Raw genomic sequence first — 127,742 nt, 5'->3', positions numbered from 1 at the left:
ACTCAGGATACATTATGAAACCATAAAATATGTATAATAAAAGTCTTGGGGGGTGGGGGGGGCAGTGATACTGTGTTCCTAACATATTGAAAGGCAGACAGACAGACAGATAGGTAAGCAGATAGACAGACATGCATATAGACAGTCAGATAGACAGATAGGTAGACAGATATAGATACTGTAGATACTGTAGATAGATAGATAGATAGATAAAATACAGTCAAAATACTGTAATATCTTATTACAGTAAGGAATAGCAGTAATTCATTTGTTTCTGTATATATACATCTACCTATTTAATGGCGATACACCATATTTTAGTACAATTTAAATATAAAAAAAAAAATTCTAACTTACGTTTACGACACTTCTACACTTCTTTGTTTACTCATCTCATTTTCGCAGAGAAAATAATAATAATAAATTCTCGTTCAAAACCAAATCAAACTTTTAGTCAATCTCAGAATGTTCTAGAAGGAACTCCTGAGGTAATTTCAATTAGCTTAGCATAACCTGAGGTAAATTAACACGGCATAACTGAGTTATTTATCGATGTCTCCGAGTCCTCGGAAAACTTTCGGCGATTTTTGTTTCATCTTGTGGCGATAAATGTTCGCCTAGTTAAACAAATACGACACATTTAACACATTTATTGTGAATGTAAGGGAATAAAAGCGAACGTTAGACCGAAAATATATCTATATATATTTTTTTTAACTGCTGTAAGTCGGAATCCGCGCGCGCGCTGTCATATTTAAATTTCAGCGAGAACGAAGAGAGAGAGAGAAGCGCGCTCACCTCAGCACGCGCCTGTCTCAACGGCTTTTCCTCTGTCTCGGTCCGTCAGGTCGCTGCATGAGACACACGGCGGGACACCGCGTTCACGGGACACCGAGGTGAACCACACGTACCGGGACCCGACTTCAGCTGTTCTTCACTTCCAAAGTCAGGCAGCCTCCTCTCCGCCGTGCTTTCACTCAACTGTGGGTCTCGCGCGCTGAGCGGAAAGTGCTCCGTCCACCGACGCTCGCGAGAAATACACCTCAGTGCTCCATCCCAAACACAACAACATCTGGTCCATGTACCACAGTGCACCGCGGTAACCTAAAGTGCATACCATAATACACCATAGGATCACTGTGGTACCTCAGACGTTACCATAATAATCACAGTAAGACTTTATAGAGTAGCTGGGTAGGTAATGTGGCTCTTCAGTTGGTACAGTGGTAGTTCTATGGTATGTACCACTGTACTTTAATGAATCCCATTGTCAGTACCCTCTCTGCACTTCAGTGGGTACCGTGGTAGTACTGTACTATGGTGTGTACCACCATACTTTCGTAAATGCCAGGGTCTGTACTCTCTGGCACTTTAGTGAGTACTGTGATAGTTTTATAGTATGTACTCCCATACTCAATACTAGTCTTGCTTGAGCTTAGTGCTGCATTCGACACTATAGATCATAATATTCTCATAGATCGCTTACAAAATCACATAGGTATTTAGGGACAGGCATTAAAATTGTTTAGATCATACCTGTCTGATCGATACCTTTTTGTAGATCTAAATGGAGAACCGTCTGGTGTAATGCCAGTGAAATATGGGGTCCCACAAGGGTCAGTTTTAGGACCTCTGCTGTTCTCAATATACATGCTTCCCTCGGGTAACATCATTAAAAGACATGGGATTAGTTTCCATTGTTATGCTGATGATACACAATTATATATCTCAACAAAACCAGACGAAATACCTAAATTGTCTAGATTAACCGAGTGTGTCCAGGACATAAAAGATTGGATGACCAACTTTCTTTTACTTAACTCAGACAAGACAGAGATATTACTCATCGGCCAAAAACCAGCACACAACAGCTTTCACAATTTAGCTTGCGTTTAGAAGGATGTACTGTTACTACTAGCTCAACAGTAAAAGACCTGGGCGTAATATGAGACAGTAACTTGTCCTTTGAAAATCATATTTCCAATATCACAAAAACAGCCCTTTTCCAATTTAAAAATATTGCCAAACTTAGGAGCATCTTATCCGTATCTGATGCAGAAAAGCTAGTTCATGCATTCATGACCTCCAGACTGGACTATTGTCCTGCATCCTCAATAAACTAACTTCAGTTAGTCCAAAATGCAGCTATCAGGGTTCTCACTAGATCCAGAAAATATGATCATATAACCCCAATATTATCATCCCTGCACTGGCTACATGTTCAGTTTAGAATTAATTACAAAATAGTATTATTTACATACAAGGCTTTAAATGGTTTAGCTCCCACATACCTAACCAGTCTTCTGATACGCTATAATCCACCACGCTCCTTAAGATCACAAAACTCTGGACTTCTTGTAATTCCCAGAATTTCAAAATCTACAAAAGGGGTAGGGCTTTTTCATATTTAGCTCCAAAGCTTTGGAATAGCCTAACAGACAGTGTTCGGGGCTCAGACACAGTTTCCCAGTTTAAAAGTAGACTTAAGACGCATCTCTTTAATCTGGCATACTCGTAACTCATCCCATAACTTCATACTTCAGTACATCTATCCTGAATGGCAATTACGCTAATTCTCTCCATCTGTTCTGTACTTTTCTACCCATCCCGATGCATCTGGAGATTGTACCAGCTTCAGTAGACAAAGGCCAACCCTGCGAGGATCCTGAGACATCCAGAGGAGGACCAGCTCCAGCGGGTACCGCAGTAGTACTATGGTGTGTACCACCGTACTTTGGTGAAGCCCATGGTTGGTACTCTGGCACTTCAGTGGGTACCGCGGTAGTACTATGGTGTGTACCACAGTACTTTGGTGAATCCCATGGTTGGTACTCTCTCTGACACTTTACTGAGTACCATAGAAGTACTATGGTAGAGTATGTCTCATCAGACTTTTGTGAATCCCATTGACAGTGCCCTATTTGGCACTTTAGTAGATATGTACATAGCCATAGTATGTACCACCGTACCCTTGTAAATCCCATGTTCGGTACCATGTACCATGGTTCGGTCATGTATCCAAGTGTGATACATATACTATATCAGTAAATATCAAATAATACAGTAAGTACCATGGTACCTAGAGTATACCATAGTGAATTGTTTTACAGACACTAAATTGTGTCACAATAAAATACTTAATGATGATGCACATTAAAAATCTGCCTGGCCAAAGAAAGTCACAGTTTCATAATGGTCAAATTATTGTCCTGCAATGAGCAAAGAAAACATTTAAATGACTGGCATTGTGTTAAGAACTGTCGTGGTCAGAAAGAAATATGAATGAGGGTGATCAGATATTACTTAACAGCTTGGTGAAGTTGCATTGTAAAAAGTCAAAACTATGTTTAATAGTAAAAGTAAGAGCATTTACACACACACACACACACACACAATATTATGAATACTCACAGGATAGGGACTGAACAGTTGTGTGTACATAAGAAAACCACTTGTTAGTAAAACTCATCAGGAAAAAATGCTCCATTGTGCTAGGGAGCATAAATATTGCACTTTGGCGCGATAAAAAAAGGTCATGTGGTCAGATGAGTCCAGATTGATCCTATTCCAGAGTGATGTGTGTGTCAGGATAAGAAGGGAAGCGCGTGAAGCGATGCACACATCATACATAGTGGCCACTGTACCAGCCTCTGGAGGCAGTGTTATGATCTGGGGTTGCTCCAGTTGCCCAGGTTCAGACGCAGCAACTTTGTGTGACTAAAAAAAGAATGTATTCAACGAGCAGGTCATCATATTTATGGAGTTTTTTCTTTTTTTTAAGGGAAGGGTGTAGGTGTATTCCAGGACTCTTTCAGGATTGTGAAAAAGGGGTTCTGGGAGCACGAGGAATCATTTTCACACATGAATTGGACACCACGCTGGCATTAGTATGTGTGACTGTTTTTTGGCCAGAAAGTGTGTAACACGTAAACTGACAAACTGATGGCAAAAAGAGTGCTGCATTAAAACTAAGGAAATTATGAACAGTTACACAAAGTCTATTTTTTAAAACTAAATGGAACAAAATTTAACAAAAATTAGTTTAAGCCAAACAAATAAACAAACTAAAACACCCCCCAGTATATACAGTGTGGTCCAAAATTGTTCTTTTTTTTCCCCTTATATGAAATTTTAGATCTAACGCGACTTTTCTTTTTTTACGGTCAAATCAGCCCAGAACAATCGCTGCGCCAAAGGAGGAAATTATCTTTGCATGTAACATCTGTCATCACACAATAAGGAATGCTGAGCCGTCTTGTATTCATTGTATACACGAGTGTTACAGGCTGTCGATAAGAGCATCCTATGTATTCAGACATTTAGGCCACCCTGTGCATTTACTGAATAAGACACCAAAGTCAGAGACTACACTGGAAATCTGAGATTTGTTTTATTTCAAACTTGAAGTAAACAGTTTGAAAGAACAGTTTTAGGACATAAGAATCTCTATTAATAATAAAAAAAACCGAACTAATCAGCTACTCAGTATTTCTGATGCTGCACAATTTCGAGATCACTATTTAAATTAAAGTAAATTTGTCATCTTAATTTTTAAACATTAAACATGTCATCTTTGCAAAAAAGGTCATATACAGTAGTTTGCTGTATTTACAGTAATCTATTTTTTTACATTGATGCAAACACATGTTCAGACAATATATTGTTGGATTTGTCCCACCATGAGTAACCAGGTTTTACACAAGTTTGTGGAGTCTGTGACAGCTTACAGTAAATGCACGTGACAAATACTGAAAAAGTCTAATTCTAAATTCAAAAATTCAGTTAAATATTTTCAAGATTCTAATTTTCATCCAGGTTGTTATTGATAACAACTGATAACATAATTTGTAATGAGAACCTTTGTGTTATTATTGAAAAAGAAAATCAACCCAGCATTTTTTACTTGTGATTCTAGACTTTTGGAAGCCCCCCAATAATATAGTCGAGCCCTACCTGAAATGTTATACACTCCTAATAAATGCTTCGACATTGTGAAACATTTGGAAATCGTATATTATATAAATTTGCGTCTCATAGTGAATATTAGTTTTCCATCACACTCAATTGTAAACTCCTAATTTCAAATCCTTAAAATATCATCTACTGTATATAAGACTCCTATACATTTTAGATAGTGTTCCAGAAGGGTCAAATTCTCCTGCATCAAGCAAAGACATCATAAGAATTACTTTTGGCAAACACATTATTAAAGCCTGCAAGGATAGTGTTGGACTATCAGCTTCACAGATGGGAAAAAAAGCTTGATCAAGGATTACTTAAACTCTTAGGGGTGCATTGAAAAAATCAGAGCATACAGTTGTCATACAAACAACATGATGAGAACTCACAGGATTAGGACTAAACAGCTGTATGGTCACCAAACAGCTTGTTAGTAAGCTTGTTAGTTGATCCTACTCCAGAGTGATGGTGACCATACTGCGTGCAGTAATCTAAGCTAAAGGAAGTCGAATGAAGGATAAGAGAGTGTGAGTTTTTAATGCCAGGTGGAGTTTAAAATGTAAAAAAAAAAAATAATCATCTGCTTAAGAGTGATTTCATTAACTCTGTTTTGTGTTGAACCACAGCACACTATCGTGCTGTTGATTATTTGCTTATAACAACATGGCTGGTAGTGTTTTTTTTTTTTAAACCACGAGACACAGTAGTGAATAGTTTAAGGATACTGTAATGCAAAAGCAAATTGGTACAAATTTAAAAGATCCCAATAACAGTGAAGACACTAACAGGTGTTTCCATAGTTACCAAGTGAAAATTCAGCATTGTAGGTCAGGTCCCATAACAGTGTGTGATGCCTAGCTATGCTTTAGTTACAGTAAGCAGTCATTCATTCATTCATTCATTCATTCAATTTCCCGCTTAACCTGTGTAGGCTTCCAAGCGTGCTGGATGCCAGACAACTAAGGGCACAAGGTGGGGTACACCATGAACCACAAGTTATAGACACCCACACACACACTTTAAGAGAATATGCAAACGCCATACACACACAGACCAGAGGTGTGATTTAAACCCCCCCCCCCCAAATGAGGTGCATTTCAACCATGCCACTAAACAATGCTGAGTTCTTTGAAAAAGATGACCAACACAGAAATGAAGCATTTTTGGCTTTATCTTTTTTTTAACAACATTCATTATAACAAAATTGATTTAAATCTTTACTACCGCTTGAGGCAGGGAGCTTAATAAGGACAGTGTTTATTTCCCCATTTTATAGCATAACAGATGGAGGAGAGAAAAAAAGATTTAATAACACCAGAGTGCACACTAGAGCTTATAAAACTGAAATGTTTCATCTTAAGAAATCTAACGTGCTCATTGTAGCTGAAGTGATGCACTGACAAGACGCCGTGCGCCGGACTTAACACACAGCTCTAAAACGCATACACTTATATACTGTAAAACATCGCTGTTTAAACCGTTAAACCAATTTTCCTCCTGACATTTTGTGTAAGTATGTGAGATATGTGTGGAGCCATCAGGAAAATGCATGAAATAAATATATAGTGGAAACGTTCCACAGCACGGAGTAGCCGAGAAAGAGAGAGGAAAAAAAGGAACCCTAAATAAACACCTACAGGATGCTAAGAGCTGATCAAAAAAACATTTTTTTTACTAAAGCTTGTAAGAAACAGCCCAGAACCTGTGAATAAACTTCTTAGCTATTTAAATTCAGTGAAGTTTAGACTTCTTAACAAAACAAAACAAAAAACAGTCTGACTTTACTCTGTCACATCGACTATAATATAGTGATTTCTTTTCCTTTTTTTTAAACATATCATTATGAGAAATGTATTTAAAAAGAGGAAACTATAAGGAAACCCCATGAGAACAGGCATTTAAAAATGACAGAAACACACCAAAAACACCAGCTTCCATTTTGTTTTTGTCTGAAAAGTGGTCGCCGATATGATGTGCTGCTTTCTTTTCTGGCATACAAATATATAGGGAAACCGGAGTACCGGTGTGTGTGCGTGTACTCCGGTTTTCCTGCTACAGTCCAAAGACCTGCTGCTTAGGCTAACTGGCGTTCCCAAATTGCCTGTAGTCTGTGAATGAATGAGTGTGTGTGCCCTGTGATGGACTGGCATCCTGTCCAGGGCGTACCCCACCTCGTGCCCCAAGCCTCCTGGGATAGGCTCCAGGCCCCCCGCAACCCTAAATACATGATAAAGCTGTATAAAAGATGCGTGAGAGCAAGTGAGAGTTTGTACTAAAAACCCAGTGTGTGTAAGACTTTTGCACAGTACTGTAGGGGGCTCGAATTGTACCAAATTCTACATGAAGGTGCTACTTAACATCACAAGCCATGCATTTGTACAAGCGTTGGACCCAGCTCTCCGTTTGTCAGTTGATGGCCTCCTACTGTGTGGATTCCCCTTCTTTAAACTTCTTCGTCCTTCATCATCTGTGCACATCGCTCTGGTCAATGGTCTTATCTCCGTAAACTATTCTGAAGCGCAGTGGGAGACCATCAATGGCAATACCAGAGGGGATTCAAGAGTTGGGTTCCACATTGGCGCAAATGCATGGAGACTTATGTTGAGTCATACTTTCGCACAGAGGACAAGTTACTCTACCAACATGTGCACTCTGGACAACCTACTGTACGTCAGTTAATAAAAAAGGTTTACCCCCGACTTTTGCATTATTTTCAATCCTGGCCTCGTACATAGCAAATAGCACGATATATTACTGTCTTCGGAAGCATCATGATTCTCATTAATACTTTATTTCATAAAGCTCCACAAAGGCAAACATACAAAACATAAAGATAAGCGGCATACGGTAGGTTTCCCCACCCATCAGCGTATCAGAGAACAAACCACTTTTCCCAGTAACGTCTTTATCAATACCTTAAAAATCACTCTCATATAATAAACACTAAAAGCTGATTTTTCATTTTATTATTATTTTTTTTTATAATTCATCCCATTGTCCACTTTTCTTGGCGATCACATCATCACAGTGTGCGCGTGCTTCTTGCACAGCGGCTTATCCTTTTTGGAGAAGAAAGTCTGACCCTCTAGACTGGTGTTGCACACCTGTAGGACAAAGAAGAACCAAGTTACACATTGGAATCTTTGGAAACTCTTTGTGTGTTCTGCATCATCTCTTATCCTGTTGCAAGCTTACCGAACACACAAAGCAGGTATCGTGCCAGGTGAAGCCCAGGGCCTCGAGAAATTTGTCCCCTGCCTCGATGGGGAAGTCACAGCCATGGCAGCTCGTCCCGAAAAGATTGTAATAGTCTGACGAGAAAGAAGAAGACACGTAAACAAGACGCTGATCAGTCATCGTGATTTACAGTCACCTCACGATCTGATGTCGACCGTAAACAGCAATAGTAATCAGAGCACCATTAAAGGGCTATAAACCTCCTATGACTTTTAATGGCTCTCCAATAACCTGTAAAGGTCACTGACTGTTTAATGACTGTTTAACGAGCGCAGATTACTCAATTACTGAGCTGTAACTAACACCAGTCGTGCGGGCCGGGCCTGTTTGGGTGTGCCCGTTAAGATCGGAAGGGTGTAACTGTGTGTATTTGCGTGCAAGTTTGTTTGTGTGTGTGTGTGTGTGTGTGTGTGTGTGGGGGGGGGGGGGGGGGGGGGGGGGTTATATAGACTCTTACCTCTCTCGCAGTAGGGCTGTCCATCCTCGAGGTGGAATGTGTTGTTGCGAATGGGCTGCTGGCAGGAGCTGCACAGGAAGCAATACACATGCCAGGTTTGCTTCAGGGCATTGATGACTTCCTGTAAAGGGGGGGAAAAAAAAAGACAACACGTTGAGCAATGATCGATTCAAACCCAAATGTATTATAACTTTATACAACAGTTAGGCCTGACCGAGTAATCCGAATGGACGAGAGAGTGCTGATAAAGAGCATAACATCCTTGGAACATTAACCTTTATGTATCACTCCACGCCACAGGTTATTTAGTTACATGGTCGTTAATTATCCAATAATCGTTAATCAACCCAGCATGGGTGTAAATCGGTCTTCAGGACTGGAAAAAGTGGTAAGAGCAGCTGCCTGTCAAAACCCAACATTAAAATAACATTATGTCATCTTAAACAACACTTTGTCTACTCAGTAATCACTTCTAAATCGTTCTGAATTGAATCTGAATCTTCCATGTTGTTCTGTTTACTGCTCATGCGAGTTACGAAGCTATCTAGCTTCTAACACAAAGCTGTATCCCAAATCCCCTCTCTAAACCCTGATGAAGGGCACTACTTGGCGTGAGAGACAGGATTGTACACCCTATATAGTGCACTACTTTTCCGTTTCATGCTATCAGGGATTCAACCCTGGAAGTAAACTGAGCTCATATTCTTAGGCGGAATAAAGTGGAAATATAAAAAGTAAATCTGGTAAGTTTCTCAGGACCGCCCACCACCTCGACGAGTTATTCAACTCGCCGTTTGGTTACACAGTACCGAAAATAATTTGAATCTACTTTCACTACTGTAAATGTCAGTCGCGGTTAGTTAGTTCCACCAGTTGCGAGAGGATGCGTGTTGGTGCAGCAACAAACAAATCATAATCTGTTGATAATAAAATGGTGTTTGTGGAACTGGTGTACAGTATGAATGCAATCCCACATTCGAAGTCGTGCTGTTGTGCTGAATATCAGCACGGCTGGGAAACCTTCAGTACTCTGTAGGCTCTAGGCTTGTTTCCACAACACGCCATGCTGATATCCAGTACAACAGCACTCCCTCTCGTGGGATACTGCTTAATTGCATTTAAGGTTTTTCTGCATTACTGAGATTTAAGTAATTTTCGAAATATTACTATAGCCTAAAACAATTATGTCAGCATTATAAGTTAAAATCTAGCTATTAGTTCTGCTGTGCCTCAGGATGATGATGATCATCATCATCATCATATTTTAAACATATCTATGCATAAAAATACATAACTTCCTGTCTTAATTATATCTATCTCACAAGACCAGAGGACACACAAATGTTTTTCCTTTCACATAAAAAAAAAAGTCTTTGGTAGCTGTCTAGGAGATCAATAGGAAGGAAATCGTTATGGCAACCAAGGAAAAACAAAATCATACCATCCCTTGGAAAGGACCTTGAGACACTCTGAGCAACTAAACATGATCTAAAGCTGAGCCGTAAACAAGACGGTGCCTTCATGTCCCAGACGAGCCCTAGCCTAGCCGCTCATTAGTAAAGCGACCCCCCACCACCCACACCCTCACCCCTTCATCGCCTCTCTCCGCGGTCGCTGACCTCCCCAGCGCCGCCGCTGCCTGTTTGATGCCTCAGAACCAGGACCGGCGCTAATTGTCACACATCGGAGACGTGACTGCCAGCCCCGCCCTCCTTTGGCCTCGCAGTCCTTATGATCCTGATTAAAGCACTTTTTTTTCCCACAGGCCCCGGTGCTGAGAGGCTGGGAACACCAGACCAACAGAGAATCATGAAACGATGCCAAGCCCCAGTTCAAACACTTTGCTATCTCCTTTAGATTAGACCTGCTCCCTTGTGAGGGCCAGAAACAGGCAGTTTTCCAGAAATACAGGCAGTTGAGCTGTTCTCTTTTTTTTTTTTTTTTTTAAGTTTTTTTTTAGCTTTTAGTCGAGTCCCTTACCCCGAGAATCTTCTGCTGACAACGGCAGCACGTGGGGGCCAAGAACTGCTCGTAGCAATGCTCGCAGTACACAGAGCCACGCTCCTCAACAAAGCCAACCTCGGCCAGAGAGCTTCGGCAGTGGGCGCAGTTAAACTCCTCCGGGTGCCACGATTTCCCCATAGCCACCAGGAACGGACCCCTAACACACACACACACACACACAGAACAGAATGAGAGAGAGAGAAATAGTTATAGTCACATCTTTCCAGTCACATTATCTGAGTATAATCTGAGCTAAAACACATTAACATCATAAATATACTGAAGATATTATTCCAGAATTCCATATTCAATTTTATTGAAGAAGGCTGAGGGTGACGGTATGAAATAAACAAATTCATAAGCACCAGGGACAAACCGATACAATATTATCACGATACCGAGCTGCCGATCCGATTTGTATTGCGATTCAGTAAGTATCACGATTTTATAAAATAACCTGATGAACTATAAATGAGTTTTGTTACAAATCCAGACAAACTTGGCAAATAATTTGCTCCTGCCACACAGCAGATGCTGCGCTGCCTCGTAAACTTTATACAAGGTGAGGTTTATTTAACGATAATGGAAAGAGTCTCCAGCGTCAGCACTTTATAACAGTAAGAACATCTACGTTCATAATGATTTAATAAATAATACATAGCTAATAGGACTAAAACACATTAGGAAGTGCTGTTAAAGTTATGGTACTAATGATGATCAAAGTAATTACACTTGCACCGGGGCACATCACACCCCGTCAATTATTTTCCTACTGTATAACCACACACCACTAAGAGTTCCGTTCCTTACATCACGTACCGTAATAATTGCAGTAATGGATAAATAATGGACAACATTAAATGTTTTTTTTTTAAGTTATTAATTTTATTAATCAATTTATTTATTTATTTGTCCATAGAAGCAAACGATAATGCCTCATTGTTGATTCAGTGGTTGTCCTTGTGTAGTTATTTAGAGCTGCTTCTCTAAATTATTTAAAATAAAACATATAAGGAAAGCTCTAAGAGGTCAGGTTTTCTCCCCCCCCGATGTTGCGTGTGTGTCAAAGCAAAAAGTCCTGTTGTTGTCTGTTCATACAGAATTTGAGCTGGGATTACTGACACTAGTATTGATTAGTCATGACTGTGGTTTAGTTGATGCAGTCCACACACGCTAGTATCGATGGATGCTGCTGACAGAATTGAGTAGATCATCACGTTGCCTCAGCAGAGAACACATCACTAATGAAATAAGGAAGAACAAATACATTGCATTTAAAATAAAAAAATATTCTCTTTTTATTTTAACGACGACTTCATGACTTCTTATAATTATTTTCTTATAATTTTATTATTTAATTATCCATATATTTTTTTTCACTTTCAGTCCTTTTTTTTTCTATAAAGAATTCCAAAAATAATTCCAATAATATCATGGTTTGTACAAACCGTATCTATGAGCAACCTGTGGAAACCGACATCTTCGACCTCGGGGCACGACGTCGATATTTGTTGAAACAACGCAAGGAGCAAATTTCAACTCTGTCAGCGGGGAAGCAAGTTACAAATCAGATGATTAGCTGAGAGGGAAAACAAAGGGCTCGGAGCGTATCGAATGCCGAAAACAGAGCCCTCGAGCTTGGATGTCACGGCCACTTTTTGCCAGGAGTCTGCGAGTCTATCCCTGGGTCACGGCGGTGTAACGTAAACCAGCTCCTGGGCTTTGCAGAGCTACTACTACTACTGAAATACTGAATGATAACACGACGCCTAGGGTGAGTGCCGTGAACTCTCATCCTGCTCTGATGAGCGTTACAGCGACCCTGGCTCTGGCCGTCACGTCAAATTAATCCGCAATTACTTTCTTGCGTAAATCAAAGCTCGCACCACATGTTCCAGTCACACCGAGTCCGGCTCGGCCTCGTCGTAGCGTTACACCACACTTCTTTCATTTAGTGCAGGGGGTCAGGGGGGTGGAACAGACCGCATTATGGACAAGTCGTTAGCAGGACGAACATTCTGTCAGGGAACAGGAATATAGTACGGGTGTAGCTATACTGTACATTATGACACGATTCATCACGGTGCCAAAATGTGACTGTGTGTGAATGTGCATCGTGGAAAAATGTGATACACATGATGGAAACTGGCGTACAGTCGTACTGTTTGAACATCAGGGGTATAAATCTGCGCAGCCCATAAGATTAATGATTATCCAAGGAGTGCACTGGTCACGTTATACGATCACACACACCCACATCATAAAGGTTAAAAAAAAGCTCTTCAGCAGCTTTCAAACACCAAAAACACTATAGAAAATGCTGCATTTTAGCCAACTTTGGAGCTCATCATGTTACATTTTGTTTATTTAAACAATTTTAAAGGTCCCATATTTTACAATTTCTTCAAGAAATTAACACAGGTCTCAAGGGTCCCCAAAAGGGTGTCTGAAATTGTAGTGAAGAGCTACTGCAGAGCCATGCCCTGCCAGGCAACAGCAGAGCTGAGCAACAAGGGGAGGGGATGTTCTTATATGAGGTCACAATAGGGGGAAAAATCTAATACAAAAAAATAGGGAAAAAGTTAAAAAGCAAGCAATGTTTTTTCCCCTCTCACTTTTGGTTTGGACATCCATCTGAATGTGGAAAAAGTCGATTTTGCAGAATCGGGTCCCAGTTACGACATGGTGGCGCTACCTCTGCCTCCTGTACGGACGGCCTGACTCACAAACTTTCATCTTAAGTGCTAAAATATTCCAAGATATTTGTGCCAAGAGGAATCATAAATTAAGGTTAAGTAAGGTTTAAAATTTTATTTATTATATGTCTTACTTCATTTCCATGTCTTTCCTAAATGTTTGGATTGTTTTTATGTGCAAAAATATTATTATAGTGTTGGAAACTGGTAATATTGGTAATATTTTTGGATGGCTGGAACAGATTATCTGCATTTACATTACTTCCTACAGGAAAATCCGTTTCGCAATACAAATTTTACCTTAAAAAACTTGCCTCCGGAATGGATTACGTCGAGGTACTGCTGTAGCTCGCTATGAATTTTATGAAACGTCATTTTCATCGCGTGCATTTTTCACGCTGACACCGAATGCTCGGATATCTCGGCATTGAGGCTATTTATTGCAGAGAAGTAACTCACAGCGTGATGGCAACTCCTTCACAACCACAAACCTCCGAAGACTGAGACTTTGGGGTGGAGGGGCCGTGGTCAAAGGTCACTGTAAGGGACGAGAATGGGGATCAGGCAGGTGGGAAAGAGAGCACACACTGAGCGGAACGTGGAAAATTAGTGTGTGTATGCGTGTGGTTATGAGACAGCCCTTTTAATGCGAGTCCCACAACACACACACATTGTGGCTGGTTTCTGGGCTCTGTGCATGCACTCTCACTCTTCTCTTTTGTTTTTTTCTAGGCTCAGAAACAGATCAGACACGTTCTCCTTGTGTGGTTGCGTTCTTTCCCACTTACCTGATTCTCGCAGCCTTCACGGTGCAATGCTTGACCACGCCCCCTCCACCAACAAAATGTATTTCTAATTTGCCTTATATTTCAACTCTTTAAACTTTAAGCAACTGTTTTATTTTATTGCTTAATTAATAATAATAATAATAATAATATTTAAAAAATCCCTTTAGACATGTCTCCACTACGAGTAACATTTCATAAAAGATAACACACTGTCAAGTTTAACACTTGCCATCTAAACATTTTTCTACTCTTAAAAGAAAAAAGAAAAAAAATGAGTCGTCACTATACAAATATAGCACCACACATGCTACTATATCTTGTCAGCGTCACTGCTAAGTGGTGGTCCGGTTTTCCCAGCTTGTATTAAATACATATACACCTTTTTTTTCTTTTTCTTTTTTTATTTTATTTACACCACTGCCTGTCAAGCTTCAGAGATGAGAGCAGATTTATGCAGCTCTAAAGGAATTTCAAGGCAACAAATGTGTTAAAACAACACGACTCTGCCAAAAAGGAAGTGCTGACCTGATGACCATGTTGCAGTGACCACACATGGGAGTGCGGGTTCCAGCAGGGATGTGTTCTGCTCTCTGCACCAGTGAGTCCTGGTCTTTGGGGTGAGCCTGGGGCGCGGGGCGGTCAGGACCCTTTGGAACTCCGCCAGTCACCCGTCCTGTATGCATCGCTGGCACACCTGCTTTAGGAAGTCCTAATCAAAGAAAGAGAGAGAGAGACAAGATTGTAATCTGGCTGACCATGATGTGAACCTGACCCACAACAGTGTCTAAATTACTCCGCACAAAGCTGCGTGGCAGTGCCACGGACGAGGTAATAAGATCGGCTAATATTGTGCATGGCTGTGCAGCGTGACCGAGCCCCCTCGTTAAGATAAATCTTCGGTCCCTGCTTCTTCAGCGGGTTCATCGGAGGGCCTCGGACGACAGGGGCCATCTGTGTCCGGGACATCCACACCGCCCGGGTCCAAAACAAAGGATCGGTTTACCCAAATTCAGGGGAAAGGGAGAAAGAAAAAAAAAACAAAAAAAAAAAAAAAACAACATTCCCAGAGTTAGAGGAGACACCTGGCAAAATAATCCCCCCGTTCAGCGAGGAGAAGGACAATCCTCTCCTTCTCTCAGACCATGGCAGGGGGAGGTCAGAGGTCACCACGCCGCTGAGGGAGGCACAGAGACGGCCTTTCAGTCCGGCGCAGGAATCAAAGCCCTGGGATTTCCTCCTGGCCGAGGGAATGGACCGTCAACAGAGCGCTGTGTACTCGCAGGGTTGTGAGACAATCCCAAAAAGCAGATCTCACTCAAACGGAAAATGAGAACAAATCGCATTTACGGGACCCTGTGCGAAAACACGGTGTGTCCGTCATCCTGGTGCTAAAGTAACACCTGCCCCAGTGGCGCCATCGAGGCATCAAGGCAAGAGAGGAGAATCAAAGTCTCGCGGTCTTTATCTGCAGCTGATAGACATCTCCCTGATGTGTCCACAGTTCTGACAAGGACGAGAGACTTCCTGCTAAGGACACAGCTCACACTGACTTATAAAAGCTAAAATTTCCATTCTAACGCTCTACGGGTTCCGTCTTACGTTCCAAGAGATACAAATGAAATGAGTGAAACGTGTCGTCTCTCACGGCTTTGCTGCTCTCCTCAGAGCATTTCATCTCTATCGGATACCAAAGTAAATAAAATACGTCCTGCTTTTGCTTTGTGGTAACGAACTTTAGCTAAGCAGAGAACATAGCGCTTAGCATAAACTAATGGTCATAGTAGTTTTACCATTAGCTGACTGGCTAGTCAAAATTAAGCTAAGATTTTTATAAAAACAACTTTGCCTTTTGTCGTATTCACTTCATCATAAATCATGCTTCTATTTACAGACGCTCAGTACAGACCGAATACGACAGCTTGGCATGGGTGAATCAGAAACTTCGAAAAATGTCCCGTTCTACACTTTGCGGGAAGCATCACTCTACACCTTCCAATTATCTGTCTGGACGTGGGAACAAACTGAAGCGGTCCAAGGACGAACCCCTGGTTACAACATAATGCAGTTCTTCTGCTGAGTCATGACTTTCCTCAGCAGATCCTCTGGTGAAAGCCTTGCAACATCCTGAGGCTTAAGTTAAATAAAGTGAGCTCCTCCGCCTTGCTTCATCTTCAACACACGAGACATGAGACACAGCTGTACTGTATATGTACTGTTTTGGCCTTGTGACTCTTCCTGGAGCTGAACTTTTGTGCTGGTCCGTATGCTGTACAGTACACGTTCGAGTCCACTTTATCTCCATCAGACCTCCCTGCTGGTGCTGAATAACGCCAGTGGAAACCTGCAAGCAGAACACGGCTGCTTTAACGCTGATGTCACACGTGCTCACAGGTCGCTTAGCGAAATGAGGTCCAGATGCTTTTTTTTTTCTTCTTTCTTTCAGACTACCCGACTTCCTGCTCCACCATCGTGCGTACCGAACGTTACTAATCTCCCAGCTGGTGGACAGTTCATCCTGATTGCCCGCAGTCTGGAATCACTCAGTCTGATTGGAGGGATCTTCTCCATCAACCCCCCTCCTGTCCTATATCTTTGGAATCTCTGTCTAACTGATGACCTTCTGCACTACATAATTATACCTCACGTCTCTACTAGCAGCTACCAGGGCCAGGCAACTAATCAGTATTTCACCACTTGGATGCTCCAGGCTGGACTAGATGAATGGGAATCTTGATGTCCTCGGTCACCCGGCAAAGAGACACGCTCTGAGAGGACGCCACGAGCTCCAGCGAGGCCCCGAGTGCTTGTTTTAGAGATAGGCGATATTTTGGCGTGTATATTTTTACAGAGAGAGACCTGTGCTTCTAGGCTCCCCGTCAGCATCTTGGTCTTGGTAAACACAGTACCCTCCCCTCACACCCCCTCCTTGCGCCTACACAGCGAGTTGTAGGTACTCTGTGGAACGCAGTGAAGATGATAATAAGATCATCCAGTCCCCCGAGTAAATATTTAGCCGCTGGCACAGAGCCGCATTGGGCACTCTGGGTCGAGATATGAACCCGGAAAACGTCTTTGTTGAGCGGGCGCTCGTTCACGTAGCAAAAAAAGATGCAGTTTCAATTTCACACCCGATTTGACAGCGTGACTGTTAACGCGTATCATTTGAGCTCATTTAGGGAAATATCACTCTGTTTTTATTGGCACTGTGAACTTGGAGCTCTAAAAAAAAAAAAAAAAAAAAAAACGGCATAGCAAGTGTTCTGTGGTGATAAACGCTGGTGACGCGTACCATACGTTTAGAAGCACGAGGTTGCCACCTACAGGGCAAAAAGGAAAATTGTGAGACATTTAGATTTCTTACTTTAAAAACGTGACCATCTTGTTTCACGAAAGAGATCAAAGGACTGATCCTCTGTATTTTCTTGACACACCCAACCACTTATTATAATTACCGAATCATTTTATTGTGCACTCACTGCTCCGGCAATTATTTAATTATGTTATATTCATCTGACACAACAGCTGTTGCGTCACAGCTCGGATTCAGCCTCTAACTCACCTGAGGTGTTTCCAGTCTGCCAGCTCTTAGCGGGCCCAGTGGCAGGTGAAGGGACTCCGTTCCCAGTGCGTGACCCTTTGGTCATGGTTTTAACCATGGACGTGGCATGAGTGTTCGCATGGAAATCCTCTACAGCATCACTGTGGAAAGAGAGAGCGCGGTCATTAGCTGGACTTTCACCACGGATAGAACTCAATCAGAAACGTTTCATGTTAGCGACCGAGTTATTCCTTTCAAAGGCTTCGGACTCGACACCGGCTTTAGAGCGGATTAAGGCACGATTGCAGGCTGCACACGTCGACCGATCAGCTGCTGCGTGAGATACTGGGAAGGGTTTGTTATGGTAACCATAAGCAGGAACACACGCGAAGGTTTAAACATAAGCCTGGGCAGCTGTCCTTTTACTGACCACAGTGACACACACTTGCTCTGTATACTGTATTCTTTTGAACCTTGATCATGTTTCAACACTTTACTAGATACGTGCATGTGACATGTTCATATTACAACAATTAAACCCCTTGTTGTATCACGACCTTTTATATTATCATTATGTTACCTAAAAAAATTAATCAAATCCTAACTGAATCCTATCCAACCTGGATTAATGGTAGATTAAAGGTCCCATATCTCACGTTATTAAGTCGACAGACCTCCCCCAACGTTCTCTGTTTAAGCTCCAGATGAAATATAAAGTACTGTGCAAAAATCTTAGGCACCCTGCGTGTTTCCTTTTTTTCCTTTGTAATACATGTTTATTTTATGATATCATTATTAATTAAGTACAAAAAAATTAGATTTCCAAATATTAGTATTCCAGCAAAAAGATGGTTAATCTTACACTAAAATATCTGTAGGCCAGAAAGAAAAGCAGTATATTATGTAAAAGACCACTTTCCAAGCAAAAAAGAAGACAAACGAAATAAATGAAATGAAGCTTCTGGGTTTTGCTGCGGGTGTGACTAAATGCTCAGACGGTTCTGCAGGAAGTTCAGTGAAACTAAGCAGCTAATTTCATTATAAAACTAAACCTAATATATAATTATATTCCTTATGATTCTTATAAGAATATAATTCTTATATTTTTTGTGCCTCAAACTCGCACTGTTTCACGCCTCCTCCAAATGTCATGCATCAGCGTCTAGGTACATGAGCTACTGCTGAGCCACGCCCCTCCAGCAGACAGGAGAGCTGAGACACAAGCTGGGGGAGGGTTTCCCCTAATATGAGGTCATATGAGGAGGGAAATCTAATTAACTTCAAGCCGTGAGCAGAATACTCATTTACTCCATTCACATATTTACTCACACTACACTTGCACTCGCACTCACTCACTACACTCACTCACTGTAACTACAGTACAATCACTCACTACTGTAACTACACTCACTCCCTACACTACACTCACTACACTACACTCAATCCCTAACTACACTCACTTACTCCACTACACTCACTCACTCACTCCACTACACAACTGCACACTCACCCACTACACTACTGTACACTCACGCACTACACTCACATACACTACACTTACCCACTCTCACTACACGCACTGACTCACACTACACGCACCCATTCACACTACATTCACTACCTTCACACACTCACTCACTATACTGCTTATTTACTATACTCACTACACTCACTCACACACAAATACACACTACAGGCAATCTGGGAATGCCGATTAGCCTAACCTGTATGTTCTTGGACTGTTGGAGGAAACCGGGTGACCCAGAAAACCTGGAGAGACCCACCAAGCACTGGGAGAATGTGTAAACTCTACACACACCGATATGAGGCGGGAATCAACCCAGACCCTGAAGGGGACAGGCGCCAGTGCTAACCAGATAGAATATAAAAATAGAAAAAGAAGAAAACTTACACTTGAGACCGAACTGTATGCGTGACGAAAAAACTGAATTTTGTGTAATAGGTGCCCTTGTATAGTTGTGTTACTTGTATAAATGCCATTTTGTATTGAACTCTGCACTTAATATCCGCAAATATAAGATGTTCTTATTTAATCCATCTCATTAGGCAGCATTTCATAACGTTTAGCAAAAAAAAGGTGAAATTTCCGTGATGAAAAGGAAACAGTAATACAGTTTTATACTCAGGTACTTCTTCAACACTGTCTATTACTAATGGTGGAATAAGAAATAGATGATAGAAGTAAAACAATTATCCAATTATTTCTTGTTCAACTTAATGAAATGGCGCCGTGAGGACACGCGAGATGAACTGCATTTGGAGGTTTTCGTAATTGAAGAGTAACAGATGACGACTGTCTGCGCCGATACAGGAACAGATTAAGTACTTACTTATAGGAGACTATAAAGCAATTACCTATGACGGGAATCTACATCAAGCCTGGTCTTTAAGAACCTAATTAGGAGACGGTCTCCACGCAAGCAATTAATACCAATCTAGCCAATTACAGGGGATGTGTTTTGGATTAAGCCCATTCAGGAATCTAAGCATGACCAGATTGATCAAATAAAGCTGGCCAATAGGCGCAGCAGTCCCAGATGGTTTGTTAATGAAGAAAACGGGTGCCAAGAAAAAAATGGCTGGCACCGCCTTCACTCCAGCCGTACAGTGCCCCAGTTTCCTGCCCCCATCCCCCAATGTCCCGGTCCCACCCCCTGCCTTGTAAAAACACAACCATCTAATGCTGCAATCCTTACAACCTTTCATCATCCATGTAATGAAATAAGAAAAACCATTTAAGCAATAGTCCATATGTCTGATTTAGATCAGACCGCCAATCCAATACACATTATCTGAAATCTACAGCTCTGCTTAAACAGATGGGAGAAGGGGAGGAAATAAATAAATAAATAAATTTCAGCACGCCCGACACCAGCAGGGGAGTCCATATCTGAGAAATCAAGCCGAGTTTGAAGGAAGGGCCTGGTCGTGTAGTGCCCATATGTAGGGGCAAGCTGGTTACCAGAGGGTTCACGTGGACTTCCATTAGGAAAATTCATCGCAGAACCCGAAAATTAAATGGTTTTGATCACATTTTCCAGGGTTACCTTTTCAATGTGAAAAAAACAACAACAAAATGAGAAATTGCACGTATCTTGTCCTTGAGTTGTGAAACCTTCCCCTAATACTACAGGGGTTTTCCAGGATAAAACGCACACTTTCCGATTACAGAACCCGAGGACCTGGGAGGATTTCCCAAGAACATAATTATAAATTATGACTTCATTTCGAAACGAACACGATGGACAACAGTTCGGCGTGTCTGTCCCTGGATGAGATCATTTATTACATTATTTCAATTTATCAGGACAAATTGGATTTCCCTCTTCTTTTTTTTCAAGTTTCGATAACAGTTCATTACTGGAGCGTTTATAGACTAAAGTCCGGATTAAGACCTTTTTTTCTTTTACACTTCGATATACCAAATGTTTAGTAGACAAGTGTCCGCTTTGTTACATTATTATTATTATTTTTATTATTTAAAAAAAATCTTTATTTGCCAGCTTCTTCTGTATTCAAAACACTGACAGTTCAGACTGATGTCCCTACAGGACCAGTGCGTCCCAGCAGCGAGCGACTCGACCAGACTAAAGACCAAGCTTTTTACCACACTGCCATCTGGAGGACAATTACATACTACACATCTATACCCTAGAACATCCACCCTCTGACACCCTGTGGCTTGTCGGAGCAAAACTGCATTAAAGAGAATGGAGTATTAATATATAATGCGCCCTCCAGTTCTGTTCCACCTCTGCCCGAACCAATACGTTATGTATTGCTTTGCTTGTCTCCATTTTTTTTCTTTTTTTTCACTCCTGCACTGCATGTTCCATTTTGTTCTTTATGTTCCTTATGGCCCCGGGTACTGAACGAGGAGAGAATAAAGGCGAGAGAGACGAGCATAAAGAGGTAGAGCTAGGAGCGGTTCAGCCCAAAGGAGAAAGCTCATCTATTATTCAGCCATGACAATAAATAAATGTTGTATATCTTCAGTGGTTTTTTTTTTTTTTTTTTCATCAGAGAGCAGACAAGAGCTGGCAGGTCTTCATGTGACGAGCTGTGTGTGAGTGTGTGTAAAATAGAGAAAGAGGGAGAGCGATGCCTCAATATGTGATGAGCGATTTCCTGGATTCCAGAAACCAGCTTCCATATTTAATCAAACATGAAATCACAAAAATTTTACGTAATTACTGGAGCTTTTTACGTATTCAAGACTCGTCCATCCTCGTAGTGGCACGCAAGTAACTTTTCCACTGTGCAGACCTTCCTCTAAGGGCTTTGACCTTAATGATGCAATGATTTAGTCAGAGGTTGCAAAAGTGCTGAAGGCAGAAATAAATAAAGAAAAAAAAGGAAGAATGAAAGAACAGTACAGAAACTGCGAAAAAAAGCGTAAAAGTGTGAGAGAGAAAGAGAGCACAGGAGACTCAGGAGGACGGACAAAAGAAGAAACTTTATTGAGACATTAAGAAGGTACTGGTACTATTTTAAATCAGATACAGAAGTCAGTAAAGCAGAACAGGTTTTTTTTTTTTTTTTAATAGAGTGTGAAGCAGAAGAGATCAGGGAGGAAAATGAAAAACAGAAAACTTAAAAAAAAAAAAAAAAACTAAGCCCTGAAAAAGAAGAAGAAAAAAATACAAGAAATAGCAGTTTAAGATGCATCTCATGCATGGACGGTGTCGTGAAGACAAGATCTGTTAATCACCTTCTTGTTTTTCTGTTTCTTTCTCGTAAGATCCCGACATACTGCATTTCCCTTTTTCCAAACACATACTTTAACCTGATTCACTTTCACACATAAATTATGCGACAAAGAAGTCACCAAAACAAACTTTTAACTGCCTCGTCGAACTAACGTGCGTCTACGGAGGAGAGCCGGCGAGTGCGTCAAACAGCACAGCACAGCAGGATCGAGGGGGGGGTGGGGGGTTTCGGGAAGGGGGATGTTGGACAAAGACAGGGGGACAGGATTACTGGACGTTCAGCACCCGAGCCGAGACGTCGTGATGCCAGTCCCGCAGCTTGTTGTACTTGGGCCGTACGACTTCGGGGTCGACTTTGGTCACCCTGACGTTAAAGACGCCAAGACAGAAAGACGAAGAGAAAAAGAAATACATGTTATTTTTTTCATCAATGCAATAAAAAAAAAATTATAATAATTTTGCATGCTGCAACACAAGGGCAAGCAAATTTAACCCATTCCTATATACGGCATGCGTGTACTGTATGTGCTTTTCCGTGCTCTCCGAGCACCAATAATTCTTCATAGCGGCAATTAAAGTCAGAACGAGCAGCCCGAGACACTAGCCAGCGTTGTTTACAAGACTCAGGGCCGCAGACTCACTGACTCATGATGGTTTCCATTTCCATGCATTTTTCTGGACAGCTTCTTGATTACCAACAATCCTAATTATTTACCCACAATGCCTCTCGAGGGGGTGGGGGCATTCCCGGGTGGTTTGCATTCCTCTCTGGTCAGTGGAGAAATTAAGATGATTAGTGAGGATGCGGATTCCAGGCCTGTCGACAGGGGACTCGCTCGTCTTGGCTGACGTTACACCTCTGTGTTCACACTAACAAAAGACGAGCGTCGTTTAAACGGACATTTTCCTCGGTTCTATCCAAAATCTAGCTCAGATCATTTATAAGTTTTAGTTTTTTTTATACTCTGGGGGATTTTTGGGTGGACAATTCTTCATGAAACTTTGGTTTTAATGTGAAATTAGCTTCAATGTACAAAAAAGGGAGAAAAATGTAGAACTGCAGTTTAAAAATATGACTTTTTTTTTTTAAAGAGACCAGATAAAAAACAAAAGACTCAATAGGAAGAAGCAGAGATTCTGTGATTGTCTAGTCAGTGTACTAAACTAGCTAACCTCACTAATCTACCAATGAAGACGATACGAAGACTTGCAATCAATTAAAAATTTCAATAGAGTTAATCACCAGTCTTGGGTGTAACGCGTTAGGGTACTTGGATTACTTTTTTGATGTAACAAGTAATCTAACGCGTTAGGTCCGCCATGAAACTACTCAGTTATTCAGTTATATTTTCAAACATGTAATCCGTTATTCAGACAATTTATGTAATCCGTGAGCCAGACAGCAGTCATTCCCGATCCGTTAGTGTGTGTGTGTGTGTGTGTGAGAGAGAGAGAGAGAAAGTTGTCCTACAAGCCCCACCCCCTATTACCCCCCCCCACACACACGCTGTTATACCCCTATCTCACCTATGTGTTTTGACCCGCGGTGAAAAGCGGTGTTAGGCTCTGTGACGCGTGAAAAGATGGAAACCTAATTACAGCGCCGAAACTCACAGTAAATCATGATGAACCGTACTAACGGCCACCGCGCGAAACCGTGTAGGTGAGATAAGGGTATTAGTGGTTAACAGATTATGAGCCAAACTTGGCTGAGTGATGACGATAGAATAATTATAAAGGTCTTGACTTAAACAACATGCACGAGGAATCACAAAGGAGTTTTCATTTTCTGAAATGGAAAAGTACTCGAACTAGTTACTTTTATCAGAAAGTATCGCTGTAATGTAACTGATCACTTTTTAATGACAGTAATTTTGTAATGTAATTAGTTACTTGACAAAGTAATGCCACCCAACACTGTTAATTAGTTACAGACTGAGAATAATCCCAAATAATCCTCAGATTCACTTGTATTATAAACGTGCAATGTTGGAATAAAGGAACGCATGACAAACTGTTTAGAGGAAGCAGATTATGAGATAATAATAATAATAATTAAGAAGTTAACAATTAACAAACGTTAAATTAAAATCTGCATGCAGTGGGTGGGTAGTTTGAGGGCGTGGCAAACTCGGATTTAAAAATCAACAGCCTAGAGTCTTAGCCGCCTGAGCCGCCACTCTGACGTCTTACATTTAAATGATATTTTCTCAGTCATCTTTTTATCGGCCTTAAACCATTATAACACACAGCCGGGTAACCGCATGTGGTGATTATGGGAAGCCATTAGGGTCAAACTCGGTCATGTGACGATCGATTGACTACACTATGTGACGGGGAGGATCCATACTGTAATCGAACTTGACAATAAAATTATGCACTTTACAGAGTGAAGCGTCTAAACTTCTAGATTAATCACATGGATTAGCGCGTTAATATTGACACCCCTAGTTTAAACAAAATCTAGAAGCAAATATGGTACGTAAGGAGGAGAACGACCGACTATAAGGGACACGAGTGAGTTGTTCTTCACTAGTGTGGAAAACATGGAAAGGAACGCTGCAGCAAACCACATGCTTAAGGTCAACAAACCAGTAGACGCTTACTTCTTTCCAGGACTGCTCTCGGTGGCTTGTTCTGCACAAAAGAGAAGAGAAACCCAATGAGCAACACTACAAACTCAAAACGGAAAAATATGATAAACGGGGGAAAAAAAGCCAAATTTTTTTTTAAGTAAGTTCTGGGTCAGCTTTAAAGGGATAGTTTGGATTTTTTCAGTTTTGTCTATGTCAAAGGACAGCAACTCGACTTGGCTGAACTCTGGAATGGATTTTTGCACAAACCGAGTGTTTGTGGAAATCCAGGTGATCCTCAAGCCTGGTGTGGAAAATTTGTAATAACCCAGACTTACTGTAATGGACTCACAGAGTACCCGGAGGAAACCCACCAAGCACGGGGAGAACATGCAAACTTCATCAAGAATCGAGCCTGGCCGGGAATTGAACCCGGAGCCTGGCCGGGAATTGAACCCGGACCCTGGAGGTGCAAGGCGACAGAACTAACCACTACACCACCGTGTTGCCACAGTATATCCAATTCAATTTTCATTTAGGACAGACTTGGGAAACCCAAACTATCCCTTCAAGACTGGGTTATGAGCTGACGCTGGCACTGACCTTTCTCTGTGCCCGTGATCTGTGCCAGGATGCGGAAGGAACGGGACTGAGAGGTTCCGGTGCGTGGACGCCAGTCCTCCGTGTCCTCGATCAGACGCTTTTTACTGGCGTCGCTCATGTGCGAGGCGTGGTTCACTACCAGCTCCGTGTCTGTGACGGGCTTCCTGGGAACTCTGCAGGAAAAGAAAAAAAAAAAAACCCGGGGGAGAAGTTTGGCATGTGATTCGGTAATTTAAAAAAATAATAATAATTATATTACAGTGCTGTAAAAAAGGTATTTGATCTGATTACATTTTGTTTTGCATATTTGTGACACTTGATTTATGAATCAGCTCATCAAACAAATGTGAAAAAGTAATCGCTCTGAAACGAATAACTGGTTGTGCCACCCTTGGCGGCAACAACTGCAATCAAGTGTTTGCGATAACTGCCAATGAGTCTTTCGCTTCACTGAGGAGGAATTTTGGCCCGGTTATCTTCGCAGAATTGATTTAAATCAGCCACATTGGAAGGTTTTCAAGCATGAATGGCCTGTTTAAAGATCCCGATCGGATTTAAATCCGGACTTTCACTAGGCCACTCCAAACTACAACCTTCACATTTATTATTTTTGTTATTATGTGTGTTAAATGTGACAATATGCAAAAAAAAAAAAAATAAATAAAATAAAAAATAAATTGGGGGTGGAGGGGGGTTTGGCAAAGGGGGGCTTTTTTATGCCACTGTATGTAATAATAATAATAATATGCAATAAACAAATAATAAATCACTTCTGTAATAGCTTCTAAATGCTCGTTTTATAAACACACGCACACACACACACACACACCCACACACACACATAGTTCAACACTAAATCACTGTTACCTGGGTGGAGTCTTTCTGTGAGATGACATTTAAGAAGAAAGCAGAAAGGGATGAAATAAGGAAATGAGAAAAGTCAGAAATCAGAGCGTCTACTGAATTAAAAGGTCTAATATTCTTTTGTTTTTATTCTGTATAACAATCTGCAGCTACTTACTTAAGAATACTGAAAGGCCCACTATGGAAATAAAAGGATCGATCAGTCAGTTCAACAGTCAGTTTATCAAAACCCTACAGTATTTATTTCTGTTTTCTGAGCTCAAAGCAAACATAAAGCAGTAGTGCAGTGAAGCAGAAATGCATTCGGTGTTGGATGATTCATCTGTTAGTTTAGTGCTGAAGTTATAAAGCCATAAACGTTCTCAGTGTGGAGGAGGCAATGCAAATTTATGATGCACTTTAGGAGGTGATTTAGGACACTTCCACTTCCTGTCTGTGAACTTCAACAAACTGAATTATATTTTTTTTGCTAGACCAAGTGAGTTCTTGAGCTGTTTTTGTAACCAGGGACCCTTTTAACTGTAAAATAAACCCCACACACTTTCTCTATACAGATTCATTTAAATATGTTATGAAAATGTGCGCAATAATATTTAGCCTATTTATTAATGCTGTAAATATTTGAGCTCTCCAACAGCAGAACCCATCAGTATCAAGTTGATACTTAAATGTAATTTTAATTACAGACATAATTTCGAGATATTACTGAGCTTTAAAAAGTTTCATTCAAACGAGCACTCAAACAACTAATACTAATAACTACTAATAATAACTACTAACAATAACGAATAAAAGTGCTTTGATGTAATAATGGGGTTCCATTTCTGCCTAATCTTAAAACAATAGTGCAACCTCCTATTTTCTAAAAAATAAATAAATAAATAAATAACGTCCCTATGATGAGCTCCACCCCCATTTATATTTTTAAACAGATCCTGATAAGCTCCACCCATATTTTTTACAGACCCTGTGATAAGCTACACCCTCTTATTTTTTTATATTTATATATATATATATATATATATATATTTTTTTTTAACAGGCCCTGTAATAATTTCCAATAATTTTTTAAATAAATTTTTTACAGACCCTATGATAATCTAAATTATTTAACATATTTAAAATATGATAAGCTCCATCCCATATATATATATTTTTTTATTTACAGACCTTTTGATAAGCTCCACCTTCCTATTTTTTTATTCATTTTTAATTTTTATTTATTTATTTATTTATTTATTTATTTACAGACCCTGTGATAAGCTCCATCTCTTTATTACTTATTTATTTTTATTTCTTTTTTTAAACGGAACCTGTCATAAGCTTCACCCCTTATTTTTTGTGTACTTTTTTTTATTAACAGACCCTGTAATAAGCTCCACCCCCTATTTTTTTTTGTAAAAAAATATTTAGGTTTTATACAGACCCTGTGATGAGCTCCACCTTCTTTTTTTATATATTTATTAATTTTTTACAGGCCCTGTAATAATTTCCACCCCCACACAGTTTGATTATTTTATACATTTTTTACAGACCCTATGATAATCTAAACTATTTAACATTTAAAATTTGATAAGCTCCATCCCATATTTTTTTTAATTTATTTACAGACCTTGTGATAAGCTCCACCATCCTATTTTTATTTATTTATTTATTTTTATTTATTTATTTTTAAACAGACCCTGTGATAAGCTCCATCTCTTTATTACTTATTTATTTTTATTTCTTTTTTTAAACAGACCCTGTGATAAGCTCCACCTCCCTATTTTTATTTATTTATTTATTTTTTAAACAGACCCTGTAATAAGCTCCACCCCTATATTACTTATTTATTTTATTTCCTTTTTTAAACAGACCCTGTGATAAGCTCCACCCTTATATTACTTATTTTTTATTATTTTTTTTTTAAACAGACCCTGTGATGAGCTCCACCCCGACCCAGGCTTAAGCTTGAAGGTGGAATTGTGCCAGGGACCACAAGAGGGCAGCATGGCATGCAGATCTGCCTGTTGTCTCTCTCCTACGGTGCTCCATTCGATCTTTCACACGCTCCTCACATGCAGAGAGAAATGTCAGGGTGCTCAACAGCTCCGCTATTAATACCCGTGATAACACATTGTGTACTATAATAAATAGCAAGCCTTGAATAAACACACACACACGGGACAGAGCAAAGGGATTGACATGAGCACATGTTGAACTAAACTTTAAAAGCCATGACCGCACGGGAAGCAAATGAGATAATGGAAGGAATGATAAAGAGAAATAATTCCTGTTGGGAACTGTGCTGAAGACAAGACAAGTACAATCATGCTTAGAGGGTTAACTGGGGTGAAGCGGTTGATGATGTCACACATCTCACACACACACACACAGGCACAAACAGATACCAGTATAGCCATAACACTGACTTTGTTACTGGCTCCTCCTGTAAGGGGGGAAAAAAGAGCAGAAAGAAGAAGAAGACATACATGTGAACAAGATGTATGATGTTGGAAGAGAATGCACAAACTGATCGAGTTAATACACTCTCTCACACACACATGCTTTTACTTCACATAACCGAGCATACAGGATGTTCCCAGATCGCACAAAGGAACCGAAAGATGTTCCATTAATTCTTTTAACTCGAATCTGTTTTTCATGTGCGAGGGTTAAAAAAAAAAACAACAACAAAAAAAAGACATTGTTTGAAACGGGAACAAGGAAGCAAAAAACAGCAACAAGGCCTTGTGGAGAACCGCGCTGCCACACACACACACACACACACACACTACAGTACAAAGGCAGCTCTGGGAACATCTGAGGTGAATTAGTTTAATGTGAGAGGCTGCACGAGTCGAACATCACCACCGTGGCTCCTCCCTGAACACTAATTGGGCGACTTAGTAAACGCAGCTGGAAGCCTTTGGAAGGAGATGTTCCTGGAAAGCGCCGTGCGATGATGAGACGACAAGGTAGACGCCTTGAACGTACACTGAGGAACCATGAGAGACACAGGGCGCGGTTAAAAAAAACAAAACAAAACACTGTCATTTGTCATTGGGACAAATTGATCTGCTGGAGATCATCACATCCATGTCTATTGTTTGTCCCACATCACCTAACCTCACCATGCCGCACCATTAGCGTCCACATATGAACAACAGATGTCCTGGTACACCCTGTCGTACATGTTTGTATACGCTGAGTAAAGAGGGAAGTGTCAGAGGGGGCGAGTAGAAAAATAAAAAACACGCCCGTGTTTCCCAGCTGTTTTTACGCCACAGTGGAAATGGGACAAATTGAGGTCCCTCAGGAAAAACTACACTGGTGTCGCCTCGTCCATACCTCACCGTGACGTTTCTATATACACAAACTCTCTCACACACACACACAGATGGACGTCTGTTTTTCTTTAAACACACTTTTTCTGCGTCAAACGTGTTTTCTTGCGCTGAGCGGATCTGCTGCTGCTCTACGCGTCATCGCTGTTCTTCGTTCTCTGTCTCCGTACACGACTCGGCACTTAAACGTCAGCCGCAAAAAAGGATCCGACAGATTTCGTTCATCGCCGAGGTTCTTGGAGGTAATTACAGCCAAGTGTAGGCGCTCACAAAAAAAAAAAAAGAAAACAGGACACGGAAGACTCCGTCAATTAGATGAAGGCAAGCATTAGCAAGCCTCGAGCGCTCGACTGGGTTTCTCACCCACTCCTGCAGATTGAGACAAGATGTACAGCCTGACTGCAGACAAGCAAAGCCAGACAGACAGACAGGCATGTCCAGGATAATCAAAGAGCACAGCCTCTCATGTCTACAATCATAAAGGGGCATCGACCAGCTTCCCTTTTCCTGCTGAACTTCAAAAGTCACCAGAGCAAGAATGAGGGAGGGTTGTTCCACACAAATACGTTTAAATAATTACATTTAATTATTTTTTTCCATTTATTTATTTTTATTATTCATCAAGGCAAAAAGCCTTTGAACCTGCAGTGTACACTTAAAAAAGAAAAAAAAGAAAAAAGGATTAGGTTTTTTTTTTTATCTTCATCTTTCAATTATCTTAACTCACTGCTTAAAGCAAATGCGAAATATTTTCTTAAGTCAGTCAAATGACTTGTAAGAGCTTGCGTGTGTCCTATAAAAAAAAAAAAAAGCTTCGACTTTAAATACACGCAAATTCAGACTTGTTCGGTGCCACCCAGGCGTTTCTGACCTCCATGGCTCAGGCACAAAACACTCAATTGTCTATAATTAAGATAATATTTGCTTCTGGGTGGCACTGATCCTTAGGTTGCGTAGAAAATTGCAGCCGAGTCGATTTCATCGAAGCAGTCAAGGGTTACAGGGTCATGTCTCGTTTTGGACTTTTTTTTTTTTTTGTCGATTTGAAAAGCGAGAGAATCTCTAATCAGAAGCGGAACAAGGTTGAAGAAATAGAAAGGAAAGAAAGGAAGTAAAGAAAGAGTGACGGAGTTGATTCAGGACTCGGGGCGAAGGCCTCCACGTACCCGTTCTGATTCTCCACTGCACCTTGTTGCTCCAGCAGGCCGCGCCTCTGACCCATCGCCACCTCGCACGCGTTCTCATTGGAGTACAGGTTGATCGGCGTGTTATAGACCGAAGACGGCGGGACGGCAGGGGCGGCTGAGGGGGCGGGACCCGTCACTCTGGCTGGCGAGGACGAGCCAGATGACGAAGAAGAGGACGAGTGAGAGAAGGGGGAGTAACCAGAGCTGGGTTTGAGAGATGAGGCAGTGCGTGAGGAGGAGGAGGTGGAGGAGGAGCTGCTGGCCAGCGGGAAGGGAGGCTGTGGGCCCTGTGCGGGTTGTGGTGGTGGAGGCTGCTGGGACGGAGCAGCGGGGGTGAAAGCTGACGAGGCGGAAGGGATGGAGGCTTTGGGTGCTGCAGGAGTGGAGGACGGACTGACGGCTCGGAAATTAGATGAGGTTCCAAACGGGCGGGCGGTCTTGTTGTAGGCGCTACTTGCCGAGGGGTTTGTGGGGCTGGCACTAGGGGCAGGAGCGGGCGGGTGGCTGATGGGCACGGGTTTCACGATCTCAAGTGGTTCGTTCTGTTGGAGGTAGAAAACACATGCAGAACATGCAAACATCACGGCAAACTCATGCAGGATAAAGCAGAGCTCGCATCATCACTGGCATACAGCATTTATTATTATTTCCTCAACAAAATCAAACAATTTGATATTATGAATGAAATCATGAATATTACATTATTAGACTTGATATGCAAAACAAGTGCTTTATACTAGAACGACGTCCATCACAGCTCAGTAAAGCCGTAGGCACAACTGCAAAGTGCGCCATCTACTGTACAGGAGGATCTGAACGTCAGGGTTCATTACGAAGTAAAACAAGTTTCTGTGTAACAGGTAATTTAGCGGCGCTACCAATGACTGTAGCTTATCCGCAAACGGTCTGCTGTCCTCTACCCACCTCTGACCTGATATTATTTATGCGGAGGAGTGTTCCAGCACATGTCGCTGCATGTGAAGTAGTATTTACGCAGGACTGTTTGATGACAGGGTAGTGTGTCGTGCTGGCGCTGTTTAAATCCTTCTCGTCACTGAGAGAAGCAGCACTGACATCGCTAAAAGCTACAGGACGATTAACACCCTTTGCATGAAAGAAAAGATGAGCTGTTATCCTAGTGTGTGTGTGTGTGTTCTATTATTATCCTGTATAAACATTTGCTGCATCTCTCCTTTGTATAATCACTAGGTGTGTTAAACATTCCACCAACAGTCGGGATAAATATGTAACCACCTGAGGACATAAATATTAGCCGTGTAAACACTCGATATGATCAAATCACTTGATATGATCTAGCTGAGCATGTTTGCCCCATGTGAAGGTAACATCATGTGACGTGACGCACTTCCTAGACGAAAATTTAGCTTTTTGTTCCTAAAAACAACATCCATCTTTCTCCCACCCGTGTTTCATTTTATTCACTGGTTTTCTGGTTGACGAAGTGGCTCCGATTGGCTCGCTCATGTTTCATATGTTGTAAAGCATCGAACCAATCGGAGATGAGACTTTTCAAGAGTTCTTGTAATCAATAGTGATGGGTTGTTCATGAACGATTCATTCTTTTTAAATGAATCTGTAACGTAACTCAAAAGAATGAGTATTCGTGGAGAGTGATTCGTTCATTTTCTACTGGGCGCGCCAATCATCGCAAAACCTCCGTAAGTTATGTACAGGAAACAGAAATGAGCATTTTTTTCTCAATGACTCTTCTTGTGAGTCGTTCATTCTTTTGTCATTTGACTCTCATAGACGCTATGCGGTGCAATAGGTTAAAATAAAACTAACGACTGGAAGAGAGGTGAGAGAAAAACAGAGTTGGAGAAAAACAAACTACTTGTTATTATTTCAACAGATTTAACACTTCACAAATCACTTTGCACGTGTCAAAAAAATAAAAAGATTAAATGCTTTGTGCATGAAAATACGATTCCCAGGTGATGCTGTAACCTCTCGCAGATGGAGGTCTAGAGAAAGCTGATTGGCCGAGCTCTCTCAGAGGGGGTATGAGAGGTACTTAGTGCTCCCACATTAATCACGGCTCTACAGCCAATCAGGTGCGTCTGTGACCTCACGCAAGCGGAAGGAGCAGATAGCGCTGTCCTCCGAGTGTGTTACGCCGCCCCTCAACAGTAAGAATTTAATTCACAACCTATACTTAGCTTTTCCAGTTCGACTGAATTGTCGCTGTGTTTTCTCATTTCGTATTGTGTTTCTGGATATGTTGTTATGTTTTTTTAATTTGTTAATTTGTTTTCGTATTTTTATTTTATTTTGCACTTCCCGCCCACCGTAGTAACAACAACATTTTACTATGTTAAATGAAGTACAATTTGTTTAAAAAAAAAATCTATTTTGTTTTTCAAATCTATTTTCAATTTTAAATGATTTCATTTTTAAAAATCCTCATGATATATAACCGAATCGACCCCCTTCCCCCTCCATCTCTAATAACTAGTGCCGTTGAAAACTGATGAAATAAATCCAGTAGTTGAAGATGAACTCAGACCTTCAGACCCTGCTGTACACTACTGTATGTACTGAACCAGTCATGCTCTGTCACAATCACTCAATCAACCACACAATAGAAAAAAAAAATCAATCAATCAAGTTTTAGATTTAAACATTATACACAACTTAGCAATTTTGCTTACCTTAGGAACGTTGGCTTTGGGAACACTGGACGCTCTGTAAACACACAAAAACAAAACATACAATGAATCGATTTCCTTTTTCCAGGCGTTTCATCGGGTTACCAGGAAAACACAACAATACAAGGCTGGATGTGACAGGCATCGATCTACACGCCCGCTCGCTTTCAGGCAAACATTCTAATGCGCTGTGTATACAACGCCACACTGTTTGCGTGCTAGTAATCTATTCATTCCTGCCTGGCTTAGAAAAAGAAAAGTTGTACATCAACTGCGGCTTGAACTCACTCGGACCTTCTTGCATGGCATATTACACACGCTGTAAATAAGAGCCGAGCAAAACATCCACTCCGAGTCCAAGCATGTATCGTTCTCTACTGACAACAGCTGAGGATTTTGAAGTGAAACCGGTATATGCCACGGTAAGCACCGAGTGCCAGGAGAGGAGAGGAATCAGAGTAACATTACAAACTGGCTTCAGCACTGAGCGCATGTACTGTATAGCTGGCGGCATCCAGCGGGAGCGCTGGATATATAAAGGAATAAGAGGGAACTCACAAAGGCTGAGTATCAGTGATCAAAGTCAGGTGAACTGAAGACATTTGCCATTTCCTGCTAAGTGTTGAGAGAAAGCGCTCGCAATCTGAGACAGACCAGGCGACTGAAGGAGTGTCTGAACTTCTGGAGTTTGCCTACAGACCTCCTCCGAGTCAATATACCGCACGCTCTTTGATTTAAGCTCGGCTTATGAGAAACACTAACGCTGTCATGTAACGTGTGTTTGGGGCTTTTATCTTTTTAGCAGCAGGGTGTTTGCTATTAAACAGCGACACAGCTGTAAAGAGCGCTGAACAAACAAGCTGTAGTGAAAAATGCATTCGTCTCACAGCATACCATAATAGATGTTTGTTAGACACCCACGGACGTTCCTTTTTTTTATTACTTTAACCCTTTCTCCTCCGTATGAACTCATTGTTAAACTGCCTTGTTCGTTAGAACATAAAATTAAAACCCCTTAACTTAACTTTTTTGTTTTTAAACAGAATTCGGCTATCTGGTCAGAGAGATACAGCAGTCGAGTACAAGTTCTTCATAGCTCGATTCCTCTCACGTTTTCTTTTTTTTTTATAACCTGACCTCAGACTGCGATCAGATTCCTACGATGCTGCTCTGAGACAACGTCTACTGATAAAATCCTCTGTACGAAATAAAATCCCACGCCTATCTTTTAACTTTCTTCCTGGCAACAACAGTCTTCTCTTGTCCTCACACCACTTAGCAAAAAACGTTGCTTGGAAACATGGGGATATGTTCCTGCTTCACCCGCAGACTCTTCCATATTAGGAAAGGAAAACGAGGGGAGTTTTTTTTTTACAGGGCTGGCGCTAGGTCACTAAACAGTCCTCTTTTTTATAACCAGACTTCACCTCATTATAAGGACAAGAGGAAAAAGCCACAATGAAAACTCTAAAGCTGTCTGTTGGGAAAAGGAAGTCAGCCAAGCGTCGTACAAAGAGCGCCATACTGCTGCGCTTAAACAGGCCTGGCCGCAAGAAACAGAAGGCAGCGTAACAAAAGACGACAGCCGAACGAGGCTGAATCTCAGGTGAGCGCTCTTTCACACTTCCCACACTCCCTGCGGTCCGGTCATGGTGGTCCTGAGGAACATCTGCTCCGATCTGGGTTCTGATGTTTTCCGGACAGCCTGTTTTGACAGCGCGCTCAGAAGTGAGACTGCTCCGTCTGTGTGTGTGTATGAGAAAGATTGTGTGTGTTTGCATAACAGACAGCTGCTTGCTGAGCGCAGAGTATCCGAGTGCATGCTCACATGCTGTGTATCCAGGACTCCAGTCAACCCCAACATATAAACAGTTTTTTGGATAGAAACATCCAACGATTTCTGGTGGTATTTGATACCATCAAGGAGAAAAAGACTGATGTGTGTATGTAGGACAAGTCCATCAATAGCTGTAGTGTTTACCCATACATCGAACATACTGTACCTGGGTGAGCTGGCCAAATATATCGATACCCCCCCCCCTCACTCGGGTATGGTGTATTTGCCCACCCTTTTAAAAAATCTGCCCTTGATTGACAGTTCCCTCTCGTGCTCCTGCTCCTGTTTACTTCAGACTTGCACCGGCAACACAACATCGGTCAATGAACGATTATAAAATGTGTGTGTCAACAGGGGAGGTTTTCAGACAACAAACTGTGCATTTGAGTATTTGGTAATTCATGCAGAGTGTACTGTTACTGTCTTATGTTACTGTACTTATATACACTACCGCTTAGACTCTAGGGGTCAGGTGTAGCTCAGTGTTTAAGGCATTGGACTACGGTTCGGAAGATCCCAGGTTTAAACCCCACAACCACCGAGTTGCCACTGTTGGGCCCTTGAGCACGGCCCTTAACTCTCAACTGCTCAGGTGTATAATGAGATAAAAATGTAAGTCGCTCTGGATAAGAGCGTCTGCCAAATGCCTAAATGTAAATGCAAATGCTTAAAAGTTTGGGAACATTTAGAAATTTGATTGTTTTTCAAGGAAAAAGTCTGAACAGAAAATATACCCAAAGAACAAGACGTGCTGACATTGTCAGAGTTAGAAATAATGATTTGGATGGAAATTATGAATGTTGTTCCTCAAACTTTGCCTTCATCAAATTACAGCAATTACAGTCTGGCAGACGTTCTACTGTCAATTTCTCAAGATAATCTGAGGAGATTTCACCCCGTGCTTCCTGGAGCATCTCCCACAAGATGGATTGGCCTGATGAGAGAGTCCTCCTCCGTACCACACGATCAGGCTGCTCCCACAAACAGCTCAATAGGGTTCAGATCCGGAGACCGGGCTGATACAGTCAGTATATATGTATATATCTAAGATCATCTATGATCTAAGATGCTTCAAAAGACAAGGGCACCCAGATCGAGTCGTTTTACATCCCTACACTACACTGTACACATATGAGATCTATTCCGGTGAGGAATTCCTTCTTGGTAGTTCTTTCGGAATGCAAGGTTTCAGTCCAGACATTATTTGGCCTGCGGTCAATACGAGTCGAAGCCATATACAGCATAAGTGTGCCAAAGCTCTGTTGTGAAATACTGTATGTCTTCTGATCCGGATCCTCGGCACTGTGAACATGTGCTGTAAAGAGGAAAGTCAGCAAAATAAATCACCAGAGTCAAAAAGTGCAGCGACATTTCCATCGAGATCCTGCTTTTCCCAGACACACAACGGCGAATCGTCCCATGTGCCTGCGGGTGTGAGAAACCAAGAAGGGGATCGCTGGAATGTAGGAGCGGCATCGACGTTTCCACACAGCCTGAGCCAAGAGCAACATGGCACGAGCCTAAGTGGTAGCATCAACCCACACTCCTATCACTCAGCACCGTGTGCCCATTTATTCTCCACTCTCTCTCTCTCTCTCACACACACACACACACACACACACACACACACGAAGGCACTTGAGAGCTGGGCGAGGGGTTACTCCGTCTGGAAAGTGATGCTCTTTTCTCCTTACGTTCAAAAGAATTTAACATCCAGCTAGACGATAGTCAGTCCGTGCTTTGGCTCAGCCACAGAACAGCTCGAGCGTTCACTCAACATTTACAACCACACACACAGTCACAACCTGTCAGGAGGGACACACTTGCACTCTGGATCGGCAGCAGCGAAGCTCAGCAGCTCAAAAAGCTTTGCGTCGAAGACACGAGACACTCTTCACAGCGCTTCTGGGGAAAAGCAGACGAGCGTAACACAAACCAGAGGGAGACTGATGGGACGGGGATCTGGTTTCTTTGGTAACAGATCTGCAGCCAGGCCTCTGGTCAAAATCACAGGACTGCCACAGTAGCGTGGAGTGCGGTCAGACTGTGTACACTCTCGCACACGCTCTTATTCAGTCACTCTGGTTCTGTCCTCTGTCTTTCTCTCAGTATGCTAAGTCAGAGACAGGCCTCCAAAAGGTCAGCACTGACACATGAACTAGAGTGATCACATACTGTAAGCCACTAATACAATTGAATTTGAAGAAAGAAAGTGCTAAAACCACACACAAGCTGAGGTCTTAAAATATATAATTCAGAGTCATGCATTAGGATTCTGAGGGATGCCGTCATTCTTAAATGAATACACGTGCCTTGGGCGGAGTAAACAGGCCATGGATTATGAGTTTGCTAATCCTAGCAAAGGTGGAGTGGCCTCAGGGTTTATTTGTCCCAGTGACAGAAGATGTGGCCTCTGTGCCTGCCAGTCTAAGTAAAGAATGTGGGGCCTCTCTGCCTGCCAATCAGAATAAACAAGGAATGGCCCAAGTGCCTGTAAATCTAAGATGTAGTCTTTATGCCTGCCAGTTTGAGTGAAATAGGTATAGTCTCTCTGTCTATACTGTAGATCTAAGTTGTGACTTTTGTGCCTGCCAGTTTATATAAAGAAGGCATGGCTCATGTGCCTGTAAGTCTACTGCGGTCTTTACACCTTCCAGTCCGAGTAAAAAAGGTTATGGTGCATGTGTCCAAATCTACCCTGTGGCTTTTATAAGCTTATATAAACATTGACTCTGTGCCTATAGGCCTAAGCTGTGGCCTTTATGCCTGCCAGTCTGTGTAAAGTAGGTATGCCTATACTGTAGGTCTAGTTCGTGGCCTTTGGGTGTGCCAGTCTGAGTTAAGTAGCCAGGTCCATGAATCTACCGTGTGGCTTTTTTATACCTGCCAGTCTGAGTAAAGAAGACATCGGGTCTGTGCCTACAAGTCTAAGCTGTGGCCTCTATGCCTGCCAGTCTGTGTAAAGTAGGTATGCTGTCTCTGCTTGTAAGTCTAGTCTGTAGCCTTTGGGTTTGCCAGTTTAAGTTAAGTAGAGCTACGGTCCTTGTGTCCAAGCCTATGCTGTAGCCCTAATGCCTGCCAGTCTAAATAAAGTAGGTATGGTCTCTCTGCCTGTAAGTCTAAGTTCTGTTCTTTAACACAGAAATTGTGGTCAGTGTCTAAGTCTACCCTGTGGCTTTTATACCTGCCAGTCTGCCTAAAGACGACATCGGCTTTGTGCCAATATATCCAAGCTGTGGCCTTTATGCCAACCAGTCTGTGTAATGCAAGTATGCTCTCTCTGCCTGCAAGTCTTGTTTGTGGCCTTTGTGCCTGCCAGCCTAAGTAAAGAAGTTACGGTCCATGTGTCTTAGTCTATGCTGTGGCCTTTATCCCTGCCAGTTTAGGTAAAGTAGGTATGGTCTCTCTGCCTGCAAGTCTAGTTTGTGGCCTTTATGCCTCCCAGTCTGAGTTAAAGACGTTATGGTCCATGTGTGTAAGGCTACACTGGCTTTCATACCTGCCAGTCTGAGTAAAGAAGACATCGGCTTTGTGCCACTTTGTCCAAGCTGTGGCCTTTATGCCTGCCAGTCTGAGTTAAAGAAGTTATGGTCCATGTGTGTAAGGCTACGCTGTGATATTTATGCATACCAGTCTGTGTAAAGTAGGTATGGTCTCTCTGCATTGTAAGTCTAAGTTGTGGTCTTTACACCTGCCAGTCTAAGTAAAGTCTTTATGGTCCATGTGTCTTAGGCTACGCTATGGCTTTTATACCTGCCGGTCTATGCAAAAAAGGCAGGGCCCATGTGTCTGTAAGTCTAAGCTATGGCCTTTCTGCCTGCCAGTCTGAGTAAAGAAATATGGCAACGGTCCCTGCTAGACTAAATAAATCATGTGTCACCTCTTCGCCTGTCAGTCTGAGGCCTGTTTTTTCCCCCCAAGAAAAAGGCTATGGCCTGATCCTGTCTGTGTAGATATAGGTAGTTTGTTCGTCCCCGTGAAGTAGGCATGCCTCAGTGCCAGTGAGTGAAAGAAGAGGCGTGTCCGTGCCTGCTGGCACCAGTAAAAGAGGTGTGGCCCATGTGGTTGCCAAGCTCAGGAAGGGAGGAATGACTCGGGCCTGTCAGTACCAGTTGATAAGGCGTGGTGTCTCTGTGATTCCTAGACCCAGCATAGGGGGCATAAGCGCCGTCTTTACTAGTTTAGCAATGCAAGAAACTTGCAGTTTTAAATATAGATATATTCCTAGGCCGTGCCTGTCAGTCTCAGCGATTGCACAAAATCTCGTTGCACAAAACTGAATCATGTGAACGGCATCGTACTGCAGCATAGTACAGTAGATTACACTGAACCACGGTAAACTCGAGGACGTTTCACTTGTACTGTAATGGCTTTTAAACTTTTACATGTATACTATGTTGTGTATTATATCGAGTCATCTCACACAGCCCCAACACACACACACACACACACACACAATTAGACTCCTGTTTAACCTCAGAGTAGCGCCGCATTGTTTGTGTTCTGGGCCGTCTGCTCCTGCGGGCAGATCCTTGCGAAATGTTTGTTCAGCTCCCGCCATTTTTGACATTGATATCCCACCCCAAGGTTATCGGTTCAGCGCTGCAGAAATCTGATTAGAAGCACGCTGCCAGTGATTCCAGTCAGCTTGTTTCCTTCCACACGCCCCCACATCCCTCTCACACACACAATTCAAAGACTAGCAGATGTTTCGTAATGGCTCTCCCAGATCTCACGAGCTCGCCTTTAAACGTTAGGGCTAAGGAGCTGTAAAGCCGGAGGAGATATTCAGAGACATCAGCTTGGAACCGTTACCTTTTATGCAGCCTATAAAGAAGTGTTTTAAGTTCCAGCTCTACTGTAAATTATATATATTTCCTGCCACTAAAAGGATGGAAAGCCTGCAGATTGAAATAGGGAGAGGAAAAAAAGCAGAAGCAGAAGGGCTTGATGAAATTGGCAAGACTGAACTTCAGCTAAATCACAGTGGGTTGCACAAGTATTTGCCCCTGTTGAGTTACTCAACATTTTGCCGTGTTGAAACCTGGTACTAAAAGGTACTTTTCTGACTATTTTATGAAATGCGCAATTATGAACTTGCGTAGGAAAGTTGCAAAATTATTTACAAATTAAAAAAATAGTCATTGCAATAAAATAAAATGCCTGTTCTCGTAAATCAACACTGGTGCAATTCAGCTACCATAAGAAGGAATCATTTTGACCCCCTGAGTGGCGGAGAGGCAAGGTCCTTGCTCTATAATCCGGAGATCGCTAGTTCGATTCCCGGGTGATGCTGTAGCCTCTCATAGCCGGGAGCCTAGAGAGAGCTGATTGACGAACTCTCTCATCAATCACGACTCTACAGCCAATCATGGGTGTCTGTGAGCTCATGCAAGCGGAAGGAACGGACAGCGCTGTCCTCCAAGTGTCTTATGCTCCCGCCAATAGTGCATGAGTGTCACATGGTTGTGCTGCAGACCTCCCTGACTGGTGGTGGCCTTGGTGTGGGAGCTTTCTGGTGACGGGTGAAATTGGATACCAAATAAGTGGCTGGTAGTAAATTAGGTTTGTTTGATTTATTTAAAATTAGGGACAAAAAATAGATTTAAAATCCCATTTGTAACTAGACATATGGCATTAAGAGTGACCAAAATAAGCCTTTGAAGAGTTCTGGAGTTTCAAAGGGTTTTGAAAAATTATACACTTTGAACATCCTTTGGAGCAACATAAAATACATTATTACAAAATGCAAAGATTTATCTAGACAACGCCGTCCACCAACCGTCAGCGGCCATGTAGAAAAGTCATTAATCAGAGAAGCAAAGTGGGAATGGTGTTCTCAGGGCGATGAGCAGTGCTGGATTTCCAACAAACCCCTTGCACATCACTCTCGGGATGTCCGAGGTTCCTCTATCTGACTTATTGATCTCTCAAACTCCTTTAGAGATACTCTTCAAGTAGGATGAGAGTTTTCTATTTGATCACAAACAGACTTCTATCCACCAAGTCCATGTGGTTTGTGTTATTTTACCCGGGAGATATTGCCATGTGTACGCGCAGCCCTGAGATCAATAACACACACACGCAAATAACAGTGAAAAAATTTAACAAAGGAAAAAATCGGTGCAATCACTGGTACAGATTCCTCCATGCTCACCTTCAGCCTTAAAGATTCCATAAAACATGATCAGCCGGTTACCAATAACCTCCTAGATAAAGGAATCGATGAGAATGCACAGTCTTTTTTTATGCAGCTCTAGTCTGCAGAAAGTTGGAACAGAAAATCGAAAAGCGTGCCAAGGACACAGATGCTAGTTTTTGTGCTTGCTGAGTATTCCAGGCATGCTGGAGAGGGTTTGGAAAGTGTATCAAATGGACTCTGAATGTGGGCTGCTTGTCAATTATAATCAATAACTTATATGATTGGATTTTTATTTTTTTTCCGTGTCACAATCTCAAAGTTTCAGGACCAGTAACAGCTTTGCAACAAGCCACATGTTGGTGCAGTACAGTTTTCGTACTTTTTAAAAGTAAACCAAAATCCTTTAGAAAGTATGTGAGGCACAGCCTTGTACTGTATAATAACCTCCAGAGAAGAAAAACTGTTCCATGTCATTTTATTCTAATAGATGGTTATGCCTCTTTTCACTCTGAAAGCAGGGGTCCTTGATGTTCAGGATTTCGCAGATGAATTATATCATCCTGTCAGGCTCATCAAACCATCCCACAGAAATTTGCTGGTGCCTCATCCGTCATGCGGGGATCATCCATGAACGCTGATGTGTCAGGTTTTTCTTCTGCATATACGCGATGTAATAAATAAAAAATTAAAAAACTTAGAAGCAACAACTGATAAGCCAGGTTTAAGGTGAACGTAGCAAATGTCCAGGAGACTTTATATTGATAAAATATAGCACAAGGACTGTTTCGAAAAATTCAAGTGCATCATTGCTATGCAGAAAGCAAAGAACAAAATGTTAATTCGATGAAACACTACAGACTTATTTAGACACGAACGCCTGTTGGGACTTGACGAGTGTGTAGAACACAATCGCTCTTGTGCAGGATTCTGCTTTTGAATAATCAGAGTTGTCCTGCGAGGAAAGAGTGCGACGGAAAATGTAAATTTAGCATTTAAGAGTCTTTGTCAATTTTTAAAAGAGAGTAGAACTAGAGACGAGGATTGAAGCTGTCTGTTTAAAGAGAAAAACGTGACGAAAACGAATATGATTTTTTGGAACATTTCGTCTTTTTACGGTTTAACTGCTTTTGATGGAAGTCGCTTGCAATTTGTCTCCGGCAGCGATTCGTGAGAAGTCGAAATCCCAGTATTTAGATTTAAAGGAATTTTGAACGTCTTGAAATGATGATTTGGTAAGACAGGGGATCTATGAAAAAGACTTGGCCCTGTTTGCCCTATAGAATATAAGACGAGTCTCCAAGTTTCCAAATCCATTCGACAAATAATAACGTGTTTGTTGATCCTGAAAAGTGCCATTTTTCCCATTGCGTACGACAGAAGCTGACTGGCAGCACTCTCTCTGGCTTTTAGGAACGACATATACGATTACTTACTTACTACAAACGTCTGCAAAGTTGTTTTGGCAGGCAGGCAATTTGCTAAGTTTCTTTTTTCTTTCTTTTTTTTTTCCATAAAGCTCTACTCTGTAAAATACCATGTTAATGATTTCTACTTCTGGCCTGAGCTGTACATGTGAGGACTGAGTTGCTAAACATATTGATGGATGATTTACTTCATTATGTCAACAAGAAAGGATGAATTTTTAGAGCTCGATTTGAAAACACAAACGCCGGCCAAATGAGGACCGTTTCTTGGATACGAAACCGCTATCACATCATAAACTCTGCTTATTAATACAAGACTTTGGCCTCCATGGTTACAGGTCTTGGTGGCCTGATGGAACGGTCCAGTGCGGCTCACATTTATACCCCCGGGGGCAATAGAGCACCAGAGGGCTCGTTAGCGGTTGTTGGGTTTAAAATGCGATTCCTGCGCTTTCCTGCTTATGTTTGATGTTTAAAAATACTAAGTAGACAGGCACGATCTGACGAAATGGCCCGAGTTAGACGTGCTGACCTTTCAGTGACTCCCAGAGCAGAGTACAAACATCAATCCCAGAAAGACAAACAGGTCTTCCGGCTCATTTAATAGACGCACGCTGTGTAGATCATCCAGCCATGGAGAAAAGCAAACGAAGAGACTCAGAGCAAGAACAGGAGCAGGAGCAGGAGCAGGAGCGCAGCCCGGGGCCAGGAGAGGGAGCGAGTTCATGTACAGAGACGAGCTCCAGCTCCAGAGCGATGTGGTCACGCTGGTTTTCCTCTACGTCGTAAAAAGGCCCGAAATGCTCACTTTGAACTGCTTTGCTCTTTCTCTTAAAACCTACACGTCAGGATTTGTGATTTTTAAATGCAGCTCGGAGATGCGGCTGGCCTTTTAAAAGGAACAATCCGTCCCGAATGACCAGAATAAATCATTTTATTACTGATATCTGGAAAGGCCTTTAAAAAACCCAAGTCACCCTTTTTTTTTCCCCCTCTCGGTTTATTATCAATAATTTACACACAGTGGTGTTGGAAAACCAAATCAACATGACCAGACGGAGCATGAATATTAAAGAAGCGCATCTTTTCCCGTGAACGAGTTATACTCTGTGTTTCAGCATTCCCTCAAGCTCGGTCAGCCAAACATACTTCTGGCAAATCCTCTAGTTAAACGTGTGAAGAGTGAAGATAAGAAAATGTACATTAATCTTCACTGTCAGCTTGTTAGATTCTTGCTAATACAAGATGAACATGGAGATGCATGGAAATGTATGACAGCTAAAACTGGCGTCGTTTCAACTTCCGAGTCAGCGTTAGTCTTTGCTTCATGTCTACCTGAAAGGGCGATGCGGCGGCGCTTTGGTGCTTCCTCCTGTCCTGGTTCTCTTCTTCTAATTGTAAATAAATCCGAAAGCACGTTTAAAGGTGAATTTTTTCTTTTTTTTATGATTTTCCCTGAAGTCAAAAATCCAGCAGCATGGTTTCACACCCTCCTCAAAGCTATTCGGCACAAGTTTAAAATCAGCACCGTGTACACTGAAATCCCACCACCCGAAGACGTGAACGTGAAGCTGACAGAAGGACCATAAATCCAGATCCTAAACAGGAAGAACCTTGCGGCTAACGACATAGCACCAAACAAACCTCAAGCAAACCTGGGAATATTGAGTCGGTAGAAAGAAAAACATTTTTAAAAAACACACAAAAAAAAAACCAAGAAAGTGAAGCGTTTGTGGTCTGAACCAGTGGAAGAATTCGTTTGTGACCCCGCGGCATTGCTGAGTTGACAAAAGCAGGTACAAATTTTGGTTTTTCAGAGGTGGGAGACGAACTCCAGAGACAGACGGGAGTCTGTTTAACTCATTTCACACAATCGAGAGGACGCATTAATATTGCTTCAACACGGTGCAATGGTTTTAACGGCTCAGCTCTCAGAAATGCATTCGGGGGGATTTTGTGTCTGTGTGTTTGCATGAGAACCCATGACCATAAGAACTCTTCTGATGGTTAGTTTGTCTGGCTGACCAAGACCTCTAAAAAGTAAGCAAGGCAAAAGCCTCAATGTGGCTAATTTTCCTGCTTATATTCCATCCTGGAGATTACAAGCATCTGTGTCAGGTTGAAGGTTTACGCTCCGCTCCGTGAGATTAAATGCCACTTTTCCTTCTTTAAAAAAAAACTCCCATTAAATGGAGATTTACGGTGCTTGGCTTAACAAGGCCTCGGTACCAGATGACAGATTTGTATCTATTCACTTCCTAAGCACTGACGCATGAGAAGAAAAGCGCAGAAACATGATGATTTATACTGGGTTTTATGCTATTCGTATTGTATGCCGCATTACACCCCTCGTACTAGCGACTCACAAATCCTCCGCGCTATAAAAAGGCTACGGCACGTCTCGGTGCACGCGAGCGCCCGACAGCCAGTCAGTAGTCAGACTGTTTATTAAGGACTTATGAATAATCGTGTCGACGGCCCCCGAGCAGCTGTGTTCTGGACGATTTCTAATGCTTTCCTAACGCCACTGAAAGCAGCTCTCAGGGACCCGTGAGCAAGCTCTCCGCTCTTCTAAACGTAATGTTATTTTAATAATAAACCCACGACGTGTTGGAAGGCCGAGCTGATATTCGGTCGATAGTGCGGCAGGATTGATGGTTTTCGCAGATTGTTTGACAAATGCTCGACAGCTATAAAAACGCATTAAGAGCATTTAATGAGACATTCCAGAGTTATTGCGCCGCATTCCTCTTTGTCTCAATTTCCTTTCCAAAAGCCCATAACTCTAGAATATGAGCCTCTGCGTTTTTTCTAAACCCACTTGTCTTCTGTATTAGGGCCAAGGTTTGACTTTTTTTAAGTAGAGATGAGAAAAAAATGACTCTCACAACTTTTTTTTTATTAATACATATTTTCATATTTGAGTGGGTGAAATGTTGCAGTTCCTCTATGATCCTGCAGGTGGTGTCTTTTTAGCTATTTACACATTGCCAAGACAGCGCAGCATCCTGTGTTGTACAAGCAAATTATTTATTATAAGTTTATGTGGAAATGTACACACACACACATACACACACACGCACACATACACACACACGCACACATACACACACACGCACACAGTCACCCCAAAAAAATGTATTCAGGAAAGAAAAACGTATATAAATATTTTAATACTAAATGTACTGTTATACGTTATATATTGATATATATGGTAATATTATGATGATATGATGATGATATTATTAATATTATGTACATCATAATATTTTTGTATATATGTATTCACCTGAAGTGTGTATACATTTTTTTGGCTGACCTACACACACACACATTCATACTAAGGTGTCAATTCGATCTGTATGTCGAATTCTATAATTACAATTTGATAAATATTAAATATATATTATTATTATTATGAAGATTTTAAATATATATAAAATCGTAACACAAAATCGCAAAATTCCTTTTTTTTTATGTTTTTTATTTTGTTACGATTCTAAACAAACTTTCTGTAATAATTATTAAAATAATTTGCTAATAATTCGCTCCTACCACACAGGATGCCAGTGTGTGAATAGCTAAGAGCACGCCACCTGCAGGATTATAGAGGAACTGCAACATTTCACCTGCTCAAATGCGAACATTACGACTTTTAAAAGAAAAACATTGTGGAGTCAGTGTGGTGATGCAGGATTTACCACATCTCTCGTCACATCTCTTGCCTTCATGTTCGTTTGGATCAACCCGGCTTCTCATGAACGATACGATTCCGCCAGCTGAACCACCGTTTAACTAGATACATTTCTTTTGGATCCTTTTCCCTTCTGTTCCATTTCGATTTCAAAAAAGCGTTTCAGACTTAAATCCTGTATCTGTATTTGATTGTATTTAATGTGCTGCACTGCTGCTGCTTGATTGTCTGACTGGATAACGAGTGACTGATCATGTTGCAAAAAAAAAAAAAAAAAATCATATCGTCTCACAGCACCTGACTCGGTGAAGCCAGCAGCTTTGATGAGCGCTTTTAAAAGAATAAGACCAGGATGAAACAAAGGAGAGAGAGAGAGAGAGAGAGAGAGAGAGAGAGAGAAATCCAAACATCATGATTGCATTACATCCTGCGTGCCCGGGAAAGAGGCCCTCCGAGGGAAAGGCACGGCGGAGACCCGCTCTGTTAACTAAACAACTCTTTCCACCGCCCGCTGCACAGCCATCATATTCCCACAATTACTGATCTTATCTTCGTTATGGGGAATATTCCTGACATGAGCGTCCTGAAATTAATGCAATAAACGAGTCGGACCGGGGTGATGCGACAAAAACCTCGTATCAAGATAAATTCACGGTATTTAGGCTTTAAGGCACATTTAAACAATATTTTAAATTGATTTAAAAAAAATTTATGTTTGCACTAATCAACTGATTTTCGGCCAAAAAAGGATTTCTGGAACTACAGGAAACATTCAGCATGTGTGGTTGTGTCTACTGTGTCAGAGCAGGAATTATTGGCACCCGCAGTAAAGATGGGTCAAAAAGGATGTTATGAAAAATTCTTCTGAGTTAAAGGGTTTTATCTCGCATTAAAAAAAAAACATGATGGAAAGCTAACCTTTCCCTGAAGTTAATTTATTATAAAAACAAATGCATGTCGGTCTCTAAGGGAGTGTTCTCGAGGGTCCACCATGATGGATCTGAATACTGAAGAACGAGGCCTGATAATACTCCTTAAAAAAAGCTTGTAAGAGGAAAAAAAAAAAAGAATATATACATTTTATTAATATTAAATTGCATAAAATAATAATAATAATAAAATATAATATTATATTAAAAAAAAATAAAAAAATATATATTTTAATTTATCTTATCATGACGGACTCTTATAGGGACACACCCTATAATAACGCTTGTTAAGCCAGAAGCGGCTATTTAGCTCCAGACATTTTGATTCTGCAATCATTGGTTGTTTTTGTTTTTGCTTTTTTGTTTTTTTTTGTGCATTTAGATAAAACATGTATTATAACTTCAAAGAGTTTTTATAAACCCAACTTAACCAAGTGGCGCCAATACTTTTGACTGTATATACTGTTACTCATGCGTGCTTGTACCTCTGCAGGGTGAGGCTCAAGTTGCCCGTGCAGGCTTTGATCTTGTTCTGAGCCTCCAGGTGAGTCATGGTGTCTGTGGCGATGCCGTCGATGGACAGCACCACGTCTCCTACGCTGACCTTCGCTTTGGCTGCTTTTCCTCCATCAGTCAACTGCAGGGAAAGAAAGAAAGAAAGAAAGAAAGAAAAAAAACACACGCAGAGAGATGAGAGACGAACAGCGACGTCGTTGCGTTGCCCCGCCCCCCACCCACACACCCACCTCACTCAAGGGTAACGTGAATTTGGACATGTGTTCATGCTGCAGAGTGAAGCAGACGAGTCATTTGTCTAAGCTGAACAAGCACACGGCTTTCAATGGAAGGCACTTGTGTTTTTTTTTTTTTTACTTCCATCACTCAACGGTTAGCTTAAAAATAGCCTCAGAAAAACACAGCAGGAGCCGTTTCCATTTGGAAGCCACAATAGTGGTCTCTGAGATAAGAACAAAAACATGTTATAGATAGTTAATAATTATACGGTTGCTGTGATGGAAAAAAAAATAACCCCACACGCTGTTTACAAATTCCAATGTCCACTTGTGTGTGTGTGTGTGTGTGTGTGTCGAGATGAAATACTACCAGGAAGAAGAGAAGAATTACAGCTGGAATTTATTAGGGTGTAAATTTTCCTGTGCATCTCAATGTTCAGGGCTTTAGTGTGCTACAGAGCTGGTGGCTTCATCAGACGAGACCTGACACCTAATTATATTATACTTCACTGGAGATGATGATCCTTTGCCTTGTTAGCTTTACAGTAGGCGACCTCTCGGCACTGGTCACTGGTGGAGCGGAGTTACTTAACACAAAGTCTAAAGACCAAAGACTCCTGTCCAAAACTTGTACAGTAAGAAAAAGGTTCACAAACGACCTGGAAATGGCCTTTCAGACTGATACATGTCAGTTACGATCGTTCTCATCTGTTCCTAAATCTCTTAAGGTCCTACTTAAGTCTTTTCTTGACTCAACAGGTCTGGCAGTAAATCAGGCCTGGGCGTGGCAAGTGAAATTTATTTACTTATAAATAAATTTATGAATTAAATCATCTGCATTCTGTATTTACTCAGCTTATCTTTGTGTAATATTACAATTAGTCTGAATATCTGAAATCATCAAAAAGTGTGGAAAAATATGAAAAAAATATATATCTACAAGTCGAGTCGTGTCGACTAAACTTCTTTGTGCTAGTTTGAAACTTCATCCAAGTAGCGTCTTCAGTTTAGGAAGGCTTTAGGAGGGGATTCCCAATACTGTATATCCTCCATGGGTCATTATTAACCTGTAGAGGGTCACTGATGGACGACCGACAAGCTGAGAATGATGGTGTGAAGAGTTACGGGTCCCTAATCAACCCGTCTTAGACTTAAAGGAGCTACCTGGATAAGTAATAAAACCAACGAATAAAGTCCAGGTGACAGATGACTCAACTTCCAGACAACTTCATCTGGATGACTGAGAATCTACACCAACAAATGAGACTATTATGCAAGCTCCAGCACGGTGTGCGTTTCTTCATATTTCGCTTCCAAAACACCAAATTTATTTGTGTAGTCATGAGTAATAGTTCTCCAGGCTTCCTAAAAGCCTTTTTTTTTTTTTTGGCTCTTATTTTCAGTCCAGTCCCAGCACCTGAGCAGACCGAAAGGAATGTTTGTTAAGCCACACAGTCACCTATGAATCATTTAAGGATTAAAAAAAATTCTAACTAAATGCATGAAGCAGTGAGAAACAGGTGCAGATGATGACAGATGATCAGGCGGGTGATTAGTGTCCTGCTGGTGCTGAATGGTTGGAACAGACGAGAGGGGAAATGAGGTTGCTGCTGAGGAAGTTACATAAACGAATGATTTTTAAACCGTATCTTTAACCCACTTTGCAGCCTGTCGCTGTAAAACATTTGTTCCAGTTTCTTTAATATTAAGAAATTAGGGGTGGCTGAAGACTTTTCCACAGTACTCCAAAGTCAGTATCCCACCACTGACGAACTTGTAATCCATCACTTTAACATACAGTAAATAGGTTAGCCATGATGAGAGCTACTGGGCTATAGGTATTATTTTAAATCCTCCATGGTGAGATGAATAATTGATAATCTTGGTCATTTATTGATAGTTGATAATCATTAGTAGTCATTTATAACCTTCTGGTCAGCAGTACTTTTTTTCCCCTTGATTTGCTGACTGCTACTGTACATACTGTATACAGCCGACATATTATAGAGGTTTGCTGGCCCACATCACATCCTTTTAAAAAGAAAAAGACTGGCTTGTGGAAAAGAGAGGGCTTTTTTAGACTTGTCTGAACAGCAACACTGTTGCTAGTAATTATTTTAAAAGAATGGCACTTTAATTATTTGTATACTCTGGATCCCAGCCATGAAAGAAAAAAAACAATCTGTGGAATAAAACATTTTCCACTGAAATGCCTTCTTTATAGTAGAATAACTTAATCCAGGATAAAAAAAAAGCAGCATTAACACACCTGTATCATGCCAAAAAATAGGCCATAAAAAAAAAGAAAAAAAAAGACTTTTCTGCTTGCCTGTTGGATAACCACTAATCAAAGTCCTGTAATGGAAAGAATAAAAAATCCGAAGCGTTAAAATAAACAACGAGGCCGTTATGTGATATCTTTATCTACAGCACTGTCGGGCGGTATGGTATGTTCTCAGACAGTGGCTCTAGTGTCCCTGCGTCATGCTCCCATTATAAAACAGCCTGACTGTATCGCTCTGGCTCGATCGGTACGCAACTTCCCACACGTTCCCGGTGAAACACAGGTCTTGGAGTCTGCGGCGCGAGACTGGATCTTGGACAGGAAGAGCGCTTTTGAAACCACGACACCAGGTTGACTCAGCCGGGCCCAGGTGTTCCCTTGAGGCTTTACGCAAGCATCCGTACATCTTGTAAACCGATGCCTGTTCCTGTTCATTCATATCCTCTAGAGCGACTGTTCTCTCTCTCTCCTCACGTCCTGACTTGCAGCTATAAAACGAACAGATACAGTTGAAGAAACGTGTAATTCTTAGGACGATCCCATAGGTGTAATGTATTCCAGTCAAAACAAATGTTGGGCTTTTTAATCCAAATGCAATAATAATAATAATTCACGCTGTACGACGCCGTAGTAAAATATATATTTTTTTATTTGATTTATTTTTTTTACGGCTCACTTTACTTAATGACAAAGTCGATTAAAAACAAACCTTTGACTCCCAAGCAGAAGGATCTAAAGGGAATAAAGGAAGTACTAAAGGGTAAGCTCGATTACAGTGACCTCTTTTCAACTACAGAGGAAAAAAAGTGAAAAAGGAAGTAGACAGGAGAGAGCGAAAGAGCGAGAAAGAAAGAGAGAGAGAGAGAGAGAGAGAGAGAGTTATTGTTCCAGGGCTTCTGCAAAAGTGCTTCCAAAGTGCTTTGTTTTGTTCCATTTTCACGTGGTTTGTAAAGACATGATTACATTCAGGCAGCTAAGTAGCACACAATGCAGTTATCAGAGCTGAACCCACCGAGTGATATAACTGCGGTAGACCTCAGGAGCTTAATTTCGGCACTAACGAGAGAGCAGGAGGCGGAGCTACTGATAAACGGAGACGAGCTGATCCTTAGTGGTGCCACTGGACAGCTTTATTTATAGCACGTTGGTTATCAGGGTCGGTCCACCGGCCAGGAACGTATTACAGCTTGCTCTGTGGGACGTGGGTCAACAGCAGGGTCAACAGGAGGAGGGTAAAGTTCAGAGGAAGGCACTCGGTAGGAAAGACCAGCTCCAGCATGTGAAATATGCCTTGTCAGGGTTTTTTTTTTGTTGTTTTTTATGTCGTTTCCCCCTAGACGGCTTTGAGTCAGGAGTTGGACACTTTGAAGAAGCTCCCGTGACGCTGCAGTTATTCATTAGACTTTTGCCCAGAAGCCGTGAGTCACAGGTTTAACTCTGACAACATGACTACAAGGGTGGAGCAGGTGCGAACAGCCCCCGGAGACCCTACGGCAAAAAAGGTCTATTCACAAGGTCAGGGGAAATAGCTGAACCCTCCCGCAGATGGAAAAAACACACATGCACACGCATGCATGCAGCCAGTCAGGATTCCCGAGAGTCCTGTTTTTAGATTTACTATAAAGCTCGGTCTTGGATCACATCATATAAACCTTCATGCATTTTACATCATTTAAAAAAAAATCCAAAGCCGTTTCGAAAATAGACTAATCCACAGATTTTCCAAGGAAATATTTTCCATATAGCGTTCGTTAAATTCCAAGCAAACAAATTTTCCATTTTAGGATCCGAAATTTGAAGCCTTTTCCTGCCTCATTTGGTGTGTAAATACTTTTCACGGCACTGTGTCCCACCTCAAAGGAAAGCAAGGACATAAACATGCAGTTTCACTTGGTATAAAAGCCACCAAACGCTTCTTATTACATGTGTTTGGCAGCTGGAAAATGGCCGAATGGATGAGATCCTCGCCCCTTTTTTCCACTCGGGAGACGCTGACCGCAGTGCATAAACCATGCCGGTGGAGAGGCGTGCCCTAGCGTGTTACTTTTGTGCGGTGCAGTAAATGTTAATGGAGGGTTGTTCCACTCGTAAGGCACCTCAGTTTTCTTCTCCTTTTATAGTTGTCTGAGAATGTTTCGTGCCACATCACCGCCCCCCTGTCTAATCACGAAACGAGGCTGCATCACGCGCCACTTCTTAGCACTAAGAGAGCACGCCGAGTACGCTCTAGCGAATCCTTATCGTCCATCAGGACACCCAGGACCTAAACAAACCCAGCTTATCGGTGTCACTGATCAGAACGTGTCCTCTTAAAACGCAGGACTCAGCACTTTTCCTAAACAACACAGTTATACTTTAAGGGAAGGGAGAAAACTTTTAAAAACTCTTTCTTCATAACTTTTTCTCTGCCATACCAGTTTACGATGATGAAACCCACATGAAATAAGTATTATTGCACAAATAAAAAATTATAGCAGACCGATTAAGAGCTCTTTTTCACCCGATCCAAAGCGGCGTCACACTCGCTTTAAATCAAGCTGTGTTTGGTTTCTTTCTCAACAGATTAGGGCAAGAATAAAAAAACTAAACTGAACTTTGAACCACTCTGCTTATGGACAATAAAGTACGTCCTATCATGTTGCATTAACTATTAGAAATGACACCTTTACGATGTTTTCCCAGATGCTCAAAAGTAACAGGACAAGCATCCAGACAAATCCTTTGTCTTTAACTCATGGACATAAATAAATGTCGAGTTCCTTGCTTGAGATGCTTTTCCAGGTCTTTACTGCAGCTGCCTATAGTCGCTGCACGTTCGTAGGCCTACATGCCATTGGTTTTGTCGTCAGGACGTAATAAAGCAGCTCAATTAGTTAGACATCGGGTGACCGTCTCGGCACTTTAACAACATTTCATTGTCGAGCATTAAAAATAGTTTGTTTTTTCTTTTGTTTCAATATCCACCTGTATTTTGAAGCCCTGTTCAGTCACAGTATCCGAGCACGAAGTAGAGCCGTACACGCCCATGTCAGAGCACCGCCTCCATCGTGTCTAACAGATGAAGTGAGATGCTTCGGATCATGAGCCCTTCCCTAACTTCTCCATATTTATTTCATTCCGTCATTCTGATACAAGCTAATCCTGTGTTTATCTGGACCATTACTTAGTTTTTTCAGAACTTTTCAGTATTTTTTTCCTGTTCTTGAGTGCTACCAGTAGTTTACATCTTAATGTAAACCCTCTGTGTAGACCCACAGAATGATACACCTACAATCTCCAAAGTGTTCTCTTCAATAAATAATAAATTGCGCATACATCCATTTTCGACTGTGTTTACATTACCAGTCCGTTTTTTTTTCGGATTCGCATGTTACGGCGGTTCACATTCATAAATATAAGAGATTTTTATATGTCTCTAACGTGGACGCGCCTGTCCTCTGATACGTCACGGTTGCGCACATCTATACGTCTTCGCTTGCGCCATCTGGGTTAAAACGTGTCGTATCTGTGCGACCACTTCAGTACAAATAATGGATGTGGTTTTTGCAAAAATATGCTTGGGGTTTTGCTTTGGAGGAGGGTGAGCAGTTAGTCGACTGTATTTGTTGAGGCCCAAAAGAAGGAAGAAAGCCCCTTTTAAAGAAAGCTGTTTACGCTGTTTAAATCCTCAGCCAGACATAAAAAGTCGCACGGATTCTGATCTGACTCTCACATTCAAGTTACATGATCATGTACTGTATCGGATACTGTCTGATCTACTGTAGGACCACATACGGAATGGAGTTTAATCAGTCGACCTGAAAAACGGACATTTGTTCAGACATCCCATTTTGAAAAAAAACAAACAAACAAAAAAAAGTGAGCACTGTCTTAGTTGTCTTTCTTTTTGTCTTGCTGAGCTTGGCAGTGCATTCTTACTCAAATTGTTGATTTGGCATTCCTAAGATTTCTGTTACCCCTCCGACAGGGCAGTTTTGTTTAGTTTTTTTCGAATTTTTATTTCATGCTTAACGACGGCCTCCGTCAATCGTCCCAACCGCATAAATTGACTGGAGATGGAGAGTTCCCAAAGCGCACCCATCACACGCAAACTTAACACCTACAATCAATGCCAGACCTTTTATCTTTTTGATTTGTCACGAAATAATGACAAAAAATGGCCACAACTGGAAATGGAAATGCCTATTCAATAGCTTGAGTCTGTGAAAATGGAGGGAGGGTACTTCATAAACCGTTAACGCCATCTTTCCGTCCCACATTTTGAGGTCTCGTTGTCCAAATACGTATGGATCACACTGTATGTGAAAGTGGGTGGGTCGTACAATCCTCCAAGCTTGTTACGCTGCTTTGTGACTTGAATCTGAGTAACAGTTCATGAAGGATGCATTCGACCGGCTTCACACATTTAACATTGTTAGATGTTGTACAAGATGAGAGAGCTGGCTGTTGGGTCAGGATTAGCCATGGGGAAGAAAATAACACCAAAAAAAAAAAAAACAGTTTTCCTTTTCCAGTGTAGTGAATGATTTGATGAACAAAAAAAGCAAAAAAAAAAAAGGACATAATCATGTTTGGATTGAAGTCTTAATAAATTGGTCACTTCCTGTAGTCGGGTCAAATCAGAGCTAAATCGCGTCCTCGCTGCAGACAAACCACATTAGTGCCGGCTTGGACGAGGCCCAAGACCACCTCTAACAAGAAGTCTCAGACCAGCTGGTTTGGTCCGTACCCAAGGGTTCAGGTCAAACAGAGTAAAACAGTCTCCTGGGTAAAAAAAAAAAAATCCAGAGAGAGATAATTGGCACTAAATCAGACGACCCAAAACTACACTGGGTTTCTGTTCCAGCGGTACTTAAATTCCTTTATGCTGCTTTTTGTATTCAAAGCGAACTAACGATTAAGGCTTAAAAAACTAAAATCAAACGTAAATTTTTTTTTTAAAGTTTTCCTGATAAACATGGTGGCTGTTACAGTAAGTTTGTGGTTTAAAAATGAAACTAAACACATTCATTCATGCCACATAAATGCATTTTGCATTTCTATGTACAGTACTTCCTGTATAATCCAGCGGTCACGTGTGCATCACTATTTATCATGTAGAGAGAGAGAGAGAGAGAGAGAGAGAGAGATGTGAGCTCTCTTCCAAAGAGCACCTGTAATTCCATGAAAAAAAATGAACTCTTCAGATCTTGCGACAGGTTTAGATGTGTGTGTGTGTGTGTGTGTGTGTGTGTGTGTGTGGGAACTGTTTTTAAATCCCACTCCCACTCATTACTACATACGACACCGTCTAATCCCATTGTTACTCCACAGTACCTTTATTTATTTGTTAGGTGTGATTGGACCCCGGCCCGGACTCGCACCTAATCCCCTAGTGAGTGTAATCGCTGGCTGCTTCTGTGAAGTTTAATAACCGTCAATATCTGACTAAGTGAAGCAGAAAAATACAGGGAAAAAAAAAAAAAAAAGACAAAACATCTGCTTCCCTTTCCTAAAACCACAAGACAGAAAAGCTCAGAGCGGCTGAAATATTACAACTGACTTTTGTCACACAATTTATGTAGCTCGGAGATCTTGAAGGATTTAGCCGGAGAATAGGAATGCGCTCGTCTGCGCGGGCGGAACGGAAGTGACAGAGGTTTTCCCACGAGTTTATTCGACCATGATATGTGGGACACGACCGTGAGGAAGCTCTGTCCACGGCTGTCCACGTTTTTATAGCGTCCAGGCAACAGAAGACGATTGTGAAAGTGCTCTGGCGTGTGCGTTAAAGAGGCTCCCGGGATTCCTTATATGGAGCGAAGCGAGCCTCCAAAGCCAGTTATCTCCCTGAGAGAGATAGGGGGGAAAAGAGAGAGAGCGAGACAGACAGAGAAACAGAGAGAGAGAGACGTTGTGTCATCTTGGCCTGAATGCTGAAGCGCGCAAGGTGGTGCTGATATACTCGTCAACAGATCTGCTCTTAATAGAAATAAAAAAATAATAATGATATGTCACTTTAGGAAGCCTGATTTTTTTACGCAATTAAAACATTTTGTTTTTACAATAAATTTAGCCTGTCGTGAGCAGAAAATAACTAAATAAATAAAGAAATTAGAGTGAAGGCACATTCTAGGTCACATAAACCAGCTGTGGTCCAGCTGCAACAAATCCTTCCACGATGTACAAACCGCAGCACAGTCAGTGTTGTTTTTGTGAACAGAAACACCTTAGTAAGAAGAGAACGCTCCAGCCAAAGCATTTCTCCACGCGGGTCTTTTGGCATTTCTCCTACACGCCTTCCTTCAGACAAACCGGTGGAACACGCGCGCACACACACACACACACACACACACACACACATAGAAACTTTAAAGAAAAGAAGCGTTTAAGTCAGGTTCCATGGCAACGCAAACAAAACAGAGCATTCCATGGTCTGAAGAAGGCCAGCTCTCAGAGCACGCCCGCTGGAGGCAAACCAGTCGCTGCCCTCGGAGGCGCTGAGGTCAAACAACCACCTGATCGCCATGTGGTACCGCGATGAAGCGAAACCACTAAACACCGCTGCAACTGATTGGGTGTACATACTGTACATAGGATGCGGTTATTGAAAACGTGTCTGTGTGTGTGTGTGTGTGTGAGAGAGAGAGAGAGTCTTTCAACGTGCTACTTCATAGCAGATGTCAGTCGGCCACTCCTAACGTGGAAACTAGCCATTTTCCATTGTCGACAGGACGCCTGCGTGCTCGTTAATGAGCGAGACCGGAATGTGAATACCTACTGAGAGAAGGACAATTCTAAAATTCCTCCAAGTTAGGCAATAAAAGTAAAAAAAATACATAATAATAATAATAATTAAAAAATATTTTCCGCTCCTTATTTTTTTCTTACTTTTCTAATCAGGGACAAGAGACACGGCTCAGAACGCTTTCACCAAAACAACATCACACTAGCGCTAAAAAGTTTGGGATCACTTGCAAATTTCTTAATTTTTCTTAATTCGTTAGTGATTTATTTTCTACATTCTACAACAATACTGGGAATTTCATAACTATAAAACAACACACGGAATTAGGCAATTATGTATCAACAACAAAAACAGTCAGTTGTTATTTTAAGACATGAAGGTCAGCTGTTCTGGATCAGTTCTTGCCAGAACAGCATTATCAAGTGCATCTGCAAAACCCATCAAGCACCATGATGAAACTGTCTCTAATGAAGACCTTCTCAGGAAAGCAAGACCAAAACTGACCTTTTGCTCCAGAGGAGACGTTCATTTAGAGTCACCAGGCTTCAATAATCACCAATTAACAAACAGCACCTCAGATTAAAGGCGGTATGAAGCTTTACAGAGCAGAAGTACCAGATACATCTCAATATCAACTCTGCAAGGGAGATTATCGAGTATTTTGGACGCCTTCAGTATTGTTTTACAGTGTTATAAGAAGTTAAAATCAGGAACGCCCCTGGAGTTAGAAAGTGATCCGAAACTTTTGAGCGGTAGTGTACAATATATTTGATGATGTGAAAACTAGCTAGGTTCTGGTGTTACTTACATTATAGCAGCTATGAACATTTTTAAAACCAGAAGGTACAAACTCCTCCATCATGAAGACTTTCCCGTGGAGAAAACCTACTTACTGATACTGGAGACTCCTTCCAAAAACAGTTTACTAAACAACCATGTTACTACACTGTACAATTTAATCCTAACTGATTATGGTGTGTAATGTTGAGTACCTGGTTAATGGAGAGTTGATGACGCAAGACTTTCCTTTCAGGCTTTAATACTGCATTGAACAGTTCTTAACCCAGTTCCAGTCATTTCTATTCTCCTTAGTTGTTCTCTTTGCTTGATGCAGGCTAAATTTGCAGCCCTTCTGAAGCAACATCTTTTTCTTCTCTTTTTCCTTCCTCCAGGCTGCGTATAAACGTGCGAATCGAATTACAGCTGAAAAACCTGTCAAAGCTGCTGTTATAGAAAACTCATCAACACCCTCTTGAGCAACCAGAGCTGACAGTTTGAAAGCACTTACGCGATCATTTATCAATTTGTCACTGATGTGAGGACGTGAACGTTGGTCTGATCTCGCTCTGAACATCTGTTCCTGACCTGATCGACAAATGGATTCCAGAGTTCTTTGGTACACGCCGAATTTCTGTCGTCGACATCCCGCCGTCCAACCCACCATCTCAGGCCTTTTTAACATTTGTCAAACAAACCAAAAAAGAGAGAGGAAAAAAAAAAGAAGAAAAAAGTAGTCGACGTGGTAAATGGAATACGTCAAAAACAAGAATAGCGAGGCACTGAGGAGTGATGGATGGACTTTGACTTGGCACCCTTGCCACACTGCGGATTAAAACCAGATGAACGCGGTGCTGAAGCGTTTTTGCTGGGAATTCGAGGACCTGCGCTGGGGTTCAGGGAGGTTTAACTTTTTCTGTAGGCCCTCTTAGATGATAAATGAAAAAGAACGCCACGTTGCCCTGAGCTGCGATTTTATTACCTGACTTGTACCATATTTATCACCACCATATTGGTGCAAATCAATTTCAACCGTTCTCGCCAACATTCCTCTTCCAGGCCAGAGAACACCTGATAGCTTTGGGACACTTTTCTGGCCACGAGTTTCAGAACCCTGCGGACTGCTCTTCACATTCCCGTGTAATTCCATTCTCGCTTCTGTGCAAGAAGTAAACTAAGGATTTTTTTTGTTTTGTTTTAACAGCAAGATCTGGGTTCTTAAAGATATTTCGTTGAAAAATACGCCGCTGGTCACGCCAAAAAGTTTTCCCTGGAAACAAAACAGAAAAGGTGTAAATGTGTTACCACTTTATGTGTGTGTGAGTAAATGTAAAACAGACACAAAGTGATATTGAACAGCCTGGTGACTCTTGTGGTTCTCCTCTTTAGGGTGCTCCTCCAGACTCCCACTACAATATTCCATTAATGGCTGGCTGTAATAATCACACACACACACCAAAAAAAAAAAAACACACACTCCCACAACCACAATCCTTTAAATCAGGCATCTAATCAACACGGACGTTTTTACGGTCGACCCGACTGCGCTGCCCGCGGTAATAAATCACTGCTTTGTCCGTATGGCATATCGGAAGTGCAAACAGCCTGAGTCTTATCACCAGAACAGCTCTGACCGTGGCCTCATGAAAAAATGTACCGTAGGTTCGAATCTTTCTTCACGTCTAAAATAAACAGACCGCACTGACAGGGTTCTCCTGAGAGAAAGCACAGCATCTGAGAGCTGTTTGAGAAATCCACATACAGTCTATTCATTATCAGCGGCGCTGTCCGGGACAACCATGGCGTTTCTCCTTGAACTTCAGCTTCAGTGCTAGCCTTGACAATCAGCATTGTTTTCGTATTAGAGCAACTTAAAAAAATACATACTGTATACAGCTACTTGCCAAAGAAAAAAAAACAAAAAACAAAACATTCTCCTTAATTCAGATGCGACTGAAATAATGTTCCCTTGACAGTTTTTGCGGGAAGTCGAACTCTTCCAATTTCGTCTGAAAAACACATCCCTTATGTTTTCCACAGGATTACAGTTAAACGGATGCAGTCTGAGCACGTACAGTACAGTAGAAAGCGCCTCAGTTCTTCAAAATATTCACCTCAGTTCTATAAATAAACGTGACAGGGCATAATGTAGATGTTTAGAGTTGCATTAGTCTCGTAAATAGTTTGTCAGAACCGTGCCGTAGGAGCTGCCTTACAATCCAGCGGGAATTCCAGGCGGTCGGGGCTAATGCAGAGTTGGAAAATAGCTGGTGCGGTTTCTCATGTCAGCCTAATAATCAACCCAGAGAATATTTCGCTCTCAAAAATAGGCAGTTAGGAACTGTCGAGAAAACATCTGTGTGCTTTAATGCCAGAACCGCAGCGCCCTTGGGGCAATGTGGTACGAGACGTGCCTGGCTACGGACTCGTCTGTTGGGCACAAATGCGCTGCTTGTACAGACATCGCGAACAATTATACCCCCCCCCCCCAACACACACACACACACCATAATACACAGCTGTACCGAAAGCAAGTTCGTTTTTAAAGTCTAAGTGAGCTGTCAGGACTGAAATATTTCTTCGACGTTTTACAGTTTCAGATTTATCGGCTGTACTGTATGTAAGGACGAAACCACTTAAGGATGCGCTGTTATGGGAAAATACTTTACTTAAAACACTTAACTATCCTGAAGTGTTATTTATCGCACATGACAGCCTTTACAACATACCACAAACTGAAACATATTCATGAACCTTTTTTTTTTTTATCTAACTTTTCATCTGTTTACATTACGCAAGTCATTATGTGAGTCAAAGTGGCGTCTCTTTCTTCTCTCTCTCTCTTAAAATTTATAAAAGGACAAAAACGCAGCAGAAACGTTACAGAGAAAGCACAAATTACACCATCCTTCACCTGTTGACAGTGCTGACACTGGAGACTCCTCGTTAAAAATAAAATAAATATATGGCTTATGTGATTTGCTTCGCAACCAGTAACATGAAAAAAATATAAAAAGGAAGAAGAAATACAATTTAAGAATTATTATTAAGAATTTGAGATTTTCGACAGCTCTGTGATATGAACTTAAGTTTCACCAAGTTAGCTAAACATTTAAAACTGAGATAAGTAGGGACAGGTTTGTTTGGGAACCAGCCGATACGGTATCATCCATTTTTAAAATATAGTTGCAAGCAACGATGAGCGGGCCCAAGCACCCTGCGCCATTGCCACCTGGGTGGACCAGGAAGACAGCGGGCACCCTGGGCACATGCATTAAAGGGGACATACTGACACCATTATGACAAAGTCACTTAATGTGATGTCACTGATTATGATGTCACACAAAGTTATTAACCAGTTCTTTAGCATAACTGTAATGCGTCGTCACGGCTGCCCTATTTAAAAAATCAAAAATCCCGCTGAAATTTTGCATCTTCAATGTAATGAGAACCACATAGGCCCGGTTTGGTGGCGATGGTATAAATCCCCTAGGAGCAGTACATTTAAATCCTTTGACCGTGAATTTGCAAACAAATTAAAAAAACTGACTTCTTGTTGAGTTAAGCACATAAAAAATTGTTCAGCTCAATAAGGTGTAAATGTGTACCGGGTTTCGTGTGCATATGTACAAGCGTGGATGAGCTACGTAGGCAGAAAAATCTTGTGGGAGGCCCTTGAGCCACGCCCGGAGCCCAAACTCCCAGGCATCCTAATGATTTCAACCTGTCTGCTAATTTTCATGGCTTATTGAGCATGTTAAGCTAAAAAAAAAAAGAAACCTTAGAAGAACAAGAGGGCCATTACACACTATGACGACATAGGGCAGATGTCATAGTGCTTGGGCCCTAAAAAACCTTTTGAAAGCAGTGTGTATAGAGTCAGTGTGTCTGACTCGCCACACAAAGGAATCTTGATATGCATCAGAATGGATTTTCTCCCCATCTTTAGAGATAACCCAGAACCCTGTATAAACCATTCCTCACCAAGGTCACATTAACGTGTTATTATTATTGTTACTATTATTAGTATTATAAATTGATTTGTTTTTGCGCAAACACCCCATGTCACTTCATGTGTGTACGCTCTGATCTCGTAGACAAGGTATAAAAGCATTCCGGCTATTCAACAGAGACCAGAATAAGAAGTGATAAGGGGGTGGGTGGGAGTATGGGGGCACTGTTCAGGGAATACAGGGTCGAGCTAAAATTAGCACATATTTGTTCAGCATGGGTTTCAAATATCCAGCAGAGACAAAGCTAGAGAAATGAGAGGCTATGAAAAGGGGGAGTGGTTGTAGGACTTATAGAAATCATTGAACCACAAAAGCTCCTCCGCCTTCCCCGACCCTGAGCCGACTCGAGAGAAAAAATAAAAAAATAAAAATCAGGGAAACTCTATCCAAGCGTGTGTAAGAAGTGGCTTTTTATCTCCAGCTATAATTAAAGATCCTCACAATGGGGCCGGGAGCAGGACTGGGGGAGATAGCGGTATCGAGTGTTCTTGAAAAGCTGTGATTGTGATTAATGTGATGGAGGGAGACGGCGCAAGACACCCGTTTCCTTCCTCTGCTAATCGCCACCGACGCGCAGCTGTCGAGCGGCGTAAGAAACCAGCGTAATCCTGCCAAAACCGAGCTTCGATATCCAGAGCACAATGCGATCCGATTTGGCAGGTTTTCTAGTATGGAAAAGTGTCGACAAAAAAATGCAAGTCCGGACCCGACAAGCTGAAAGACGTGGTAGAATACTCAGAGTTATTATCACACCATTATTGTGTATTTGCAGCTTGGTGCAACAAAGCAGCAGTGGAATTTGGGATGATTAATATTTAACCTTGCTGTGACTGTAATCACCAAAAGAAGTACGTACGCGTCTTTACGTACATGCTAAACAAGGAACAAGCTCTGAAGTGAAACTCTACACTGCCTTGCTAGGAGGTACCTAGTCCATTATCTCCAAAGAAAACACCATCACCCACAGGAGATTAAACAACAAAAGACTCGTCAGGGTAAGGTCAGTGGACATCCTGTAGCTCCGCAAACGCGGCATCATCCTGCGGGAGCCTTGAATGAAATACACCCTGCACACAGGATTAGCGCATTCGAAACATTCTTCAGCTTCCAAACAGCGTTTGTCGATGGAAAGACATAAATCCTGTCCTAATAGATCTTAATGGAACTTAAATGAATATGGAACTAGTTACGCTGAGTGAAGCAACGGCCGCTGGATCATGCACAAGCATTAATAAATAAATCAGCCACAAGTAATTAAACAATTCCGAATTCCTTGGAGATGAAATTCTTTCCCCTTTTTCTCCGCAGACCGTCCCCATCCTGTGAACTCTCACAGCCGAAACATCATTTCCAGACGTTCGTTCTAGTCATAGCACCTGGCTGTCTTTTTTCCTCATAAAGCTGTCAGGAAGTCTGAATCTCGGCTCTCGTCCTCTCCCTAGTCAGGACACGTCGACTGCGGCCTCTCCGTCAGAGACGTCCAGCAACCTGCCTCCGTCAGTTACTTTATAAGCTAAACAGCGCTTTTGGGATCCAGGCCTGGCTTCGAGAGCTTGGGAACAAAGAGAGCACTGTGGACCCTGAGCTCGGCGACGCAACAGTGTTTTGCCGCGGCTCCAAGAGCAACAGAGGCAGCTGTCTCGGTTCGCCCGCCCGCCCCGGACCGTGCGGCCCCTGGTCGGGGTGGGAGAAGCAGTAGAGAAAGTAGCGTGGAAGAATACGGATCAAAGCTTTTTGTGAGCTTGCAAATGAAGTGTGATCTTGCATTTCGGTGCCGTTTCCTCCATCCTTATTAAATGCTACGATTAACTTACGCGCATGTCCCAGGTTTAAACCCCAACCAGCACCACCAATTTTGCCACTGTTGAACCCTTGAGCAAGGCCCAAGGGTTCAGATGTAAAATTTGATAAACATTATAAGTCGCTCTGGATAAGGGCGTCTGCCAAATGCCTTAAATGTAAAGGGAACAAGAACGCCTGTTTTAAACATGTCAAACATTTTCGCTTCTTAACTCGGCCAAGGGAATCTAAATTACATGGCCAAAAGTATGTAGACACCTGACCTTTGACCATGCTTTTTCCAAACCCTGGAACAGGGTTGGGAAAATTACGCACTTGATCCGAGTTTAAATTAGATCTTGGGATTCTACAGCATACCAAGACAGTGGGGAGGGTGGGGTTATGCTTGTTCAGATCGGGTGTCCAAATACTTATGATCAGACACTATGTCAGCATAACAATAACACCATCACAAGGTGACCTAAACAACGATGATTGTCAATTATATATTATAAGTAATCTGGTTACAGGATCACGGACGTCCAAGACTTTTCTAAGCACGCAGGGACAAAAAACAAACAAACAAACAAACAAACAAACAAACAAACAAACTGGCCAATGCAGCACAAACCGCCAAAAAAAAAAAAACTTGGCCACAAAAGAAAGAGACCTTTTATTGTACACGACTCTTGACCGTCCTTTAATAACTTCCCCAAATCCCAATCCAATTGCGCATCCATGAGGACAAACAAGTCCCATGCACAGAGACCCCACCCTGCAGCCCTCAACTCCGCAAACATCCTGGTGCCAGACACCAATGTACGCCCGCCACAGGCCCCGCGGCGCCTTGCCTGAGGGTCGAGATACGCCCTGGTGGTGCAAAGGACTAAAAAAAATTTTTAAAACCTACATGGTTTCAATGTTAATGGTTTTAAAATGATGGCTGATTGTTGTGTATACTGTCTTTCAGCCTCACTGACCGACATGTGCAGTGCTGTGGTGAGGAAAAACCAACCCTAAGAAGCAAACATAAGGCAGCCATGCACACATTTTACTGCTAAATGAGATCTATCTGTATCTGTTTTTACTCAATGAGTCTTTTTTTTCCCCCGTTGTTGTTGAAAAATTATTCATGTCTATCACTAACCATCTTCAGACCACCCCAGGGGGAACTCCTCCTCCTCCTCCTCCTCCTCCTCCTTCTGTAACCTGTAGTGTATTATATGCTGGGAAACAGACAGATACGCTTACTCAGCTGTGTTTACGTCACGCTGTTTGTTAAGAAAATACAAAGTCTGCAGATTAGGAAGAAAAAGGAAGGTAGTGACTCTCTTAGTGAAGATTGTGGTGACACACAATGACTCAACTGATCACACAATGACACGACTGAAGTAAACAGAGTGAGCCCAGAGGCCCTTGTTGAGTGCTGTTGACTTGGGTGTATGTTTCATACGCGAACACGCCCGAGGAAATGCATCGGTTCACACAGCTCACTGATTTTACAACCTTGATTCTTTGAAGATCACAGCATCAAACGAGTCATATTGCAACAGGATGGAAGTAATCAATCCGTGCTGCTTTGCGACTGCATGAGAGTTTCGTTTTTGCCGTATTAATCCTCGTCACGTCGGTTCGACCAGGAAATAAATCAAACACATTATCTCTCTGTAACTTATACTGCAGGAACCCAAAGCCACAGACTGTTAAGTCAAATCAGGTCCAACATATCATCATCATCATCATCATCATTTCGTGTTTTTCCGTGCGCAGACACATCTGCAAAAATCGTACCGCCGCAAGAACCATCTCTGCGCTCACACCGTTATTTATCTTGGTGCTGAGATCGATTCATATCGTGCGAAATACAAATTGGACAAAGACGCTAAACGTCACGGGCATACGCTAAATGTCTCGTGCGCTCACAAAGCAGAGACGGAAAAGGTGGTTCTGGCTTGGCACGGTTTCATGCTTAGCTGTTTTATGAGTGTGAAACTCAGGCATGTGCTTCAGGCCTTAACACATTCAGGGTGTGGTCTCACACAGCCCTCGCCCTGGGAACACAGGATCTTCAAATGCTGACACAATTTAGCTCAGTGGGTGCTGCATAATGGAGCGGAGAAAAGGCACAAATGGGTTGTGCAAGGTTTTTTGTTTTTTTTAACTCAACCAGAGATTATTTCCTTTAAGCTTCAAGGCCAAGTGTACACCAGCAAACTCTATTACAGATTCAGGAGAAGAACTGAAAGAAATTATGATTTTTTTTAAATATATTTTTTTAATTCTTTTCCACAATCCACCAGATTCTTTCCAGTTCAACCCACTTGTGCCTGTCTGGAGAGTATAAATAACTTCCTCTGACAGGAAGAGCCATTATCTTCCATACGGCTTGGTTCTTGTGCGTCACAATCCTGCTTTCATGGCTCTGTGTGTCCTGGTGCACTTACAGGGTGGGTTTTTAATGGTGCACAGAGACGCACACACACACACAGCATAGCTGGTCACATGTTAAAATTAACTGCTCCATCTGCGAAACATGAAATCAGACATCGAAGTCGCTTTTAAAATCTTAAGAGGCTTGTAAATACTTTCTGGAGATAAACTCTACAACTTTAAAAGTGACCAGAGATCAGATACACTATTAAAAAAAAGGAAAGATTTACGTCTTTACATGGGACAGAGTTTACTCCTCACCCAGTATACATCTGCACCGCTTTCTCATAAAGGGCTCCAGGTGGTACGCTTTCAACGCCATTCCTGAACTTGAGGAACGTCTCAATAGAGCTCGGTCGGTCTGGGTGGGCTATCCTTCTGCGTGTGTGAGCTTCCTAAAAAAAAAAAAAAAAAAAATCCCCAAAACCTTCGAGATATGAGGAGCTGATATGCTTCAACCAACACGCACATAAATTTCCCACACCCCGGGCCCCTCCCTACCTCCCTCCAGCGACCTTGTGCTTTCATGGACAGATGTTTATGTAAGACCTGTCACCTCGCGTTACAAGTTATTACACTGAGGAAAAGCAGATCAGACGAGTTTTGTATCAGGCACATCGGAGTGTGGCTCAGATCTATCCATCTTCCCACACGTTTATCCGTCCTCACACATAGAGCAGACTGTATCTCGACCCATTCTTCACGTGTGAGTGTGCGTGCGTGCCAGGACCAACAAGCTCCGGCTGCCAGAGATGCACTTGGATTTGTACGGTACGGTAGTTGCGCCTCGACTTCTTGCTCTATACAGGGTTTCAACATCGGCGGAGAGAACATGGCCGACCCTGAAGACTTGCCTCTGTAGACAGATTCATTTCAGATCTTGAAGCTGGAGCCAAAAAACGAGACAGGTTTAGGGCTCCTAATTGAGGAAGCCACTTCCAAGTAAAGGAAGTTTTCCCCTCTGTTTGCGCACATTAGTGCGAGAGTCGATCACTGGAAGCGACAACGAGCCAGATGGCATGGGCTTTTAAACCGAGGATCCTGATGTGAGAGGTTGTTTTTGTTGTTGGGAATGGTTTGCGAGCCAAAATAATGATGAACAATGTCTTATTTCCATTCAGAGTAAACACACGGATTGACAACGTCCAGGGAAACATAAAGACGAATGGGGAACATTCCTGACCAAATAAAATAAAATCAGGCTTGGGGCTCATTTATTATTTTTTTTTAATACAGTGAAACCTCGGATCACGAGTAACGTGGTTTGCGAGCGTTCCGCAAGACGAGTGAAGATTTTTAATAAATTTTGACTTGAAAAACGAGCAAGTCTTGGTTTACAAGTACAGAGTATCATGTATCACGCATGCGCTTCTTGTTTTGATGGCGAGTGTCACATAATCACAACTGAGCCTCTCTCTCTTGCGCTGCAGAATTGTGGGTAATCGTCTCCCCTGCTAGGTCAATATCCATAATAATCAACATCCGTGCACGCGTGTACTGTTTACTATAACACTGTGACCACATGTGCGTAAAACATATTTTATTTTGTGTCTGTATGCGTGCGTGTACAGCACACGTGTAAAGCAAAAGCAAGTTTAATTAGAGAGGTTAAAGATCTATTTTCTCTCTTTGTATCAGCCTGCCGTTGTGTGTGTGCACGCGTCATTGGACAACGTACCCCTTCACACACACTCTCCCTAATGGAAACACTGCTCTGTCATTAAAGGCAGGTTAATTTGTTTTATTTTTACTTTACAGCAGTGATTCCATTAGCGTGTCGCTCATGTGAGCGTCGTTAACTATTTTCCTTGTTAATTTTTCAGATAAAACAGTATTTCCGTATGTGTGTGTGTGTGTGTGTGAAATTTAAATAAGAGAGGAGGAGGGGTTACTATGCAAGACAAGAAGAGGGAGGGGGGAGGGTCTTCTTCTCTTTCTTTAGCTTCACACACATACACAAACACACACACACACACATACACACAGCACCTGCGCGCATAAACGAAAACACTTATCTGTTAGGATTTATTTTTCCTTTTTTCTTAAAGGTAAAGTGCATATTAATTTGTATTTACTTTTTATTTTGTATTCATTATTTTTATGTATTTATTTTTTGGGGCTGTGGAATAAATAATTAGAGTTTCTATTATGTCTTATGGGGAAATTTCTTTTGGTTTACAAGTGTTTTGAAATACAAGCCCGCTTTCGGAACAGGTTCCACTATATAAATGCTAGTAGCACCTTAAGAAGTCCCTGAAACTACAAATATAACTCTTTTTTGAGAACAACCCTGGAATCATTCTTCCATGACGGGTAGAGGAGATAAAAACGCAACAGGAGAGGGGGGGGAAGGGGGAAAACCTAAAAAAAAAAGTGATGAGAGTGATTGAAGCGTGTATGAGCTGCATTATGGAGATGTGTCATCAGCTAATAGCTTGGGACAGAGTCTGCTATTCTTGCACTCTGAGTATCATGGAACTGGTTATAATATGTGTGTGTGTGGGAGAGAGAGACAGAGAGTGCACAATGCTCTTGTGTGCGTGTGTGTGTGTGTGTGTGCATCATGTGCTTATAATAAGCAGTGATTATTTGAGGGGAAGCATCCTGACCTTAACTGAACTGGTGGAATTATGAGTGCAGTTTGTCCAACTCTCAAAAAAACGTTCTGCGAGAGTTAAGATTTAAAAAGAAGTAAGATACTTACTTTAGAGATGGTGAGAGGCATGCTAAAGTCTTTGCCCCCCTGCAGTCTGAAGCCCCATGGTGAGGGTCCGATCAGGGACACGCTGTAATTGCTGCTCATGGTGGTCGAGGTGTTTGTGAGATGAAGCACTTTATCAAACTGTGAAGCAAGAGAAGAAAGAAAAAAAAAAAGTGCATTAGTCACTCGATAGCGCATTACCGAAGTACACAAACATGACATTAAGCACTGACGCAGGTTTGTCTATTTGATGTCAAACAAACACGATACACGACTCAGGACAGACTGAAAAACTGGAAAATCCAACGTGAATCAAAGCTTAAATTAAACAATTCCCAGTTCTGTATCCTCACCTTCTAATCCAATTAGCTTTGAGAACCCAGCAGCGATGTGGTATGAATAAAATAAATAAATAAATAAATGCAAAACCAAGACCGCAGCTTTAAACCGTAACAACGCTGGCTAAAACAGTGGTGCGAGAACTATTTATACTTCCACGGGTGCACCCGGGAGAGTATTTTAGGAGCGCTGGCAGAGCGAAGGCGCTGTCGTGAAGGAGAAACTGTGTTAAACACCCATCCAACATGGTCCAAGCGTAAACATGCCAGAGGGGAGGATTAGAAAGCGGGGGCGCTTGACGAGGAATGTTTCCACGGCGTAATACTGATGATGATTACAACAACTTAAAATTTCCCCATTCGATGGGATTCAGGTTTTTGTTTTTTTCCAGTCTTGGAGAGGGAGTCCAAGACATTATCTCGATGTCTCAAAAACGCTGCCTACCAAAGGTTTTTTTTTTTTCTTCTTTCCCCAGATCAGCCCCAGAGATCATGGGGATATTTAAAAAATGATAAATAAATAAATAAGTGTCTACACGAAACAACCCCAGACTTCAACGAGTCTGAGGGCAATTTGATCTTTTACAGGGAGCATCTGGAACGTTAGCGCTAAATAAAGGAAAAGGTGCTGACAATCATTTATTGTTAACGCACATGATGTTGCTATCGTGGGAATTATTTAAAAAAATACAGCTTCTCGTATGGCAGCTGTGGATCATGAATAGATTAAAAGCATGTGATGTTCTCGGTTCTCTGTCTCTCTCTTTAATGCTCTTTAACAGATGGGTTTAAAAGGAGAAAGGTTTCAGCATGGTGTGTGTGTGTAGGGGGAAAAAAACTAGATAAAATTTTACACGATTATCCAAATATGAAACTTATATACGTAGACATACAGTATGTCTCGATTACACGTTGCTCATTTTCAAACAGCTGTCATCGCCGATGTTCCAGATGTGATCCCTCAGGCACGCCTCGCACTGTATCGTGGCTTTGACGAGAACAAAAGTCGGCATTGATATGCGTAAGGGTTGCGTCTCTGATAAAGGTCAGAGGTCCGCTCCCAGATCTACAGTGGTTCAGGGGACTTTTAATAAAGGGCTCTTCATCGTCTGGGTTCAAACTGAGGCCACTGGGTCAGCAGGTACAGTAGACCTGAGGAATATGCGCCGTCTGATATTTTTATGGCTTTAACATAATCCAACTATAGGGTGCCAGTCAGATGTTTACTCACAACTTCTACTTCAATGGTTTTCGTGATTTATTTTCTACCTTCTAGAACAATACTGGAGATGTATATGGCATTAGTGTAATTACGTAAACACAGAAACATTCAGTTGTTATTTTAAGACACGAAGGTCATCTGTTTGGGAACAGTCCTTGCAAGAACAGTATTGTCAGATAGAAGACACATCTCCATATCAACTGTTCAAATGATATACAACTGTTCATATTTTAGACGTCTCTAGTTGTGTGCATCATTCAGCACATCAAGTGTTCACCAAACAAAAAAAGAAAAAGAAAAAAAAAGCGGTTCCTCTCACTGCGGTTTCCGTCTTCATTCCTCTTCCTGTAAGGGCGGAGACTTAACAAGCACTGAGCTAAGAGAACGGTTTTCTGTTCTGACGAGATAACCTGCATCAGGCTTTCAGCGACTCAATAATGATCTAACCTGTTTTGTCGTGGGTTGATCTCGTCTAGATTAGGAACGCCGCCGCTTCTGACGGCTATTCAGACTGCGATGAAAAGACGCGATAAGCAGCAGGCGTGATAAGCGAGCTCGGCTGAGCTTCTGGGAAAGCTCCGGTGCAAGAATCCGTCCGTGTGTAATTAAAGCAGGGAAAGGCTAAGTGGCCTACTGTTGTCCCATAACACTAGAAATGCTGAAACATGACCTGCGGTGTTATCTATGGAATGTGGATTTAAAGCTAAAATCACTCAAAAGTTGCACTCAGTGACATGTTTAACTGTAGGATATCAATCACGAAGCGAAGACGAGAATTTTGGATTTGTATCACAGCTATGGAACTTTTTACTCTTTTTAATTCTCTCCATCATTTATTCATGGCTTAGTCACACGCACACGCTAACTTTGTTCTCTCGCACGCACCATAAAAGGACGTGGTTCTAGATATAACTTAAAGGGGACGGGAATCTCCAAGGACCAGCCGATACGATATTATCACAATACCTAGAGTAGGTGCTGGTTCGGCTTGTATCGCGATTCTGTACGTATCACTATTTAAAAATATTTTGGTTTTGTTACGATTCTAAACAAACTTATCCCACGGGATCCTGTGCTCCCTGCCAAACCGTGAACAGTTTAATTTACTTATCGCAAGAAATAACTGAATCAAATTGTCCAATCTCTTATAACCTTTTTTTTGGCTACACTTCACAGACCGCCGGACATCCTGAGACACCAATCTGAGAACCACAGACTCAAATGAAGAAAGATAAGGGATGAATTCGAGATAAGAAATGCTTATCTGATTATTTTAAGGAAACTATTAGTCACATTAATTAGAAATTATTTCCCACGCGCAAGCAACTGACTTCCCAGGCCGAGGTCGAGGACCCGCGATGCCTTGAACTGGTCTTCTTCCAAAACAAATCCGACAAAAGGCAGGGGGGTGGGGGGTGGCGTAGCCTGAAATAGATGGCTTTGTGTGTCTGTCATCATGGCCATAACTGATGTAGAGCTGTGTGAAAGCTGGAAGGCGCTCTCAGACTTCCCATACAGTTGGCGTTTCTGAAGTGAAGTGTAAACGCTGCCAGTGGCTCGCTGTGGAAAGCCGGGGCTTACTCCAGTTGAGCTCACCGACAGTGACCACATTTCTTTGAGACGGGGGGGGGATTGGAACTTGTGCAGTAATGGCAATAAGAAACGACTCCCGGTGTGCTTGGTTCACGACTCGAGCCAAAAATACACTCTGCCAAAAACGGACGCCGTTATTTCTTTTTTTTTGTTCTAGCGCCTGGGTCGATTAATCTCATCATCAGATTTGAAGCTATTTATATTTCATTTTTATGTAAAACTGTTTTTAATTCCAACAGTTTTAAAGCCTTGTCATACGCTGGGTCTGAACGTTGTGACGTAACCCTAGTTAGTGCTGGCACAGAGATTCTGTAAGTCAAAAAAAAAAAAAAATTTCAACATTATTGAAAAGTTAAGACGTAAAGTGAAGATTGGCTTTTACCGAGTTGGAATTTGAGCCCTGCACGTCATGGTTTAATATTTACCTATCCCGATGCAGGCCACACAAATTAACACACACATGACCTCTGCACAAAGCAACCATTGTGTCGATTGGCAGCGGCAACAAAAACATAGTCCGCTTTTGCTTAATGAGGGTTTTTTCCAAACAGCGTGATATCTGCAGAAATATCATCAACACCTCACTTGACTCGATTATCTCCTGGATGTGAAGTGCATTCAAAAACAAGCAAAAAAACAAATACAAAACACATTTCACAATTCCTTTTTTCAGCATTTCATGCATTTGTGGTTCTTTAACTTCCAGTGAACAAAACCACTACCTGCTCCTACATCTGTTTTAGTACTCTGGCGCGTCTCTGTTCGTCTTCAAGGTCATGTTTCCTTGTAGAGCCATATTTTCAGAAATTGAGAAATTCTTCTGTTTAGTATCCAGCATGAAAAATAATACCACCAGTTGTGATCCTTAATTTAATGTAATTCGTTTAAATCCCACCCTCTGTCAATTTCATCAGTTTACAGTACCTCTACGACACAATAGCTACCAGCAAGAGAGGGCAAAGGTGAACGTGTCCTTGCTTCGAGGCATGTCATTCTGGCCATCTGCATCGTTTCAACCTGCTGCACTCTGAGGAATGCGATTCTGAGGAATCTGCCCTGTAACGCATACATGAGCTCACGGATGCGCCTGATTGGTCAGCGTCACTGTGATTGACAGGAGAAAATGTCATCAGTGGGAGCTATTTTGATCTGGAGGACTTGCTACGACTTCCGGTTAAGGAGTGATGAGAGGCATCATCATGGTTCGAGCTTGGTTAATTCCTGGTTAACAGACACTCTGAGACTCTGCAGCTAAATACGAGGGGTGTTCAAATCAAACTGGGACTTTAAATAACAACACAGTTATGAGAGTAAAAACCTACTTTATCACTTATCCCAGTGTTTCACTAGAGCTTGGATACCATCAAGGTTCTCAGTACGCTGAAGCCATGATTGGACTGCTTCATGTCTAAAACCCTGGCCTCCCAGGAACTCCTTTAAATGGCTCAAACAGGTGGAAATGGTTCGAAGCGAGGTCAGGACTGTACGGGGGATGTGGCAATAACTTCCAGCCGAGTTCCTATGACGTGCAAGTGGTGTTAATGAATAATTGTGTGTACAGTTCACACTGACGGATGCGTCTTTTCGCCAAGTTAGTGACAAGCTGTCGATCGATTTTCAAGGATCAGGCGTTCCACTCGCTTAAACATTCACAGAAACAACTATAGTAGGCTCCAAGCCACCCCGCCCAAAATCATCATTCAAGGAGGTACAGAGTCTCATCACTGTACTGTTCTCGAAGTCTTCTCTAAATGTTCATCTCTTTTATTACACTTCATCACAGGTCCCGTTTTGACTCGAACATCGTTTTGTACATCTCACAGTCTCACCTGCCTGCTTCATGCTAGCTCTCTTATATGACTAATGAGGTTGGAAGGTCTAACACGGGGAGCTGGAACAACACCTGGTGTATACTCAGAGCGCAAATACCAGGTCTCTGACTATGCTGTCATTAGACACAGAAATAAACACACACACACACACACACCACAGTCGAGCACAGTCCGGGCAAGAAATTGACCGAGTAAATAATGTAACGCAATGTAAATGCCATACAAAAGGTCACGGCATGATTGTTTGTTAATTAACCATCAAAATTACTTCACAAATAAAGAATTAAGCTGTTTTAAGAGAACTTCATATTCTATTTAAAGAGTCTTATGTATAGAGTAAAATCTTCTACGTTTGTTTCGTCATTTAAACCTACAGGGTAGCACTATAACCCCGAACAGAAAGCTTTCTGCTAATTCTTTTATTTATAACTGTTTTTTATTAAACGTATTATTATCATCACCATCATCATCATCATCAATATATCATTTCATATTATTTGCAAACAGGGACCAGGTTAGAGGGTAAGTTACAGTACATGTATATATACAGTAGGTGCAAGACCTGCAACTTTTTTTTATAAACACTACTACTATGTGACCGTAATATGAGGACATGACATTTTTCTTATTGTCTATATATCCTTGTACCATCCTCATATGAGAAACCGTTATAATTTGGTATAATTCTTTTTTTGGTATAAAACTTCTTCCTGGTTGAAGAAATTAATAAAAAACTATCAGAAAAAAAAGCTATGAATAAAGAGAAACAGTCGGTAGAAATTGCACCGTGTATAACAGTAGAAAGACAGGGTCTCAGGAGAAGGAGGACATTGTGGACACATTATGACAAATAAAGTAGAAAGGTTTAAATTTAAAGGAAAAGAAAGAAAAGGTTATTTTTAAACTGTCATATCATAAACTTTTATTCTAGTTCCTTGTTAAAGTGCTGCAGGTTTATGGAGAGTTATTTCAGAGGAAGGAAGGACAGTTAGTTCATCTCATTTCCTCTGATAGATGAGCTTAAACTTCCTCTAAATAAACAAACAAACAAACAAAAATAAATAAATAAACAAACATATGGCAATAATTTATCTCTGGTTTGGTTGTACTAGTGCATGGATTTCTATTTTTACAACCACAAAACGCTGCTTAATTATTCCTAGAGACATCTGTCAAGCCTGAAGCTGAAGAACTAAAAAGACAAACACGACAGTAACTCAGAGTGATAAACAAATAAACAACTCTGTCCATTTCTCTCCTAAATAAACATCCAGAACTGAATATTTAATAACTGCCAGAGTTTCAGCTACTATTTAAAACATTTGTAATAAACTTTTCCCTTCGTCTTGCTGTGTGTGTGTGTGTGTGTGTGTGTCTCTCTCTCACACACACACACACACACACACACTCCTACCTGCACACAGGACACAGCAGGCTGCACCTCCGCTCGCGCGCTCGCTCGCGTGGAACTGCAACAAGTCGCGAGGCTACAGAGGAGCTTCAGAACCCAGGCGACAGTTTGGACTTCCGCCTCTTCCTGCTCCACTCTGATTGGCTGAGCGAGGCTAATGGGCGGTCCCTTTCCTGTCTTTTGATCTTAAACGTCTTAAACGCGATCAAACATTTATACAAATAAATATACGTGATAAATATAGGCTATAGTGTACATGTATATGTGACAAATATTAAAATGATATATGAGATATATGAAAAATATTCATGACAAAAAATAAATAATATATACAACACACACACACACACACACACAGTTCACTCCATCAGTTCTGCTAATATTGAGGAGTTCCTACTAAAACTGTAATGATAGCGAGGACCTACTCAATTGGTCATAATTTTATGGCTGAACTGTGTGTGTGTGTGTATGTGTGTTGTTGTTGTTGTTCTTTCGGTTGCATCAACCAGCACAGCAACTTGGCACAGATTTTTTTTTATTTTTATTTTTTTACCAGAAATCCTTCTTGATGCAACTCTCCCATGCATGGGCCTGGCTCGAACCCAGATCCACAAACCAACAACCTACTGTAGGGCCTTAGTCGCCTAAACCACCTCTCCCTATTTTGATCACCCGCCTAATATCGAGTAGGTCCCCCCTTTGCCCCCAAAGCACTGTGTGTTCTGACACCTTTCTATCAGAACCAGCATTAACCTTCACCAGCGCTCCTACTGGATCAGACTACACGGGCCTTAACCACTCGTGACCACTCGTGACCCCTTGGAGCACTAATGGTACGTCCTGACCACTGCAGACCAGGAATATCTCAGAAGAGCTGCACTTTTGGATTTGCTCTGATCCTGTTGTCTAGCCATTACAATTTGGCCCTTACATTTATCTCATTTTAGCAGTTGAGGGTTAAGGGCCTTGCTCAAGGGCCCAACAGTGGCAAATTGCTGGTGCTGGGGTTTAAACCTGGGATTTTCATCAAAATGTTATTCATTCTTTCAAGCCATGACTGCTGAACAACGGTTGACTGCAATGACCTATGACCTATGACATCATACAGGCATTGCTGTAGGACATAGCTAAGTATCCGAGCCTGTACACAACCTATAAATGCACACACTCACAGAAATGTCAATCCGCCTACAATATATATCTTTAGGTTTACGGGGAAACCCGAGTACCGCAAGAAAGTCCACCAAGCATCAGAGGTGAGATTAGAGCCCAAGACCCTGGAGGTTTGAGATGACAGTAGTGAGTGACCACTAACTCATGTGTCATGTTGATTATGTGGTGTGAGCATGAGCGGTTCACAGTTTAAACCTAAACCAGTAACATTTTAACAGTTTAGATGGACGATGAACATGAATCATTATTGGATTAAATTATCCTGAACAACAACATGTCCCTATTAAAAATAAATATCTAAAATAAATAAATGTATTTATTCTTCTTCAATATCGCTTATCCTGTGTACACGGTCACGAGAGACCTGGAGCTTATTCACAGGACACTAAACGGGATGGTACCAATCCATTGAATGGCACACTTGCTTACACTTGCATATAATTCACACACTATGGTCAATTTGGGAACGCCAATTAGTCTAATCTGCATATGGAGAAAACCAGAGTACCTGGAGGAAACTCACCAAGCACGAAAAGAACATGCAAACCAACCATCAATCCTAAAGGTGTCCCAAATACTTTTCATGTTATTATTTAATGTTTGTTTATTAACTATTAACTAATGTTTATTTAAGCTATCCATCACTGTATTATAGCATTAATAGCTCATATGTTTTAGTTACTGTAAGCATTAACAAACCATTATACAGTCCTGGTGATGCATTTCTAATTTGTTTTACCATCGCACCTTCACTTTAAAGAAAAAAAAAAAAGTTTATTTTTTATTTTTTATGAATTTATTAACATAAATAACCATGAAGTTCAAGCTTACACCATAGCACGTGTAGTGGCTATACAACCCGCTCTTGTTCTTACAGTATGAAGTGTTTTGATGACTAACAGGCATTGACAGTACTGTATACTCCCATGCAATAATTACAGTAAGCTGTATTTAAAGAATCAGAATAAGTCAAGTTGCAGGCGTGATACTGTATACTGGCTGACGTGACCGGAGTGTAAGGATGGAAGCTTTAAGAGAGAACTCATTTGCAAGAAAGAAATGCAAATAGGAATAGTCAAGGCATTAAATTCTGTTGGACGTCAACCCGAGACCTTAAAAACCTTAAATAGAAAATACTAAAACCAGGTTTGACAGCTCGGCCCAAGCACTTACGTGTTATCTTTGTAGAAAACAGGCGTGCATATTATATTTTTAGTACCTAAAAGTAATAGAGCTATTATTCAACAAAAATAGGACAATTAAGCCTGGAATAGTTAACAGCAAAATCGAAATAGTCCCTAAATGATTTTAATTATACATTATACGTTAGTGCTTATGTTGATTTTGCAATTACTGCTCATTCAGCACTTTACTCTCAGGCCATGTGCTGCACACCGTGCTCATAATTTACTCACATACATAATGTGTAAGCATTAACTCGTCTAAACGGAGTTTTATAGAAGACAAATAAAAAGCTCACGAGGTTCAAGTCAAGGCGGAGACAGAAAAGACAAGATCTTATCTTATCTGGATAAATAAAAGTAAGGGTTTGTCTGTACTGTCTCTCGGCCTCTGTGTCCATCCAACCAGATTTTGTCACAGCAGAACAGAATTTAATGAAACCCTGGCAGGACTTACTGTAGATATCTGCCTTACGGTGAACCTGCACCATGAATGCAATCAAAATGTTTTGTAGAAGTGAAGTTATGAGCAGTTAGGTGCCAGATTAGAAACCAAAAGATTTAACAGCGTATGTGTCAAACTCTGGGCGCGTCTTAAATCAACCGCTGGACAGAATTTATATGACTAGATATCTACCAGTTTTCACTGGGTTTAGTTCATATTTTCACCGCTAATCAAGAGCATACAGTATATTATCCTTACTATGTAATACTATGTTTTTATATCACAGATGGATGTCATGGGGCACAGGCCATGATTTAAAATAACTCTGATCACCATGAGACTAACAGGTAATTGATTACCTCAACACGTAACAGTACACCTAAATAAACATGCATACGCCATCATTATTTTTTTTAAACCTGCATGTCCCAATGTGTGTTCTTCCCCTAATTTATACAATATTATTATCTGCTGACATCTTAATTATAAATGAAATAATGACAAGATAGTACCTTTTATCTTTTAACTTTTTAAGGTTGTTGAATTTCTTCACTGGCCTCACTAAGAAACCCCAAAGCCCGCTGTTCTCAGACTACTGTGATGTCCGGAGACTCCTTCTTCCTCCTTGAGGTGTTACCCCTCACTCACTCACTCATCATCTATATACCGCTTTATCCTGTGTACAGGGTCACAGAGGGCCTGGAGCCTATCCCAGGAGACTTAGGGTATGAGACGGCGTACACCCTGGATGGGGTGCCAATCCATCACAGGGAACACACACTCATTCACACACACTATGGGCAATTTTGGAAATAGCAGTCAGTTTAATCTGCATGTCTTTAGACTGTGGGAGGAAACCGGAGTACCCGGAGGAAACCCTCCGATCATGGGGAGAACATGCAAACATCATGCACACAGACCCTGAGGCGGGAAACAAACCCGGAACCTGGAGGTGCAGGCTGACAGTGCTAACCCCTACGCAACTTTATACAGTATGTCTATGTTTGTACAGTATGTACTGTATGTTTGCATGTTATAATGTACCAAAAGAATGTCACGAGTAATAATCACAAATAAGGACTCACTCACAGTGTAATAGGTTCATCAAACGGCTCTGTACTTATTTCATTTATTTAATGATTAATTTTTTCTAGGACGGAGGATTTATGGGAAGTGGTGGCTCAGCGCGTTAAGACTTTGCGACACCTATCGGAAGGTCGGCGGTTTAAGCCCCAGCTCCATGTGCAAGGCCCTTAAGCATCTGCTCCGGTGGCGGTGTATAATGGCTGACCCTGTGCTCCAACCCCAGCCACCTAACAAAAGCCGAGATATGCAAAGAATAAAGGATTTGACTGTGCTGTTATGTATATGTGACGAATAAAGGCTTGGCTCAACTTAACATCAGATACCGATGTAGAAGCCATTCATGCAGAAACCCACATAATTACCTTGCTGAGAGCTCTCACTTCACTTCAGAGGAAAATCAAGGCTGCGGGTATTCGGAAAACCTGCAGGTTGCCTTGATGCCGCTGGTAAATGTTAGTCAGCTGCTTTTCCAGGCCCTACATGGTGAAGTAAATCTTCCCCTTTAGTGTTTTAAAGACTGCGCAGATCGGCATGCCCGCCTCAGCCCGTGGCAACAATGGGAATTTTTTCTTTCCACAAAAACTAAAACAGATGAGAACTATCTGCATATGCTTTATATTTTTAAATTACTGCAAATATTTTTCCTTATTTGGCTGCAATGTTCTGGTTCATTTCCTCAGAGCAGTGAGGAACTTTTATTAGGCAGCCAAGTGGCGCCGTCTAGTGGTCAAATTAAACCTGGAAGATGTGCTCCTCATCCTTAGAATACAGTAAAACCTAGACTGATACATCAAGTTATCTGTATAAGGTCAGTCATACTGTATAAATAAAAAAATCTAACAATTGTAACTTTTACAATTGAATTATCGTTTCATATTAAATTATCACTTATTATTATCATATATTATATTATCACTCACTTACTCATTGTCTACTGTATGATGCTTTATCCTGTATACAGGGTCATGGGGGCCTGAAGCCTATGCCAAGAGACTTAGGGCACGAGGCGGGGTACACCCTGGACGTGGTGCCAATTTACTGCAGGGAACACACTCATACACACACACACACTCATTCACACACTACGGGCAATTTCGGGAACACAAATTAGCCTAACCTGCATGTCTTTGGACTGTGTGAGGTAACTGGAGTATCTGAAGGAAACCCAGAGGGCACAGGGAGAACATGCAAACTCCAAGCACACAGACCTTGACGACAGAATCAAACCCAGAACCGTGAGGTTCTCAGATCATATCATATCATATCATATCATATCATATCATATCATATCATATAAAATCATATCATATCATATTATATCATATAAAATCATATCATATCATATCAATCATATCATATAAAATCATATCATATCGTATCATATTATATCATATCAATCATATTATATTATATTATATCATATCATATCATATCATATCATATAAAATCATATCATATCATATCATATTATATCATATCAATCATATTATATTATAATATATCATATCATATCATATCATATCATATCATATCATATCATATCATATCATATCAATTATATCATGTCATATCAATCATATCATATAATGTATCAGATCAGATCATTTCAGATCAGATCAGATCCGATCAGATTATTCTATTGTGGGAAAATATTCATATTATATCAATCATATCATATCATATCATATCATATCATATCATATCATATCATATCATACAAGATCTTATCACATCACATCACATCAATATCATATCATATCATATCATATCATATCAATCATATCATATCATATCATATCATATCATATCAATCATATCATATAAAATATCATATCAGATCATTTCAGATCAGATCCGATCAGATTATTCTATTGTGGGAAAATATTCATATTATATCAATCATATTATATCATATCATATCATATCATATCATATCATATCATATTATATCATATCAATCATATTGTATCATATCATATCAATCATATCATATCATATCACATCATATCAATCATATCATATCATATCATATCATATCATATCAATCATATCATATCATATCATATCATATCATATCATATCATATCATATCATATTATATAATATATCAGATCAGATCATTTCAGATCAGATCCGATCAGATTATTCTATTGTGGGAAAATATTCATATTATATCAATCATATCATATCATATCATATCATATCATATCATATCATATCATATCATATCATATCACATCATATCATCACATCACAAGATCTTATCACATCACATCACATGACATCAAATCAATATCATATCATATCATATCATATCATATCATATCATATCATATCATATCATATCAGATAATTTTAGATCATATCAGATCAGATTATTCTATTGTGGGAAAAATATTCATTGTGTAACAGCTTACTACAGAAACCCTGGAAATGAACCTATTTAGACATACTGCATTTACACAGCTCAGCCACAACACTAACACGACTGTCCTAGTGAACTGGTGACAGGATCTTGGGCAACCAAGGAACATCTATGCCTGTTCGGAGCAAAGGCCAGCATGTCTCGTCCAAACCCACTGAAGAGAACAAATTCCTGAAAAATGTAAATGCTGGCCACAATACAAAGGTATCTTCCTAAAGGAACGGGGTTTAGCAGGCAAAGAGTTCAAGGTTATTGATCTGACCTCTGATGTCACTGACTGAGCCATAAGAATGTACTACTGTAATTTGTATCATATTTCATATTAACTTCTATTATGTAATTTACAAAATACAATCAAATATATTTCTAACTAACTAACTAACTAACTAACTAGAAATAAATCCCATAGGGCCGTGTTGCATGACTGAATAATCAATATCCAGTTTTATTTTTCTGCTTTAAAAACACATCAAGTCGGATATCAGTCCCTCCCCTCCACTGCCACGTCACTTAGTTTTTCACGTAAGATTTATTTTTTATCTCGATGCATCGACTGACCTTGCAGTCAAACATAGATCGATATGTGTTTAGAAACAGGACGAGAAAAGAGCACATCGGAAGTCTAGAGGAAAAGAAGTCAAGTGGCCTGCACAAAAGCCCCGACCTCAACCTTTGGGATGAGCTGGAATGTGGATGTGCCGCTCGGTTCCTCACCCACCATCAGCTCCTGACCTCACTTATGCTCTCAAACACAAATCCTCGCCATCCTCTCAGCCATGTGGTAAAATATACTGTATAGTAGAAAGCCTTTCTACAAAACTGTAGGGTTTTATAACTGATGAAGAGACTAAATCTGGAATAGGAGGTTCAAGCACATGTGGGTGTAATGTTCAAGTGTGCACAAGCATTTTCATATCAACAGCTTACCAAGTGTTCTTCTACACCATTAACAGCTTTTGCATAGAAGAGTTTAGCGAACAGTGCATGCGAAGGAATTATATACTGTAGTTCATCTCTATATCGTGCAAAAGTTTATTCCAATTATTAATTTACCTCTGAAAGTAAAAAACACATAATATATTCTAGATTTATTACACTTTTATTAGGTATTTCAAGCCTTTTTGGGTTTTAATTTCGATTATTACATCTTACAGCTCAATAAAATCCAGTATACTTGAGTCCAGTATGCTCCAGTATGCTTGGTCAGGGCTCCAGTAATAAACATGGTGTGACATTGAATAGATCCTATTAGCCTGTGGCATTGCCAAGGTGTTATTTAAGACCAGGTTGCTTTGATAGCAGCCTTCAGCTCCTCTGTATTACCGGGTCAGGTGTTACTCATCTTCTTGATAATACGACAAGAATTCTTTATGGAATACAGGTCAGACGAGTCAGGTCAGTATTGGTGCTATATTTTTGTGTTATACATATAATAAAAAAAGTGTGTGACAAAGAAACTACCTCTAAAGTTTATGCAACATGGAAGTGACCAATCTTGCTTCCCTAAAAGATTCAACTATTTTGGAAAGATGATTTTATATGTGCCCCAAAAATGTCCATTTTCCATTAATACTAAAATTGGTGGAAGGTTCTAGGAGCATATGTTTTGCTAATAATTGTTGCTTAAATTGGATTTTGGTAATAGCAAAAGAATCTGTAGTGTCCGTAACCATGTCAGCTTCATATTGCAAAATCTTAACAATTTAGCATTTTAGAGTAAAACACCTTTTTCAAGTTTATGTCTTTTTATGTGAAATCTACTGTAAATTGGCTAAGTTTCATCAGAATGACAATTAAAATAAATGATTTAATTAAATAATAAAAAAATTAAGTTACAGACACTGCATAAAAGAGCATGTATTTAATTTAGCAAATGTGTTTCCTTTTATCTGATAAAAATATAAATGTGTATGAATATTTAAACAACACATAGCCTTGATCGGGAGATAAGACGCATAAAGTATTATGAAAAATGGTGTTATATGATTTTATATGAAAATGTACTGAAGGTGAGACACTAAGCACCAATACCATGTTTTTGTAACCAAGTTTAAACATCAGATGATGTAAAAATAAAAATATGCAAGAGGAAGGAAGGAAGAGAGAGAAAAGAGCGAGTCTAAGCCATTCAAGTGGTTAATAGTAGAAACACATCTGATATATAAAAGAAGCACTTTTACCAAAGGTATAAATAAATAAGTGTGCTTTTATTCAATAACAAAACTGAATGAGAAGAAATGACTTATATTACATCATAGTGTTGTACTGTCACAATACAATCACTTGCCAAATCACATTCCACAAATCACACAAGTGCCCCGTCCAACAGTATTGCAGTAATCGTTTCAGTGAAAGTTTTTTGTATTAAATTCAAATACACTTGAAGTGTAGAATGTGTAAAGACTGTATGAAGTCCAGATATTACTTTAGATAATACAAAATGAAGCCGTGTGCATGAATCTGAGTGCTCGCATGTACTGTATATATTAAATATATATTAAATTTGATGTATGATATGATATGATTTAATCAGTGTCAGTGTATTATGGTTAATCAGTGCTTGGTGGTGATTATATTAGGTGACATTTATGTATTTACTGTAGGTTTTTGCAGCAAGTCCTTTAAAATAACGATAAAAGCTAGTTTTTGTCTTATTCATTTCAAAATAGAAGAAAGAGAAAAAAATATTTATTTTAATCTGTCAGGACCTGGGACTTATTTCAACTTATTTTACAGACATTTCACAACATTAAATGTCACTATAAATTGATAAAATCTATGATATCTTAATATATTATTTTTTAATAATAATACATATGGGCACGGTGGTGTAGTGGTTAGCACTTTTTTTTTTACCTTGTTACTCCATATGTACTAAGTTGATAATAGTTCAATACAGCTCACACAATTAGATCACATCTGTTCAATTCAAACACATATAAAACATGACAAAAAAAAAAAGCCGACAGAAAAAGAAACTGGTTTATAATGAATAGATTTCATTATTATTGTTGTAAAAAAAAGTATGCAGTGGTTTATTCATGGTAAATAATCCAGTGAATTACTGAAATTAAGGAAACCATAATGTACAGTAAGTGTAAAATTCTAACAAACCGTGTATGATGTGTTATTTTTCTAGCTTGACTGACACTTGGTGCATAACCAGTAACGTTATATTCACATTTTGGAATGTATAACACAATATTTCATTTCCAATGGGAACGTTCCATATAAACTGACTGGACCTTTAAACCAGCATCTGCAAGAAATCAAATGGCGAATTTTTTACTAGGACACTTAAAATAAGTGTCCCAGCTGATGCCACAAAGCAATAAAGCTATCTCTGAGAAATATTGCATTATGATTCATGTGGTTTAAACCACACAAATAATCTGCTTCTCTCACTGGATTTACAAGTTTCAAATTTACACTCTGTACAGCAGCACAATGGATTTAAAACAAAGCAATTAAGATTTTACCTTAAATTAAAAAAAAAAAAAAACTATTCCCAGCCCTGGATGCAGTGCTGATCCTGAGCCTGGATAAAATGGGAGGGTTATGTCACGAAGGGCATCCAGTGTAAAACCTGTGTGCCGAGTTTTGTGCTGCAGCGACCCTTCCGACGGGAGCAGCCCATAGATCATTAAACAATTTTAAACAATTATTATTATTAATTGTTTAGGAATTATAGGTTGCAAAATCTGCCCATTTTTTATAGTTAGTTAATTGAAAAAATGACTGATAAGCAGTTGCATGATCAGATTGGCTTATTCTTAATTCCTTTTTAGTTATTTTAGTAAAAAAGTCTGCTGTTGTGAAGTCTTAAAGTCAGAAGTCTTCCCATGGTAGCTGTTCATGGGAAATTTCAGTTTGTAATCTAAAGTAAAGTACAGAAGGCCATCATTGTCATTGAAAGCCATAGTGAGAGACGGCTGTAGGTGCAGACAAACAAATAATAAAAAACTAATAATAAAAACTAAATTCTGTCCTCTCCCCGTACAGTATATTTCGGTGCCTGTGCTTGCGATTAAAAGATTTTTGTTAGCCACAGTAAGTGCATATAGCACACTGTTGTCTAGACAGGCAGATGAAAGTGTTTCTAACACGGTAAAAATGCGTGGAAATAAAATACCAATCAAAACTTAGGCCAAATAAATTACTGCTAAAAAAAGTCAAATAGTTTGTTTAAGGTTTAGACTTGTGTACTCTTCTAAATGATGTTCCAGAGATTGCTTTGATAAGTTTATTGCCATATTACCATTAATTGCTCTTGTCCTAGATTTCCTGTATAAAATCAGGGTTAGAAAGTTGCCCAAAGTGACATCATTGCATTGCTGTTGCGGAGACACGGAGAGCAGTGTGGTGTGAAATGGGACAAATTGTTAAAAAGCACAGTTGATGTAACTAATGGTGTATAAATACTGACAGCAAAGGAGTAGTAGAGTACATGAACATGTGGTGGGTAAAAAATACTGCCAAAGCGTTGTCTCCACGAAACGTTCCAGAGTCCGATTCTATGGTAACACGTAACCAGTCAGGTCATGTTAGGTTTTAAGTCGCATGGGTTAGGTTTGTGCTATGGCAATATAGTGCAGGAGCGTAGGTGAAATTCTTAAAATTTTGCAATCAACAATCGGTTGATAAATAGCTTTTCTTCTTAATCATTCAACAAAATTAAGTATGTTTTAATCCTACACATTGTTTTAAAGAACTTTAATGAACACTATTCAAGCTGGTTAATGCAGTGGTAGGAAAGTGTTCATTCCCTGCTATAAACCTACTGCTGGGGGAGTTATTTTAAGGGGTAGCAGGAAAATCTTGCTGTCAAAGTGAGGCGGAGGTTTTTCTCTTTCTTTCTCACTGATTTTTTTTTTATGAGGTCCCCCTTGTAACCAAACTCGTTATCAAAATGGAACTCAACTCACCCAACATGCGATTTAATACCTGATTTGAATAAACAGTATAACTCTAAAAGATTTGGATGAGCAGAATTATATCTAGGGTTGTGCTTGGGTAAGGTGAAGAATCGCCAGAGACTCTAGGGAAACTGGTGGGTACAGTCCCAGCAGTAGGTTGATCTGGACAGCTTTTTGGTCTGGACAGCTCTCTTCTCCATCTTTTACCTAATATCATCAGACGGATCATTCTCTGAGTGACCTGGCAGTGACTGACTGCTGATTATTTCTGGCATACCTTTGTTTTCAGAAAAGTCTTTGGGATTCTCTTGTTTACGGCTAAGGGTCTTCAAACAGTTCTTGCAATGTTCCGAGGCAAAGATCCGTTCGTCCGTTCCATTGTCTTCCTTGTGATCCTCTCCCTGACTTGCCACCATGTCTTGATCGCAGATTGTAAGTGAAACTCCATCCAAAGAGGCTGGCTGTGTTGGACAATGATGTTTATTATCTTATTTGTCATTGGTATCCAGAGACTTTTAAACCAAATGAGTCATTGGGCAAAACTGGAAAGAATAGACCCATTGTGATTATCCAACTTGAACCATAAACTTACCTTTTCTTCAAACTGGTTGTTTTTCAAGATGATTTCCTGCTGAGGTTGACGACTCTGCTCCTGCTCCAGTGGCTGGTTAGCTGATTGTGAACTCTTGACAAGTGGAGCTTGATGGGCCGACGGATCCAACATTGTATCATTACAAACCTAAGACAAAATATGTTAAAAACAAATACTTTTGCAGATACAGTAAAAAGTTTTTCCCAATTATTCTTAAGGGCTCGCTCTAAATGAGTAGCTTAAGCTGCCGCCATATTAAATACTGACTTAGCATCTGATGGTGAAACAGAATTTCAATTGGTGGAACTCTCATCTGCTTGGTTACTGAGCCTAATCTCTGTAAGGTGGAGCCCTAAAATACCAGGATCTGTAAGTATTACGGAGGAGCTTGTTGAGGTGGCTCAGACACTGAGGTTGGGTTATATCTGGCACAGCTTATGAATTGAGATCCCAGAACAAACCAAGAATCCACACAAAACATGATATCTCACAGTTGGTTTATAACCATCTGGGGATCCCCTAGAAGGTAAAAGTGACGATCTAAATATGTGTGTTTGATGCTTTCTGATGGATTGGGATTCTGGATCCCTGGTCCAGTGGGATATTGGATCCATGGTCATAGTGGTTAAAGCATGTTTGGCACTGTGCTGGACACTCGCCCTCCAGGAACACATTTGCATACCTTTGGGTAAAACATACACCATAAGAGTACGGGTAAGTAATCTAAATGATTATTTTTATTTAAATTTAAATGAATAATTCTAAATGCATACTTAATTGCAGGGAGCAAGAGTCAAGTAGTATCATTGGTTCATTAGTTCAGGGGTCATCGATCTTATCACAGGGGACTGGTTTGGCTACAGGTTTTTTTATTCCAATAAAACTGGAGCCAAACCTGTCACTTGTCACTTGTTTAATCAGCACATGCAGTCCCCCATCAGCTAGGAGGTGTGACTCCAATTTAGCTTTAATGACAGCCTGCAGCCATAGCAGTCTAGGATTGAAGGCGCCTGACCCTGATGATAAAAATGTTGATTTCTTAGGCATCACTTTGGCACTAGACTAATTACAAGTTCTGCTACTACTACCCAACAAAACAATTCCTGCTATCCGTTATCCCTCAAATGAGGATGGGTTCCCTGTTGAGTCAAGGTTTTTTTTTCTATTGCCATTTCGAGGAGTTTTTCCTTAACACCATCGCCTTTGGCTTGCTCATCAGGGACAATCTGGTCATTTAGATTTATATGCAATTTCTCACATATTTCATAAGCATTTTCATAATTTTCTTTCCATTTCCAAAAGGCTGCTTTGCAACAATGAACAAGAAATGTAATGAAATTATAAAAAAAAAAAAAAAAAAGCTAGGAAATTATAAAAAATGAATTGTGAATAAAAGAACCAATTTATAGAATCATTATGGAACTTACTGTCTGTCCAGTGAACTGTGAAGATGAGGGGAGCTTTAACTTTGACTCTATTGATCGCATACTGAATACTGAATTCCTTATAGAGAATTTGCTGGTCAATCCAGTGACACTTTGCTTACGGCGAGGCTTGTTTAAGAAGTTTAGACATGGCACCTTTTCAGCCAGAGTCTCCCTGAACATGCAGAAATGAAAGAACAGGAGTGGGAAGGAAAAAGGCAAAGTATGCAGTTTGTATTGTTTAATCAGTTCGTCTTATTAAAGTGGGGATGTAAAGAAGTAGGTGGGAACCTGTATTTGGAGTGAGTGATGCCGTAGATGAAAGGATTATAAATGGCAGAGGCTTTGGCGATGATTGCAGGTATTGCATTGGAATATGGAGTCAGACTGCTGCTATACCTAAAACAAAGAAAATGGCAAATGACAATTATTGAATTCTTTTATAGCTGTAAAATATTTTAGTTAATCAACAGGAGGATGTTACATCAGAACACTATGGTGAATGTACTTTCTCAGACCTTACTGAGTCTACTCGACTATACAAATAATCTATATCTGTTATCACCCAAATGAGGATGGGTTCCCTGTTGGGTCTGTTTCCTCTGAAGGTTCTTTGGTAAGACGTAGATGATTGCTTCATCCATCACATTGTTCCTAACTTGCTGTCCATGTACACAGTATGGTGTGTATATTTGTAAATTGAATCCGTGTAGAAACATTTTTATTTTAATGCTAAATCCATTCCTGTGTATAACAAACTGTTGATACTGTTACCTGCTTAATTTGTAGCTCATTGCCAAATTGATTTAAGTCAGTGAGACTTGGTGAGGCCGACTGTGCCTCTGTTTGTTGTTACCGTCGACTCATATCACATCACTTTATTTTGACACTTATGTGTATGAACCTTGCATTTACTTACTGTTGATTAATATACGTAAATAATACTTAAACCATTTTAGCAATTGTGCATCAGATTTTTAAAGATCAACTACACAAGAAAGGTAAAAATAGCTACCCAGCCCAGGCGATCAGAGTAACGAAGGCGTACGGTGACCAGGACAGTACAAATACGACAATAACCACAAAGGCGATCTTGGCCAGTTTCCACTCTCGTCTTATGGACTGCTGTTGAACCAGTGTGGTACTCCTCTTCTGTGTGCCCAGGTTCTCTACATCTCTGAAAACACAAAGAAAAAGATGTCACACGAAGCTTATTTATCATAAGAGCTATCAGTTTTAAATTTCATTATAGTTTTCTGTGTGTATTTATGTATATATACGGTACTCTAGAGTCCAGAACTTCCAATTTCCATTTCTGATTTCACTTACGGATAATTGTCAGCAGGTGGTGGCTCAAATACTTTGCAGGACTTTGCAGGACAATAAAACTGAAACGCCTGGTTTTAGACCTCAATAATTCATTAGTATGATGTACTGTAGGGCCTCCTTTTGTGGCCAATACAGCATCAATTTATCTTGGGAATGACAAATACAAGTCCTACACAGTGGCCAGAGGGATTTTGAGCCATTCTTTGTGCTGGTGGAGGAAGACGTTTCCTGACTCGCTCCTCCAAAACACCCCAAAGTGGCTCAATAATATTTAGATCTGGTGACTGTGCAGGCCATGGGAGATGTTCAACTTCACTTTCATGTTCATCAAACCACTCTGTCACCAGTCTTGCTGTGTGTATTGGTGCATATCATCCTGTTAAACTACACCGCTGTCAGGATACAATGTTTGAACCATTGGGTGCACATGGTCCTCCAGAATGGTTCGGTAGGACTTGGCAGTGACACGAACATCTAGCACAAATATTGGGCCCAGGGAGTGTCATGATATTGCAGCCCGAACCATCACTGATCCACCCCCATGCTTCCCTCTGGGCATGCAACAGTATGAGTGGTACACTTCTTTGGGGCTTCTCCACACCCTAAATTTCCTGGATGTGGGAAATACACTGACGGTAAACTTATCAGAGAACAATACATGTTTCACATTGTCAACAGCCCAAGATTTTCACTGCTGGCACCATTGGCATTGGCACGAGTGACCAATGGTTTGGCTATAGCCATGTACATTGACCCTGCGAAGCTCCCGATGAACAGTTTTGGTGGAAACAAGGGAGTTGATGTGCACATGTAATTCTGCAGTGAGTTGGGCAGCTCTGGTTTTATTTATTTTTTAATACAATGCGGGTTAGCACCCGGACATCCCTTTCAGACAGTTGGATGTGGTTCGTCCTTCTTGGTGGTATGCTGACATTACCATGGATATCGTGGCTCTTGATACATCACAAAGACTTGCTGTCTTGGTCACAGATGCGCCAGCAAGACACGCACCAACAATTTATACTCTTTTGAACACTAATATGTCATCCATAATGTTGTGTGCATTGCAATTTTTTAGGCAAAACTGTGCCATCACTCTGCTATTTAAACCTTCACACTCGGCTCTTACTGGTGGAATGTGCAATCTTTGAAGATTGGTCACCAGGCTGGTCAAATTTTGCCATAAAACCTCCAACACTAAACTGGCCAGTGTTTTAGTCTCATTGTCCAACCTCTGTACAGGCACCAATATTTGCTGTATGATGTAGTGGAGTAAAAGTAAAAAAAATATTCTTAAATAAAACTACTTGGGTAAATACAGAGACCTAAAATATGTACTTTAGTCATTCAAACACTACAGGTCATTTGGGAACGCCAATTAGCCTAATCTGCAAGTCTTTGTGGGAGAAAACTGGAGTACCCGAAGGAAACCCAAAGTATGGGGAGAACATACAAGCTCCACATGTAAAGACACCAAGGTGGGAATTGAACCTGGACCCTGGAGGTATTCCTTTACCTGCTCGTGTTTTGAATGGCTAAAAACATGAAGACATAGCAGTAGGATATTATGCCCAAGGGGACGAAAAAGACCAAGCAGCATAGCATGAGTGTGTAGGCTTTGTTAGCTGGCGTTGACGTTATGTAGTCCCATGTACAAGAAGTCATGAGGCCTTCTGGAACATAGGAGCCTGTAAGAATACACAGAAAGTACAGATGATCTACTCACACTGGACCTCAGAAATGTGTTTGTAGCATGGTTTAATGAGCACAAAACAATTCATATATGTTCTTAACCCAATTTGAAGACCAGCAGGAAATTTTGGAGCCGCATGTTAGATAATGGTCACCACTACCTTCAACCATCTACTGTACCATCAATAAAAGACCAAATGAAGGAATATCATACACAGTTCCAGAAACTGATACAATCAATGCCAAATTCTAGTGAAGTGGCTTGTTGTCGTGGCCTAACGCCTTATTTTTTTGTCTAAATATGTGTTTAAAGTGCTTACGTCTTGTAATTAGTAAGAAGTAAAAAAATGGCTGGCAAAACTTACTCCATCCTAGTAAGGGTGCTGAACTCCAGGCCAGAGAATAAATCCAGACTATCAGGATGCTGATGAGCGCCCGACGTTTAGAGTTCCACCTGATTGCCTGCAGGGGTTTGGTGATTACTACGTAGCGATCGATGGAGATGGCCACTAGAGTAATCATTGAAGTTATGCCAAATAGAGCACTACAGAAGGCGTATATCTGACATCCTAAACAGCACAACAATGCAAAGCAAAAATTGACAAGCAGTGAAAAATTAATGAGGCAGTTGTGGAAAAGGTTGTTTCAAGCATGTTAAATTAAATGGATTTAAACTGAAAGAAAAGAAAAAAAAGGGAGTACCTGTTTTCCCAAACACCCACTCCTTATACAAACTATTGACAAAAAAGATGGGCGACTGAGTGCTGGCCATGAGGAAATCGCTCAGAGCAAGGCTGAAAATGAAGTAGTTGGGTGGAGAGCGTAGTTTCTTGTTACTGGAAGGAAAAATGGAAATATATACAGCAGCTGCTTATAATGTGCTGAATATTATTATGGACTTGGCACTTAACTTCAAATAGTTCCTAAGTTATACTGTATATTTCTCCCTTAAATGAGCGAGAGGAAGGTGCAGTGGTAGCACCGCGCAACAGTATTAGCTTGCTCCATTTTGTGCCCATGAGAGCGAAATTCCTCTGAGGCTGCCGATTCTTGTAATCATGACTTGTGGGTAATTATTTAGGAAATTGCGTAAACTCTGAGCAGCAGTCACTTATACACACACCAGGTCATTTGATTGAAGCTCCTCCAGTCATCACCTGCAGATGGATGTTCCATTCATGGAAGTCCTCCACTAATGAGCCACTTGTTACCTAGAACCACCGATTCAGTCAAAACTGATGGAGGACTGATCATCTTGATAGATTCTCATCCAGGAAATGCAACAACAATCCATCCGAAGACAATGGAATATTAATAACGTCATTAATCCTGATGCTCTGATGGCAATAACAATTTAATAGAAGCCTGTATATGGGCACAAATTATTTATTTAAGATAATCAGATAGTTAAAATGAAGAAAAGATAAATCTTTATTAATCCAGAGGGGAAATTGCAGTCCTCTTGCAGCAATGAATAACTCCGTAACAGACTCTAAACAGAAGTTTACTCAAGTAATTGGGGAAGAGATGAAAGGGAAGAAAATATACTATATCAAATGTACTATATTATAGTACTTCTGTATACTGGTACTGTGTGTATACACATACACACACTGTACAACACCAGTCTTAATTTGTTAATCAATTTATTATTAATAATTTTTAATAGTCAACCGATTGATCACAATTTTAAAATGCTCAGATTTATTAGTGTTATAAATGTGCAGTGTTGGATTAAAGACATAAATGACAAACTGATTAGAGGAAACAGATTATGCATTTCTATAATATCTCAAACATTAATATTTACCAAATGTTAAATTAAAATCTCTCGAATCGAACCGGCACTGCATGCATTGGCTGGGTAGTAGGGGGGCGTGGCAGCCACCAATCTCACATATTACATATAACGTAATCTTGTAAAAATTAATTCAATTGAAGGTAGATCGAGTGCACAATTATGGCAATATGGGAAGCTATTAGGGTCAAACTTTGTTGTATTATTAATTATATTGATTTATTTTTTTTTAGCAATGTGTTATACAGAGTCAGCCAGAAAATATATACCCACTTCAGGAAAAGAAAAATAATATGATGTATGATATCATACAGTAAGATATATATATATATGCACACACATTTTGTCTAATTTTGTATATATTATATATGTCTTAATGATAGTACCAAACTAACCCCTTTGTAAAGCGGTAAGGCATATCGTCCAATAACTACATCCATAATAATGCACATTAAATGCAATATTCAGTTCGGCTATCGACAGTTCCATACATTTTAGAAGGTCAAAACTCAAGACTTAATTGGTTTCCATTCCTTAGCTGATGGACATTTTGCCCTTTATACCATCAAACAACTCAACACACACAGAACACAATACTGCAAGGTCAACACACTCTCAGAAATATATAGTATCTGTACGGTAACTACTTTTCCTAAAAGCTACACTTATCTCTAACGTCCAGGTAAAATATCCCAACAGAAAGTATATTATAATATTAACATTATCTAAAATGTTATTTATAAGGCGTACAAAAAATTAACCCATGAAAAAAAAACTCCATATTTTACATATATTGAAATATATACAGTATTTTTAATCCTTAAACACACAGAGTCTATCAAACCAGCCAAAAGCAAGAGGACTTACCAGAAGAATGCGTACATGACCAGGGCATTCCCGACGATGCCCAGAGCCCCGATGACTGCCACGAAGAAGGCCATGATGTAGTGCACATGGTCTGGAACGTCCACCTTTCTGTGAAATCCTCTATCCATGTCTGAGTGACAAGAGATTCAGATGACAGACAATCTATCAGCAGTGCTCTCAATCAGGGAAATACTGCCTCATGCTTGCTCACTGATGCTTCAACTGCGCTCTCTCTCTCTCTCTCTCTCTCTCTCTCTCTCGCTCTAATGTGTGTGTCATTCCCCACCCTCTCCCTTCGCTTTATATAAGGATACAAACAAATGCTAGATTGATATTAACATATGATGTCAACCAGTGGCTTGGAATCAATGCCCAGTGTACTGTACTAATGTGTGACTTTTTAAACTCTTTTAAATGTCAAGAAGAAGTAAAAAAATAAATAAATAAAGGATTACCCCAAAGCCGGCATATGGATAAAGGAAACATTATTCTTTGGTTTACTTTGTGCTGTCATGTCAACCTGAAGCGAGGGGACAAATCAATACTTTAATAAATTAGGTTCGATCAACGTAGGAGCATCTGCGTCTGCATTCACTCCCTTATAGATATAAACTGTGTGCTAAGGACATACTGTAGAGGAGAGACATTAAAGATGAGTGGGTTAATTAACAAATAATGTTTTGCATGTATCTCAAAACGTATGAGGCTTTGTCACTACTACCTTTTTTTTTCTTTTTTTTTTAAATACTTTAGTACACCTGCAGTCGGCCAATCATGTGGAAGTCATGCAGAAACAGGTGACGAGCTTTTCACATCAAACCACAGAAAGGGGAAAAGTTTGATCATGTAGCTTGTTTGTCAGTGCAAGATGGGACATTTTAAGTATTTTAGAAACTACAGTACTATTAGATTTTGACACGTACTACTTTGTTTAGTTTGCACAGAATAGTGCAAATAATAATAATAATAATAATAATAATAATAATAATAATTATTATTATTATTATTATTATAAAACATCTGGTGCATGGAGAATCTGTAGGCTGAAACACCTTGGTGATGAGAGACATCAGAGAAGAATGAAAAGACTGGACCAGACATAATGTCTCAAATAAGCACTCTTCATAGCCATAATGAGCAGAAACGCATCTCAGCATGAACCATGAACAATGCGGGAATCCGAGGCTATCATGTGCACATGCTCTGCAAAACTAGTCCTCCGCTGTTGGCTTTCGCTGTTGTAACACTTTAATAATTAGGGATGATTTGAGGTATATGTACTATATTTAGCTCCCTGCCAGGCTTGATTCCTGTCTCTGTGTGCATGGAGTTTGCATGTTCTCCCTGTGCTTGGTGGGTTTCCTCCGGGTACTTCGGTTTCCTCCCACAGTCCAAATATACATACAGATTAGGCTAATTGCGTTCAACGCGTTCTCAAATTGCCCATAGTGTGTGAAAGAGTGTGTGAGAGTGTATGTATGTGTTCTGTGATGAATTGGCTTCCTGTTCAGGGTGTACCCCGTCTCATGACCTAAGCCTCCTGGGATAGGCTCCCCCCCCCCCACGACCCTGAATACAGGATAAAGCGGTATAGACGATGAGTGAATGAGTGAGAGTGAGACTATATTTAGTTTAAAGAAGTCTGAACATTTCCCTCTGACGTCTCTCATCAACAAGGTGACTCCAGCCATAGAAATGATACTTACATAATTGTTTTTCACATTATTTTCTGTTTTGTATGTAAAAAAAAACAACAACGGGAGATTAGCAGTCTATCTGGTTCAAACGTCTGTTTTAATGAATTAACTGAAGCTCTTGACCTTTATGCATCTGATTTTATGCAGTACATTTTGCTGTTTCCACATGATTGACTGATTAGCTGATTGCAAAAAATGATTAGGTGTACAGGCGTTTCTATTTTAGAGAACACATATGTATAAAATTGCATACTTAATAAAAGCACAAACCTGTTAATGTAATATAAATGAATTGTAATGTGAAGCAATTTGTAAGAAAAAGCTTGCGTGGATATATATTTTTTTTATTGTTTTATATATTGGAATTTTTTACATTATTGTCATGCAATAAGCAAAGAATATTTTCTTTGCTTATTGCATGACAATAATGTAAAAGATCTGAAATAATGACACTGAAATTTAGAACTGTCCAACACTTGCACCTCCAGGGTCCGGGTTCGATTCCCGGCCAGACTCGATTCCCGTCTCTGTGTGCGTGGAGTTTGCATGTTCTCCCCGTGCTTGGTGGGTTTCCTACGGGTACTCCGGTTTCCTCCCACAGTCCAAAGATAGGCAGGTTAGTCTAATTGCCGTTCCCAAATTGTCTGTAATGTGTGAGTGCATGTGTGTGTGCCCTGCGATGGATTGGCACCCTGTCCAGGGTGTACCCCGCCTTATGCCCTAAGCCTCCTGGGATAGGCTCCAGGTCCCCGTGACCCTGAATACAGGATAAAGCAGTATAGAAGATGAGTGAGTGGGTGAGTGTCGAATACAGAGCTGTATGCTGAATTTAAAAGACTAAACATCTGTGTGTCCACAATAAAACCATTTGTTAGTGAGGCAGTATAAGGATTGGTCATGTGGTCGAATAAATCGATGAGTCCAGATTGATCCTATTGTAGAGTGATGTGTGTGTCGGTGTAAGAATGGAAGCGCATGAAGCGATGCGACATCATATATAGTCTACAAGCCTCTGGAGGAAGTGTTATGATCCGGGGGTGGAAGTCGGTCTGGTCTAGTCTCAGCAACATTATGTGGCATAAAGTGAAGTCAGCTGATGACCTGAATGTCCAGGTTATCACACCTGTGGCACGGCCATATTCCAGGTAAGAGAGCAGTCCTGAGAACATGAGGAATAATTTCACTGTGCATACTGTAGGAAAAAATGTAATGTCAGTGATTTGGACCGTGGTGTGATTGCTGGAGTTGAATGGGCTGCTTTGAGTATTTTTATAACTGCTGATGGCCGGGGATTTCCATGCATAACAGTCTCCAGAGTTTACACAGAGCGGTGTGAAAAATATTAATAAAAACACTGAGTCAGCGACTGTTCTGTGGGTGAAAATGCCTTGACGATCCCTCGGAAAGATGTCAAGACCAATTATGAATTGTTATGTTGTGCTTTAATGTTTCGTTATACTGTATATGTAAAAGATGTGTAGTATTCCAACAAACTATTATTATTTTATTATTATTTTCAATCACCCAGCATAAAAAAAAATATTTGACGCCATTTCTTTTATAAAGTTGGTTCAAATAAAGTTGAAAAAAAAAAAACAGAACTTTTGTGAAATCTCCCGTTTTAGTGTAAACGAGACTGTTCTTTATTCGCACTATACAGTACTTTAAGTCTTCGTATCCTCCTCATGTAGATCCTGTTCACGAATAAAAAGTGAAACAATCTTGAATGATACATGAGGACACAACTATTTAAAACACACACACACACACACACACACACACACACACACACACACACACACTGTACAGACATAGAAACATATTACCGTTGATTTTCCCCTTGCATTCCTCTCTTCCACATCAATGCACTGATCGCTTCCATCATCTTAGGTAAATAAGTTGTTCCATATTTTCTCACGCTGTCATTGGCCTGGGGGTAAACAGGACTTCTATTCTATGGAGGAGTTTACTCGTCATCATCACCATCATTTTTGACCACATTGTCGACTTTATGTTTATTGTTGCAACTTAAAATCAGTTTACTGAATCATCAATCATCTTCTGAATTTTACAAAAGGCATGATCGTCTGACTGAATCCAGCTATAAGCCAGTTTTTAAAAAATGTTCAATTACTTCTACACCTTTACAGTATATCCGGGAGTAGCAGCCGTCTGAGGGGAGAAAATCAAAGAATTTGACTTGAGGTAAAACATCTAAAGTGGAGCACCGTGTTTTTTTTTTTTTTTTTTTTACTGACTTTGAATGTACCTCAACATCCAATATAATTGCATTTGGACTGACAAATTCTGTAATAAGAAGCGCTATCATCGTTCTTGTGTCATGTCAACAGCAAAGCATCCTGAGACCATTCATGTGTGGGATTGCTTCTCTGCCAGGTGAATGCGCTCACTCACAATTCTGCCTAAGAACAAAAAGAATGATGCAAAAATATCCCCCAAGAGCAACTTCTCCCAACCATCCAAGAACAGTTTGGTGATGCACAATGCCTTTTCCAGCATGAAGGAGAAGTAAGGCAAAAGTGGCAATTAAGGGGTTCGAGGAGCAAAACATCGAAATTGTGGGTGCAAGGCCAGGAAACTCCCCAGACCTTAATCCCATTGAGATCTTGTGGTCCATCCTCAAGAGGCAAGGGGACAAACAAAACCCCAACACTGCAATTATTGACTCTTTGCATAATCTTAATGTAATTGTAATAAAAGCCCTTGACGCTTGTAATTATATTTCAGTATACCATTCTAACATCTGACTTTGTGAAAATGAATATTTGTGTCATTCTCAAAAAAAGTAAAGTGTAAACTTGCATGTAGAAGCGAAGCCTATGGAAAAGGAAAGGAAAGACTAAAGTTCCAAAGCATAACATTTGAACCATGGTGTTGGAGGTACAGTACAGTAGCATTATGACATGGGCATGCACAAGTGGGAACAGAACTGGGCCAATTGTGTTTATTTAATAGAAATTCTGCTGCTCCCCAGCCAACTAAACCAATCCATGTTTCTTTTATACTGGTGTGGCCCATCAACCTTAAATGTTCGATGTTGTGCCTTTTCTGAGATTGTTTTTTGCTGTATTCTTCCTGTTGCACATTTTCCTTTAACCTCTCTCATCTCTAAGGCATTTCCCACCACAGAACTTTTACCCACTTGAAGTTTTTTTGGTTTTTCATTTTTCACACCATTCTGGCTAAACGTCAGAGGCTGTTGTGTGTGAAAACACCCAGGAGATCAATAATAATAAAAATATTCAGACCAGCTGGTCTGGCACCCACAATCACGAGACGGTCCAAATCACAGAAAATCAGATTTATTTATTTTTTTTGTATCTGATGGTTGACGTAAATGTTATTGGAGGCTGATGACACATATGAATGTACAGTATGCACATAGTTGCTCTTACATGACTCATTAAATGCTTGCACGAGTGAATAGAGGTACAGGTGTTTCTTATACATACAAAGACAATGTAAATCTGAGCACCGTGGACTTTCCCATTGTACAGTGTTGGTCAATCCAATAAGTGCTGTCCAACAAATCCCTTACAGTGTTGGCACTGAGATCGCACCGGTTGTACTCAATCATCATCACTAACAGGAAACTCAGTGGCCTTGGGCTTGGCAACCTTTCAACATTTCAAGACTATTAGCACCACTCAATCAATATCCCTAATATCCTGATATATATATACTGTATATATACAGTATTGATTGAATTGGGTTTTTCTTCTACTAAAGATGAATGTTCATCAATCAGCCCCAGGAATGACTAGTTCAGATAAATAATCCAGAAAAGAAATCCTGGAATATAACCATTTAATCCAATCCAGATGGACAACAGATTGCCACATAACGTTGCAGAACCTTGAGGCTTGTACAGTGGTCACTATGTATGATGAGTGAATCGCTTCATGCATCTAAAGAGAAAGCATTACATAATATAAGATTTATAGACACATTATGTCCCTCATGTGTCCCTTTTAATTCTGTGAAGCTGTTTACGACAATGCCTATTGATAAAATCACTACACGAATCAAATTTAATTGGAATTGATTGGAACTGAATTGAAGTAGATTGAGTAGATTGCATTATCAGACATGTACTATTAATACAGATTGACATGTTTTTCAATCAGTTTATGTTTCTAAATGAGCCCTGGTTACACAATGTCCCTTCAGATTAATTACTTTCTCTTGTGACCATGTGACATCTCACCTAGCCATTCAGCCATTAAACAAACAGAGAATGCATTCATTAAAACTGGACATGGGTGATACTAATGATTATAAGGAAGTGCTTAAGCTCAAAGTATGATGATTAAAATGACGCTCATGTTTCCTTGGCGAAAAAAACAGGATTGAATTAGTTTATTGCGTAAGAGCCATATGGTCGCAGACTATCCTTAAAAGAGAGTGCGGAGCGGGGGAGGGGGGTGTGGCTGGGCGTAGCAGCGCTGTGATATAACGCTGAAAGAAAATATAACGCAATGAATTTTGTCTGTGACGTCCAGGCTACTAAATAAAGCAGTTTATTCTACTAACATCTACTGTACATATAGTAGGAGGTATGAATAATCTGAATCTATACATACACACACTTCAGGAGAAGAAAAATAGTCTGATGTACATTATATTGTTAAATATTTATACAAGTTTTTCTTTTTCTGAAATGTGTATTAATTTTATTTGGCTGATCTTATAGTATCTGAATTCTAAGCAGACACTGTGTTTGAAGGAAATTTACACAATAAAGTATTAGTTTGATGTAATTAGATTCACAATGATGTATTAGTTCAATAGTTGTGATTTTTATTTGCAACTTTTTATATGATAAGTATTAAGGGTTATTATTAGCCTATAATAACATTATATAATGTTACCCCATATTAGGGTTGTTGTTTTTTGGGAAAAATACTAAACAACAGGATTCTATAAGAAAGCAGTGAAGTAAAGGTTTTTTTCTTCTTTATGTTGGTGTGTACAGTAGTACCGCTGCATACAATACGAACACAGTACGAATTTTCACCTTAATAACTGACATTTTTGCAAGAAGCCTTGACATACCAAGCATTGTTGGTATCATGAGCAAAAACCACAGAGTGAACCACTTGCCAGCGTACTTCCAGGAGCTGTTTTTTTGTTGTGCATTTTGTGAAAAATTTATTAAAGATGTAGCACCATGGGTCCCAAGAATGTCAACAAGACTGGTAGCAAAAAAAAAAAGGGAGCCACTTTTAGTTTCGTTCTTAAAGCAGCCGGTGCCAAGAGGAACCATAAATTGAGATTGATTAAAGTTTGATGTTTATTTACTTCATATTTGATTTCATTTACCTACCTTTTTTTTTTAATAATAGGATTTTGCAAACATATGATTATATGGTTGAAAATCGGTAATATTGGTGATATTTTTGGGAGCCTGGAATGAATTATCTGCACTTAAATTTTTTCACATGGAAAATGTGAAATTTTCTCAATATGAATTTATACACATTATTATTTGTAAGTACATTTGCATGCTACTGTAGTCACATTTAATGGTGACCTTTTTTCCAAAATTCACTGTTTGGTCATTTTCAGACATTCAAAGAGACGTGGCTCACTTATATAGACACTGAAATTATGCATTCGAAGCAGGAGTGAAATAAATGGAGTTTCAAGGTATAAAAAAAAAATAATATCTGAGATTTAATTCAGGGGTAACATTAACAGAGAGACATTAGGGAAGCCCTGAGACCTCTGTTAATGTCTTTAAAAAATAGCAAAATATGAGACTTTTAATTTTAAATAACAAGTCAATTATTGTTATTATCACTTACATGAGCTTTAAACACATGCTCTTTCATCAGGCTCTCAATTTTTGAAAGACTTCTTATGTCAATGGAAATACGACTACGACTGTCAGAAATGCTGACACTCGGGGCTCCTCCTTCCCAAAAAATGCTAAATGAGCATCATAATATCAGGATTTCTACACTTTTTTATCAGTTTTTGTGGTGCATGTGCCATCCAAGTCCATCTGTAAACAACATTTTTAAACAAGCCAATAACCAAAAATTAATTTGAATTTTATCCAGCACGACCGTCAGAGCTGGTGTTATCAGTATCTAGGGAATGGAGATTAATATTATGGATTCCAGTCAGGTCCATACCACTTGGACTGTAAGTACGGTTACATGGACAATGCTTCTTCACTTCAATTAAAACCTGGTATTATTAAATGTGTGCCCTCATGTCCAAAGCATGTTTGATTAAAATACGTACCTTTTTTGACATGCACTGAGTTGTTCCACAGGAGGTCAAGCGTTTAATCTGCTGGAAAAATAGCAAAGCAAGAAGAAAAAGGAGGAAGTTTTTATTAAAAGATGATGACAAAGATGGACCCACATCATGTCACGGGAGCGACATACATTATTCGTTTCTGCTGTTCTTTTCAATTTTAATCTCAAGCATCATAAGCAGGGTTTTTATGAGTGACTTAAATAGAAAGCATAGAATAAAATAATCCACATGAGCAAATCCGGAGATAACCCTCTTAAATGTTGAATCCTATAACCTATGACAGAATGTGTCATTTTGCATGATTTATGCTTTCTACATCAGAAGCACACACAGTGATGTCAACTTACTGGATCATAAGCAGATTCATTATGTGTGGAAAAAAAAAGAAAAACAAAAATACAAAACCTGAGAAAACCTTAGAAAACCTAAGCCGTGCCCCCAGAGTCTGTCAAAAACATTTACTATTCACGGAAGATGAAGATTGGCTATCATTAGCTAATATATGGCTGTTTCTTAGCAACACTACAATCTGACAAGTAGTACAGAAACCCAACAATGCATTCTTTAACAGACGAGGTTTGTATGGCTGCATTGTCTGGAGGGTGTTAGTCTGCTTATACCCCAACAATTTGGAAAAAATTTATTGTTTTGGTTTGTTTTACAAGGGGCGTTTAAGGCAAATGAAATTTCTCATGAATGAAGGAGTAAAACCGAGTGATATTTACTGAAGACTTTAAGCACAGCAAGGTGATGAGTAAACCATTTACATAATGTTAAATATATATATAGTAGAGTCATTTTCCACAATAAAATCTTGTCCTGAAATCTGTCAGGAGTCAAAGATTTATCCTGGATTTGTTGTTTGTAGAGTCTTTAAGACATACATACTGTAAAGTACATACTTTTAGACATTTACGTTCATCCCCATTGTCTTCCCCTTGACCAGCTGATGCATTCTGTGTCATGTGTGAAAAGGCACTAGAGTGTTCACACAGATAAAAGCTTTCTGACTGTACCACCTTAGGCTTTTAAAACCCAGCTGACACTCGCTGCTCCCCTGACTAGCACACCTCCGATCGAAGGTATTACCGAAAGTGTAAAGTTAAAAAGACCTTTAAGCGCCAGTGTCAAAAAAAAATGTGGCCGGCAAGTGAAAATCAATCAAGGCACTCTTTAGGAAGTGCCACATAAACAATTCATCTAGAGACCACCAGTGCACACCAGTTGATGCCCTTACCCTCTCTACCCTGCTGAGGTCATTACCCCACCTGCTTACTTGGCTGAGAACATCGCTCTGGCTATTTGCTCAGTTCACAAAAATGCTTTGTCTTCCTGCCTTCTTGTGTGCAATCCACCTTGATCGCTGGTTTTGGCAAGAACAGTACATCTTTGCCCCATATCCTGCTACCCTTAACCCGCTACCCTGTTGAGGTCAGTTGAGAAAAATGCTTTTTTGAGGATGTCACTCCACTTTACTTCATGCCTGTGGACATCACTCTCGCCACTGTTGTCACCCCCTATGGCCTCGCCATGGTGATGCTCACCTCTATGACCTTGCTGTTGGCATTGCTTTAACCCAGTGGCCCAGGCTTTCCAGTTCAAGGACTCCATCGAAGACCACCAAGATGTACCCAGATTCATAGTTTTGTTTTCATAATTGTACAGTATAGCAATTCAAGTTCCATGTTTTCAACTCTTTGCCAATGATGTTCAAGCCTGGAGATAAGAAGGAAGTCTGGCAAGCAGCAAGCAAGGTATCTTATGTTTGATCCTTCTTGATCACTGACTCTGATCACTGACTCTGTCAATGACACTCACTGACTCTGGCACTCACTGACTCTGGCAGTGACCCTCACTCAACTGATGACATCACACCATTGAATAGCTGTTTATTCTCTGCCTCCTTGCTTCACCATCACCATGATGTCACTTCTCTTTGGCATTTCCAATGGACTTCGCTCGCCTCTCTGGCCTAAGCATAATCATGACTTACCCCTCTGGCTTCAGCATGGTTGGCATTTCCCTCTCTGGACCGATTGTAGTTGATTTTAGGATGGGTCTCACTAACAAGTAGTTTTCCTGTTGCCGCAAAGCTATATAGTTCCAATCATTTCTTTCTAAGGTAAAATACCATACCCTGTGCACTGACGTCAAACGCTCTTGTTCCCGGTTCATTCTGCTGAATTACAAGATGTAAGGCATAAACAAATCCTGTGTCCTGAGGTGCTGCGTGTTTCACCAGCCATGATCACCAGCTGATCTTCTCAAGGCTTCCTCTGCTGTCAAGTAAACAAAATACACAAGTGCATGCTTGTTTCGCCGTTAAAAAGAAGGACAAAAAGCTATTTCAAGAGAAAACTGGCTCACAACCAACATGAAAAGAAATGTTCAATGCTGTTTGTTGATAAACATTCATCCATGTTAGTTAACCCCCTGAAGCACAATTCAATTTCCTGGCTGAAGAACCACGCTTGAGGAGAGACAAAACACTGCGAACACAGAGTGAACTCTAAGTGGATCAGATCATAGGATTTCTTGAAAAAAAATCTGCAGTGCGCATAACGCCAGCTGTCATTCTCAGCACTGAAATATATAACTTAACTTTCATTATCCCATCCATTAATGGGACAAAATAATGCTCTACCATGGTGCAGCATAAAGGGTCATATCGCTATAGATATAAAGATATAGCAATCAAATAAAAATGATGTGCAGCCATATGCAAGAAAATGGATAATTTTTTTTTACTGTACAAATTACATGCTCAATTTAATTCTATTTCTGTACAAATGACTTTCTGTCTTTTTACAATATATCACAATCACAATCTAGTGCAGATTTAGATCTCTAATAAATGTCAACTGACCACATGAATAACAGGGTAAGGAAAGCTATATTTATTTATATATAAATTCCAACAGAAGTGTATCTCTCAGCCTTATTCTCTCTCAGCTTTTATTCCAGAGCTTCCATACAATTCTTTCAAAGCAGGACCCTTAAGAGGCGAAGCTTAGCAGCGAGGTCTGAACTGCCTCCAGGAGCTACAGCCACCCAGACTTGATTTGACGACTCATTTACAGCTAAAGCATTTTGAAATTACAACGCTTTATTTAACAGTCGTTCCCTCCAATGTAATTGGACATAATAAAACATGATAAAACACTATTTTAGGACTTTAACCTTATCTGGAAAAATGCTTTCCTCAGGAATAAAAGAACTTTGAAGTGAATCCGATACTGTAACCTTCTCTTGAAGCTTTGATAGTACTGTACATGTTTTAGGCAAGCGTTTTGTGCGAGCACCTTCTTGTATACTTAAGAAAGCTATATGAGATACTGTAATGTAACCTTTTGTTTCACTTTCCTTTCTTTCATTCTTTTTTTTTTCTACTCTTCTCATAATCCTAACACAATCCCATCTTCTTTTTATCGATCTAGTAAATCTTGTTCCAGAACAAAAGAACGTTTGTAGATGTTTTGTTGCATACTTTATTTATTTCATTTATTTTGTACATTGATTGGCACCTTAAGGCATCTCTAGATTGTAGATGTTGACAGTGATATGACTATCTCTTCCAGAGTGTTCTTGATTTGGCCAGATGTTGTGAATTGATTTTGCTTCACCAAAGGAACAATCCTGCCATAATCTCCTTGATTTGCCTTTTGCTGTCACCAGTGCATGCCTTTGATTTTTTTTTTAAGAACAGTATGCGGTGGGGATTATTTCCATAAAGTAAGCATTTAAACTGTGAGCAAGCAAAGAAATATCCAACAGATGTGTTAAAATGTGTGACAGCTGGGATGACAAACTTCTTTAGCGGCCCTGCTACGCTCCTGATTTTGGTCCTTTAATCCAAATCTTTGACTAAACAAACATTACAGGTAGTTAACGACTTACGAACGAGTTCCGGTCACATTTGTAAGTCCGACAAAGTGAGTATTACAGTATACTGTATGCCTTCGACACAAATATACTGTACAATGTAAAGCATACAGTACCAATCCACTTGACTAAACCTTTATCTCCTCTTCCCACACTACCATGTGTGGCCAAAAATCATAATCATGTCTAAGGAAATAAATCTCACAGTTAAATGTTGTCTCTGTGGATTTAAAATCGCGAGCGGAATCCCAGACACCATTTTGCCTCAGAGCTGTTTTCCACTGTATTGGACTGTGAACTTGTCTGGTCTGTTTGTATCTGCACTTACTGAACTTAAAAGACACTATAGTGCACACAGTGATGATCAGTACAGAAAGAGGCAGCAGGATTCAAGGCTTCAGTAGTCACAGGTATCCAAAAACACGCATACTGTGTGAAAAAGTGAGGAAATCACAGCAGTTCTTGACAAGTCTTGCCAATTCTTAGCAAATCCTGAGGTGCAACTGGTACAGGGTCATGGGGCAATACACAATGCAGGAAATTAACCTATTGTGCATGTCTGGGAAAAGCCAGAGTACCTGAAGGAAACCCACCAAGTACAGGGAGAGCATGCAAACTCTTTGCACACAAAGGCAGGAATCAAAGCCAGGTGGGAATCGAACCCTGACCCCTTAAGGCGCAAGGGAACAGTGCGAACCTCTAAGCCTCCATGCCGTCTGTTGTCAATCAAAACTATGTAATTAATAAGCAGCTCTTTGTTTCCTTGGTGGTAAGGCACAACACTCTCTGTTCATATGTATTCTGCAGGCTGTGTTTTCTGGCCAAACTGTTTATGTAGGTTCTTGTTCTCTTCATGTCCATTGTTTTATCTCATCTCGTTAAAAATACATGGCAGGTAGTGGACTGGCAATTAAGTTTGTGAATATGTATGTACGTGTGCGCTGACCCATTCAGAATATAGTTTCACTTCACATCTAATGTACCTGGAATGTTATTAAACATGGAATGTGTAATTCCCAATAGCAGTAAAGTGTCATGCACAATACTACTGTAGGTAAATAAACAAACACAACCACATGGGGATACGGGAAGAGTTCATAATGATTGAGTTTATTCAGAAAAAAAGTCAATGTGGCAAGGAGTTGTTACTCAAATACTTTGGTGTTACCAATGTAGAAATGCTTTAAATAAAGTGTTACCAGAAATCTTGTTTCCGATATGTCACACGCAGCAACGTTTAATCTGCACCACTGCTGTTTACATACATTACATAAGATGATGTTATACAGTAGTATGAGATGGGTTGAGATGGGATGAAATGAAAAGAGATGAATTGAGTTAAGATGAGATGAATTGAGATAAAGTGAGATGAGTAGGGCTGAGATGAGATGGATTGAGATTAGATAAGATCAGATGAGTTTGGATCAGTTGAGGTAATATGAGATTAGATGAGATGAGTTGAGATGAAATGGAATGAGATCAGAGATGAAGATGAGATAAAATTTCCAATTTGTTACACACAATGTTTTAACTACATCACTGGTGTAATTGCTGAGCAAGGATCCTGGTCCTGTGATAGTACAAGAAATGATCAAATAAAAAAAGATGAATTGAGATTATAAGAGGTGAAATGAATTAAAATGATAACAGCTGAGATGAGATGAGATGAGATGAGATGAGATGAGGTGAGATCAGATCAGGTCAGATGATATGATATTTAATTCCTCAAATTCAAAAAGCCCAGTAGAAACAATGTCATTTGCCAGACCTGGCTTTTCATTATTTGGAGTAAGCTGTTTCCATCTGCAGGCAAAGTCCCAAGTACGTCCCTTGTGAAGCTGCGAGGCCAAAATATGGAGTAAACAAGATTATCCTATAAGCCAGTTATGCACTGTAGCAGCCAGACTGTCAACATGTCATGCTAAAAATAAATCACTTCTACTACGACTACTAATAAGAAGAAAAAGAAGAACCACATTATTATTATTATTATTATTATTATTATTATTATTATTATTATTATAAAGGTTATACCCTTCATATATACCATCTAACTTTAACATAGTAACAATAATTAGTAATTGAATAAATAATATAGAAGTTGATACTTGAAAAATTCACATTTTAATATTTATGCAACAAATAAATACAGTCTTATGCAAAAGTTTAGGCACCCCTTGATAACAGATTTTGGTGATTTTTTAATTGAAAAGATGTAAACACAGTCTCTCTTGGAAATATAAAATAATGCACAATATTTTTAGCAAACATTGATGCATTGTTACTTCTTAAGTCATAATGTCATAAATTGAACGAAAATAAAAACATTATTGTGGCACCGTGCAAAAGTTTGTGCATGTAGGTAATCAGTACTTAGTAACTCCTCCTCCGGCAGATCTCACAGCTTGCAAACGCTTTTTATATCCAGCTAAAAGTCTTTCAATTCTTGTACTTGGAATTTTCTCCCATTCATCCTTGCAAAAGGCTTCTAGTTCTGTAATGTTCTTTGGTTGTCTTGCATGCACAGCTCTTTTAAGATCTACCCACGAATTCTCCATGATGTTTAAATCAGGGGACTGTGATGGCCTTTCCACAACCTTCAGGTATTCCATAGTGGATTTCGAGGTGTGTTTAGGATCATTGTCCTGTTGTAGAAGCCGTCCTCTTTTCAGCTTCAGCTTTTTTTAAAGATGGTGTGATGTTAGCTTCCAGAATTTGGTGGTATTTAGTGGAATCCATTCTTCCCCCCATTGTGCAATGTTTCCTGAGAGACAAAGGGAAAATATATTTTATGCATGAGTGATATGTTCGAGTGAAAATATTTACGGTGTGTAATTCTGCGCACACCAAGCAGCAGTGCAGGAATCTAGTAGCTTGTGTTACTGAATCCAGCCACTGCCTGGTGGCACATTTGACGTGGTCATTCCATGTCCTGTTTACTGGGAGTGATCCCAAAGCTACCACTAAGAAGGTGTAAGGCAAAGCATCCACTTGATGGTCTCGAGAGATAAACTGAAATATGCGGAGCAAAAAGGCCTGAGCCCAGGAGAGTAGAATGAAAAACTGTCTGTCATAATAACTGGAAGAGGTGAAGAAAAGGGCATGTGAGATTGTGAGTCATATGCGAACCACATGGAAATGGAGCTGAGCCAGCGCACACAAGATGCAGCGTCTTCCAGCATTCTAGTGAAGGACAGTCATTGTGAGAGCGAAGAACTGCACAAAGCCAATGGCCCTGGAGGAGCTTACTGCTCTTACTGATGGAAATATCTATTCAAGTAGACAGTGGCCTGCGAATGAGACAGAGAACATCTCCTCGACAGCAGTATTACACAAGGGTAAAGAAGTCTCCTGATAAGAATAAAGATAACATAAAGCATGATATGCATTATAGATTTTAAATTGGCGTTGCTATGACAAGTCACGACTGCTTGAGGTTAATATCGATACTGAAGAAACATCTTGTATAAATGCACAGATGTGCAGTACTGTGCAAAGGTTCTGCACACATGCAATTGTTGTGTCGGATAGTGCATAGTGCCTGCATGGGTTTTTTAGACCCTTTGGATATTTTTATATTTTATATTGTAACAATGGCGTAGAGGTTAGCACTGTCAACTTGCACCTCCAGGGTCGAGGGTTCAAATCCTGTGCATGAAGTTTACACGTACTTTGTGGGTTTCTTCTGGGTACACCAGTTTCCTCCCACAGTCCAAAGACATGCAGATTAGGCCAATTGGCATTCCCAAATTGCCTGTAATGTGTGAATGAGCATGCGAGTGTGTTATAGATTGGCACCCTGTCCAGGGTGTACCCCCACCTCCAGCCCTAAGCCTCCTGGTATATCCTAGAATAGATCATGAGAGCGTTGCAATCTGGAACAGGACACTAGCACCATTGTTTGATGTCTCTGCCCATTCCTGGCCAGTTGAATATCTGCCTTACAAATTCTGTAATGTGCTCTATGCCTTTGTGGCCTTGACTGTCATGCAACTGTGGTAACACCTCCTCCTGTAGTCCCGTTGACCTTTTACTTACAGTATTTTAGCAGTACTGGCCTGGACCTGTGTCTATGATAGGTAGGAATTGATTACTGTTGAAAGATTAAACAATAAGGTACCATGTTGAAAGAAGAGCTTTTGATAGTATTCATCCACAACACACCCAGATCCACAGGTTGGTTGGGTGTCACTGGAGGATCTTCTACTACCAACCAGACATATGTAAGGATTACCATGCTAGACACCTCAAAGGTTAACCAAAATACAAATGTATTGCATTGGAAGAAACATTCAACAATGATAGATACCAATGGACCCAGTGTCTCGACCCAGTGTCCTTTGGACATTGGAAGGGACTAGTTCTCTTCAGGCTAAATGTTAATTGCAAAATGAAAAGACCATAAATGGGACAGGCAAAGACCAAGAGCAAGCTTTCTTATCAAGAAAAACTAAACAAGGATGCAACAAAGCACTCCTTTGAGAAAATAAAGGAAATGAATGGGTTGAGTCACATGAACACGATGAGATCTTAATGAGTTACCACAAGTACCATTTCCAGATGTGTTTTACTACATTGTTTCTAATGCATTGTTTGAGTGCTTACACAAGTGAACAGTTCAGGAATTACACCACTCTGGGGGTAGACACATTCAGTTCACTAATAAAATGGATGCAGGGCTTGCAGATCCAGTTCTAATGGACAAGTGGAGAGTCCATCATGTACTGTAAAATGCACGTTACATGCATGACTGGCATAGCAGATTGTTGGCTGTTTAAAATTAAACTAGCAGGGCAGATACACGGGACCAAGACAGTCACTTGTTCTGGTCTACTGGATAAAGTTTGGACAAGGTCCAAGCAGAGGTAGGCTACCGGAATCTCCTCTGGTGCATCTAAAAGTACATCAGGGGAGAAAGAAGAATGTCGTGTTACTGCACATGTCCGTTTTTTGCACAACCCTACACTTTTTGAGCTGTGCCCTAATTCCTATTTTGCGATTCAAACTGCTGGACGCACGACTTCATTCATTATTGTTTGGTGACAACTTCATGACCCAGGAAAAGATGGATGCGGATTTATAAGGAATCCATTATTTCCAGACGTTGGGCGTCACCTAATGTGCTTAATTAGTTCACATAAACAGATATTTTTGACTCTATCAGATTTGTGACTTTCTATTGTGGACACAGAAAGACATTGTTCATTACACCTATCGATTTTATGTTATACACATAAATATTTTTAAAATGTCGTGCTATGTGCTATGCAACATAGGAACAATGATATTAATGCAGGATATGCAGTACTGTACATATTTAGGTCATGGTTTCCTAACAGCACTGGGGAGCCTCTATTAGTCAATGCACACAATCTTGTCAAGGAAAAACAAGCAGTTCTTCACATGCGAGCAGCATGTCACTGGTCCACATCTTTCGCATCCTGCTGGCAGCACTTCTGCACACGTTAGTCCGACACTGTACTGACGTCAAATTCACAATATGCCAACACCAAGTCCCAAGGGCACAGTTTATGAAGAAGGCCACTGTTCTCAGTCACATGCTTGCTCACCCTTTGGAAAATGCTCTCTGTGGTGCAGTGGCAGTAAGACCCTTCCTAGTGGGCTTGTGTGTACTGTAGTGGGAAAATCCCTGTGCTAGATTGACAGGTTCAGCCTCCGGCTCATCTGCGTTAACAGGAACAGCTGAAAAGGTGAAAAATGTCAGTCTGTTTTGTGACAGGCAAGAAAAAAGATGCTTCCAGCAACACATGGAAGATCAAATTCAAATGGTGAACTTTTCCACAGATAAGAACGGACCGCGGTTCTGTATCCTCAGGTTCCGGTTCTTAAACAGATGGGAGTGGTCTTCTCCTGCTGTAGCCCGTCTGCTTCAAGGTTTGAAGTGTTGTGCATTCAGAGATGCTCTTCGACATACCCCGGCTCATAGCATTCTGGCCATTCTCCTCTGCTCTCTGGGATCAACAAGGCGTTTTTGCCCAGAGAACTGCCACTCACTTGGCAGATTAGGCTAATTGGCATTCCCAAATTGCTCATAGTGTGTGTGTGTGTGTGTGTGTGTGTGCGCTACGATGGATTGGCACCCTGTCCAGGGAGTACCCCTTCCCCCTGGAATTCTGCGAACGCCCAATAAAACACGGCCCCTAGGGTGAGTTAAATGTAGAAGAACCTACTTTTCCCTGGCGCATCCTGTTTAGACTTATACTGTAGAGGTCTTAAGAGAGGGTGAACATCTGAAATGTTTCTGCTCACCCACTCTGACAAACACTTTGCCTTTACAGAATTCTCGTAGGTTGACGCTACGCAGAAAAACATTCAACCTATTTCCCCTATTTTAAAGCGAGCATTACATGCATTACTGTGCAATTTCATCCAGACTGACAAATAAAAACATGATGAAACAGTGGAAAGAAATAGACAGCCTTTGGTATGTTGTTCATTATTCTGGAGAATTTAAAAAATAAATAAATAAATTCTTAAGATGCCATCGTGCTCCTTATCTGTTGCTCAACCTTGAGGATTATCGACATGTTAATAAAGTATAAAAACTTTTTTTTTTTTTTTCCTAACCTGTGTTTAGACTACAGAAGGCCTAGGCTGTCTTTACGCGCACGTCCCATAAACCATCTTTTATTCTCTACCCTAGCTTTTGGTCCTTCATCTAACTTCTGATAAACCTCACTCACTCAACATCTATACCGCTTTATCCTGTATTAACGGTCTTACAGCATGTGAAGGGTTAACCTCTGTCTCTTTGGTACATCTCAGCATGATGCTACCGCCACCATGCCTTACTTTTTTTTTTTTTTGCCTCACTGTAACCACATTACTGTATGTCGCACGAAGTTAATTTTACTAACAGCATTCACGGTGTTACAAAGCAATGATTACATACAGTACAGCTGATATTTATCTTTTGTGCATGCAAAGAAATGACCATGAATAAGTGAAGCAAGGTTGCGGTGGCATCGTATTTAGCGTGTCATTGATACCTATTTTAATGACACCTTGGCTTTTATGATGATGTGAGACATTTCTAATGCTTTACTGTAATACACAAAGTTCTACTCTATTTAATAAACGTTATTTCTAATTAGATTTGTTTGTATCAAAACGCATGTAGGTGTTTCATAGGTTTGGGAGTGAATACTTATGATATGACTAACAGATTAACCAGAAGTAAAATTGATTTAAAGGAAAAATACAACAAATGTACATTTTATATGTTTTGCTGGACTAAACTTTCAAACAAGACAATTTTTATAAATATGAATTCTAACCTGGTTGGCTTTCACTGTCAGAGCCATATATATAATAATAATACATATAATATATATTGTATTTTAAAGAATTAATCGTCACCTTCCGACGAGTCAGAATGTGAAATGCACTGAATCAGCTGTTCAGAGTTGATGAAAATTTACAGACAAGCAAAACCTTCAAACGTGCTACACTGAATGACCACACGATGGCGTAAAGACCTAACACAGCAAGTCTTGGTTTTAAGCCTGATCAATAACACCAAGTACTCCCAGTCAGATAAAAACAAAGAGAAGTTTGCAGCTAAGATTGCTTTTTCCAAAGTCTAAGGTCTTGTATTGAGAGGCTGTGACTCAAATCACAACATTAAGTCAAACCGGGGCCTTTGATTGCGCAAAAAAACAGAACACAGTTATAAGAGTGAAGACCCTTCTTATTTCTCTTTATTATAATCCCGTGCTACACTAATGCACTTGACCCAGTGTTTCACTAGTGCTTGGACACCATCAAGGTAAAAAGTTTTTTGGAGCCATATGATTAAACTGGCTGCTTATTGTCTGAAACACTGGCCCACCCAGAACTCCTTAAATGTCCCGAACATGTGCCCTATTGTCGATTTTCAAGGAATGAGTGCAGTGGGGATCGTCATTCACAGACGTCCTGCCTTCTTTAAAGCCGTTTAAATGTTCGACTGCATTAAAAGACTTATCACTATACCATATTTTAAATGTCAATCAGCTTTACTCCTTTATCGGTGAGAAAGTCCCTGAACAGTCCAAAACGCAAGAACACTAGGGAAAACACTACCAAGTGCTACCACCAGAGGACGCTGTCACATAAGTTGCCTTTTAATAGCCTTAGGTTACACTTTATAGTTGAAATGGTAACGTACTATAAAATATTTTTTTAAATTATGCCTGAAGTTGATTATACATGGATTATATATGGGCAAGAAATTTGAAGAGGAGATTTTAATAGCAAAAATGATCAGACACTTAAAATGATAAGGAAACATTTAAATTAAAAAAAATGAGGCTTTCTGTGTTTTCTAATAAATCCTGCGACCTATGTTGTTATTGGTTATAAGGATTCAGTCTCATCCATGATTAGTTAGATGCTTTACTATGCATGAAATGGCGAGCCAATCAGTGCTCCTTCCTCAGCCAGAGACTAAGGTAAAGAGTTTACTGACAATTAAGGGAACTCCCCAGTTATTTAAAAACCTCTGTTAGCCGCATCGTCTCATCATCGCTTTGCGTTCGAGGCTTCCGTCTCCCCAGTCACTGCTGTGTGAACATGTGAACGTGGTCCATCAGTTGATGTGTGGTCTGAGGGTGCCATTATTTATCAAAGACTTTGTGCACAGTATGGAGTAAGTGTTTTGTCATGTGTATGAGTGGCTAGAAAAGGTCAAGGAAGGTCCCACAAGTGTTAGCCATCCAGAAGGAGCTGGATGCTCGTCCATGTCCAAGACGTCCGCACACTTCCGCCCACGCTGTCAACACTCACCAAAAACTTTGTTTTGAGGTGTTGAAGCATCCTCCCTATAGTCCTATTTCACTCCATCTGATTATTATTTGTTTGGTCCTGCGAGGACAAAGATCCACTTCTGATGAAGAAGTGAAGACAGCAGTGCATCCGTGAAACATTTTTAATGAGGGGAAACGAAAGCTTGTTGACAGATGGATGTCAGTTAATTGAAATAAATTGCACAGCCAGAGTGCGGATAATTTTTGACTCACCCTCATACTTATTCCAGCAAGAGAGAACTGATCGTATCGAGTGATTAAATGGCTAATATGTACCTACTGAATGCATTTTTAAAGGTTTACACCTTTGGTCAGGTCAGAATGCTTCTGGTTACACCGGTTACATTTGTATTCCAATTGGTTTGTTATTACAATATTTACTGCAATACTGTATTAGTGTCCATGTAAATACACCTGCTGTCACCGGTGACTCTAACACAGTCGCTTAAGCTCTGCAGCCAGACTAACCAAATACAGTACTAACACACTAACAATAACCACATAGATTATTTAAGTTGCAAAAACACCACCGTACCTCTGATAGAGCTAATACACATCATAACATGATCTGCTGTCACCCAGCTCTCTAAACCAGAGCAAAATGGGAAATTAGCCTGCAGGTGGTGGGGAGTGGTAGGGGTTAAAGGTGACAACACGTTGCTGGATTAGGTGATCACGAATGGCTGACCCACACAAAGGTTACACCATAGGACATGACCTCATGTCAGTCATCCTCCAGTTAACACCGAGACTCTAACACGCCTGTCGGAAGCCTGAGGTGGTTACAGCCACCTTAAACATGAGTGTGAAAAGTGATCATGACCAAAAGATGGGGAAAAGCAAAAAAAAAAAAGAACGGGGTTCGGTTACGCAGAACTGTGGCCGATTAAACAAATAATCGAGTGTTAGATTTTGCAAATCTTTTTTTTTTTTATATAGATTTTATATTAAGAATCCTAAGAATATACCAAGTACTCACTCACTCACTCACTCACTCACTCACTCACTCACTCACTCACTCACTCACTCACTCACTCACTCACTCACTCACTCACTCACTCACTCACTCACTCACTCACTCACTCACTCACTCACTCACTCACTCACTCACTCACTCACTCACTCACTCACTCACTCATAAGTGTGAGGTCATTGCCCTTGCTTTAAATGATTTGTTCTAGCATTTTTCCAAACAACATACTGAACAACACACATCTTACTTCTTCTTAAAAATATACACGCCATAGTCCTGAACACTCTCCATTTATCAATATTAGTATCGATCTCTGACGGACCACAATGTTTCCACTGCCTGCATCTGGCACACCTGCACATTGAAGGGCCGTAAATCACAGCATGCAACTGCGTGTGCTTTTAATTTGCTTCTTTGAAAGCCTAATGTACTTCCCTGAAATAAGTAACAGTCATGGTTCAAACACAGACACTTAGACAGAGCACATGTTGTTCAAGGTCAAGTGCAATTACTTTTACATCTTTAATACACTCCGGTAGCTCTATCCTGTAGTGGTCTATACTCGAGTACAGAAGTGCATTGTACTGTGATTACTGTAAATAAGTTTATTGTAATTTATAATTGTAATATTTTCTACACCATTTGTTATGTTTGTTCTATACAAACTGCACATAATGTAGTGTAAATATAGAACGTGTGTTTTTAATTACAGTATTACTGTATGTTGCAACCCATTTATTGGTTATAAATTTGCTGGTTAAATTCCTTTAAATGACAGGACCTGAGGAATACACTGCAAAAACATTACATCTTAGCAAGTGAAAATATCTTGTTTATACAGTTTCTTAGATTACAGTTGCAATCTAAGAAATTAATCTAGATATTCTTATAATTTTGTTTGTTTTTAGGAATTTATTTCTTAAAAGAAGCAAATTGATCTGCCAATACGACACAAAACAAATTGCCTGCAATCTTTGACTAGAAATAAGATAAATAATCTTACGTCTGGTTTGTTGTAAACTTATGTCAAGAAATTGTACATAGCTTCATCTAGATTCAAGAATAAATCACTTGCTAACATGTAAATCTTTGCAGTGTAGGATCTTTAGTGATCTTTAGTATTAGTCTTTAGATCTTTAGATATTTAGTGATGAATCATGAACCTGGACTGCACAGGGACATGATGATGGAAATTTTGTTTGGTGCCATTCGATTTAAATATATAAAGACGACTCTCTGAAGAAAAGCACTGAATTTCCCCACTCGTTTATGATTTGGCGTTTCATGGCAGGTGGACCAGGGGAGACTGCGATTACAACAACACTCAGTGCACGGATTTACACGGAAATTCTATTGATAGGAAATAAGTGACCGAAGTCATTTTTCAGGCTTATGATGCATCTTGCCACTGCGTTAATGCTTTTCTTTAGGAAACCTGTATCGCATCAAAGACATGGACAGCAAACACTCCGGGTAAGAACATTTTTTTTAAAACTTTTGGTGGAAATTTTAAAACATTAGTCTAGTAAAGGTTGCTTGTAAATGTGCTTAATAATCTTATATTCAGTTTTTTGTAGTGTTATTTTTTTTAAGAAAATGTAGATACATTCGACTAGATTAAAAACATTTTACTTGTAAAGATTTTTGCAGCGTTATTCATCATTAGTCTGTTATAAAAGCCAGAGAGGAAGAAAAGCAACAAAGCAGTAATTGTGATTTTCTTAATGATGATGATTCCATAATAGTTTCCTTAACATTCCTTTTTACTATTGTTTTATTATTTAAAACACTTTCATTCTATTTGTTTGAGGTATGATTTATGAGACCATAAGGTTAAACAAAACCTTTTGATTTGTTGAATTACTACAAAGTTAAAAAGCTCGGTGAACTTCCTCCGTGATGATTCCATCATTCTTGTCAGTATGCTAAATGGACAGGATTAACTGTCATTGACATTTACAATTTATTTATGTTCTTAATGTCAAACTAAACAGCCTAATAAAAATATGAGTCTGAGATTTTAACCAACATTGTAATGCAAATATTATTAAAATATCAGGAGTAAGGAATGACACCAGATGATGAAGACACATATAGAATTTAGTAAATTGAGATTTTTTCGTCTGTATATTAAGAGTTTTCCACCAACATTGGGCTTTAAAGTGGATCTCCTGTACTATGCCAAATTTTTGTCATTTTAGACATTCAGATGAATCTCAAATAAAAGAAAATAATAAAAAATAAGCCCTGCTTTTTATTCCTTTTCCATTTTGTTGCTCATCTCTTGGAAGTGGAGTTGCATAGCATTTGGAAAAAAAAAAAAAACTGCCCCAAAACCAACATTGTGTAAGCCTAAATCATATCAGATTAATAATCTTCTCTTAATAGCAAAATATATTGTGTAATAAAAATAAAATATAACATTCATCTTTTGTCTTTGCAGTAAAACATTTGATTGGTGCAAACATTTTAAAGAAGGCTGTGTCCATACTGTACTGTATGTCCAGGAATGACCCTGGTCGAGGGGACTCGGAAGCCCCTACAGTCATCAGTTTTAGCGAGTGGAACACCTCATCCCATTTCAGTCTTGACCTCGCCCCACGTTTGGCCCATTCAAGGAGTTCCTGGGAGGCCAGTGTTTTCAGCCGTGAAACAGGCAGACTGATCATGGCTCCAGCATACTGAGAAAACTTTCTACCTTCATGGTGTCGCTGGGATAAGTACATTAGTGTAGCAGGGGATTATATAGAGAAATAAAGGAAGTTTTTACTTTTATAACTATAACTATAACTACTCACAACAATTTGAAAAAGATAAGACAGAACATGGAGTTATAATGTTGTTAATATTCTACCATAACATTCAAATAAACCTGCATCCAATCAACCATTCAATCAGAAAAATACAAAATATTCAGATGTTTCTGAACAAATGAAAATTACAAGCATTGATTCAACCGGCGCTAAATCTCGGAGGCGTGCAGAGCTTGCGTGAATATAAAAGCTGAAATTGGAAGCTGGATGTTTCCAAAACCTAATTTATTGTCGGAAAGAAAAATCCTTTTCTGTCCGTCGCTGCAATAAAAGATAATTTAAGAAAGAGTTATCTTTCTGCGCATAAGGGGGAGCGCTGAGTTATTCAGGAAACCCAGACACAGACAAGGCCTGATAACACATGTTTTAAAGCAGAGACTGCTGGACTGAAGTATGGGGAAGGAGGCCACAGATTCGTAACCGTGTGTGGGTTTTTTTCCTTATAGGAATATATTAATTGTGGTTATGTGAAAGCATTCTGATGGGACGAGTGAAGAATTTTATTAGAGATGAAGGAAATGAAACATAACCATGGTTTAGTTTAAGTCTTTTAACATTTTACATTTTTCCTGCAATCCATTATACAGTACCATATGTTTGGACACACCTTCTAATTCGATGTTTTTTTTTTCTTTTTTGGGAACTGCGAGAGTCAGTTGTTATTTTTAAGACATGTAGGTCAGCTGTTCTGGAACGGTTCTCATAGTCAAGTGTATGACCAAACCCATCATGCAACATGATGAAACTGGCTCTCATGAAGACCTTCCCAGGAAAACAAAACCAAAACTGTCCTCGGCTGCAAAGTTCATTTACTTATCAGTAAAGACAATGGAATTATAAGGTGTGTCCAAACTTTTGACTGGTGGTGTATGGTAATGTACAGTAAAATGCTAAATTCTTTCTCATTCTTTATTTCATCTTCGCTTACCGGTCAGACTCGTCTGGATCCGGAGCCTATCCAGGAGCACTGAGTGTCCAGGTGGATGTTCTGATCAAATGACTCACAATACACACAACACACACTTCTTAATCATTTTCCTAAAAAAGCATAGCCATCCCAAAATAGATTTTAAAAAATTATTTATTTTTTTTTACCTATTATTCATTCTGAATCAGTCAGATGGTGAAGAAAGTCCATAAAGGTTACTTCCTATCTATTAATAGAGTGGAAAGACATGACAGCAATAAGGGGAAAATTGCACTGAGAGAAATGTATATTTAAACTTTTTAAAATATGGAGTGAACATTCTGTTCTAAGAACAGAAAAATATAATATGTATAAATTAAACGTGGATGTGCAATGTAAAATGTAGTAAGATATACGGTAAGGACACAAGATTATGGATCATTATATCCATGCAAATGATTGTAATTTTATACTGACATGTTTTGACCTGAAATGATTCGGCTTCATAAAAACAATTATAACAGTCATGTGTCATAGCAAATAATATATATATATTTTTATCATAGAATTTTTATTCTATGATTCTATAATTAAAATAAACCTCTATGAGACAGGGACACCCAGGGACACTCAGGGACACCAGTCACATCTCCTTTCTATTCGGATCTGTATCCCTGCGGTCGTATTTCTAAAAGAGTCCCTCACTCTTCCTTCTGAGCTTTTCATGTCTACAGAATTGGAAATGAAGCTTTCAGACTGGGGCACTGGGAGACTTTTTTTTAAATAGATGAATGGCATATTTACATCCTGAACCTTTGTATTCACAGCTCAGGGCAACTTCAATGCATTCCACGTCTCTTACCCAAACACAGCTCCAAAGCAAGACCCTCACTGAACCCTGACTTTGACATGAACCCAGAGGTCGGCTGCACGCTATTTCCATTTCAACCAAAACCTGAAGCCCACACACACACACACACACACACACACACGTATACTTGTCTTACTACCCTCAGACCTTCCACTGAAATTATTATTTAAGAAGCTGGTTAATGCTGCTCTTTAACCTCAGTGAGGCAAAAGGAAACCTTTGGGCTCTTTAAAGCCCTTAAACCTCATTATAGCCATTTAAAAAAATACATATACAGGGCTCAGGATTGGTCAGTATAGACTGACATATCTTTTTTTTTTAACCAGGCGATATGATAAACTTAATTTTATGTCATTTTAACCAACTATAAAGTACAAACTTGACTAAGCAAAAAAAAAATTACATAGTCAAATAAATAGCACAATTACACATGTACAGGTTTTTAGTTTTTCCTCTAACAAAAAGAAAAAAATGAAATATAATAATAATAATAATAATAATAATAATAATAATAACGATAATAGTAACAACAGTAATAATAATATGCTTATAAAATGTATACATTATAAAAGTAATAAAGTTAATATATATATATATATATATATAGCTAGACAGATCTGATCCATATGGAAATATGATTAATATGCACATGGAAAAGGCCTTAAAACCCAAGCAGCACAGATATTATTTAATTTATATATACAGTGAGGTCAATAAGTATTTGATCACCCTGTGATTTTACAAGTTCTCTTACTTACAAATCATGGAGGGGTTTTCCATTTATCAGCATAGATGCATTTCCACTGTGAGAGACAGAATCTAGAAAGAAAAATCCAGAAATCACATTGTGATTTTTTACCACTTTATTTGTGAATTATTGTGTCAAATAAGAATTTGATCACTTGCTTATCAGCCAGATTTCTGACCCTCAAAGACCTGTTATTCTGTTTTTAAATAGTCCAGCTACACTCTGCTCATGATTCTAAATTAGTAGCACCTGTTTGAGGTCGTTAACCATCATAAAGACACCTCTGAACCCCACAATCAGCCAAAGTCTAAGTAGCAACATGGGCAAAACCAAAGAGCTGTCAAAAGACACTACGGGGCTACGGGGCAATTGTCAAGCAGATTGGTGAAAAAAGAACAACTGTTAGAGCAATTGTCAGAAAATGGAAGAGGCTAATGATGACTGTCAATGTCCCTCGGACTGGGGCTCCACGGAAGATCTCTCCTCGTGGGGTATCAATGATGTTAAGAATGGTGAAGAATAAGCCCAGAACTACACGGGTGGAGCTGGTCAATGCTGTGAAGAGAGCTGGGACCATCATTTCCAAAACTACTATCAGTAATACCCCAAGACGTCATGGTTTAAAATCTTGCATCGCACGGAAGGTTCCCCTGCTTAGTCAGCCCACTTCCAGACCCGTCTGAAGTTTGCCAGTGACCATCTGGATGCTCCAGGGAAGTCATGGAAGAAAGTCCTGTGGTCAGATGAGACCAAAGTAGAACTTTTTGGTCTTAACTCCATTCTCCGTGTTTGGAGGAAAAAGAATGATGAGTATCATCCCAATAATACCATACCTACAGTGAAGTATGGGACTGGAAGCATCATGCTCTGGGGGTGTTTTCCTGCACAGGGGACAGGACGACTGCACTGTATTAAGGAGAGGATAAACAGGGCCATGTATTGTGACATGTTGGGCAAAAACTTTCTTCCGTCAGTCAGAGCATTAAAGATGGGTCTTGGCTGGGTCTTCCAACATGACAATGACCCAAAGCACACAGCCAGGAAAACCAAGGAGTGGCTCCGTAAGAAGCATATTAAGGTTCTGGAGTGGCCTAGCCAGTCTCCAGACCTAAATCCAATAGAAAATCTTTGGAGGGAGCTGAAAAACGTGTCAGACCCGAAACCTGACAGATCTAGAGAGGATCTGTATGGAGGAGTGGGCCAAAATCCCTCCTGCAGTGTGTGCAAACCTGGAGAAGAACTACAGGAACCGTTTGACCTCTGTAATTGGTAACAAAGGCTTCTGCACCAAATATATATATTTTTTTACACACACACACACACATATATATATATATATATATACAGTATGTGTGTAAAAAAATTATTTATATATATATATATATATATATATATATATATATAATAGCCGGTCTATCAAATAGCAGCCATTAACCTTCACACTGCTTGAGTACATGTTTGATATCCCTCACCTTACTGAAATACCTGCACCTCTTTGCCAACCTGTGGAGACACAGGAAAAGCCCCGTGACCACAGACACAGCCTCGAGAAACCGTCTCGGCGGTCCCGAGTTCTCCTCCACAGCTGCAAATGATATTGTTTTAGTGCATGTTTCTGTCTTGAAGTCCCCCCGGGGCCGGCGCAGATACAAGTTCCTACCTGGAGTAGACCGGGCCTTGATCTCACCCCACTTTCCCTGTGGTACAGTGGGAATACTGGGGACTGATGGTCCACTTTACCTCAACGCCTCCGTAAAACATTCCAGCCTGCATTTAAACTCCTCAAAGCTACAGGCAAAACACAGCGACCGCACATTTAATCTCAAATATGTGGATCAAGTTCCCTAAATCATCTGCGCTGGGGATCAGTCTTAATGAATCCCATGACTAAGGAGTGCTGATGTTTGAGGTAAGCTGATATTATGTGCAGTTTCTTGCATAAGTATTTACCCCCTCTTTTTAAACTTTTCGACATTTTGTAGCGTTACGGCTTGGAACTTGAATCAATTTAATCATAGTGTCATAAATATACACAAAATAACACGCGCTAGAAAAGCATCTGCTCCATCCTATAGAGATTGCAGGCTCAATTCCTGAGAACGCTACAGCTATCCATGGCCAGGTGTCGGAAAACTGTGCTCCGAGTTGGCACCCTCGTCCTCACTTATCAATCACAGCAACACGAGTCAATCACTGGAATCTGTGAGCTCATGCATGTGGAAGAGCAGTTTTCATCCAAGTCTTTTATGCTGTTCCAGGACGCTGCATGAGCAGCACTTTAAAAAGATACAGTTTTCTGGCCTCACATGTTAGCACTTACTCTCCATGGTTGTTAGCGCTCATATGATTTAGAAGCTGGCTAGTGGGGGGGGATTGGCCAAGACCAGAGGTAGAAGGGAATTATCTACATCTTTAATTTACTTAAATAAAGTTACTTTTTTAAAACTTTTTTTTCTCCAATTTTCGCCTTAATTTAGTCATATCCAATTCCCACCTGTCATCATGCCACTCCCCCATCAAGGCTACAAAACTACATTACGAGTCAGGAAGGGGAAAGAACTATAGTGTTTTCGTTGAGCCTCGTGATGCCACCATTTGCATCTTTACGAAATTGAACGCTTATGCGGGTTTGGGAGCGGCGTAACACACTCGTAGGACAGTGCTATCCGCTCCTTCCTCGATTGATGTGAGAACGCTAGAGTGCCTCTCATCAGTCTCCTCTGTGAGAGCTCAGCCAATCAGCTCTCTCTAGGCCCCCCGGCTACGGGACGCTACAGCATCACCCAGGAGTCAAACTCGCGGTCACCAAATGATAGAGCGAGTATTATCATCTTAAAGGCTACCGTGAGCTAATAGTACTTTAAGTACTAAAAAAAAGTACTAAAAATGTAAATGGAAGACATCTACTTCTACTTGTACATGTATAATATACTTGTACATGTACTTTTACACAAGTACAATAATTTAATTTTGGGAACATTCGGGAGGTGAATTCTTAATGCGAACATACAACAATGTAAATACAGATAATCCGTTCTAGCCACCCAAAAAGTATTACCAATATTACCAATTTCTGAAGCTATAATCATATTTTTGCATATAAAAACATTGAAAACATTTAGAAATTATATGTAAATGAAGTAAAATCTGAAATAAATAGACATCAAGACTCACTTATCCACTTAACCTAATTTATGATTGAAAGTGGCTCCTTTTTCTTCCTGCTGCCGTCCTTGTTAAAATTCTTGGGACCCAAGATGCTGTGTGTGCACTAAATCAATAAACGTTTATTTGTATAGCGCTTTTAATAACTCTCATTGTCGCAAAGCAGCTTTGCACTCTCTCACTCACTCACTCACTCATCTTCTATACCGCTTTATCCTGTATTCAGGGTCGCGGGGACCTGGAGCCTATTCCAGGAGGCTTAGGGCACGAGGCAGGGTACACCCCTAACAGGAGGCCAATCCATCGCAGGGCACACACACATACACACACTCACACACTACAGTCAATTTGAGAGCACCAATTAGCCTAACCTGCATGTCTTTGGACTGTGGGAGGAAACCGGAGTACCCGTAGGAAACCCACCAAGCAAGGGTACCCACTAACCACTATATCAGCGTGCCACCTGCAGCTTTACACAATCAAAATTATTTAAGTTTGTATCGATTGTGAATGTGTATAAATCAAAATGGTCAGATGCTCTAAATCATGCCCAAAATGCACAAAAAAAATAAATAAAAACCCTGAAAATCCCGTTTAATGCAGGTCCTGGAGAAGAGTTTTATTACAGAACTTTCATATCCGTTTATACTACAAGGATAAGCTTAAAAAAAAAACTTGACAGAAATCTGGGCGTTTTTATTGTGAGCTGCCGAATCACCCGAGAACCACAAAACAGGCATGCTGCCATTTGATAAGCTTTATCTTTTTACTCCCAAAATATCCATCAATAAACCTGCCACTGATTCACGTTATTATTGTGATCTTTTTTTGCTATTATCCTTGCCAAAATACTGGATAGTTCAACATGGTCGCCGCTGCCTCCAAGGCTCTGAAACCGGATGACACACCAAAGGCCAGGCGCGTAAAGGCAGCCTAGCCGGGACATGTGTCACCAACGGGCCCTTCATGCGGTCTCTCGCCCTTTTCTATGTGTTGCCCTCCAGCGTCAGTCCAAAAGTCCCATCTGCTTTTAAGAAGCTCTGGCTTTTCTCTAACCTTAATGATCCCTTTAAGCCAATTCTCTTTGTGGAACACAGGGATCCCGTTTCTCTTTTGAAATCTTTTTCTCCTTTTTGTCATCCCACCCATTGCCTGGTTTTTATTTTCCAGTCAAAGGAGGCTCTATCACTTGTTACTATAATGTGTAGAGAATGGTTCAACTTCAAGACAGAAGCTCTAGAGCTGTGCGCTGTTGCTGCCTCGGGTGATGGAGATTCTCAGTCTGGACGAAAAAAATAAAGAAGAAGAAAGAAAGAAGAGAGTGAAAAGTTAAAAATACATCTAAACATCTAAAAGACATATGAATGACAAATTGGTTTTAACATCAAAAATAAATAAATATTGAAATGTGGAGGAGAAATGTCGAGTTTGATAAATGCGTGAGTGTTTCTGTTGTTACACTTTAACAGCTGTTGCACCTCAGTTTTAAAATCGAATCGAAAGGTTAAGATCTGGGCATGAGTGGGGTCACCGGTCCCCTCTCATCTGCGGTTTTCTCAGCTGTCTGAAGACGTTCGGGGCAGCTGTGTTATAAAAGCGCATCCCTGCACCTCCGTCCGAATTTGTTACTGGCACGCACACGAGACGACAAGCGTCTGCAACATGAGAATGCGTTTCAAAAGAACGGCGCAGGACAACGAAGCATCAGTGCTGAACAGGTGGATATCACAGGCACTGCGACATTCATTATAGCCATCAGTGGCAGGCAGGTGAGGCCGAGTTTTACACTGGCTGTCGAGTCCGGATGAAAAGTTGCAGTGCCGTGTTCTGTCTGTTACCACAGCATGGTTTAGATTACCCCAACACTTAATAGCTCTGGACTATAAAATGGTCATGTCCATAGTGACTTGTGCCACTTTTTACACTTGCTGACCAATTAGGGTTTTTGGAAAAGCTTTTACTTATGAATTGTCCGTCTTTAACTCTGTTTGAACAGTGGCTTGGCAGATGGAAAAAAATCATCCTACACTAGAAGTTCATCATTGCAATCTAACACCCATAGCAAATGTAGTTTAAGACACAGCTGTCCACAGAGTGCCTGAGTAAGCAGGAGGGCGAGAGACACTCAATCAGGTGACTGTTTTCCTAAACAGTAAACTTGAATCTAGATCCTTCTACATACAGTACTGTATGACTATCATACAGCACAAATAATCAATATTCTGAGACCATAAGTATGGATTTTTGTATTAAGCATTTTGTATATGCTACTGTACATGGGGATCCATCCATTCAACCAACCATCCATCCATCTAGGAACCTATGTAGTCTAACTAGGGACTGTGGAAGCCAATGGTGACCATTGTGTTTATTTCCATCTGGGAATCCGACCATGGTAGGACCTCTGGTCAACATTCACAGGCACATTCACACACTACAGGGCAGTTTGGCAACGCCAATTAGCCTAATCTGCACGTTTTTGTGGGTATCCAGAGTTAACCCACCAAACACGGGGAGAACATGCAAACTCCATGCACACAGACCTGACGCTGGAATCGAACCCAGGACCTGGAGGTGCAAGGCGACAGTGCCATTGTGCCGCCCTACATGGGGATAACCACCAATATTAACATATAAACAGTTTTACCCGATGATATTAGCTCTTAATTTTTCTCTTCACACTTTTAGTGCCGCTGCCCCTTGTTGAACGCTTGAACACTTTATTTCTCTACAGTTCTAGAGGTCGTGGATACCAAGTTTGAATCCGCCGACATCCGTGGCCAGGAGCGTAAGAGAGACAAGCTGGGGCTCAGGGATACAGAAGATTGCAATATCCTCAGAGTATAAAGAAGAGATGACCTGTGATACAGCATGAACAACATTTGGATAAGGCACCATGGTTGTCTTCAAGTCATTCAGAGAAAGCCAAATACACTGACCTCCACAACCATGAAAGTCTTCGACCATCTGGTCTCAGCTAATCTGAATTTTATTTCAGATCTCTTACTGGACCCCATGGAGTTTGCGTTGACAGCCAACAGACTTGTTGATGATGAAATCAACGTAACCTTACACCTCATACTACAGCATCTTGACAGGCCATGAAGCTCTGCAGGAGCTCAGCTTTTTTGCACCACCAACCCAGGTCAAACTTGAGTCCCA

General features: G+C 40.3%; 2 protein-coding genes and 1 long non-coding RNA gene across 4 annotated transcripts; 1 reads left to right on the top strand and 2 right to left on the bottom strand.

The window, feature by feature from the left end:
• Positions 1-7,731: 7,731 nt before the first annotated feature.
• On the bottom strand, positions 7,732-75,638 carry pdlim5b (PDZ and LIM domain 5b). Of its 2 annotated transcripts, XM_053516032.1 has the most exons (15): positions 75,502-75,638; positions 69,106-69,243; positions 48,143-48,294; positions 33,635-33,668; positions 28,861-28,877; positions 26,607-26,627; positions 26,453-26,467; positions 25,586-25,758; positions 25,016-25,046; positions 17,701-17,840; positions 14,667-14,850; positions 10,634-10,814; positions 8,654-8,774; positions 8,155-8,270; positions 7,732-8,063 (listed from the first exon to the last, which is right to left on the bottom strand). In XM_053516032.1, the coding sequence occupies exons 2-15, from the start codon at positions 69,202-69,204 to the stop codon at positions 7,974-7,976; spliced, it is 1,374 nt and encodes a 457-aa protein (XP_053372007.1). In that variant the 5' UTR covers positions 69,205-69,243; positions 75,502-75,638; the 3' UTR covers positions 7,732-7,973. The 2 variants fall into 2 exon arrangements, with proteins under 2 accessions (XP_053372007.1, XP_053372006.1); XM_053516031.1 differs by lacking the exons at positions 26,453-26,467; positions 26,607-26,627; positions 28,861-28,877 and adding an exon at positions 30,942-31,504.
• Positions 75,639-78,580: 2,942 nt separating this feature from the next.
• On the top strand, positions 78,581-79,538 carry LOC128545590 (uncharacterized). Its single transcript, XR_008365874.1, has 3 exons — positions 78,581-78,644; positions 78,833-79,289; positions 79,452-79,538. It is a non-coding gene; the product is annotated as an uncharacterized LOC128545590 (long non-coding RNA).
• A 4,976-nt stretch (positions 79,539-84,514) lies between these two features.
• opn4xa (opsin 4xa) lies at positions 84,515-94,646 on the bottom strand. The gene is made up of 9 exons (XM_053516034.1): positions 94,427-94,646; positions 92,464-92,597; positions 92,127-92,330; positions 91,586-91,757; positions 89,756-89,917; positions 89,032-89,139; positions 88,744-88,915; positions 87,317-87,463; positions 84,515-87,185 (listed from the first exon to the last, which is right to left on the bottom strand). Exons 1-9 carry the CDS (start codon positions 94,552-94,554, stop codon positions 86,928-86,930), a joined length of 1,485 nt encoding a protein of 494 aa, XP_053372009.1. The 5' UTR covers positions 94,555-94,646; the 3' UTR covers positions 84,515-86,927.
• Between the last annotated feature and the right edge of the window lie 33,096 nt (positions 94,647-127,742).

The sequence above is a fragment of the Clarias gariepinus genome, chromosome 17, assembly GCF_024256425.1.
Source record: "Clarias gariepinus isolate MV-2021 ecotype Netherlands chromosome 17, CGAR_prim_01v2, whole genome shotgun sequence".
Classification (NCBI taxonomy): Eukaryota; Metazoa; Chordata; class Actinopteri; order Siluriformes; family Clariidae; genus Clarias; species Clarias gariepinus.
This window is presented reverse-complemented; position numbering and strand designations above follow the sequence as displayed.

Bases quoted from the DNA above. Each gene is read 5' to 3' on its own strand.
- pdlim5b (XM_053516031.1), bottom strand. From the start codon at position 69,204: ATGAGCAGCAATTACAGCGTGTCCCTGATCGGACCCTCACCATGGGGC. The intron at 33,669-48,142 runs GTACAAGCACGC...GTGTGTTTACAG, and splicing joins TTGAGCCTCACCCTGCAGAG to AGCGTCCAGTGTTCCCAAAG. The intron at 25,047-25,585 runs GTCAGTGCCAGC...TCTTTTGTGCAG, and splicing joins GATCACGGGCACAGAGAAAG to AACAAGCCACCGAGAGCAGT.
- opn4xa (XM_053516034.1), bottom strand. From the start codon at position 94,554: ATGGATAGAGGATTTCACAGAAAGGTGGACGTTCCAGACCATGTGCAC. The intron at 92,598-94,426 runs GTAAGTCCTCTT...TTTTCCTTCCAG, and splicing joins GTCATGTACGCATTCTTCTG to TAACAAGAAACTACGCTCTC. The intron at 89,918-91,585 runs GTAAAGGAATAC...TTGTGTTTTCAG, and splicing joins GCCATTCAAAACACGAGCAG to AGATGTAGAGAACCTGGGCA.